The sequence below is a fragment of the Miniopterus natalensis genome, chromosome 1 (genome assembly GCF_054644295.1).
Source record: "Miniopterus natalensis isolate mMinNat1 chromosome 1, mMinNat1.hap1, whole genome shotgun sequence".
Taxonomy (NCBI): Eukaryota; Metazoa; Chordata; class Mammalia; order Chiroptera; family Miniopteridae; genus Miniopterus; species Miniopterus natalensis.
In genome coordinates this window covers 152,400,042-152,544,220 of record NC_142081.1, presented here as the reverse complement: position 1 = coordinate 152,544,220, position 144,179 = coordinate 152,400,042, and the positions used below count along the sequence as shown (strand labels likewise).

The following is a 144,179-nucleotide window of genomic DNA, read 5'->3' as shown; positions in this document are numbered from 1 at the left end:
ATATCTGTAGTTTACTAGATGATCCACTCTGAAGAACAATTAATAGGTTTTGTATCTTTTTTTTTACGTATCATTTTTATTATAGGAAGATAAAAACTCTGAATGGTGTAAGAATAATACAAGTTTCCTGTGGAGACTACCATTCCCTGGCATTATCAGAAGGTAAAAAAGGCTTTTTTTTGATCTCCTAAGTGTCCTTAAAAAGTAATTTTCTTTAATTCAAGTGCTACTTGTTGATTTTTAATGCTTTGGGGTTCATTTTAATGCATTTAGAAGTTTTTAACTCTCCAGATTTCAAAAGATGTTTTGTTCTTCGTATTTTTTTCAATATTCTTTGCTCTTCTTATACTCTAAGTAAGTATTGCCTAATTTATATTTCACTGCCATAAAGACCATCTCTGCATGCATGACCTGATTGGCTGGCTCTTTCAGAACTCAGTATTGGTTTTATTTCCAGTACTTTGCGCCTTATGCTGAATTGCTTGCCTACACTGACAAACTCATATAGACAAAAGCCTAGTTATCTTTTGTACCTAGATCAAAGAAAGAAAAGTCAAGATGTCAAAATCGTGACTCTACATTTTTTTTTTTTTTTTTTTTGAGGCGAAAGGAGACCTTTATTAACGCATGCGGTCCCAGAGGAGGCAGTCTCCAAATTCTGGGCCCTCTACATTTTTTCTACCAACATCCTCAATCCTTTACCCATTTCTCAGTGAGAGTGTCAGGGAGGAAAAACTTTTCCTTTACCATCTTAGGTTCAGTACCTGGGGGGCTACAAATATAAGACAGATTACTAAGAGAAAAGGCACATACTTTTTATTGATATTTCCGTGCATGGGAATTTACAGAAAAGAAGAGAAGCTCAAGAAGTGGTTAGATTCTGGGGTTATATACCATTTTAACAAAGGAAAGGAAGTTTGGGCTAGAAGAGAGAAACTGTGGGAAAGTGACTTGGAAATAGGTGGGGGAAATTAAGGGAAGATGAGGGTTATTTTACTAAGGGTTGTTTATGCTCCCTCACGTCAGTGCTGACTCTCCATCTCTGGTGATGGTCCCTCTCCCATTCCTGGTACAGGAGAGGATGCCTTCACAAAAGGAAATGTATGCCTTGCTTTTGGGTGGGTAAAAGGAAGGCAGAGAACTCTTTGTGCATCTATTAATCCTCAATTGCCTTCAGCTCAAAATAATCTTTATCCCAAAGTGGCATGTTCTGATCTCCTGCAAGAGATATGTAGGATTTGTGTGTCCCCCAGGTGGTTTCTTATGCATAACTGCAGTTGTGCCACAGATGCCATGGAGAGCCGACATTTCTTGGTTGCCTTCTATGTGCCCCCTACTGTTAAGTGCTTTCTGTGTGCTGTCTCAGGTAATCGCCTAAAACACAGAAGCTAGGGCCTTGGCAGATGTGGCTCAGCTGGCTGGAGCATCGTCCAGTACACCAGAAAGTGGAAGGTAGATTCCCAGTCAGGGCACATCGATGTTTCTCTCTCACCTCAATCTCTCTCTTCCTCTCTCTCCCTCCCTTCCTCTAAGATCAATAAAAAATTTTAAAACAAACACAGAAGCTAGATATTATCTGCATCCTCATTTCAGAAATGAGGATATTTGGGCTCACACACTAATAGAAGAGGTGGGATTTGGACCTATACTTGTATACATCCAACCCTAAGTTCTTAGTGACTGTACCATGTAGGCTGTTTAACCAAGACAGTCACATGGCTATAGTATGATTCCTTCTATCTACCTCTTCTAGCTATTTGATCTAAGACAAGTTTTACTTTGCTGAGTGTCAATTTTCTCATCTGTAGGAATATTGATGCCTAATTTAAAGGTTGTTTAGGAGATTCAGTGAGAGAAGGTACACAATTTATCCTCTACAGTCTGTAGCAGATAGGGTACAATAAACAGTGTATTTTCCTTCCTTTCTTTTGTTCTTCTGTTTTAAAATTAGAACATGTACATTTTTATTGAGGTATAATTGACATACATTATTTAGTGTGAGGTGTGCAACATAATGATTTAATATTTGTATACACTGTGAAATAATCACCACAAGTCTAGTTAACATCCATCACCATACATAGCTACAGAATTTTTTTTCTTATAATGAGAACTTTTAAGATTTAGTCTCTTAACTTGCAAGTATGCAGTACAGTATTATTAACTCTAGTCACTATGCTGTACATGACATTTCCATGACTTATTTATTTTATAACTAGAAGTTTGTATCTTTTGACTCCCTTCACCCATTTTATCCCCAACCTTCTGCAACCACCAATCTGTTCTTAGTATCTGTGAGTGGGGTTTTTTTTAAAAAAAAATTGCACATATAAGTGAGATCATACAGTATTTGTCTTTGTCTGACTTATTTCACTTAGCACAATGTCCTCAAAGTGCATCAGTATTGTTTCAAATGGTCCTTCTTTTTTAAATTTTATTTTAAATGTGTTTTTATTTATTTTAGAGAGAGAGGAGGGAAGAGGGGTAGAGAGATAGAAACTTTGATGAGAGAGAAACATCGATCAGCTGCCTTCTTCTGGGGATTGAGCCCCCAATCTGGGCATGTGCCCTGACTGGGAATCGGACCAGTGACCTCTTGGTTTGTGGGTTGACGCTCAACCACTGAACCACACCAGCTGAGCGCAAATGGTCCTTTTTAATGACTGAAATGATTTGAATTATTTCCTTAGGTACTGATTTGTCTTTACATTGGTCTCGAATGTAAAAACTGTGTAGAACCCAGCACTCAACGCATTTGCTATGGTGAACTATGAGTTTTCATACATCTTCATGAGAGTTTAACATTTGCAGTGTGCTCTCAAAAATTCTTTTCAGTGATAGAAATAACTTAGAAGAGTTCAAAATAAAAATTAGATATAATAACATAAAAATCTGAGATGTGTTGGCATTTCTCTGGGCAACTAATTAAGCATTAGAGCAACTTTATTTTTGACCTGATATTAATTATCCATTGCTGGTCAAATTCAACATAAAATGTTGGTTTTTGTCCCCGCATGGAATGATTTTACAGTATTTATCAAGTGCCTGCAATGTTTCCAGCAAAGAGAATATGGCAGTGAACAAACCTAAGGCCCTGCTTTCATGGAGCATATATTCTGAAGGGAAGAAGGCGAAGAGAACCTTAAACACAGAGACAAATTGTTATGTAATATAACAGATAGGGATAAGGGGTGTGAAGAAAAGTGAGTCAGAGTAAGGGACAGAAAGCAAGTACTTGGGCGAAGGAAAGGGGTCTTTCTATTTATAAAGGAGGTCAGGGAAACTATCTCTTATCAGGTGACATATGAGCAGAGACCAAAAGGAAGGGAAGGAAAGAGACATGATGCTAAGACCATGATCCAGAAGAAAGATCCAAAAGCAAAGGTGATGAGGTAGGGGGCATGCCCAAGGGTGTGCTCAGCAACAGCAGGGCATCTGGAGAGGCATGAGCAAGGGGCAGATGAGGTCTGAGAAGCGGTCATGGGAAGTACGGGGGACCTGGGGCTTGTGAGTCTATTATTGAGTGAGATAGAAAGCTCCTGAAGGGTTCTATCTGACTTATATTTTTAAAAGGTCACTCTGGCTGCTCTTTGGAGAACACCTTGCTGGGGGCAAAGGTAGAATCTGGGAGTCCAGCAAGGTGCTGTTGTAATTTTCCAGGGCAGAAATGATGGCCGCTTGGCCGCTAATAATGCTAACAATTGGGGAGGTGAGAAGTAGTTGGAGTCTGTATAAACTCTGAAGGTAGAGACTTTAGGATCTACTGGATTGGAGGATGTAAAAGGAAGAAAGGAGTCAAGGATGACTCCAAGGTTTTTGGCCTGAGCACTTGAAAGAACACAGTTTTTCTTTACTTGGAAGGAGAAGAGGAGTGGATGTTGTTGGAAGGGACTTTTGAAGACGATCTTGACCATCCCCCTTTCCTTTAATCAGAATACTTGACCCTCCTTTATACCTGTTTTATTCTTCAAAGATTTTTAGAATTAAGGTGGTAGTTTCTACTTGAATTTGGTATTCCAATGTGTGTACAATTCTGAATTTCTCTTCTTTATTTTTGTAGATGGCCAAGTGTTTTCATGGGGAAAGAACAGCCAAGGTCAGCTGGGCCTGGGGAAGGATGTCCCCTCCCAAGCCAGTCCACAGAGGGTGAGGTCCCTGGACGGGATCCCCCTGGCTCAGGTGGCTGCAGGAGGAGCCCACAGCTTTGCCCTGTCTCTCACTGGGACTTCATTTGGCTGGGGAAACAACAATGCAGGACAGCTGGCCCTCAGTGGGAAAAATGTCCCAGGTAAGGAGATAGTCTTGTTCTTGCAGTAAATTATTATTTCTTTCCAGTTGGAAGACCAACTCTGCAAAGGGCAATCTCAGAGGTTAGAACAATGGTTCCCAAACTTTATGGCACATCAGAATAACCTGGGGACTATATTAATTTTTTATGGTTGCTGTAACAAATTATCACAAACTTAGTGGCTTAAAACAACACAGATTTGTTATCTTACTGTTCTGGTGGTCTAAAGTCTGATGTGGGTCTCACTGGGCTAAAATCAAGGTGTCAGCAGGGCTGTGTTCCTTTCTGAAGGCTCTAGGGCTATAGCCATTTTCTTGCCTTTTCCAGCTTCTAGAAACCACCTACATTCCTTTACTCATTGCGCCTTTCTTCTTCAGAACTGGTAATGGCTGGTTAAGTCTTTCTCAAGTCACATTACTCTGACTTTGATTTTTCTACCTCCCATTCCTTCAGTTAAAGGACTCTTATGATCTCCCTGTCTTAAGGTAAACTGATTAGCAACTTTAATTCCATCTGTTTTCTTAACTCCCCTCTGACAGGTACCCTAACATGTTCGCAAGCTCTGGGAAAAGGACATGGACATCTTTAGGAGGCCATTATTTTGTCTATCACAAGAGCATTTAAAAATCCCAATGCCCAGCCTCGCCGCGCGTGGCTCAGTGGTTGCGCATCAACCTAGGATCCAGGAGGTTGCTATCCGATTCCTGGTCAGGGCACATGCCCGGGTTGCGGCCTCAATCCCTAGTCGGGGGCATGCAGGAGGCAGTGGATCAATGATGACTCTCTCATCATTGATGTTTCTATCTCTCTCTCTCCCCCTCTCCCTTCCTTTCTCTGAAATAAAAAAAGATACAATATATTTTTTTTAAATCCCAATGTCCAGGTTGGACCCTATATCAATTAAATCGGAATGTCTGGGGATGGAAGCCAGACATCAGTCATTAACAGAGATCCCACAGGTGCTTCTATGTGCAGCAAAGTTTAGGAACCACTGGATTAGAAGCCTGTTAGTAGTGGAAGCAACCAGTTCCTTTGGCAATCTTTAAACAAAACTCACCGTGAAGTCTTCCACATGGACCCTGTCCTCCTCTGTTCAATTTTTTACATTCAGCTAACATATCTTTAGCACCTGTTTAGTGCTAGTACTATGCTGAGCACGTCTAATTTCATTTAACACTGTCAGCATGAAGTAGGTTCTTTTATTTTCTCTGTTATTATTACGTATTTGCAGAATACCTACTGTGTGACAGAAATGAATACAACATGATGACACTATGATTAGGATTAAGTTCTTAAAGCTTAGCTTTCCAGGGCAATAAATCAGGCATTCCAGAAGATTAAATAGTTTCCAGAAATAAGTGCTAATACACTGCTTTGCTTTGCTTTTCCAAAGCAAGGCTTTCCCTTTGTTTTATAATAACTCTGATTATTTATTCACTTCTAAAAATTATGTTAATGAATTATAAGATAATAAAAGTATTAAAAACTATAAAAATATAAAAATTCTTGATATCTGAGTCCGCCTCTTATACTCTAGAAATTCTGCTTTCTTTCAACAGTGGAAAGCCACAAGCCTCGTTCAGTTGGTGAGCTGAAGATTCTAGATGTGATTTATATCAGCTGTGGTTATGAACACACTGCAGTGCTTACCCAGGTAATCCAAAATGTCTTGCTGTGTTTCAAAATCCCAGGCAAATGTTACCACAAGGTGCAGTTACTGATTACTGTTGAAAGCAAGATGTGGATCAATATATCGACATATCTGTTCAGTGTACAAACTTTTAAGAGGAGAAGTAACCCAGTATAAACCATGAAATTTTCAAGATCCTATAACAAAAGGTAATTTTAGCTTTAGGATATATTTATTTTTTTAAGTATATCTTTATTGATTTCAGAGAGAGGAAAGGAGAAGGAGAGAGAGATAGAAACATAAATGATGAGAGAGTCATTGGTCGGCTGCCTCCTGCACACCCCAGACTGGGGATCGAGCCCTCAACCCGGGCTTGTACCCTGACCGGGAATCAAACCCTGATCTCCTGGATCCTAGGTCGATGCTCAACAGCTGAGCCACGCCCAGCCAGGCTAGGATATATTTTTAGGTACCTACTAAATTAGATTAATGGGGGATAATCCTTTTAGTAATTATTCATAATGTGGTTCTCCAGATAAAAATTATTTTAGAGGCACAAAGTAATTTTTACAGTTTTCAATAACCCACATTACAGACTAGAACATACTTTGTTCCACTTCTTGCTTGGTACAGATATGAGCTGACTTCCTGAATATTTTCCTCCCCTTTTTGTATTGGCCATATAATATATTCCATTGTAACGGATTTTTTTTCCATAGCAATAAGTTGTAGACTTGAAAACTGTGTGGTTGAAATGTTTATTTAAAGACTAAATATCTAAAATAATCTTTACTATTTGTTTGAAAAGCATGTTTGGATTATATCATTCTTAGTTAACAAGAGAAAGCTAGAGTTGTTTTAATCAAGAATCATCTAAAAGAAGGAATACACAGTGAGCCAAAATGTATGGGACATGGTCAAAGCAGTTCTAAGAGGGAAATTCATAACAATACAGACCTGTTTCAAGAAACAAGAAAAATCTCAAACAATCTAACCTTACACCTAAAGGAATTAGAAGAAGAAGAACGAAGCCCAGAGTGAGTAGAAGGAAGGAAATAATTAGAGTAAGAGCAGAAATAAATGAAATAGATACTAAAAACAAACAAACAAACAATAGAAAAGATCAATGAAACCAAGAGCTTGTTCTTTGAAAGGTAAAAGAGAAAAAAGATAAAATTGATAAACCGGACTCATTAAGAAAAAAAGAGAAAGGGTTCAAATAAATAAAATCAGAAATGAAAGAGAAGTGACAAATGACACCACAGAAATACAAAGGATTATAAGAAAATACTATGAACAATTATATGCCAACAAATTGGGCAACCTGGAAGAAATGGATAAATTCCTAGAACCATACAGTCTTCCAGGACTGATTCAGGAAGAACAGAAAATCTGAACAGACCAATAATAACTAACGAAATCGAATCATTAATAAAAAAAGCTCCTAACAAACAAAAGTCCTGGATCAGATGGTTTCACAGGTGAATTGTACCAAATGTTGAAAGAATTAATACTTATACTAAAACTATTCCAAAAATTTGAAGAGGAGGGAAGTTCAGTATTACCCTGATACCAAAACTAGACAAAGATACTACAAAGAAAGAAAAATATAGGTCATCATATGAATATAGATGAATATAGATGCAAAATCCTCATCAAAATATTAGCAAACCAAATTCAGCAATACATTAAAAAGGTCATACCCTATGATCAAGTGGGATTTATTCCTGGGATGGAAGGTCGGTTCAATATCCACAAATCAATTAATGCAATATACCACATAAACAAAATGAAGTATAAAAATCATAGGATCATATCAATAGATGTAGAAAAAGCATTTGAAAAAAATCCAGTATCCATTTATGATAAAAACTCTCCTCAGAGTGGGGATAGAGGGAACATATGTCAACATAATAAAGACAGTATATGACAAACCCACAGCTAACATACTCAATGGTGAAAAGTTGAAAACTTTTTTATTAAGATCAGGAACAAGACAGGGATGTCTGCTGTTACCACCCAGTACTATGTTCAACATAGTACTAGAAGTCCTTGCCACAGAAGTAAAACAAGAAAAATAAATAAAATGTATCCACATTGGAAAAGAAGAAGTAAAACTGTCATTATTTGCAGATGATATGATACTATATAGAGAGAACCCTAAAGATGCCTCCCAAAAACTATTAGAACTTAAATGAGTTCAGTGAAGTAGCAGGACACAAAATTAATATTCAGAAATTGGTTGCATTTTTATACACCAATATTGAACTATATAAGAAAGAGAAATTAAGAGAACAATTGCATTTACAGCTGAACCAAAAAATCCCTAGGAATAACTTTAACCAAAGAGGTGAAAGACCTGTACTCTGAAAACTATAAGACATTGAAGAAGATACAAATAAATGGAAGGATATATCATGCTAATGGAGATGAAGAATTAACATCGTTAAAATTTCCATACTATGCAAGGCTATCTACAGATTCAATGCAATCCCTATCAAAATACCAATGATATTTTTTACAGAACTAGATCAAATAACCCTAAAGTATATATAGTACTGCAAATGACTTCAAATAGCCAAAACAGTCTTGAGAAAGAAGAAGAAAGTTGGAGGTATCACTCTACCTGATATCAAACTATACTACAAGGCTATAGTAATCAAAACAGCATGGTACTGGCATAAAAGCAGACGCATAGATCAATGGAACAGAATAGAAAGCCCAGAAATAAACCCACACCTATATAGTCAGTTAATCTATGACAAAGGAGGCAAGAATGTACAATGGGGTAAAGATAGTCTCTTCAATAAATGGTGGTGGGGAAACTGGGCAGATACATGCAAAAAAATAAAACAAGAACATTTTCTTACACTATATACAAAAATAAACACAAAATGGATTAAAGATTTAAATGTAAGACCTGAAACCACAAAATTACTAGAAGAATACAGACGAGAAACTTTTTTTTTTTTCTTTTCTCTTTTCAATTTATTGCATGAAGGAGTTACACTAGTCCAAGTTAAAAGCAGACCCCAGTTGGTTACATTATACAAGCTGTGCGTTTTTTAAACTTGTGACGAGGGGCCCTGGCCAGGTAGCTCAGTTGGGTAGAGCATCACCCTGATGCACCAAGGTTTCAGGTTCGATCCCTGGTCAGAGCACATACAAGAATCAACCAATGAATGCATAAATAAGTGGAACAACAAATCGATGTCTGTCTGTCCCTTTCCCTCACCCTCCTCTTTCTTTCTCTCTCAAATCAATAAAAAACATTTTAAACTTGTGACAAGGCATAGAAGGGAAATTCTGCTCATTGCAAGGAAATTCTCACATAAGCTTTAGTGAGCCAAAAGCACTTAAAACCCAAGAACCTTCCGTTGGTTGCCCTTAGCCAGTCCAGTCTCTACAAGGAATTGGCATATGTTCTTGCACTGGTCGCTGTAGCTGAATTACTTATCCATAGTCTAGATGCTCAATTACAGTGCCATTGCAGGCAAATTTCTTCTTACATTCCTTCACTAGTTTCTTTTTATCATCTTCATCAGTGATTCCTTGGAGAGTAGTAAGGGTCTTCCTGCCATTTCTCTGTTGAATTCTTACATGGACATAATCCTCAGTGCCAGCAGGAAGCAGATCATGAACCTTACTTGCATCAGCAAAGGGGTTGAAAGAGTTGAGGTTCTGGATAGTGGACATATGATAGGATTCCTTTTCCTCCAGAGAAAAGGCCTGAAGGCTACTTTGGGAGAAAGTGGGGGGCAGGGGCAGCAGAGCATTGGGAAACAAGGGGGACTGAAGGAGGAGGTTGCTGAGTCCTCAGCAGCAGCTCTGATTGGGGCTGACAGTAAACTCTTTGACATAGCTCTTAGCAATATTTTTTTGGATATGTCTCCTCAGACAAGGCGAAAAAAAAAAAATAAACAAATGGGACTATATCAAACTAAAAAGGTTTTGCATAGCAAAAAAAAAAACCACACAACAAAATGAAAAGACAACCTACTGAATGAGTGAAGGTATTTGCCAAAGATAAGGGGCTAGTAGCCAAAATACATAATGAAGTCATACAACTTAATACCAAGAAAACAAACAATCTGATTAATGGGCAGAGGACCTGAATAGATATTTCTCCAAAGAGGACATACAGATTGCCAATAAACCTATGAAAAGATGCTCAACATCACTAATCATCAGGGAAACTCAAAACCACAATGTGATATTACCTTTGAATGGCTATCATCAATAAATCAACAAACAAGTGTTGGTGAGAATGTGGAGAAAAGGGAACCCTTGTGCACTGTTGATGGGATTGTAAATTGGTGCAGCCACTGTGGAAAAGAGTGTGGAGGTTCCTCGAAAAATTAAAAATAGAACTATCATGTGACCCAGCAATCCTACTTCTAGTTATTTATTCAAAGAAATACAAAACACTAATTTGAAAAGATATAGGCACCCTATCTTCATTGCAGCATTATTTACGATAGCCAAGATATGGAAGCAACCCAAGTGCCCATTGATAGATGACTGGATAAAGAAGATGTGGTACACATATGCAATGGAATATTACTCGGTCATAAAAAAGAGTGAACTCTTATCATTTGCAAAGACATGGATGGACCTAGTGGGTATTATGTTAAGTGAAATAAGTCAGACAGAGAAAGATAAATACCATGTGATTTCATTTATATGTGGAATCTAAAAATCAAAATAAGCTAACAAAGCAGAAACCAACTCATAGATACAGAAAACAAATTGATGGTTGCTAGAGGGGATGGGAGTTGGGGGACTGGGTAAAAAAGGTGAAGGGATTAAGAAGTTATAAAATTAGTTATAATTGCCAGTTCTAAAAATAGTCATAGGGATGTAAAGTACAGCATAGGGAATATAGTCTATAATATTGTAATAACTATGTATGGTGTCAGATGGGTAGTAGGCTTACTGGGGTGATCACTTTGTAAGGTATGTAAGTGTCTAATCACTATGTTGTACACCTGAAATAATATTGTGTATCTACTGTAATTGAAAACTAAATTTTAAAAAGAATCATCTTTTGAAAGGATATAATTTTGAGAAGAATGCACAAATAAATAAAGGAACCCTATACTTAAACGTTAGTGTTATTTTTGAACCAATTAATTTGTCCATCCACTCATTCTATAAACATATATTAAGTGCCTAATTTTTAAGGGAGTACCAATAATATTTTATGTTTAATGTGTTAACTCTATATTCACTATTAGAAATAGTAAATATAGGACCTCTCCTCTTTATATAGAGCTTATATTTCACATAGTGCTCTCATATAACTGTTAAGATACATAATCTAACTTTTTAGTTACTTTTTTTTGTAACCTGAGATTAGTTTGGTTTCTCCTTTTTTGAACAGAATGGGAAAGTGTTCACATTTGGAGATAATAGCTTTGGACAGCTGGGACACAGCCCCACTGCTAAGAAGAGTGGTCCACAACAGGTGGAAAGGATTGGTGGCCTGGTTTCCCAGATAGATTGTGGAAGGTAATAATAAGCTTTTTTTCCCCTTTCTTTTCTCTTTCCTTTTTTTTTTAGCATGAATAGAAACATTATATATATACTGTTATATTTTATGAGTTGGAAATGACTCATATGGCCCCGGACAGTTTGGCTCAGTTGGTTGAGCATCATCCTGTGCACCAAAAGGTTGCTGGTTCTATTTCTGGTCAGGGCACATTCCTGGGTTTTGGGCTCGATCCCAGGTAGGTGTGGTGTGATCCTTGGTAGGTGGTGTGTGGGAGGCAGCCAATCAGTGTTTCCCTCTCTCATCCATGTTTCTCTTTCTCCCTCTCCCTTTCTCTCTAAAATTTAATTAAAAATCTTTTTTTTTTTTAAAAAAAGAAAAGACTCATATGGAATGTTATCAAAACTTAAAACTCTAAAATATGACTATCCCTTTTGTAGATCATTTTCTTTTCTGAAATTTACTTTTTTCAAATACCGTTTAATTTTTCCATTTTTTTTTCTTTTTCATCCTAAGTATTTCATTTATTTAATAGGAATTAGTTGGAAGTTTACTGTGTATAAACCACCTAACTAGGTGCTGGGGAGTAGGAAGTGGGTTTAGAGCAAAAATAGTGGTACTTGGTAATCTCATGCTCATGCGTGTAGATGATGTATATTTGCATATACATTCAGAGTTTTGCATAAGCTAGTTATGAGGAATCTTTGAGTATCATCGACCTAATTCATAAAATAAAACACTTGCATTTAAAACACAAATGATAAAAACCAGAGTAAAGATCTACCAATAATATTCTCCGTTTAAGGCTAGTAGTAAGTTAATATTCACTGACCATTTGTTCAGCCACATCATTTGGTGCCCTCTAACCCTGACATGGTGATAAGGGAGCTGCGTACTTCGTGTAAGAGAAATCTGTTTTGTGTGTGTGTATAAGAGACATCGTCTTTCTCAGAAAGCATGAGTATCCTGGTCTTCGTTATATGTATTCTCTCTCCTACAGTTATCACACCCTTGCATATGTCTACACCACTGGTCAAGTGGTGTCTTTTGGTCATCGATCAAGTTGCACAAGCAACGCAACTCATCCAGAGGCCCAGACAGAAGACTTGGACATTAGCTGCCTGATTTCTGATGCTGGTATGAATGGTCCCACTAACTCATGATTTTCTGTTAATTGATGACACTGGAGGAGAAATATTATTCAGCTTCCTCTCAAAGGAGTGCACAGAACTATGGTTCATCTAGGACTGTTATTTTTTTTTTTGTACAATATGCATTTTTTTCTTGTACATTAATTCCTGGAGTATTTGGTAACCTTTTCTAAAGATTAAGGTAACACAAAAGAAGATCCCAAATCAGTTACTTAAGCATCAGAGCAATACCCTTTTATGTATTTAATCAAACCTCTTATAAAGCACATCAGCCTGACTTCATGACACAAGTGTGTGAGAAATTAAATTTTCAGCCAAGTGAATACATGACGTATAACTTGTTCAAAAGTAATCTTTTCTGCTGTTTGTAGTCAAAATCCATTTAGAAGAATATAAATTGCGTATAAATAAGTAAATTTAGCTTGGTAATAATCAGATTTTTTAAATGCTATGTTTTAGTGTTAGATTTACAAAAAGATTTATTTTTTACTTATAAAAACAATAAGCATGGATTTATGACTTTCTTTTAGACCTTGTGGATGTTCGAGTCAAACACATTTTTGCTGGAACATATGCCAACTTTGTGACAACTCATCAGGTATCTATTAGCGTTGCTTGTTTTAAAAATCCCCTTTTTCCTCTGGACTTCAGAGCAGTATTTGGAGTATTGCATCATTTGTATATATTCAGATTTCTTACTAAAATAATAGGGTCCTCTCTTAGAATGCTTTTCAAAGATATTACATAATTCTTACTTCCTCAATTGGCTTTCTAACAGATGAGACCCCAAATTCATTGCTTTCCCACTATTTATTACTAAGTAAGAATTCTAAAAATGATAACAGTAGTGAGTAATGTCAATTGTAGTCCTCATGCATTACACACCAATCCGAGTACCCAAGTGGATCAACACATTTAATGCTCATATCAACTCTAGGTGGCATTCTTTTCCTCCATTGTGTGAAGACAAAAGCATATATGGTTTTTTCCTAATTTGTACTCTTTTCTAGTATCAGGAATGTGTCTAAACTTGACATATAGGCTCTTACTGTGTCGCCTGGGACAGAAAATGGTGAGAGGCAAAGGTCTCTGTGTTGCTGGGGATAGTCAGGAGATGGTACTTGGCTGCTCTGTCGTAGCCATTCAGTCGGCCAACAAACACCCCCTGTGTCTCAGGCTCCGCTCTTGGTGCTGGGGATGAAAGTGGATAATACAAGGATTCTATTGTTTGTATCTTATAACGTTGCCCTCATTCATGGTGTTTGGGCTCTACAGGGAAGGACAGATGATAAACATGGAAATGCAAAATAAATAAGATTTGTTAGAGAGTGACAAGTGCTGTGAAGAAGACAAAAATGGGTTGTTTGTGGTGGGCTTCTTTAGAAATGCCAGTCAGGGAAGGCCTCAGAGAGGCTCTGACATTTGAGCAGCTTAGATCCAGAGAAAGCATTTCAGGTGGAAGGAACCACAGGTAGAAAGCCTGGCACACACATGCGATTACCTGTGTGAGAAACAGAAAGAAAGCCAGTCAGACAGAGCGTGGGGGGAAAGGGTGAAGAATCCTCTAAGATGGAGCCAGGAATGTAAGTGAGGTCAGGTGTGTGAGGTGGGGTCATCGTGAAATGGCCTTGGAGAGGAGATCCAGAGCTTAGTTGGTCTTCTGAATCTGGAGCTCAGGGAGGACGTCAGCACTAGAATGTAAACATGGTATCAAACTCTAGATGGTGTTTAAAGCCAGGGGCCTGGATGAAAGGTCACCTAGAGAGAAAGTGAAAATGAGAAGAGAAGGGGGACAAACTCCAGTCTTGAAGACTTCTCCATGTCAAGGTCAGGCAGTGAGGAGGAGCCAGAAGAAGAGCCTGAGAAGGGCCAGTTTCTGAGGCAGGAGGAAATCAGGGGAGGGTGGCCCATCAAGCCAAGAGAAGAAACTTTCTAGAAAGAGGAAGTGGCCAACGCTGTCACATCCTGCTGAGAGGTGAAGAAAGATGAGCACAGTTTGTCTTTGCTCTGTTCATTAAGACTGAGTCATCTCAGGGGAGAATGGATGAACCTGACTTAGTGGGGTGGACAGAGAATAGGAGGGGAGCCGAAGGAAACAATGACTATGAAAAGTCTTGACTTGTGTTGTGAAGGGAAGTAGAGAACTGTGGGAGGGTTTTGTTATTGTCTAGAGAGGTAATATTAAGGTATGTTTGTGTGCCAGTAAGAGTGATCCAGCTCGTATGGAGAAAGTAATGATGCCTGAGAGTGAGTAATTGCCATAGCTGCATGCGGGGGGTGGCTGCTGCTGCCATCCAGTGCGCAGAGGCCAGGGATGCTGCTGAGCATCCTCCAGTGCACAAAACGGCTCCTCACAACAAAGCATTATCTGGCTCAAAATGTCAGTAGCATCCGTTTAGAAACCCTGATCCAGGGCGTGAGTGGCTGAGGTGGAGCAGAGGAAAAGATTGGAGATGAGATCAAGAACTGAGAGATCAAGGTGGGGAATAAATTGTGTTAATTCTGAAGTTGCCAAGAATGACAAGAAGAATTATGACAGGCATGGTGGTGCTAAGGAAGACAGTCAGCAAGGTGCCGGAGTTTTCAGTGATTGAAGGGTGGTGACTACAGCGTTGGGAGATGGTTGTAGAAGAAGGGGAGGCCGATGATACAGTCTGATGTCACGCCCTTCAGAGGAGTCAGAATTTTGAAGTAGAAAGTAGGAGGAATGGTAAGTAGGTGCCAGTAGGGAACACTTTATTGTCCTCAGATTCCTGGGCTGTGGAAGGAAAAAAAGCTTCTTCATGACTGAACTACAGGGGATACCCAGGACTCAGATAAAAAAGCTGGAGGGAACTTTAGGAGTCATGGTTACACATCTTTTTCAAGAGGTCTTTATTTAAGCATTAAACAACAGTGATGCAAAATTTCCTGACTCATTACAAGTTCAGTGGGGGCCAAGGTATAGTATGGAACAGAGCACTAATGTCTTCGGAAGACTATATTAAAGACTGATTTTTCTTTCCAGACAGTGATTTCTAACACCTCTAGCTGAGCCATTAGGTTTCAAGTATTGTATAGAACCATGGTTCTCAAAGTGTGGACCCCAAACCAGCACCATCAGCATCAACTGGGAACTCACCAGATGCATATTCTTGAGCTCCACCCCTGACCCATTGAATCAGAAATGGTGGAGATGGGCCCAGCAATCTATGCTTTAACAAGATCACCAGGTTGCCCACTGAAGTTTAAAAACTGTTGATATAAAAGTAAAAATCTGTGGCTTATTAAAGAGGAGAAAGAAACTAGTATTCATTGAGTACCTACTATAATACAAAGCTTTGTATACCTAATAAAATTTAATCTTAATAAGATCCCAGGGATGTAGGTATTGGGTATTGTTATCTCTTTTATTGTGGTAGCATATATATATATAACAAAGTTCGCTATTTTAACCAGTTCTGAGTGAAAATACAGTGGCATTAATTGCATTCACAATGTTGTAGAATGCAACTATCACCACTATCCATCTCCAAAACTTTTTCATCACCCCAAACAGAAAATCTGTAAGCATTAAATATTAACTCTCCATTCCCCCTTACCCCCATTTTCAGGTAACCCCTAATCCACTTTTTGTGTATAAATTTTCCTACTTAATATAAGTGGAATCATAAAATATTTGTCCTCTTGTATCTGACATATTTCACTGAGCATAATGTTTTCAAAGTTCATCCATGCTATAGCATATATCAGAATTTCCTTCCTTTTCATGGCTGAATAATATTCCATTGTATGTATATACAACATTTATCTGTTGATGCTGTTGATAGACATGGGTTGTTTACATCTTTTGGCTATTGTGAATAATGCTGCAATAAATATTGGCCTACAGGTATCTAAGTTCCTGTTTTTAATATTTTGTGTTATCCCATTTTTTAAGTGTTAAATTAAGGCTCAGACCAAGCAAAGTGGCCAAAGCTAGGAACTGGACCAGACAAGTCTGATGCCACAGCTCCTCTCTCCAAACCCCATTGCCTAAGAGGGCTGGTCCTATCTACCACCTGTGCCACAAGCTTTCCTGGGTTATCTGTTACTCAGCATGTATGTGTATTTTCCTGATCATTCTTTTAGTTTTCTTCTTTGAAGGATACTAGTTCCACAAATGTTTCCAAGAAAACCTTGCCAGAAATCAGCCGAATCAACCAGTCCAGGACAGAACAATGGATGGCAGTGACAAGTGGAAGTAATGAACGTGAAGTGGCTAAGAGGTGGCTCTGTCCGATAATTATCTACCACTTTTATTTGGTTTTGAAGCCATGGTCATTTTATCCTAGTCATAAGAAAGAGGGTTTGGCTTTGTTGTGAAGGCATTTGTATTTTAGCCGTGATTCTCTTCTGCGGGCTCTTAGTTCGAAGAAGTCATTCACTTATTCACTAATTCATTGTCGACTTAACAGAGGTATACAGGGTGGGGGGACAGTGGGTTTATAGTTGTGAGCTCACAAAACAGAGTTTATTCTTGTATTACTACTTATTAAATATTGTATTATTTTCCATACAAACAACTCTAAACCTACTTTTTCCCCACCCTGTATTGAGGATATGCAATATCCCAGGCACCCTTAGGTGAGGATGAGATGCAGGAGTGATTTTTATATCTTCATAGTTTATTCTCTGGAGCTCCTAGTTTGTGTTCAGAAGGATGGATTTTATGTAAGTCTAGATGACCTGATCAAATCAACTATGCAGGCTGTTGGTGAGATGCAGCAGTCACATGCACAACGCATAACCAGCATTTGGAGGACTCTTAGAAGAATCATTATTTTCATTAATAATGATTCCACATCATCAATTATATATTCAGACATGAGATAAAAGTAGGCATGCTTTATAGTATGTTAGGACTTAATCCTTATGTTCTTGTTTTTGCAGTGAAATAAACATGATATTTTCATCTTCTGCTTGTCTGACTGCAAGTTTTTTAAAGAAAAGGTAATATTTACATGAGATTTACTTTCATATAAAACACTGGGAAATTTTTTAAATGGAATCTTTTGAGTCAGTCATTTCAGTTTGTGAGTTTTGTTTATGAACAAAAACTCCAGCATAGAAAACTCCATGGGCTGTTACAGAATTCTTCCATTTTGTAAAGTGATTTTCTATTAGACCCCTATTAAGTTGTAATTCCTAATTCACAGTGTTTACTTCCTGACCCTGCCCTCCTCTGTTCTCTGACTGGAAGGAATGGTGTGTTTTTCTGGATCTTTGTTTCTATGAGTACCATCGCATTGCTTTGGCACTTAGAGGCCAAGGCTGTACATGGCAGTTTTATTGTGGTGGGATCAATAAGGAAAACAGATACTATTTGTCTTATCTTTAGTCTCACTACTACAGAGGAAAATCTAACTTTTCTCTTATATGGTTTGACACTTGTCCTGACCCAGTAGTTAAAATAACTCCTTTGCAAAATGTTCAATACTTGGTCTTGTATTTCTTCCCCTCCTTGTAGGTTCATTCATTCTGTACTGTGACTAAGAACCATTAAAAGATAACCTGAGAGGGGGGAAATGCTATCAGTTCTCAGACACAGCATATAAAATTTTGCTGTTACTGCAGCCCAAACTTGTAGCTGCTGTAGAGACACTAAAGTGTTACCTATGTTTTTTTAGCCAAATGTAAATTTCATGTGTTTTTTTTATGCCAAGGAAATGGATTATTTTGAAATGAGGCAAACTTTAAGAAAAAAGTTTATATCTGATATGTACTAAGATAAATAATGATATATGAAGTTTAGAAATATTCCTTTCCATTTGTTTATGTGGGTTTTATTGCATTTCTTGTCTCCAAAGAGAATCTGGAGAAATGAATTCCATTGATGTGGACTTACAAATGGCAAGAGATACCTTCGAGAAGTTAACAAAAAAGGAATGGATTTCCTATATGGTAATAGTCAATATTTACTTGAAAAATAGAGCAATAGAATTTCCCTATGAGAACCAATATGATTGCAGGTTAATTTTGTTGGAAACTGAGTGAGGGGGCAGGGCTAGTGTTCATTTTGTCGTTGCTATATTCCAGACACTGTATTAGGTGCTGACTTTTATTTTCTTTTTGAATGCTTAAATGTGTTTGTTTATGCAGTTTCTCATCCAAGCGCAGTTGAAGCTTCCCCACCCGCCCGAGGAGGGGTCTTGGAAGCCTTTAGTCAGACGAGGGAAGCTCTGAAGGCTTCTTTCCGCATCAGCTGTATCTCAGAAGTCTTCAGTTTAAAGTCACCTTTATACCATTTCAGGTTCCTACAGTTGACAATATTTTTATTTTCAATATGAGAAAACCAATGCTTGAGAGGTAAATAACCTCTAGCATGAATGAAAAAAGCACTAGTTTGGGAAGCAGGGTAATCCTGGACTGGGAGACCAAAACGGCTGATCTCTATTTTGAGATGAATCTTAACTCTAGTTTAGAACAATCTGCTACTGATACATCCCTTATCCTCTTTGGGATATTTTCTTTACCTATAAGTTGAGTTCATCTTTAAGGTCTATTCCAATGTAATATTTTGTAATTCTTGATTGTGTTGAAAAGAAAACTTTCCCTCTACCAATTTAGGTTCATGTGTTTGGGGGCCTGCAAATTGACAATAGACAGATTAACAGGAGCACAGAAAACAAGTTTTATTCCCATGCATGTGGAAGCATTCGAATGAAAAGTCCATGAACAGCTAGGGATGAGGGCTTATATCACAACGTACTAGGGAAAGAGATGGGGGAGAAATGGAGTTCAAGGGCAGACAAATGGGTTTCTGGGGGGACAAATGAAAGATGTGACAGCTTGTGATAGTGTTTGTTTATGCAGTTTCTCATCCAAGTGCAGTTGAAGCTTCCCCACCCGCCCGAGAAGGGGTCTTGGAAGCCTTTAGTCTGATGAGGGAAGCTCTGAAGGCTTCTTTCCGCATCCGCTGTATCTCAGAAGTCTTCAGTTTAGAGTCACGTTTATACCATTTCAGGTTCCTACATTTGGAAGGGAAAGGGGGAGGGTGTTCCTTAATGTGCAGTTAGACACTACATTTTTATTTTCAAGATGAAGAAGAACAGTATATGTTATCAAGTATATTTTAAAAGTAAATTTATTTAGGTGAGATGGGAGATGATTCGATGTGCTTTTCCCAGCGTAAGTTCCAAAGAACATTAGTTACACAGAATGCTCCGTAAGAAAGAAAGGGTTCTTGGTGAAACAACTTTGGAAACACTACATACTATTATGCACATCAGCAAATCAAAGATTCTGTCATACACCAAAAAAAAACACCTCGGTTTTTTTACCTTATTTTTCTCAAAGGTATTTGACTTTGTGATTATTTTGCCATATACACCTCCTAGCATTCCACAGAAATCATGTTCTGGACATCTGAGAAAACAAATTTTAAGGACATTAATAATAATAATATGTAGTACTTTACAGTTTATTGTTGTATATATCATCTTTCTTAACCTGTATGCCACATAGAGGCAGAACTATAGTAAAGAGTATCTAAGATCTACTAAAGAGAATAAATAACACTAGCTGTCGTCACGAACAACTTCTAAACTTCAGTGGCTTAACACAATGAAGATTTCTTTCCCACATCATAGTCCCATGAGGGTTTCAAATAAGAGGCACCTGTAGGGGGCGGAATCTTTTTTCCCTCTCTCCATCTTAGTTTCACTGACTGGGGCCCTACAAATAAGACTGAGAAATGACAGATTAGTAGGTGAAAAACAAGCAGAAGTTTATTCACGTGTGCATCTTTCATATACACTCAGTGATGAGAAATTTGAAGGGGTGGTTAGAACATGGGCTTATATAGCATCTTAGTAAAGCACAATAACTTTGTAGAGAAGTGATAAGACAAAGGGAAAGGACTTTGAACTTCTAGAGGCACCGAATTGTGGGAAGGCAAATACATGGAGAAGCGAATGGTAGAAAGGGGCTAGTCAGCAAGGTTTGTTTGTGTGGACTCTTTCTCAGTGCCAGCTCCTCTCTGCTGATAAGGCTCTTATCCCCTTCCCGTACAGGGAGTTGGGGACAGGAGAACACCTTCACAAAAGGACTTTATATTCAGTTTTCAGGTAGATAGAGGGAAACCAGAAAGCTTGTTCTATGTCTTTTTTTCCGTACTTGCCATCAGTTCAAAATGAGTGGCATATTTGGGGTGGCGTAGCCTGCTGCCCTGCCCACCTCTGCACAGGTGACTTCAGGACTGATGCAGGCTCCTTCCTTCTGGGCTCTGGGCCCCTTAAATCCTCCAGGAGATCTTTTGTGTTTGGTTGGCAGACTAGGAAGGAGAGTATGTCAGGTCATTTGAGGGGATTCAGGGGGGCCATGCCTCGAAGTATCACACATCGCCTTCACTCACATTGCACTAGCTGGAACTCAGTCACATGGCCCCACCTAAGTGCAGGGGAGGCTGGAAAAGGCCATCCCTCTGTGAACCCAGGAGGAAGCTGCAACAGGATTGATGAGGTGAAGATGTGGCATTTTCTCTGCCGTCAGACAGATCTGGGTATGAGTCCCTGCTCTGTCACTTCCTAGTTGAGCAGCTTCCACGAGTCACTCAGTACATACATGCACATGTGATTTCACTTTTATTTCCTCATGCACCCCAGTATAAAATAGGGAGGATGGCTCTTACTATTTCAGGGGCATTTGGGATGCAAGGAGTGATGAACAACAGATTTTAGGAAAACTAAATGGTTATTCCAATTGGGAAGTGGTGGAGTGAAACCCCTGGTCCCAAAACTTATCCTGGGCCTTTCTCCGATCCTCTTTCAACTGCAGATAACTACATGTCTCAGGGATGATCTACTCAGCGCTCTTCCATGTCATTCTCCACACCGAGAAGCGTTATCAGTTTTCCTTCTGCTCCCACAATGTCCTGTGATGCATGATTCTAGGAACTGGGAAAGTCTGGTGGTTCCGTTTGCACAGGCTGTTTGTAAAATGAGTAACCGATCTTTACAAGTCCTGAGTAAGTTTGATTACTTTCATGTTACTTTATTTGAACTCTCAATAGAGAGTCACCGTCTGAAGTAGAAGTTGTAGTAAATTTTGGATAGATTTCAAAATACACAAATATTTGAGTACATGATAAGTGAATTATTGAAAAGATAAACCTAAAGCTATTATAATCTTTACTGCTATCACACAAGGCATTTGTAATTCTTAGACTTGGACATGGCTTTGACATCAGAGTTTAATAACCATAGAGGATCCAGTCAAGATAAATCCACTTTATAACTTTTTGCTAATGTTGTTTTAAAACTTTAGACATTTTAACCAGAGGTGACGAAAAAGAAATGTTAAGCTTTGTGTTCTTGCTGTTTATTTCATTCACTATGATAGGATGTCCTTTTACAATTTTAAGCTAGTGTTCAAGGTCTAAAGCTTAAAAGGTACAAAGGATATATACAGTGAAATATAAGCCACCAGGTTTCCCTCTCAGAAAGCAGTTACAGAACATAGTTTCTTGTGTAACCTTTGAAAGATACATATAAACATATAGAAATGCATTTTTTAATGGTAGCAAATCATTCACATTCTTTGGCAACTTGCTTTTTCCCATTTAAAAGCATATCATGGAGAGCATTCTGTTATTGGACCTATAGAACTGCCTTACTCTATTTAATGGCTGAATAGTATTCTATTGGGAGACTATACTATGAATAGCTGTTTCTAAACTTTTGCTATTATAACAGTGCTAACCGACATTTCTTTGTACATATATAAATTTACACAGCCAGGGAAAATTCCAGAATGCAAAATTACTGGGTCAAATTGTATATGCATTTTAAATTTTGAGAGATTTTGCCAAATGACCCTCCAAAGAAGTCTGGGCCACCATGTTGCCCAACTTTAAGTGGCCACCAGCCACACTGTAGTGTAAGTAAAATGCAGCCCTGGAGTTGGGCGAACTGGCAGCCTGGACAGAGGATGTATCAGTTTACACTTCATCAACAACTATGAGAGCATCAGCCCATGCATTTTTCTACAGTGTTCTCAAACTTTGGCCTTTCCCATTCTGAAAAAAAGAACCTTTTAATTTTAATGTTCTCATTATGAATGGGGTTGTGCTGATTTTCTTATATCTCAGTTCATTTGTATATCATATTCTGGAAACTATCAGTTTTCCCCTCTTCCCCTTTTTTCCATTTGTTGTTACTATTTTTCTTTTTTTTTCTTTTTAAATATGTCTTTATTGATTTCAGAGAAAGGAAGGGAGAGGGGGAGAGAGAGACAGAAACATCAGTGATGAGAGAGTCATTGATCAGTTGCCTCCTGCACGCCCCCAACTGGGGATCGAGCCCGCAACCTGGGCATGTGCCCTGACCTGAATAGAACTTCGATCTCCCGGATCCTAGGTCAACGCTCAGCCGCTGAGTCACGCCCAGCTGGGCAGTATTTTCTTTTTATTTAGGAGATTTTTTGTTTTTGGGGTTTTTTTTTTTGATATATCTTTATTGATTTCAGAGAGAGGAAAGGAGAGGGAGAGAGAGAGAGAAACATCAATGATGAGAGAGTCATTGATCGAGACCGCAACCCGGGCATGTGCCCTGACCGGGAACCGAACCCGATCGCCTGGATCCCAGGTCGACGCTCAACTGCTGAGCCACGCCTGGCCGGGCTATTTAGGAGATTTTAAGCTACTAAGGCAGCTAATCCTTTATCAACAATATGAGCTACAAATGTTTTCTTAATGTTTTCAATAATATTAGTTACAAATTTTTTTTCTTTAGGTTTTTAAAACTGTTTTTACTTTGTGATATTTTTGCCATGCATAATTATTTTTAAACATTTTTATGAAGCCTACTATATTTGACATTTTCCTTTATGGTTTCTGAGTTTGGGTCATACTTCAAAAAGACTACCTCACTCAAACAAAGAAACAAAAAAATTCCCATGCTCCTACCAGAAGTATTCTTGTTTCATTTTTATGTTTAAATCTTTGATCCATATGGAGTTTATCTTGATTAAATTTTATTTTTTTCTGGATCAGTTTCCACTTGTCCCCAGACACTTATTGAATGATCTGTTTCATTCCCTCTAATATGCAGTGCCACCTTTATCATATACAAAAATCTCATGTGCATGTGGATACATTTGTAGAATTTCTGCCATGTTGAGCTGCTTTTCGTGCATTTGGTTTATACTATTTTAATGACATTAGCTTGATAATAGATTTCAACATTTGATAGGTTTGTTTTCTGAGAATTGTCTTTTAAAGATACAACAATCTAGATTATAACCTCAGAAATATTAAAATGTTGTTAATAATATAATTTTTAAAATATGTCCATATATACCAGGTGTTCATAAAGTCTGAAGACATGGGTAATATAATTTTTTACAGATTGAAAATATCCTTGATGACATTGTGTGTGTGTGTGTGTGTGTGTGTTCACCTATGTATGTTTTCAGATACAAACCTATTTATAAACCTATATTTCATATAGGTTTCATATAGGTTTATAAATAACCTATAGAATTTTCAGTTTGAAAATCACACAAACAAGTAATCAAGCATAAATATGAACTATCAACATGTTTCTTCAGAATCCTGATTTTGAGTTTTTAATTCCAATGATATTTAATCAGAGAAAAGATTTTTTCTGTGAGTAATAAATGTTGTCCAGAATGCTATCCTTAGAAAATATATTTTATGGGTTATGCCATCAGAAATGGAAAATATTGTCTATTTTATAAAATAGACATTTTATAATATTGTCTATATTAAGGAGCCCAGTAGAAACTGAGGGAGTTTTGTGGGGGGTGGCAGAGGAGTATATATTAATCATGGATGATTTTATAACCCTTCAGAGCAGTGTTGGGCATCTTTACAAGAATCTTCTCTCAACACACTGGTGCAGATGCTTAAATCAGCCATCGTTGCTCAGTTGAGATACTGGAATGAAACATACCAAAATAACTGCAATGTTAAAGCCCTTCTAGAAATGATGAAAGAAGTGTATAAGGTAAGGTTTCATCTAAAGGAATGTATATACCATCTTACTAAATCAAAATCTCTTAGGTCTCAGCCAATCAGAGTCTTGTTTTGATGTTTTTCTCAACAGAAAGAAAATATTTTATTCAGCCTTAAAAATTCAAAATTTTGCTTGTTTTGCTAACTGGAGAGACTCTGGAGGAATATATTACATATTAGATATTAGATACACAAACACTACTCATATATGAGAGTGATTTAGCATTTTCATTAGAATATACAGCATAATCTAGAAGTAACTTAAGGTTAGGAGGCTAATAAACTTAAGGATTGTTAGGGGGTAGGGAGGAGCCAAAGCATTTTAAATAAAACAAGAGAATTAACTTGATACCTTGTTCAATTAACAGCCCTAGCCAATTTTGCTCAGTGGTTAGAGCGTCGGCCCACAAAATGAAGGGTCCCAGGTTCAATTCAGGCCAAGGGCATGTACCTTGTTTGCAAGCTTGATCCCCCAGCCCCCAGTCGGGGCACATGCTGGAGGCAACCAATCAATGTCTCTTTCACATCAATGTTTCTTCCCCCTCCCCCTTCCACTCTCTCTCTCCACCTTAAACTCTCTCTCTTCCTTATGAAAGCAATGGAAAATATATATTCTCTAATGAGGATTAAAAAAGTTAGGTAGCCCGGCCGGGCGTGGCTCATCGGTTAAGCATCGACCTAGGATCCAGGCGATCGGTGTTCGATTCCTTGTCAGGGCACATGCCCAGGTTGCGGGCTAGGCAGCTGATTAATGATTCTCTCATCGTTGATGTTTCTATCTCTCTCTCTCCCTCTCCCTTCGTCTCTCTGAAATCAATACATATTTTAAAAAAAAAAATTAGCTAAAATAAGATGCTTTTAAAATACTACATGCAAGAGTTAGTGCTTTTCAAAAGTACCAATGTAGTACTGATATTTCTAAAGTAGAATATTTCTGCCCTGGCCGGTTTGGCTCAGTGGTTAGAGCTTCAGACCGAGGACTGAAGGGTCCTGGGTTCAATTCTGACCAAGAACACGTACCTGAGTTGCTGGCTACATGCAATATTTCTTCCCCTCTCTCTCTCTTTCTCTCTTTCTCTGTCTCTCTCACTCCCTTCTACACTCTCTGAAAAGCAATGGAAAAAATATCCTCAGGTGAGGATTTAAAAAAATAAAGTAGTATATTTCTTTCTTTTCTCTAGCTTTATTGATATATAATTGACATATAACATTGTCTAAGTTTAAGGTGTGCTGTGTGTTGATTTGATACACTTACGTATTACAAAATGATTAACGTCATAGCTGTAGCTAACACCTCCATCACTTCACATAATTACCATTTCTTTTTCTTTTTTTAATTTATCTTTATTGTTGAAAATATTATAGATATCTCCCCTTTTCTCCCCCATGGGTCCCCTTCACCCCAATCTGCCATCCCCCCCAGGGCTTCACCACACTATTGTCTGTGCCCATGGGTTATGCAAATATGCTTATAAGTTCTTTGATTAATCTCTCCCCACCCACTCCCCCAACCCCACCTTCCCCTGATATTCATCAGTCTTTTCCATGCTTCTATGTCTCTCAGACTATTTTGTTCCTCAGTCTATTTTGTTTATTAGATTCCACATATAAGTGAGATCATGTAAAACTGAATCAGGAAGAATCAGAAAACCTGAATAGGCCAATAACAACTGATGAAATTGAAGCAGTAATAAAAAAAACTCCCCGCAAACAAAAGCCCTGGCTTGGATGGTTTCACAGGGGAGCTTTCTAATTCATTAAGTTGTAGGGTTAGATAGTTTACTGAACATTTTTCTTACTTTTTTGAGGTAGGCCAGTAGTGCTATGAACTTCCCTCTTAGGACTGGTTTCACTGTGTCCCATAGATTTTGGGTTGTTGTGTGTTTATTTTGTTTCCAGGGATTTTTTTTATTTCTTTCTTGATCTTATTGGTAACCCATTCATTATTTAATAACATTCTATTTATTTAGCCTCCATGTGTCCAAATGTTTTTGAGTGTTTTTACTGTAGTTGATTTCTAATTTCATGCCCTTGGTATCTGAGATACTTATTATGATTTCAGTCTTCTTGAACTTGTAGAGACTTGTTTTGTGTCCTAATGTGTGGTCTATCTTTGAGCATGACCTATGTGCACTTGAGAGGAATGTCTATTCTGCAGCTTTGCAATGAAATGTTCTGTAATTATCAATTAAATCCATCTGTTCTAATGTGTCATTTAGAGTCACTGTTTCTATGTTGAGTTTTTGTCTGGAAGACCTATCCAGTGAAGTTGGTGGGGTGTTAAAGTCCACAACTATGACTGTATTGCTGTTGATCTCTCCCTTAAAGTCTTTAAGGCTATCACTGATAGGCCCTTATTTATTGCCATTTTAATTCTTTATGTCTGTGTTTCCCTCTCTATTTCTTATTATTATTACAGCAGTCCCTTTAACCTTTCCTGCAATGCTGGTTTGGTAGTGTTAAACTCCTTTTGTTTTTTTTTTGTCTGGGAAGCTCTTTATTTCACCATCTATTTTGAATGACAGCATTTCTGGATATAGTCTTGGTTTCAAATCCTTGTTTTGCATTACCTTGAATACTACATGCCATTCCTTCCTGGCCTGTAGAGTTTCTGATAAGAAGTCAGCTGACAGCCTTATGGGAGCTCCTTTGTAGGTAACAGATTGCTTTTCTCTTGCTGCCTTTAATATTGTCTCTTTGTCTTGAATTTTTGGCATTTTAATAATGATGTGTCTGGGCATGGGCCTCTTTGGATTCTTCTTGCTTGGGACTTTCTCTGCCTCCTGAACTTGTGTGACTTTTTCCTTCACCAGGTTAGGGAAGTTTTCTGCCATTATTTCATCAAACAGGTTCTTTAACCCTTGCTTACTTTTGACCTCCTCTGGCACTCCTATGATGTGAATATTGTTGTGTTTCATGATGTCCTACAACTCCCTTAGACTGTCCTCCTGTTTTTTAATTGTTTTTTCTTTTTGGATCTCTGACTGAGTGATTTTTTTCTACCCTGTCTTCTAATTCACTGACCTGATCCTCAGCTTCCTCTAATCTGTTGTTTATTCCTTCCAATGTATTCTTTATTTCTGCTATGTCATTCTTCATTTCCTTCATAGTTTCCATATCTTTCTTCATGCTGTTGTGCTTCCTTACAATCAGTATTCTGACCTCTATATCTGATAGATTGCTTATCTCCATTTCATTTAGCTCTTTTTCTGGAGACTTCTCTTATTCTTTCATTTGTGCCTTGTTTTATGTCTCCCCATTTTGGCTGCCTGTTAGTGTTTGTTTCTATGTGTTAGGTAGGCCTGCTAGGACTCTCAGTCTTTTGGAAGGTCTCTCGTGCAGGCCAATATCAGGCACTATTTGTGACTGGCCTTGAGTACCCTGTTTGGAGCTATCAACAACCCATGGCTTGAGGCTCCCTCTGTTAGGGCTGGGTGTGTTTTGACAGGACCAAAATGCACACCAAAGTCTGCTTTTCCAAGGCCCAGGTCCAGAAGCAGATCAGGCCAAGACTCAAAGCACTCTGAGGTCTGCCTCTGGCTGCAGGCTGATTAATCTGATTCTTAATGAGCCTCAGGCTGTAAAAACTCCATAGGGTGTGGTGGCTGAGTGTTGTCAGTCTCTTAACAAGCCTTAGGCTATAGAAACTCAACAGGATGGGATGGCTTGTTTTAAGTCTCTTAATGAGCCTCAGGCAGTACAAACTCCAGTGGGGTAGGGTGAGAGGTTTTCCAGCAGGGTGGAGCAATTGCTTTTCCCTCAGGCAAAAGCTGCTTGGCAGGTAAATGTCTGCCTCTGCTGTATGGGGGAATGACTCTGCACAGGAATCCAGAGGGGTGCCCTCTGAGCTCTATCTCCAGAGCCCACAACCTTAGATTCTCCTCACACAGCTCCAGTCACTCTGCCCTCCCTCTGCTGGAGCCCACGGTGATTGGCTGCATACAAAACTTTTTGTGTTGACCCTTTAAGAGGGTGCCTGCATTTCCAGCCATCTCTCCCTGGCATACAGATACCCAGCTGCTTTTCACAGCCAGATGTTATGTGGGCACCTTTCTGAGTTCTGGTGCTCTTGGCTGGGAAGCCCAGCCTAGGGTTTAGGCCCCAGAGCCCTCAGTGGGAAACCCCCACAGCTGAGATTTCCCTCTGGACCTTCGGCTGCTGCTTGTAGGAACCCAGCCAGCCCTCTCGCTCCTCCACACTTCCTACAAGTCTCTATGTGGTCTCCACTTTTCTTCCTTGGTTGCAAGGGTGCGTTCCAGCTCATCTTCAGTTTCAGTTGATTATTCAGAATGGGTTTTCTATATTTTAGTTATAATTCCAGTTTGGTCCTGGTAGAGTGTCAGTGTAGCTTCCGCTCAGTTCGCCACCATCTTTAATCTTCCACCATTTCTTTATTGTGGTGGTAACACTTAAGATCTACTCTCTTGCCAGTCAAGCATGGCTGAGCGGTTGAGTGTTGACCTAGGATCCAGGAGCTCGTGGTTTGATTCCCGGTCAGGGCACATGCCAAGGTTGTGGGCTCAATTCCCTGGCAGAGGTGTGCAGGAGGCAGCCAATCATTGACTCTCTCTCATCATTGATGTTTCTATCTCTCTCTCTCCCTCTCCCTTATTATCTCTAAAATCAATAAAGATATATTTTTTTAAAAAAAGATCTCTTAGCAACTTTCAAGGATATAGTATAGTGTAGTTGACTATAATCAGCATGCTGTACATTAGATCCCCAGAACTTATTCATTTTATACCTGAAAAATTACACACTTTGACCAACATCTCCCCATTTCCCTCACCCCCAAGCCCCTGACAACCATCATTTTACTTTCTATTCAATTTTTTTAGCTTCCATATATAAGTGAATTCATACAGTATTTGTCTTTCTCTCTCTGCCTTATCTCACTTACCATAATGTCCTCACAGTCTGTCCATGTTGTTGCAAATGTAAGAATTTTTCTTTCTTTCTCATGGCTCAATATTTATATATATAGATTTATAAATCTATATATACATCATTTGTCCCACATATTCTTTATCTGTTCATCCATCCATGGATGCTTAGGTTGTTTCTCTGTCTTGGCTACTGTAAACAAGGCTGCAGTAAACATGGTGGTGCATATATCTCTCTGAGATAGTGATTTATTTTCCCTTGGGTATATACCCAGAGGTGAGATTACTGGGCCATGTGGTAATTCTGTTTTTTAATTTTTTGAGAAATCTCCGTACTGTTTCCCTAGTGGCTGCACCAATTTACATTCCCACCAACAGTGTACAGGAGTTCCCTTTTCTTCACATCCTCACCAACACTTGTTATCTCATCATTTTGATGATAGCCATTCTAACAGGTGTGAGGTGATATCTCCTTGTAGTTTTGATTTGAATTTCCCTGTTGGCCATCTGAATAGAAATATCTATTCAGTTCCTATGCTCATTTTATAATCAGATTGTTTTTTGCTCATTTTTATGAGTTCTGTATATATTTTGGATATTAATCCCTTGTCAGATATATGATTTGCAAATATTTTCTCCCCTTCCATAGGTTGCCTTTTCATTTTGTTGACTATTTTGCTCTGCTGAGGCTTTTTAGTTTGATGTAGTTCATTAATTTGCCTCTGTTGCTTGTGCTTTTGGTCTCATATGCAAAAAATCATTTCCAAGATCAATGTCAAGGAGTTTTCCCCTGTGTTTTTTTCTAAGAGTTTTATGGGTTTAGGTCTTATGTTTAAGTCTTTAATCCATTTTGAGCTAATTTTTCTGAGTAGTGTTAGATAGGGGTTCAGTTTTATTCTTTAATCCGTTTTGAGCTAATTCTTCTGAGTGGTGTAAGATAGGGGTCAAGTTTTATTCTTCTGCCTGTGGTTATCCAGTTGTCCCAGATGCATTTATTGAAGAAACTATCCTTTCCTTATTGAGTATTCTTGGCTCCCTTGTCAAATATGCAGGGATTTATTGGGCTCATTTCGTTTCTATTGTTCTATGTGTCTTTTTTTATGCCAGTACCACACAGTTTTGATGACTATAGCTTTGTAGAATAGTTGGAGGTGTGATACCTCCAGCTTTGTTCTTCTTTCTCGGGATTGCTTTGACTCTTCAGGGTCTTTTGTGGTTTCAAACAAATTTTAGGATTGTTTTTTTCTACTTATGTGAAAAATGCCATTGGAATTTTGAGAGGAATTGCATTAAATCTATAGATGACTTTATGTAGTATGGACATTTTAACAATATTAGTTTTTATAACCCATGAACACAAGATATCTTTCCATTTCCTTGTGTTTACTTCAACTTCTTGTATCAAAGTCTTATAGTTTTCAGTGTATAGATCTTTCACCTGCTTGATTAAATTGATTCCTAAGTATTTCATTGGTTTTGATGCTGTTGTAAATGACCAATTGGAGTCTTAAGAAGACAAATATGAATCATGTGGAGTCAAATATTTTTTAAAGTAATGTATAAAAGGGAAATGTTTGGCATAAAATAATTAAGGATTAAAAAGTGAGAAACTTTATGAGGACTTAAGATGTTTCGAAAAGGACTTCTCTCTGTGATGTGTACTTTTCATTTCTGATATTGGTTTACTTGCCTTTTTCTTTTCCTGGATCAGTTTTACCAGGAAGCTGGGGTTTTTGTTGTTGTTTGTTCCTTTTAAGAACCAACATTTAAATTTTTATTTATTATTATTTTTTCAATTACAGTTATGTTCAATATTATTCTGTATTAGATTCAGATGTACATGAAAGTGGTTAAAAAATCATGTACTTTACAGAGTGGTGCCCCCCCCACACTGCTTCAAATACCCAAGAATCAACCATTTCATTTGTTGATCCTCTCTCCTGTACATCTGGCTTTTCTCTTCTTAATTTATGTTTTTAGAGTCTTTATTTCCTGTCTTCTATCTTTTGAATTCATTTGATTTGATGGGCCTTTATTTAGATTACTGATTTGCCAGCATGTTTTTCTCTGAGATGCCTTCTTGAACCCCTTAAGTCCTCCAATGAGAAACTGTATCCTAGATGCCTGGGTGCTTGTTGTTTTTACCTACTAGACTGCGGATTACTGGTTGGCAGTTTATGCCCATGGGCAGCTTATTAAAACACATCCATACTCACTTGTTTACATATTGTCTATGACAATTTTGTGCTACAAAATGTCAGGGTTGAATAGTTGCTCCAGAGACTGTATGGTCCCAGTCTCAAAAATATTTACTACCCGGATTTAAGAAAGGGTTTGCTGACTGTTATACTAGACAGTAAGCTATGTATATGATAGGACAATTGTTAGCTCATGTTTTGTCACACACCTGGCAAATAGTGTGTACTAAATTGATACTCATTAATTAATGGAAAGAGGGCTGAATTTGTCAAAAGTTCCTTGGATTTTTATGGGGCTTTTATTCTCAAGATCTAGAAACTATTTCCAGTAAACCTGTGCCCTAAAAATTGTTTTACTATCTCCACTGCCAACATCTTATGTCTTTTATAATATTTGTGAAAATTAGAGAAATTATAGACTTTAAAAATCTACTTCATCATTGATAAATGCATTGGGTTTATAGAGCTCTATCCTGATTATATAATAGCCACATACATATAATAGATTAAATCATTTATTAATAGAAAATGATATTCACAGGTCATATTCTCTTTAAGGTAAACAAAGCTAACTGTCAACTACCAGAGACTACTTTCATCATAAATGAACTCTCCCATATGTTGAACTTTTTTGAAGAAACAAGAAGAATCTACAATAGAGATAACATGGTAAGAGTAACATTTTCACTTCTGACTATTTTCATGCTTTAAAGGGGGACACATTAGTAACTATGAAGGTATCACACTGACAAATCAATATTTGAAAATATCCTTACTGCAATGCTGAATTTGCTAAATTAGATCATCATTGAAAACTTAAATATCTTTCACTCACGAAACAAATGCATTTTCTTAGAAATTTGTTTCTAAGTAATTTGGAGTCTTAAAAACAGATTCCAGAAAGTATAGAGGGAAATACTTTAAGGTAATGAGGTAAAGGAATGAAATTTTTATCTTCTTTTTGTTATCAAAACTGTTATCTTTGTTTGTTTCTTAGGTATTTACAGAAAACTTCAGTCCCGTTATTTTCAGTGAATTTCCATTTACCTTTGATTTGCTATCCAAAATGAAATTATGGCAAGCTAATTCCTTTCTGAAAAAGCAGGTATGTATGCCTTATATTTTTTTATTAAGTAAAATTTCAAACATATACAAAATAGAGATAATGGTGTAATCAACCCCATTACAGTTTTAGCAGTCATCAACATTTTGCCACACTTTCATATATTACTTTTGTTGTTTTTGTAGTTGTTAGTATTTTTATTTCTTTATCTTTGTTGTCGAAAGTATTACAGATGTTCTCTTCCCATCCTCCACTCCCCCATTCCCTCTGAGTTGGTGGTATTTTTGCTGAATTATCTAGAAGCAAATCCCAGGCCCACTTTCTTTTCACTTCTCCATGCTTCAGTGCATTGTTTCTGGTTCTTTCACTCTTATTTATGCTGAGATTCATCAGTGAGCTCAGTTGGTGACCACATGATGTTTCCATTGTAATGTTTCCCAATCTTTTACTTAAGAATTCCATCCATTGTTTTGGTTGAAGTGTACAAAATAGCGATATTTCTAATATTATCGTGTCTTACTTTTCCTCATCAATCAGGGCTATTTGGCTACCCTGAAAAATCATCCATATAGAAAGGCAGAATAATGCTTAATCTTTTTTCTGTGCATAGAAGTTGTACCAATTTATGTTACTACCAGCAATGTATGAGACGCCTCTTTCACACTATAACCAATGTAGTGTTACCAAGCTTTGTGATCTTTTCCAATTCTGTGGGTTAACTATGATATTTCAATTTTATTTTAATTTATGTTTCTCATTATTATATGATGCCTGAGTCCTCACATTCTTTAGAAAATATCCATTGTTTTCATACTATGAGCAATACTGAAATAACTGACTAAATGCTCTCTTTCTCTCCTCTATCCAGTTTTAGTGACTATACTATGTCCTTAGTTGTTAGTCTTTGGATTTTCATATCTGCTTAAGTGTCTTAGATCTTGAGCCCTGGCCGGGTAGCTCAGTTGCTTAGAGGGTTGTCCCGATATGCCACGCTTGTGGGCTTGATCTCTGGTCAGGGCACATACAAGGAGCAACCAATGAATGCATAAGTACTTGGAACAACAAATCAATGTTTCTCATTCTCTCTCTCTCTTTCTCATCAATAAATAACAATTTTTTAAAAAGTCTTGGAACTTGCCCTGGCCGGTTTGACTTGGTGATTAGAGAGTCAGCCCGTGGACTGAAGGGTCCCGGGTTCAGTTCTGGCCAAGGGCTGGTACCTCAGTCGCAGGCCTGTCCCCGGCCCCAGTTGAGGCCCGTGTGGGAGGCAGCCAATCTATACATCTCTCTCACGTCGATGTTTCTCTCTTCCTCTCTCTCTCTCTCTCTCTCCCTCTCCCTCCCTCCCCTCTCCCTTCCACTCTCTCTGAAAAAGCAATGGGAAAAAAGATATCCTCGGGTGAGGGTTAAAAAAAAAAATCTTGGAGTTTGATTTACAACCCCAGCTGATATTCTTTAATTTGTTTATTCCGTTTTCCATTTATGCTTTCCCTTCCATCCTTTTTTTTGGTAGTTGTATTATTCCCACAAAACACATGTCTCTCTAATCACATAATTCTCAGTTATGCTCACCCTGTGCCCAGACATTATGCTACCAAGTTTCCAAGCATTTTTTTTATTGCTGAGGCTTGTTTTTTAGGCCATTCCTCAGGAAAGGTTTGTACCTATTTTTTATGATGTTTATACTTTAAACTCACAGGAATCAGAAACATACCATTACTTTTACTAATAACTCAAAGGATATGGGCCATCTAAGTGAAACATGTCAAAGTCTGGGATATCACATGTACAAAAGGAGTCATTTCAGTAATAAAACATTTCCTTTTCATTCCCTATTAATTACAGTGCTTTTATGACATTTTCCACTGAGCCATGCCTAACAAATCCATAAATGCCACATTTGTTTATAATAAGCAACCTGGAAGGGCAAGGTGTGTCCTGCTAAAAGCATTCCATAGTTAAGGACTCTCCTTCCAGTTACCGTTATTAGTGTCTATCATCAGATTGACTTGGTCATCGCTTCTGTTTCCCAGCCACCTCTTTTTTTTTTTCTTCTTTTTTTTAATTTTCCTAACATTCCTGGTAATGGGAGAACATAGATTAAATCTTTCCTTTCCAAATCTAACTTCCCCTTAAGGTTCCTTTAAGCAAAGATTTCCCTCTACGTTATTTTCTTCTTTAGAAATTTTCTGTCCACCCGGTCTACTCTGTTAATGAGGGTTGAGTGGATAGTGGACCTGGGCAAGTTACATATCATGAAGGATTGGGAAATGTTTGAGGACAAGAAAATTCGTAGTTGTAGTTGTCATGAGTGAAGTCACAAAGCAAGCTCCAGAATCCTGTCCTCCAGAGGAGAGATGGATGATGGACATAGTAAAAATTGTAAGCTCCAAACTGATTATTAATTCAAATGCACAAATGTAGAAATGGGAAACCAATACATGGAGAATGGGAGTAGAGGAATTGGAAAATAAGATATACAGGTTTCAAGTCCAATTCTTGGTTAGGTGAGAGAATCTTGGACCTACAACAGGACACATACAGCTCTCCCTGCTTTAGTCAGTGCAGGATATTTCTGGCCACTCCTGTCACTCAGAGCCACTGGACATGTATCTTAGCAGTCAGTATTGCTGAAGTGTCCCAGAGTTGTAGATTCCTGGGACATAGGAGGAGATGACCCACTACCAGGAGGGACTAGAAATGGTACTTGTTCCATCTCCCTACAAATGTGGAGCTTCTTTACCACAAAGATCTTAGGGAAAAGCCAGAAGAATCTAGTGGAATCACATATAATTTCTCAGTCTATAGTGGTAGCAGAGATCTGGGACAGGGCTTTCCCAAGCCCAGAGCCACATGCACACACTTCTCCGAGATGCTTGTAGAGTGCTAATATGGGCAACCACACCCAGCCTGGAAACCTAGAATAAGATAGCTATCATCCACCTGTCTTACTATTGCAATGGTGACGTTGGTTTATGAGTCCTAAATACTCCTTTATTGTCCTTGTGACATAGCAGAAGCCCTAGAGGAGGGTTAAAGGTCAAAGCAAGGATAGTAATTCCAACACTACATTTCTGATATCCAAGGGAGTTCAGCAGAAACAGGATCAGGGAACTAAAGTGGTAAGGACATGTTGAGAATTTTTTTCAGAAAATCATTTTTTTTATATATATATCTTTATTGATTTCAGAGAGAGGAAAGGAGAGAGAGAGAGAAACATCAATGATAAGAGAGTCATTGATCGGCTGCCTCCTGCACACCCCCGACTGGGGATCAAGCCCGCAACCGGCATGTGCCCTGACCCGGAATTGAACCCTGATCGCCTGGATCCTAGGTCGATGCTCCACCTCTGAGCCACGCCCGGCCGGGCTCAGAAAATCTTAATGGAAGTACTATGTGGGGTGACAGAACAATGCTAGGTACAAAATGTGGCCACTGGTGGCATATTTTAAGGGACTTCCCATACACATAGAAAAATAAGAGTTATTTGAAGAAGAAGAGTGAATTTTCTCTGCTGAAGCCTTTCCTCTAGTCTGTTTCCTACATCTCCCACTGTCCCTGAGCTCCTAAACTGCCCTAATATTCTTGAGTATTATTGTGCTAACACTGCTTCTTAAGACTGGTGGGAGAAGGTCTCAGCATGGTGCACACCAGTATTGCCTTTAAGGATCGTGTTTACTATATATAATAAGTGATCTGTGATAGCTTTTAATTACTTAGCTGTACGTCCATAATGATTAATCCACGGTACCAGTTTCACAGATTCTCCCACCTTTTCTCTTCCATAGTGTACATATGATACTCTTTTCCTTGAGTATATATAACAATGATAGGCAGTATTGTGTTTTAGACTAAATAGATTTATTTGAAATATTAAATATTTCCTAGTATTCCCATGAGGATTCCTAAAATATTTCTTTTTCTAGATGTCACAGATGATTCCGCCAGGAGAGAATAAGCTCCCTCCACCACCCATATTTTCACTTCGAGTCAGACGAAGTCACCTAATTCAAGATGCTCTGCGACAGTTAAGCCAGGCTGAAGTCACTGACCTTTGGAAAGAATTAGTGGTACAGTAAAAAGTCTCATTGGACATTTTTACTAATGTGGGAGGGAAACATTTATGTAATGTAGCAAAGGAAGAGCCTGCATTTGCAACTACAGTTATCAGCCTTATGATTTCCAGAATTCCTCACTTATCCTTCAGAGAAAAGCTATGGAATGTTTAACTGAACATTGGGATTATGAGTTAACTAGTAGTCACCTATGGCTGTAACGAACCGTCCCAAAGCTTACTGACTTAAAATAACAATTTATTTTATCTGCAGTTCAGTTGAAACTCTGCTGATCGAGGTTGAACTTATCTGGGTGGCTTTGCAGATTTTGTATGCATGTGTTTGCAAGTTTGGGAGTTGGCTAGGGGATCAGCTGATCTAGCCTAGGCCTGGCTGGGGCAGTTTGGCTCTGCTTCCCATGTTTTTCATCTTCTTCCTGGGACCAGCAGACGTGTTCTTCTCACAGCAGTGCCAGAGGTACAAGATAACCAGCCCAGTCACACAACAAACATTGCTTTAGTCAAAGCAAGTCACATGGCTGAACCTACATCAAGAGCTTGTAAAATATACTCAACCTCTTTAATGGGAGGAACTGCAAAATCACATGCAAAAGACATAGGTCAAGGAGGGGTGAAGAACTGGGGCTGTTCATTCAATTCACAAGCAGCAGGTGAAACAGATACCTTTCCTACATTTTGGCTCTACTTTTAGTTATAGACCTTTTACTACCATATTGGTTCCAACTAGCCATCCTTCACTTCATCCTTTGGGGGCACCTGTAGGAATTTTATTGTGTGGTACCTCAGATTATTTGCCCTATTGAAGCTATAAAATAATGACTAACTCTGTAGATTAGAGCTGGAGTCTGTTCAGGAGAGAGTGGATTTTCCTGATATCAGCTATGAGGGGAAGAGTCAGGTTCTCAGAGAAGAAACCCGAACCTGAACGGTGAGACTCACACAGAAGAGAGGTATTTCCCAGAGTGGGACTCCAATGGAACACAAAGAAACTATTTTATAAGCCAGGCTTTCTAGTTGTATGTTTCCCTGTGTACCTACTTTTCCTTTAAGTCTTGATTATGAGGAAATGAATAGAAAATGATTCTACCTACAGGAGATGACAAAGAGGTAAGAAGGTAAACTTCAAGAGAGATCTGATCAAAAGATTGACTCTGAACAAGGCAAGGTTGTCAAGGCCCATTATGAGTGTGTCCTGACCACGATGAAGGCAGACTTGCTAGTGTAAATGAGCAGAAATAAGAAAATCGGAAGTAAGAGTAACTTGTTATTGGGCTATCCAGATAGAATGTGAGGCAGGTCCTTGGAGATGGACAATCTGTGGCCAAGGAATCGGTTGATCAAAGTGGCAATAGATAAGATCTTCCAGGCAAAAAGAGAACTCTTAGTCAAGCTTAGCGATGCTTATATTAAAAAGATAAAAAGAAATTAGCCAGGAAAGGAAGTAGAGGAGTAGAGAGGAAAACTGGGAGTGTGCTCAGCCACAAAGTCCAAAGGTGGACTTTAGAAAAGAGGGTCTAGTTCATATTGATTTCCCACAAACGGGATGTGGGCAGACTGGTCTGATGGTTCCTACAAAGATGCCATGCTCGGGCTTACTGGGAGGGCTGTTTATCAGAAGTCCCAATGAGAGGAGGGGCAGGAGAAGTCAAATAGTTGTTGACTGCAACCAAACTTTTAAAGTCTGAATGATGCAATAAAAATAGACAAGATAGAAAAATTGGGATTTAATGGCACAGAGGATTGAAGAACATCAAAATTTAGTGACTGCAGGAGGTTTGAATATTTTCCATAACAGTCAAGGCATTATGTTTTCATCCTGAGAGTGTTCTCTTTCCTCAGATTGAATTTATTAAAGAAATTCGTTCTGTGGGTCGTGGGGTAAAGTCTGAGTTCTTCCACTGTATATTTGAAGAGATGACCAAGAGAGAATATGGAATGTTCATATATCCTGAAAAGGGTTCCTACATGTGGTTCCCTGTCAGGGTAAGTCTTTTACTTATTTTCTTACGGTTTTTCAGAACAGAAAATGTCTACCGTATGCTGCAACATGAGAACCATGCATAATGTAAAATTCGGCCCTGGCCGGTGTGGCTCAGTTGGTTGAAGCATCCCGTGCACCAGAGGTCATGGGTTTCGTTCCCTAGGGCACATACCGAGGTTGTGGGTGCCGTCCCAGGTTATAGCGCAGTTGGGCGCATATGGAAGGCAACTGATCCCACCAATGTTGTCTCTCTCACATCGATGTCTCTTCTCTCCCCCCTCCACTCTGAAAAGCAATGGAAAAATATCTTTGGGTGAGAATTTAAAAAATAAAATAAATAAAATAAATAAATAAATAAATAACGTAAAATTAGGTCATATAGAGCCTTGCTACTCAAAATATGGTCCATAGAGCAGCTCCAGCACCTCCTGGGAGCTGTGTGAAAAGCAGAATCTCAGGCCCATGTATTTTATAAGATCCCCAGGTAGTTCATATGCACATTATGGTATATCTGTAAACAGCTTTAATGAAGTACACTTGAGATGCCATAAACAGCACATAGATTGTCCAGTTTGATAAGTTTTGATGTACATACATAATCAAGATAATGAACTTCTACATCATGTCCCAACGTTTCCTCGTATCCCTTTCTAGCCCTACTCCTCTCCTGCGACTACGGCCCTGCTGCCCCCTACCCCATGCCCAGGCAACAACTGTCACCACAGAGTAGTTTGAATTTCCTAACATTTTATATAAATGGAATCATAAGTAGTCTTTGTGTCTGTCCCCTTTCACTCGGCATAATTATGCTGAGACTCATGCATGTTGTTGCATGTATCCATAGTTCCTTCCCTTTTGTTGCCGAGTAGCATTCCATTGTATGGATGTACTACATGTTGCTTATGTAGTCACCTCTGATGGATATTTGGGTGGTTTCCTAAACTTTGAGAGACAGTAATCTAGAATGCTTCTATTAGGAGAGAAATTATTAATAGACTCCTAGAGATCATTGCTAATTCTAATAAGGCGTTTCATTTCTGCGTTATTTTATTGCAAAGATCCTTGACATGTAAACATTTTCTTAAAGTAACAAAAAACTTGTCTTCGTTTCCCTATTAGTAACACAGAGAGAATAATTCTTAAAAGAATCATGTTGAGCCTCAATTTATGGATACCCTTTCCGATACATTTCTTCCCAGTAGAAGTTTCGAACCCAGGAAACAGGGAAGAGGAGAAGAAAGATGAATGGGTGTGGAAAAGTACTGAAAAGCGATTTGTATCTTTCTGAGAAAGAATGAACCTTTAAAAGATAGGAATGGCCAAGGGGTACAAGTGGTAGGATTTTTATGGGTCAATCAACAAGCATTTATTGACTGTTTGTTGTATTAAATATTGTGGAAGATTCAAATCAGTGTACGACACAATCCCTTTCCTCTTTTTGTATATGTAGTTGGAGTGATAAGACTAAAATACCAGGAACTTTAGCAGTTGTTTCTAAATTATGGATTGTTGACTTTATATTTAATAGTAGTTGAGCACAGAAGGGTGAGAAGGAAGCACTGATGTAGAATTGGAAGCCCAGAGTGATAGTGGGCTCAGCTTCTCTGAGTTTTCAGTTTCCTCACCTATAAAATGACTGTCATAATTTCTGCTCTGCCTGCTTTACAGGACTGTTGTGAGAATACAACAAGACAAGGCATACATCCAACTTTGAAAGCGCCGTGAGAACTTGAGGGCACTATCCAAATTTAAGGGGTTCTTTATTTAGAGAGAAAGTAATCAAGGGGGACTGAAGTGATTGGAGAAAGTGTAATGGAGTAGTGGAGACCTGAGGTTGATGTTGAAGTGTAGGGACAAAATAGATCAAAGACTGAGGGACAGAGAGGAGGAAAAGAAACCTAACATCAACGCTGTGAGGTAGATGATTTGTCCCCATTTTACAGATAAATAAACTGGACTCAGAGAGATTAAATAAACTAAGGGCATTCAACTAGCAAGTGACTAAGCTAGGATATGAATTCAGGACTGCACAAAGCTCTTACTCTTAAGCATTGTGCTACACTGTCGAATAGAAAATAGACAAAAGTCTGATTCATGGATGGCTCAGTGAAGAGACTAAATCAACTAGAACCAGGGACACATGACAGATATAGGAAATAAGACTGAACAGGCTAGGGGAGGCCACCTTCGGAGAGTACTTGTATTTTTAACTCATTTTCAAAATTCAAAGGCATTTTACATTTATCCTCACAATTACTCTAAGAAGAAAATAGGGCAAGTAGATTGAGGCACAAACTATTAAGGGGGTGGCCCAGGGTCATGCCCCTGCTAACAGCAAGGCTGGCACTGGAATAGAAATCTTAAAAGCATCAGCAGGCTGGTGATCTCTTGGCTGGGCTGTAGTGATGGCCTGGCCAGATGTGGCCAGTGTAGAGAGGAGAGTGAAGCCAACATCATCAGGACTCTTTCCTTCTTTCTTCCACCCACCTTCACAGTCAACAGCATCACTCACCTTCCCTGACCCGTATGCTTGTCCCTATAAGGACACCTAGGTTGAGGGTTATATTGCCGAAGGGACACCACTTATCTGACACACATCTGACATACCTGATGCCTGCTGAAAGTGTAGATAAAGTTCACCTTTTCTTCCACAGTGTCATTTTTCTATATGAATTTGAAGACAAAGACTATAAAATTAAATATTGGAAACCTTAGCTTATAAGTCCATGTGAGCATATTTTTTTATATTCCAAGTATGCTGTTACTAACAAAAAGTAAATTCATTTATTAATATCATGAACTCTTACTTTGTATTTTAATTTATGGGAATATTTTGAATTGTATTATAGCCTGAGTAAGAACCTGAAGTTTTTATTTTCCTGAAGCCCATTTTATTTCCAATTTGTGACTTTTAGAAAAGGGAACCAAAAACATTTTTTTTAAACTAAACTAGTTATCCCATTGGATTATTGATTATAATATATTAGGGGATTTTTCTTCTTCTTTTCCAGCCTAAATTTAAGGAAGAGAAATATCTCCTCTTTGGGAAGCTGTGTGGACTCTCCTTGTATGATTTAAATGTTGCTGATATTCCTTTCCCACTGGCTCTGTTTAAGAAACTTCTGGACCAAAAGCCATCATTGGAAGATTTAAAAGAACTCAGTCCTCTTTTGGGGAAGTAAGTAAATGGTTTTCCAGGACTTTATCTAGTAAATCTTAGTTGTTTAGGCATAAATGATGTTACACACACAGACACACACAAGGTCTTCATTTTCAGTAAGTGTGTGCTCTTTAGATGAATTTTAATTTTAGCATGACTTATAATCAAGTAAACCTTCAAAAATGGAGAAAAGCCAAATGTTCCTCTGATTATCAACCAGTACAGTAAACAGAGCCTGTTCTCTTGAATTTATCCAGATGGAAACAGGTGCTTTGGACAGTACACAATATTCTTAATGAGAATCATGCGTGCTATATTTATTTTGAATAAATTGTACTTAATCATATTTAATTTATTTAAATAAATTAGCATGCCATCAACTTTATTTTTAAGGATTGAAAAATGCTTGTTCTAAGTTAAAAGGCAAACTATATCCTATGAGGAAAATACTGGCAACATATAATAGTCAAATGATTAGTATCTCTGATGTATAAATATACAGGGGTGGGCAAAAGTTGGTTAAATTACCATCCATCATTACCTAAAAGATAAAGCATAATTAAGGATATGAAATAATAACTATAGTAATAAGACAAATAATATAAGTAAATAATACAATAATTAATAGATAAATAATAAACTCTGTTTCACATACTCATAACTGTAAACCTACTTTTGCCAACCCCTATATATATGAGTCATCACATATTGTATATATATTGTTAATCAAAACATGAAAATATGCTCAACCATTGACAGCTATTAAAAGTTTCATAGCATACAGAGTTGACAACCAGATTGGGGAAAAGGATTGTCCTCTCATGGACTGTTAGTGAAAGAGTAAACTAGCTAGATTTACACTGTATGCCCTGACAATCTAGAGCAGGGGTTGAGAACCCCCTTACATTTTTGTCTGGATAATCCTTTGTTGTGGAAGGCTGTCCTGGGTATAGTAGGAAGTTGAGCTGCATATAGTGTTGCTACCCATTAGATTCCAGTAGCAGCCCTCCTCTAGTTGTTTTTTGTTTATTTGTTTGTTTGTTTTTTAACCGTCCTCTTTGACAACCAAAGATGACTTCAGATTTTTCCAAATGTCTCCTGGGAGGCAAAAGCACCCCTGGTTGAGAATCACTGGCCTATAGGAAGGGGCTTCTTTTTGTAACTTTCACCAAGACAAAGCAGTGTCTTGTGTTAGCAGTGGTCCAACCAATGAAAACTGTAGAGGTTAACTCTCAGAAGAGGGAGTGGGAAGGTGGAGGAGAGAAAATTTACATGGCATTTTATACATTTCTGTAGTGTCCAAAATCTTTCCAGTGAACGCTTATTACTTTTGAGATGTTATGAGATCAATAAATATAATTTTTAAACTCAAATTTTCATTAGGAGTTTGCAAGAAGTTCTAAATTATGAGGCTGATGACATTGGAGAAGCACTTCACATACATTTTTCTGTGAGTACTATCAACCCATGGCCATTGCTGCCAATTCAGTGCCAACAGAAATTCCCAATTTGGTATGCAGTGAAGAAAACTTGATTCAGTGCAAAACAGCTCACTTGTGATATAGTATGGCTGTGAAAATAGCATGGCTGTGAGGCAGCCCTGGAGCCAGGCCCCTCTGTGGCTATACAGCTCTGCTCTGCTCCTCGCTGGTCTGTTCAGCTTCCTATGGGCCTGCTTTATGCTGGGGCTACTCTGCTGTGCTCTCCCCTGGTCTGCTTCATTCTATGCCAGTCCACTCTGGTCTGTGCCAGTCTGCTCTGCTCCTCTCTGCTCCAGTGAAACGTCTTCAGTGTTTCAGCTCAGCCAGGGAAACAGTCTTCAGTCTTCAATGGAAAGGAAAAGTACATTCTCTGAGTCAGAGAGGAGCTGGCTTATCTAGACAGAAGTCCCTGCCCCTGGTCCCTGATTGATCCATCCTCATGCAAATAAGGACTTCAAATCCTCAAAGTTTGATTGGTCCAAAAGGCATTATCCTGATTGGTTGGTGAAGATGTTGATGGGGATATAGTTGCACAACTCCAATTGGATGGAAAAAGCCTCAGTCCTATTGGTTGAAAATAGGATTCCCGGAACTCTTTATAAGGGCTGGCTCAGCTGGCAGAAACACAGTATAAGCAGGCAGTCCACTGCAGAGGCAGGTAGTTCAGTGCAGGCTTCTCCCATAAGTGCAGTTTGTGTGACAGGCCCCTGTGTAGAAATGGCTGCTAAACTCTGTTTTTAAAAATTTTGCCATACCCTGGCCAGTGTGGCTCAGTGGATAGAGTATTGCCTGCCCACACATACACCTAAGGATCATGGGTTGGATTCCTGGTCAAGGGCACAGACCTGGGTTGCAGACCTGGCTCCAGACTGGGCATGTGCAGCAACCAATCAATGTGAGAGAAACACATCGATGTTTCTCCCTGCCTCCCTCCCTCCCCCCCCCCCTTCCCTCCCTCCCTCCCTCCATTCCACTCTCTCTAAAAATCAATGGGAAAAATATCCTCGGGTGAGGCTTAACAAAAAAAGAAAAAAAAAACTTAGCCGCAAGAAGCCCTTCTTAGTAGGTGTCTTCTTTCTCAGGCTCCACAGTACTAATGGACACCGGGTTATAGCTAGCTTTAATCTTTTTTCTTAAAAATAGTTTTTATTATAATATCTCAAATATAGGATTCCTTTTTTGAAATGGTATTTTACTTCTGTACTGTAAGACTTTCCCCCTACCTGCCCCTCATTTTATACCTTAAGTCTGTATACTTTCAAATAAAGTGAAAAGAGAAGCAATTATTCAATCAATGCAAACAACTAAATGGATCTATGTATGCTTAAAAGCAATTTACAACATATACTAGGGTAGATTTTAAATTTTTATATATATTTAAAAGGCTGAACTATATAAATAATTTAGCTCCCAGTTATTTGAAATTTTATAGGGAAGAATATATTGGCAAAAATGCATTATGGTTGATTATTCAGGCTTTCATTCATGTTTGCTACCTGAATATATTTTGGTTACAGCTACATTGGGACCAACATGATGTTGATTTAATTCCAAATGGGACCTCTACACTTGTGGACCAAACCAACAAGTAAGTTTTGAGACCTAGAAGGTCTGCTTTGAATAGAAATAAAATGTTTATATCACTTCACTTTATGACTGTATTTTAGCTTCTCAGATGATCATTTTAGCTCTTTATCTTTTAGAAAGATAAAATGGTTACAGGGTGAGAGAAGGGGAGAAAAGAGTCAGAATTGAATATTTCCTTTGTAGCACTTTTCACTAGTTACTCATTTAACAATGATCTTTGAGCCTCTCTTCTGTACCAGACCTTATTCTAGGTGCTGGAGACATAGCAGTGAAAAGGACAGACAAAATGTGGAGCTTAAATTCCAGGACAAAAAGACAATACATGAATAAATTATTATGTAATAGAATGTCAGATAAGGATGAGTACTCTGAAGAAAATTAAATCCAATTAAGAGACTGGAGAGTTATAGGTGGAGGTATGCTGGAGTCAGCTGGTACCTGCTTATGAGAGCTGATTGTTAAATTTTCAAAAACGTTGAGAGTTTATAGCTTGAAATCAGCCATGATGGGAATATTTACACCACAGAAATTGGCAAATGCTGCCAATGAGCATTCTGTTTCCTTTTGGAAAACTGGTTGTTAAACATTTACCAGCACTCCACTGGTTATAGGGGAGGGAAGAGAGGGGCTGATCTAGATCAAATAGTCCAGGAAAGATGCTCAAAGGGTGGGAGACTATCCTGTTTCTGGTGAATATCTGGTGAAAATACCTCCAGTAGCAGCCCTGCCATCAGGAAATTCTTCATGTAGTGGAGAAGACAGACTTTGCATAAATTTTCACATAGTGACGTAAGTGTGCAGGGAAAGAGGAACAGAGGACCAACCCTGAGAAAGTCATATTCATATTGAACTCTAATGAGCGATAGAAGTTGCCAGCAAAAGAGGAAGCATTGCATGCTGTGGCCTACCTCAAGAGACAGTAAGGCCAGAGATTCAGTTGGAAGCGGGAAAAGGCTGTAAAGTAGGGTAACAGTCAGATCATGGAGGGTTTTTTGATCCTGCTGTGGAGGTTGGGCTCAGCCTTTGAGAAGTCTTTGCAAGATTTTAAGCAGGAGAATGACATAGTTTAGTGTTTTTAAAATATCATCCTAACTGCAGCTAGGAAAATGGGAACAAAACGAAGTCTTAATCCTTCTATATTCTCCAAGGTTCCTTCTTCTAGCTGATCAGATGTTTTTAAATCCTGGGGTACTACTGGGTTGTATGCTATGCAGAAGTAATTTACTTTTCTTTCTCAATAGAAATGGTAAAAAGGGCAAAGTCAAGGATATTTTAGTCACTGATAAAGTATATTATTTGCCTTTGTTTGTTTGTTTCCCTCAAGGAATGACTATGTTTCTCAGTGTGTTGACTACATTTTCAACACTTCCATAAAGGCATTTTATGAGGAATTTCAGAGAGGATTTTATAAGGTCTGTGACAAGAGGATACTTAGACTTTTCCACCCTGAAGAACTAATGACAGCAGTAGTTGGAAATACTGATTATGACTGGAAACAATTTGAAAAGGTAGGTAATAGTACTAAGTGCCCCCAATTCTTCTGAACGACATCTATACATTCCCCCTAAAACCCGTTTTTCTCCCTTTTTTTCCTCAAGAATTCAAAATATCTCTCAGGATACCATGAATCACATCCTACTATTCTGATGTTTTGGAAAGCTTTCCACAAATTAACTTTGGATGAAAAGAGAAAATTCCTCTGTAAGTATTACAGTAATAGATGGATTTATTTATTTATTTATTTATTTATTTATTTATTTATTTTTAAATTCTCACTGGAGGATTTTTTTTTTCCATTGATTTTTAAAGAGAGTGGGAGGGAGAGAGGGAGGGGGGAGAGAGAGGAAAAAAAAAAACACACAGAACCATCAATGTGAAAGAGATACATCAATTGGTTGCTTCTCTCACATGCCCAGACTTTGGCCAGGGATCAAACCTACAACCCAAGTACGTGCCCTTGACCGGGAATCAAACCTGAGACCCTGCGGTGTGCAGGCCAACACTTGAACCACTGAGCCATGCTGGCCAGGGAAATATATATCTTTTGAAAAATAAATATTATACTTCTTGGTTTAGCTAAAATAAACTTCCTTGTATCTTACTATTATCTTTTCATGTACTGTTGACCCTTGAACAACCTGGGAGTTAGGGGTGCTGATCCCCGACACATACACAAAGGAAAGTCTGTGTATAACTTTTGACTCCCCCAGAACTTAACTACTAATAGCTTACTGTTGACCAGAAGCCTTACTAATAACAGAAACAATCGATTAATACATATTTTGTTATACTGTATTCTTACAATAAAGTAAGCTACAGGGAATAAAATGATAAGAAAATCATAAGGAAAATCCATTTACGGTATTTATTGAAAAATATCTTCATATAAATAGACCCACATAGTTCAAACCCGTGCTATTCGAGAATCAACAACATGGAATTTCCCCCCAACTAGACCATGAACTCACTGAAGACAAAGACCAAATGTCATGATTTTTCTATGTTCCACACAGTCCCAGGTAATTCTCTCTGCACAAGAGTATTCAATATTTATTGAATGAAGTGATTAACTTCTTCCTTTTCATTTTAAATTTTGGTCTTTCTAAGGACTATCTTAACCAAAGATTATTCCTTTCCAGTGTTTCTTACAGGAAATGATAGGCAGACTGCAAGAGGATTACAAGAAATGAGTATCACATTTCGCTGTCCTGAAACTTTTAGTGAACGAGATCACCCAAGATCACTTGTATGTCATAATATTCTGGAACTCCCTAAATATTCTACAATGGAAAGACTGGAGGAAGCACTTCAAGTAGCCATCAACAGCAACAGAGGATTTGTCTCATCTACAGTCACACAGTAATAGTCACCTGGGAGTCTCAGCGAGGCCTCAGACTCCCAGGTTCTCTCATTCTTCAGTTTGGATGTTCTTCTTTAGGTCTAATTAGTACAAAGTGTTGATGATTTTAATTAGAATTAGTAGATAGATGTTGAGATAAGCAATAAAGTGATGAATCAAGATGATATTTTTAATGAATCAACATTTTCTAATCCCTAAACTTGCTATTAGAATATTGGCCTTTTAGTGAATTACTTCCTGAACAATAATTATCATTTAAAAATAAGCTGAATAGCCCTGGACGGTGTTGCTTAGTGGTTAGAGCATCAGCCTGAGCATCAAAGGGTCACGGGTTTGATTCCTAATCAAGGGCACGAACCTGGGTTGCAGGTTTGATCCCTGGCTCCAGTTGGGGCTTGTGCAGGAGGCAGCCAATTGATGTGTCTCTCTCATGTGGAAGTTTCTCTCCCCCTCCTCCCCTCCCTTTCACTCCCTCTAAAAATCAATGAAAAACATATCCTTGGATGAAGATTAACATATGTGTATATATATATGCGTGTGTGTGTGTGTGTGTGTGTATGGTGCATCTAATAAACACTGCCTGCAAATATGAATGTTTGAAAAGAAAACCAAAAATATAAATTGATTTTTGAGGCACGTAGATGTACATTTTACATTTTTTAATGTCTCCAGAGTTTTTATTTTAGCCAACTACTGAATAATTTTATTTGAAAATCTAAATGTTAAAGGATCATTCATTCATTAAATAATTACTTATGCTTAATACCATGTTCCAAGAATCATTCTAAATGGGGAAGGGAATGGAGAACTTATTCAGTTTCCCAAACCTATGGAAAAAGCTAGATCCTCAAATCCAAGAAGCAAATTGAACACCTAATTACCTCAACCCAAAGAGGTCTTCTCCAAGGCATATTTTATTAAAACTCAAAATTAATGATGAAGAAAAAATTCCCACGACAGTGAAGGAAAAGAAGAAAGTAACCTATAAAGGAAAGCCCATCAGGTTAACATCGGACTTCCCAGCAGGAACTCTACAAGCCAGAAGAGAGTGGAACCAAATATTCAAACTACTGAGAGAAATTACCAGCCAAGAATAACATACCCAGCCCTGGCAGTATGGCTCAGTTGGTTGGGCATCATGCCATGCACCAAAAGGTTGCTGCTTCAATTCCCATCAAGGGCACATGCTCCACTTGTGGGCTCAATCTCTGGTAGGAGGAATTCTGGAGGCCCCTTATCAATGCTGGGCTCTCACATCGATATTTCTCTCTCCCTCTCCCTCTCCCTCCTCCTCTATCTAAAAATCAATTTAAAAATCCTTAAATATATATATATCCATCAGAGTTATCATTTAAACATGAAGGAGAAATAAAGACTTTTCCTGACATACAGAAGTTGAGGGAATTTATCACCAGAAGACCTCCATTGCAGGAGATACTCAAGGGGGTTATTTTACCTGAAACAGAGAACAAAAGGTCACAACACTACGAGTAAGACCAAAAACAACATAAACAGGGATAATTTGTGACATTAAATTTAATTCATAAAAGGGGAGGGGGTAAATATCTGATTTGCAAAGGAGGGTGGAGGTCAGATGCATTCAAAAGAAAATGGACTGTGTGTAATGAAACTTTCTTTTTCATAAACCTAATGGTAACCACACACACAAAAAACTGAGACACATAGCTTAAAAAAAGAGGAAACGGAAGAAGTATGGAATACCACCAAACAAAAACAACAGAAACACAAAGGAAAAGAACCAATGGAGGCACAAAGCTACCAGGGAACAAAAGATAAAGTGGCTATAGGAAATCCTCATACATCAGTAATTACTCTAAATATAAATGGACTGAATTCACCAACAAAGAGACACAGAGTAGCAAATTGGATCAAAAAAACAAAATCCAACCATATGTTGCCTTCAGGAGACACATCTAAGCTGCAAAGACAAAGTTAGACTCAAAGTGAAAGGGTGGAAAATGATTTCTCCAAGCAAATAACATCCACAGAAAACCAGGTGTAGCTCTACCTATAGCTGACAAAACAGATTTCAAGATATCAAAAGTAACAAGAGACAAAGATGGACATTATATATACATCCTATCAGGGAGCACCCAAATATATAAAGCAACTACTAACAGAACCAAAGAAGAAACAGACAAAAACACAATCATAGTTGGAGACTTTAATACTCTACTGACAGCTCTAGATAGATCATCGAAACAGAAAATCAATAAAGAAATAGCCTTAAATGAAATAATAGGTCAAATGGACATAATTGACATTTACAGAGTGTTTCATCTCAGAACATTAGGTTATACATTCTTCTCCAGTGCACATGAACATTCTCAAGAGTAGACCATATGTTGGGTCACAATTACTGGCCTCAACAAATGCAAGAAGATTAAAATTATACCAAGCATATTCTCTGACCACAATGCTTTGAAATTAGAATTCAACAGCAAAAAGGAAGTAAAGAAACCCACAAATATGTGGAGATTAAACAACATACTACTAAAAAATGACTGGGTCAAAGAAGAAATAAAAGGTGAGATCAAAAGATATATAGAGACAAACAAGAATGACAGTATGATATATCAGAACTACTGAGATGCAGTGGAAGAAGTAATAAGGAAGTTTATATCATTAAGGCCTATCTCAAGAAATAAGAGAAACCCCAAGTAAACAACTTAACATCACATCCTAAAGAACTAGAAAAAGAAGAACAAAAATAACCCAAAGTCAGCAGAAGAAAGGAAATCATAAAAATTAGAGCAGAACTGAATGAAAGAGAGAACAAAAAGACTATACAGAAAAGAGCTGGTTCTTTGAAAAGATTAATAAAATTGGCAAAACCCTGGCTAGACTCACTAAGGAGAAAAAGAAAAAACTCATATAAACAAAATCAGAAATGAAAGAGAAGTTAGCACAGACATCACAGATCTACAAAGGATCATACTAGAATACTGTGAAAGACTATATGCCACCACATTCAATCACCTACAAGAAATGGATTAGTTCCTAGAAATGTATAACCTTCCTAGATTGAATCATGAAGAATTGGAAAATCTAAATAAATTGATCAGCAGCAAGGAAGTTGAAACAACCATGAAAAACCTCCCAAAAAGTAAAAGTCCAGGACCAGATGACTTCACCAGTGAATTCTACCAAATGTTCAGATTTGATACCTGTCCTTCTCAAACTCTTCCAAAAAAATTGAAAAAGAGGCAAAACTTCCTAACACATTTTATAAGGTCATCATAACCCTGATACCAAAACCTGGCAAGGATAACACGAAAAAAGAAAACTACAGATCAATATCTCTGATGAATACAGATTCAAAAATCCTAAATGAAATACTAACAAATCAAATACAATAATACATTAAAAAAAGTATATCACGATCAAGTGGGGTTCATTCCAAGGGGCATGAGCATGGTTCAACATACGAAAATCAATCAATGTAATACACCACATTAACAAAACAAAGGATAAGATTATATGATCTTGTCAATAGATGCAGAAAAAGCATTTGATAAGATACAACATCCATTTATGATTAAAACATTCAATAAAATGGGTGTAGAAGAAAAGTACCTTAACATAACAAAGGACATATATGACAAACCCTCAGCCAATATCATACTCTGGTAAAAACCTGAAAGTGTTTCCTCTAAAATAGGAACAAGACAATGATGCCCACTCTCACCCCTCTTATTCAACATAGTTCTGGAAGTCTTAGCCAGAGTAATCAGGCAAGAGAAAGAAATAAAAAGCATCCAAACTAGGAAGGAAGAAGTGTCACTTTTTGCAGATGACATGATTCTGTATATAGAAAACCCTAAAGACTCCACCAAAAAACTATTAGAAACAATAAACAAATACAGTAAAGTTGAAAGATTCAAAATCAAAGTGCAACATTCCACTGCTTTCTTGTATAATCACAATGAAATTTCAGTAAAAGAAATGGAGAAAAAAACACACATTCCTTTTGCAATTGCAGCCAAAGGAATAAAATATCTAGTAATAAACAAAGGATTTGAAGGACCTATATACTTAAAACTACAAAGCATTATTAAGAGAGATTGAAAAAGACATAATGAAATGGAAAGATATTCTGTGTTCATGGACTAGAAGAATCAACATAGTTAAAACGGCCATATTACTCAAAGCAATATACAGATTTAATGCAATCCCCATCAACACCCTGATGTCATTTTTTAAAGAAATAGAATAGACATTTAAAGGAGGGAAGATGGCAGCCCTGTGAGAAGCAGCAGTGCCCCCGCTCCAGCCACGGACTTGATTTCCTCCTAAAATCCTACATAACCAGCTTGAAAAAAAAACAGAGAAACATACCTGAGTGGATGAAGTGTGAGTGGGGAGCACTGAGGAACCATCACGGAGTCTGGTAAGAGAGGGGGCCCTTGGAAGGGGGAGTCCCCCTGAAGCCTGTGCTGGGCTCCGAGCCTGAAGGCTTGGAGGCTGCAAAGCCCCACGGACGGCATCCAAAAGTGGGGATCCCACGCCCGGAGGGGAGAGGGGAAGGAGCGCCCCGCGCACAGGGCAGAGGGACCCAGGGGAGCGGTGAGTCCGGGAGGAGACGGCGCCTTCCTAGGAAACAAAGACTCTGGGGGCGGCTGCAACCGGGCGTCTGGTGCTCGGGGTGCCGACCATAGGGAAGGCTGTCCCAAGGCCTGTGGCACCCAAGTAGTGAGGGACCGGAGGACTGCGCTGAGCACCCACACACAGGGACCCTCTTCCTCCCTGTGTTGAGCCCCAGAAAGTGCTGAATCTGCGTGGTGTGGGGGAGGGGAGGGGCCCTCCTGTCCTGAGCTCCCAGGTGCCAAGAGGCTGGGATCTGTGACTGGCCCTGAGGGGCCCCGTGGTGGCTCATGAAGCTGCTCCAGCTTTGCGGTGTGGAGAGCTGCGTGGAACTGACTTTGGGTCCCCTCCCGCTGGGTGCCTTGGAGCAAGGGTGGCGGAACCTTGTAGGGCAGACTCTCTGCCTGAGGGTTGCTTTGTACTTTTGCCAGTTTGATTGCGGAACTGGTTCCCACCTTCCCTGCGGGAACTGTACAGACAGACCAGCGGAGGCTGCCATTGGGGTCTGCACAGTAGACGGTCTGAGGGGCGGGTCTGGTGCGACCAGCCAACCAGAGCTGAGCAGGGAGGGGCGGAGCCTGCCAGCCTCTCCCGTGGCCAGGAGCACCGCCCCCAACAGGAAAGGGGCGGGCCCAACTCACTGAAGCCCCAGACACCCCCCAGGGCACAGTCCTGAGGGGGGAGGGAGAGCAGCTCATAGGAGGACTCTGCAAGAATAAGACTCTTGAGGACTGTTGTTTGGGAACTGGAGGAAACGCTGAAAACCCCTGCTGAGGGCTGGGCAGGCAAAGGGCTCACCAGAATGTGTTCTGAATCGAACCCACTGGGCCCTGGCTGCTGAAACGGCCAAGACAGAAAAAGCAACAGGCTGAAATCAATCTGAAGCTGCAGCAGGCCAGAGCCTGGGGCACTAGAATCAGAGGACAGGATAGGGACTGAGGAGCTGGCGGTGGAGCAGAGACTAACTCCCGCAGAGTGAGCGCCTGACAGCGACACCTCTAAGGGGAGTGATACCCTGGACTACACTAGCCACCCTGTACCCTAAAGACTCTACAGAAGACTCTGGAGCAAGACCAGGCAACTACAAGGTTGCAAAATAGCTGACAAGAGGAGGTTACCCACGGAGAGCCTCAGATCAACCATCTACCTAAGGACACCAGAGCCAAACCTAGACGGCTCCTCACATTGGGTGATACACAAGTACCTCCCAGGAGAACTGAAATCACAAAAAACAGGGACCCTCAGACAACATAAGTTGCCCAGAAGAAACGCACCTGATTGACTACCTTTTTCTCTGCTGTTTTTTTGTTTGGTTTGGTTTTGGGTTTTTTGGTTTTGGGTTTTTTTGTTTGTTTTCTGTTTGTGGGTTTGTTTATTTTTTCTCTTTTTTCCTTAGGAAGAAGAGAAAGGGGAGAAAATTTGTTCTTTCTTCTTTTTTAAATTTTACAAAAATCTTTTTTCTTTTTTAATTTTTTTTTTTAATTTAAAAAAAATTTTTTTTTACACAAAATAATTTTGTCTTACTTAGCTTGTTTTTGGTTTTGTTTTTGTTATTTGCTTTGTTTTGTTTTATCCTTGCTTCTACTATCAAGACTTTCTTGATATCCCTGCTTAACAACTGGGACTTTATCATTATAACCAAGTTTACTGCTTTCCTCTATAGTTTCCCCCAAATCTCTTACCAGACTCCCTGCCTGCCTGGGCTTTATCTCTCTCTCCTCTCAATCCATTGGCATAACTTTTTTCTTCTTTTTCTTCTTTCTTTTTCTACTTTTCTTTCATTCTTTCACTTTGCCCCCTTCAGTTTTCCTGTCCGATTGTTAGTTTCTCTTATTCTCTTTATTGTATTTTTGTTTTCTCACTTTCAACTATTATCCTATTCCTATTCTCTCCCTTAATTTTGTGCTGGCCCTTCTTTGAGAATCTTTTCTCTGCTTCTGTTATCTCCCAGTAGCTTCTCTATTTTTTATATTTTAGTTTATTATTATTTTCTAAATTTTCACCAGTATTAACAACAACATACACCTCTGGGCTCCACTGGACCCACAAGACAAAATCCCACGCCACAAGACTGGGACACAGCAAATATATCTAATATATAGATATAAGTACTAAGACCTACTAAAATGGGGAGACAAAGAAACAACCCCCAAATTAAAGAAAAGGAAACATCGCCAGAAAAAGCCGTTGATGAGATGGAGTTGAGCAAGTTATCAGAAACGGAGATCAGAGTATTGATGATGAAGCTGTTCAAGGAACTTAAGAAGACTATAGATGACAAGATCGAGAACCTTAGTGAAAACATGAAAAAAGAGATACATACCATAAATACAACTCAGACAGAGATAAAGAATGCTGTATCTGATATCAAGAATGCACTGGAAGGAATTAGAAGCAGGCTCAATGAAGCAGAGGATAGAATAAGTGACTTAGAAGACAAAGTAGAGGAAATCACTCAATCAGAGCAGCAAAAAGAAAAAAAACCCTTAAAAAGCATGAGGACAGTCTAAGGGAACATTGGGACAACATGAGGCAAAACAACATTCGCATTATAGGACTGCCAGAGGGGGAGGAAAGAGAGCAAGGGATAGAGAACTTGGTGGAAGAAATAATTATAGAAAACTTCCCTAGGCTGGCGAAGGAAAAATCCACGCACGTTCAGGAAGTACAGAGGGTTCCAAACAAGAGGGACCCAAAGAGACCCACTCTGAGACATCATAATTAAAATGGCAAATGTCAAGGACAAAGAGAAAATATTAAGGGATGCAAGAGAGAGACAAGCAGTGGCCTACAAGGGAACCTCCATAAGGCTGACAGTGGATTTCTCAACAGAGACTCTTCAGGCCAGAAGGGAGCGGCATGAAGTTCTGCAAGTAATGAAGAGCAAGAACATGCAACCAAGATTGCTCTATCCAGCAAGGCTATCATTTAAATTTGAAGGTGGAATAAAGAGCTTCCCAGATAAAAAAAGGCTAAAAGAGTTCAGTACCACCAAACCAGCATTGCAAGAACTGCTTTAAGAAAAAGAATGAATAGTGAGAGAAAGGTACATCGGCATAAAGGGGGAAAATGGCATTAAATAAGTTGATATCAACAGTAACTTTAAATGTAAATTGAATAAATGGGCCAATCAAAAGACAAAGGGTAGCTGAATGGATAAGAAAACAGGACCCAAATATATGCTGTCTACAAGAGACCCACCTGAGAGCAAAAGACTCACACAGGCTAAAAGTGAAGGGGTGGAGTAAAATATTCCATGCAAATGGAAAGGAAAAGAAAGCTGGAGTAGCAATTCTTATTTCTGACAAAACAGACTTCAAAATAAAGACCATAACGAGAGACAAAGATGGTCACTACATATTACTAAAGGGATCAATCCAACAGGAAGAAATCACCCTTATGAACATTTATGTACCCAATACAGGAGCACCTAAATATATAAAAAATCTCTTGGGGGACTTCAAAGGGGAGATTGACAGCAACACAATCATAGTGGGGGACTTTAACACCCCACTGTCAGCATTGGACAGATCATCAAGACAAAAAAATCAACAAGGAAACGCAGACCTTAAATGAATCACTAGACCTAATGGATTTAATTGACATTTATAGAACATTTCACCCCAAAGCAGCAGAATACATATTCTTCTCAAGTGCACATGGAACATTCTCAAAAATAGACCACATGTTAGGGCACAAGACAAGTCTCTACAAATATAAGAAGATTGAAATCATATCAAGCATCTTCTCAGATCATAATGCCATGAAACTAGAAATCAACCACTATAAAAAAACTCAAAAATATTCAAACACAGGGAGGCTAAATAGCATGTTATTAAACAATGAATGGATTACCAAGGAGATCAAGGAAGAAATCAAACACTTCGTGGAAAGTAATGAAAATGAACAGATAACTCAAAACCTATGGGACACGGCGAAAGCAGTCTTGAGAGGAAAATTCATATCGTTACAGGCCTATCTCAAGAAACAAGAAAAAGATCTAATGAACCATCTAACACAACAACTAAAAGAACTAGAATGAGAACAGCAAGAAAAGCCCCGAGGAAGTAGAAGGAAGGACATAATAAAAATCAGAGCAGATATTAATGACATAGAGACTAAAGAAACAATACAAAAAATCAATGAAACCAAGAGCTCGTTCTTTGAAAAGGTAAATAAGATTGATGCGCCTTTAGCTAGACTCACTAAGAAACAAAGAGAGAGGACCCAAATAAATAAAATCAGAAATGAAAGAAGCGATATAACAACTGATCCAACAGAAATACAAAGGATTGTAAGAAAATATTATGAGCAACTGTATGCCAACAAATTGGACAACATAGGGGAAATGGACAAATTCCTAGAAGCATACAACCTTCCAAAGATGAATCAAGAAGAGGCAGAAAACCTGAATAGGCCGATAACAACTAATGAAATTGAAGCAGTAATCAAAAAACTCCCAGCAAACAAAAGTCCTGGACAAGATGGATTTACAGGCGAGTTTTACCAAACATTCAAAGAAGAATTAACACCTATTCTATTCAAACTATTCCAGAAAATTCAAGAGGAGGGAAAACTCCCAAATTCTTTTTATGAGGCCAGCATCACCCTAATCCCAAAACCAGATAAAGATACTACAAAGAAAGAAAATTACAGGCCAATATCCCTGATGAACATAGATGCTAAAATCCTCACTAAAATACTAGCAAACCGGATCCAGCAATACATTAAAAAGATCATACATCATGACCAAGTGGGATTTATTCCGGGGATGCAAGGCTGGTACAACATCCTCAAATCAATAAATGTGATACATCACATAAACAAAATGAAGGACAAAAATCATATGATCATATCAATAGATGCAGAAAAAGCATTCGACAAAATCCAGCACCGATTTCTGATAAAAACTCTCAGCAAAGTGGGAATAGAGGGATCATACCTCAACATAATAAAGGCCATATATGACAGACCTACAACCAACATCATACTCAATGGGCAAAAACTAAAACCATTTCCATTAAAAACAGGAACAAGACAGGGATGTCCACTTTCACCACTCTTATTCAACATAGTACTGGAAGTCCTCGCCATAGCCATCAGACAGGAGGAAAACATCAAAGGTATCCAAATTGGAAAGGAGGAAGTAAAACTGTCATTATTTGCAGATGACATGATACTGTACATAGAAAACCCTAAAGACTCCATCAAAGTACTACTACATTTGATAAACGAATTTGGCAAGGTAGCTGGATACAAAATCAACATCCGGAAATCAATGGCATTCTTATACACCAGCAATGAACTTTCAGAGAGAGAAACTAAAAAAGCAATACCATTTACCATTGCAACTAAAAAAATAAGATACCTAGGAATAAACTTAACCAAGGATGTAAAAGACCTGTACTCAGAAAACTACGTGACACTGAAAAAAGAAATAGAGGAAGATTTAAACAGGTGGAAGAAGATACCATGCTCATGGATTGGGAGAATTAATATCATTAAAATGTCTATACTACCCAAAGCAATTTATAAATTTAATGCAATTCCTATGAAAATACCAACAGCATATTTCACAGACCTAGAACAAATATTTCGAAAATTTATATGGAACCAAAAAAGACACCGAATAGCTGCAGCCATCTTGAGAAAAAAGAATGGAGTGGGAGAGATCACATTAGCAGACTTCAAACTATATTACAAAGCCACTCTAATCAAAACAGCCTCGTATTGGTACAACAACAGGCTTATAGATCAATGGAACAGAACAGAGACCCCAGAAATAGACCCAAGCCACTATGGTCAGTTAATATTTGACAAAGGAGGCAAGAGTATCCAATGGAGTAAGGACAGTCTCTTCAATAAGTGGTGCTGGGAAAATTGGACAGATACATGCAAAAGAATGAAACTAGACCACCAACTTTTACCATACACAAAAATAAACTCAAAATGGATAAAAGACTTAAATGTAAGTCACAAAACCATAAAAATCCTGGAAGAAAACATAGGCAGTAAAGTCACAGACATCCCACGTAGTGGACTTTTCACTGATACATCTCCTAGGGCAAGAGAAACAAAGGAAAAAATAAACATATGGGACTACATCAAACTAAAAAGCTTCTGCACAGCAAAAGAAAACAGCCTCAAAATACAAAGGAAGCCCACGGTCTGGGAAAACATATTTGCCAAGGATGAATCTGATAAGGGGCTAATTTCCAAAGTGTACAAAGAACTCATAGCACTCAGCAAGAGAAAGACAAACAACCCAATTAAGAAATGGGCAAAGGACTTAAATAGACACTTCTCCAAAGAGGACATACGGATGGCCAAGAGACACATGAGAAAATGCTCGACGTCGCTAATTATCAGATAGATGCAAATTAAAACCACAATGAGGTATCACTTCACACCTGCCAGAATGGCTGCCATCAATAAATCAACAAACAACATGTGCTGGCGAGGGTGTGGAGAAAGGGGAACCCTAGTACACTGCTGGTGGGAATGCAGACTGGTGCAACCACTATGGAAAACAGTATGGAGGTTCCTCAAAAAATTAAAAATGGAGCTGCTGTTTGACCCAGTGATTCCACTCCTAGGAATGTATCCTAAGAACCCTGAAACATTCATCAGAAAGGATATATGTACCCCGATGTTCATAGCAGCACAGTTTACAATAGCTAAGATCTGGAAACAGCCCAAGTGCCCATCAGTAGGTGAGTGGATAAAAAAGCTGTGGGACATTTACACCATGGAATACTATGCAGCTGTAAAGAAGAAGAATCTCGTACCCTTTGGGACAGTATGGATGGACCTGGAGAACATTATGCTAAGTGAAATAAGCCAGGCAGCGAAAGACAAATATCACATGATCTCGCTTATACATGGAATCTAAAGAACTTAATAAACTGATGAACAGAAATGATTCAATGACATGGAAGCATAGATGAAACTGAAGAATGTCAGAGGGATGGAAGAGGGCAGGTGGGTGGAGGGGGAGAGAGTAACCAAAGAATTTATGTGCATATATACACAACCCAAGGACATAGACAATGGTGGGGAGAAGGACTGGGGGCGGGGGGAAGGAACGGGGTGGAACGGGTCATTGGGGAGAAAAAGGGACATCTGTAATATTTTAAACAATAATAAAACTTAAAAAAAAAAAAAAGAAAGAAATAGAATAAAAAAACCATCAGATTTGCCCAGCTGGGTGTGGCTCAGTGGTTGAGCGTCGACCTAAGATCTAGGCAGTCGGGGTTTGATTCCTGGTCAGGGCACATGCCCGGGTTGCGGGTTCAATCAATGACTCTCTCATCATTGATGTTTCTATCTCTCTCTCTCCCTGTCCATTCCTCTCTCTAAATCAATAAAGATATATTTAATAAAAAAAAAAAATCATCAGATTTGTATGGAACCACAAAAGACCCCAAATAGCCAAAGCAATCCTGAGAAAGAGAATGAAGCTGGAGTCACGATACTGCTTGTCTTCAAATTATACTACAGAGCTACAATAATCAAAACAGCATGGTATTGGCAGAAAAACAGATGCACTGATGAATGAAACAAAATACAGAGCCCAGAAATAAAACCACATGTATATGTGCAAATAATTTTCAACAAAGAACCAAAAACATACAATGGAGAGAAGAAAGCCTCTTAAATGGTGCTGGGGAAATTAGAAAGCCACATGCAAAAGAATGAAGCTAGATAACAGTTTGTGCCCATGTACAAAAATTAATTCAAAATGGATCAAAGATCTAAATATAAGACCTAAAACAATAAATTACATAGAAGAAAACATAGGTGCTGAACTTATGTACCTTTGTCATAGAGAACATTTTATGAATTTGACCCCAAAGGCAAGGGAAGTGAAGGCAAAAATAAATAAATGGGACTATATCAAACTAAAAAGCTTCTGCACAGCAAAAGAAACCAACAACAAAACAAAAAGGCAACCAGCTGAATGAGAGATATTTGCAAACAAGAGTCTGACGGGTTAATATCAAAATATTTAAAGAACTCATAAAACTCCACACCAAATAAACAAATAAACAAACCACCTCTCCCAAGAAGACATACAAATGGCCAACAGATATATGACAAGATGTTCAACTTCACTAGCTATTAGGGACATGCAAATCAAAACTACAATGAGATACAACCTTACACCGGTTAGAATGGCTATTATCAACAAGACAAATGATAAGTGTTGGAGAGGTTGTGCAGAAAAGGAACCCTCATTCACTGTTGGTGGGAATGTAAACTGGTACAGCCATTAAGGAAAACAAGTATGGCAGTTCCTCAAAAAATTAAGAATAAAGTTATCATGTGACACAGCAATCTCTCTAGGTATCTACCTGAAGAATTTGAAAACATTTATTTGCAAAGATATAAGCACCCTTATGTTCATTGCAGCATTATTCATGGTGGCCAAGACATGGAGACTACCAAAGTATTTTTTGATAGAGGATTGGATAAAGATGATGTGGTACATATATACCATGGAATACTACTTAGGCATAAGAAAGGATGAAATACTGCCATTTGCAACAACATGGATGGACCTTGAGGATATTATGCTAAGTGAAATAAATCAGAAAAAGCCAAGAACCATATGACTTCATTCATATGTGGGATATAAAACTGAAATTCATAGACACAGACAACTGTATGGTGGTTACCAGAGGGAAAGAAAGGGGTGGAAGGGTTAGTAAAGGGCAAAAGGGGCCAAATATATGGTGACAGAAGATAATTGACTTTGGGTGGTGGGAACACAATGCAATATACAGATCATATATGATAGAAATGTGTATGATCTTATTAACCAATGTCACCCCAATAAATTAATTTAAAAGAAGAAAAGAAATGCAGATATAATAATTTTGATTAAATGTTGAGCCCAACCAGGAACTCTTGTCTAATTACAGTTGGGGAAATGTGAAGAACCTTAAATATGTCTAAATATCATGGTTGTAGAATGAATTAAAGAAGATATATAAGTATGGTTGGAATGGCCAATGAATTTTGTGGACTACTTCTATCTAATATTAAATTTTAAACTGTAAGATATTCAATAAATGTCTGCTATTATCCCAAACCATACACAGAGCCTTATATTGGTGGTAGTTTAGGAAAGGAAAGCTTATGGGGCAAAGTCCACATTGGGGTGCTAATGTGAAATGAGGGCTAAATCACCTGAGGATAGCCAGAACAGAGATAAATAATTCACCAAAGACACACAGAATGTGAGGTGGTCAGTAAAAGCATAAGCCCCCAGCAAACCCTCGGAGTTATTTTGGGCATGTCTGGATTCTACAACAAATGGAATAAAGGCCCAGGTGTATTCTTTTTGAATTTTAAGGGAAAAGTTAATCTTTAAACCTTAAGGATCCCCACGCCTGACTTATGGGTTGTATCCTTCAGGCCTTTTGTTCCATCATTGCCTTTTCTAATGCAAATGGATGAACTGTACTAAACATTCTTTACAGACTCTTCCAGAAAACAGAGAAAGAGGGAACACTTCTCAATAAATTCTATGATGCCAGCATTATCCCAATACCAAGCCCAAATAAAGACATTGGAAGAAAATAAAACTATAAATATCTCTCATGAACACAGACACAAAAATCTTCTATACAATTGTAACATATCAAAAATATCCAACAAAATATAAAAAGGGTAATAATTTGTGACTAAGTGGGGTTTAGTCCAGAAATGCATTTGAAAATCCATTATATTTTACCATAATAGAAAAAGACCCAATCATATAATTACCTCAATAGAGGCAGAAAAAATTTTTGACAAAATTCAATAGGTATTTATGGATGATAATTACTAGCAAACTAGAGCGAGAAGAGAACTTAATCTGTTAGAGCCTACACAGCTAACTTCATACTTACTGGTGAAAGATTTTGCTTTCCTACTAAAATTGGGAACAAGGCAAGGATGTCTCTCCTCACCTCTATTCAACATTGTACTAGAGGTACTAGTCCATACTATAGGGCAATGAAAAATAAAAAAGAAAGAAAAGGAATACTGATTGGAAAATAAGAAGTAAAACTATCTTCTTTAGAGACTACCTGGTCATCTGTGTAAGATTCTAAGGGATTTACAAAAGACTGGAACTAGTAAGTAAAAATAAAAAGGTATCAGGATTCAAGGTCAAATTATAAAAATGAATTGTATTTCTATATATACTCATAACAATCATAAATTAAAAGTATCATTTGCAATATCAACAACAAATAAATACCTAAGGATAAATTTTTTTAGCAAAATATGTTCGACTATACACTGAAAACTAGAAAATATAGCTGAAATTAAAGAAGCTTTAAATTAATGGAAAGAGATATGCACATGGACAGAAAGAATCAATCAATATTATTAGCATGTCAGTCCTTCCTAAATTGATGTCATTTGGTGTAATCTCAAAAATTCCTGCTGTCTTATTTTGTGGAAATTGATAAACTGATCCTAAAATATACACAAAAATGCAAAGGACCTAGAGCACCTAAACCACAATGAAGGACAATGATGAAGCACTTGAATGATTCTGAGACTTACTCAGAATCTACAGTAATCAAGGCAGTACAGTACTGGAGTAAAAATAGACTTGTAGATCAATAGAATACAATAGAAAATTCAGAAATATATCTAATTATATATGGATCAACAGAATTTGGACAAAAATGCCAAAGGAAATTCAATGGGGAAAGGCAATTGAAATTGCCTTTCAATGGAACAATTGAAAATCCATGAGGGAAAAAAATAAACCTTTACCCTTGCCTCACACCATAAAGAATAATTCATTTGAAATGTAACAAAGACCTAAAACTATAAAACTTGTAGAAGAGATTATTTAAGAAAATCTTTGTAACCTTCAGTTAAGCAAAGATTTAAGTAGGACAAAAAAGGCATGAACTATGTAAAAGAAAAACCATTGCATCCAAATTAAAAACTTGAGCTCTTCAACACACTTTTAATAAAATTAAAAGGCAAGGATTAAAGATGGTGGTGGAATGAATGGAAGCCACACTGACAATCTCCCGAGACCAGACTGGAATTACAACTAAAATATTAAAAAAAATCCTGAATAATCAACTGAAACTGAAGATGAGCTGGAGAGCATCCTCATAACTGAGGAGGAAAAGTGGAGACCACATAGAGACTGGTAGGAAGTGTGGAGGAGTGAGAGGTCTGGCTGGGCTCCCACAGGCAGCACCTGAAGGTCCAGAGGGAGATCTCAGCTGTGGGGGTTTCCCACTGAGTACTCTGGGGCCTAAACCCCAGGCTGGGCTTCCCAGCCCAGAGAAGCAGAACTGAGAAAGGTGCCCATATAACATCTGGCTGTGAAAAGTGGCTATGTTTCTGTCTGCCAGGGAGAGATGGCTGGAAATGCAGGCACCCTCTTAAAGGGTCAACACAAAAAGTTTTGTGTGCATCCAGTCACCGTGGGCTCCAGCAGAGGGAGGGCAGAGTGGACTGGAGCTCTGTCAGGAGAATCTAGGGTTGTGGCTCTGGAGATAGAGCTCAGAAGGCACCCCGCTGGATTCCTGTGCAGTCATTCCCCCATACAGCAGAGGCAGACATTTACCTGCCAAGCAGCTTTTGCCTGAAGGGGAAACAATTGCCCCACCCTACTGGAAAACCTCTCACCCTACCCTAGTGAAGTTTCTACAACTTAAGGCTCATTAAGAGACTGATAACAATCAGCCACCCCACCCTGTGGAGTTTCTACAGCCTGAGGCTCATTAAGAGAATCAGATTAATCAGCCTGCAGCCAGAGACAGACCTCAGAGTGCTTTGAGTCTTGGCCTGATCTGCTTCTGGACCTGGGCCTTGGAAAAGCAGACTTTGGTGTGCATCTTGGTCCTGTCAAAACACACCCAGCCCTAACAGAGGGGACCTCAAGCCATGGGTTGTTGATAGCTCCAAACAGGGTATTCAAGGCCAGTCACAAATAGCGCCTGATATTGGCCTGCACCAGAGACTTCCCAAAAGAATGAGAGTCCTAGCAGGCCTACCTAACACATTGAAACAAACACAAACTGGCAACCAAAATGGGGAGACAAAAAACAAGTCCCAAATGAAAGAACAAGAGAAGTCTTCAGAAAAAGAGCTAAATGAAATGGAGATAAGCAATATATCAGATATAGAGGTCAGAATACTGATTGTAAGGATGCTCAACAGCATGAAGAAAGATATGGAAACTATGAAGGAAATGAAGAATGACATAGCAGAAATAAAGAATACATTGGAAGGAATAAACAACAAATTAGAGGAAGCTGAGGATCAGGTCAGTGAATTAGAAGACAGGGTAGAAAAAAATCACTCAGTCAGAGATCCAAAAAGAAAAAACAATTAAAAAACAGGAGGACAGTCTAAGGGAGCTGTAGGACATCATAAAACACAACAATATTCACATCATAGGAGTGCCAGAGGAGGTCAATAGTAAGCAAGGGTTAGAGAACCTGTTTGATGAAATAATGGCAGAAAACTTCCCTAACCTGGTGAAGGAAAAAGTCACATAAGTTCAGGAGGCAGAGAAAGTCCCAAGCAAGAAGAATCCAAAAAGGCCCATACCCAGACACATCATAATTAAAATGCCAAAAATTCAAGACAAAGAGAGAATCTTAAAGGCACCAAGAGTCAAGGAAGCTGCTACCTATAAGGGAGCTCCCATAAGGTTGTCAACTGACTTCTCATCAGGACGCCTACAGGCCAGAAGGGAATGGCATGAGGCATGCAAGGTAATGCAAAACAAGGATCTGAAACCAAGACTACTGTATCCAGCAATGCTATCATTCAAACTAGGTGATGAAATAAAGCTTCCCAGACAAAAAAAGGCTAAAAGAATTTAACACCACCGAACCAGCATTGTAGGGAATGTTAAAGGGACTGCTGTAATAAGAAGAAATAGAGAGAGAAACATAGACATAAAGAATTAAAATGGAAATAAATAAGGATCTATCAATGATAACCTTAAGGACTTTAAGGGAAAGATAAACAGCAATACAGTCATAGTTGTGGACTTTAACACCCCACTTACTTCACTGGATAGTTCTTCCAGGCAAAAAGTCAACACAGAAGCAGTGACTCTAAATGACACACTCGATCAGATGGATTTAATTGATAATTACAGAACATTTCATCGCAAAGCTGCAGAATAGACATTCCTCTCAAGTGCACATGGGTCATTCTCAAAGACAGACCACACGTTAGGACACAAAACAAGTCTCTACAAGTTCAAGAAGACTGAAATCATAATAATCATCTCAGATACCAAGGGCATGAAATTAGAAATCAACTACAGTAAAAACACTCAAAAACATTCGGACACATGGAGGCTAAATAAATAGAATGTTATTAAATAATGAATGGGTTACCAATAAGATCAAGAAAGAAATAAAAAATCCCTGGAAACAAATGAAAATAAACACACAACAACCCCAAATCTATGGGACACAGTGAAACCAGTCCTAAGAGGGAAGTTCATAGCACTACAGGCCTACCTCAAAAAAGCAAGAAAAATGTTTAGTAAACTATCTAACCCTACAACTTAATGAATCAGAAAGCTCCCCTGTGAAGCCATCCAAGCCAGGGCTTTTGTTTGCTGGGAGTTTTTTTTATTACTGCTTCAATTTCATCAGTTGTTATTGGCCTATTCAGGTTTTCTGATTCTTCCTGATTCAGTTTTACATGATCTCACTTATATGTGGAATCTAATAAACAAAATAGACTGAGGAACAAAATAGATCCAGAGACAAAAGCATGGAACAGACTGATGAATCTCAGTGGGAAGGCGGGGTTAGGGGAGTGGGTGGGCAGAGGTTAATCAAAGAACTTATATGCATATATGCATAACCCATGGACACAGACAATAGTGTGGTGAAGGGGGCGTGGATGCAGGGTGGAGGGGATCACTGGAGGGGAAAAAGGGGGATATCTTTAATACTTCCAACAATAAAGATAAATTTAAAAGTAAATAAATCAGATATCTTAAAAAAATTAAAAGGCAAGCTGGTAGAAAACATTTCAAAACAGTTAACAAAACACTTACTCAGCCAGGCGTGGCTCAGCGGTTGAGCATTGACCTAGCATCCAGGCGATTGGGGTTCGATTCCTGGTCAGGGCACATGCCCGGGTTTCCGGCTTGGCTCCCATTTGGGGGTGTGCTGGAGGCAGCTGATCAATGACTCATCATTGATATTTCTATCTCTCTCTCTCCCTTTCCTCTCTCTGAAATCAATAAAGATATATTTTTTAAAAAGACTTGATATATATAACAAATAACATATATCAAGAACTTTAATAATCTGAACTAATAATTTGACAGAATATGTTCAGGGGAGATCTTAGGGGCAGATCAATAGAATATTCATCATCTTTATGCTGATGTACCAAAATGAGGTTTATTGTCTGAATTTGTCTTTCCTTGGTTGTGGTTGGCAAATGGCACTAATTGGATTTCTGTTTTCTGTCTCCAGGAGTAGGGTGATTTAAGCTATTTACCCTGGGGTTGGGGAAAACTGCAAATCATTTATCCAAGTGTCCTTGGTTTAGAGAAGATAGGATTTACCAGGTGGCTGCAAACTGCACTTCAACTGTCTCAGTTTCTCTATTCCGCTGGTCCTGGAATTTTCCTAGCTTTTACTATGCTCTCACATATTCATGGCACCTGCATTCATTGTAGTCAGAACTGTAAAGGACTGAGATGCTCTTCAATGGTGAATAAATTGTGGTCTATACATATAATGGAATACCACTCAACTATAACAAAGAGAACTTTTAACAAAACACAACAGGATGAATCTCAAAAGGATTATGCAAAATCCAAAAAAAAAAAGGGGGGGGGGAGACACAAAAGCTTGCCTAAGTTTTATCCCATTTGTAGGGCATTCTAGGAAAGGCAAGAACTATATTGCCTTGGGCCCAGGTGTGGGCGGAGGGACTGGACTGCACAGTTCTCTCTTCAACTTTGTTGGCAAAGTTTAGCTTTATTTACCACCTTAGTTTGGAAAACTCCGCAAGTCCTGCTGTGTCAGGGCTCCTCCTAGCGGGACTGCAGCGTTTCTCCTAAGGCCATTTGGTCCAGGAGTTCAGGCTGCCACCACTGAGCGAGGCACTTTTTCTCTACTCGGTCCTCCACCCTCATCACCGGCCGTGGCCCTGTTTATTTAGGACAGTCTAGAATGGTTTCAGTTTCCCTTTCTTTTTACCTTTTCAGTTCCGCCCCCATAAAAAAAAATACTCCGTTTCGTTTCTCCCCGGACTGTCGGACTCCGCCCCCAAACAAGGCTCTGGGAGTCGCGTCTGGGCTGGGCAGAGGGGCCACCGGGTTCCTCGACGCCGCCCAGCGGTGCGCTCGGGAGCGGGGAACGAGCGCGCGGGACTCGGCCGTTTCCCTCTCTCCGTTCCCTTCTCGGGGGCCTGGGCTCCCGTCTCCCCCGAAGGTCGGGACAGCGGAGGTGCGGCTGTGGTGGCCGGGCGAGCCGCGATGCGACGGGGGCAGCCGAGGAGGTCGCGGGGCGGCGCGCGCCCGCCACCCCAGCCGCCTGCAAAGCCCCTGCCCCGGGCGGAGCGGCAGGGCGCGCAGCTCTGGCTCTTCCCCAGCGCCCCGGGCCTCCGCAGCGCGCTGTCCCGCAGGTCCGAGGCCCCGCGCCAGGTGTGCTGCACGCGCGGGCGCCTGGCGGTGCTGGAGCGCGGCGGGGCGTGCGTGCAGGTGCACCAGCTGCCCGCGGGGAGCGCCGGAGCGCAGAAGCCGAGTGAGTGGGGCGCGCCTCGGGCCGGGGGGTGAGGTGGGCGGCCAGCGCCCGCGCTTCTCTCAGCGGCCAGAGTTGTGGGCGTGCGGTCCTTCTCTAAGCCGGGAACAAAGCTCCCGAGTGGACCCGCACAGCAGGGGTCAGCGGTGGCGCAGAAACGCGCGGGGCCCGGGTGGGTTTTCGCGCTTCGCGCCTGCGGCAGCCGGGACCTGCCCTCGATCCTGCGCCCAGCTGGGGTCGAGTCCGACAGGACGGGCCTCCCCGCAGGTTAACCGCGCGGAGGGGGGGCAGCATCATCGGTTTCTGCGCAGGTTTTCATTTGCCCCTTTTAGAACAGCCGCTCCGACTTCGAGAGCCTTTGGAGAACCCAGTTACCTTGTTCTCGGTGGCAGCCCTTACATTTGCAAGCGGTTTAAAGGGTGCTTTTCAGTTGCACACCCGGGGGGGGGGGGGATTTCCATAGGGATTAGGTCACCTACTGTGGCTCCGATTTTACAGGTGGGGGGAAAGCAAATGGCCACACCCCTACTCTTAAAAATGTTGCCCCTCTGTTGAGTGAAGACAATGGTGTTTTGTGGGTTTTTAAAAATATATCTTTATTGATTTCAGAGAGAGGAAAGGAGAGGGAGAGAGAGACAGAAACATCAATGATGAGAGTCATTGACTGGCTGCCTCCTGCACGCCCCCTGCTGGGGATCCTGCCCGCAACCCAGGCGTGTGCCCCGGCGCCGGCGGCGGGGATCGGACCCTGGTCGCCTGGATCCTAGGTCGGTGCTCAATCTCTGAGCCAGCCTGGCCGGGCCAAAACGGTCTTCTGGCTCCTTTTGCTTTTCACTTGAGCGAAGTGGAACATCTTTTCTTTTTTTTCTATTGGACATTTGCATTCCTTTTTGGTGAACTTCCGGTTCTTATATTTGTCTCTTTAAAAAGTGAGTTTTTCTTACTCATTTGAGAGAGGTGTGTAAATATTAAGTAAGAATAGCCCTTTGTTGGTCGTATAGGCTGTAATGTTTTTCTCACCTTGAGTTCAGTTGGTGTTATTTTAGTCTGCGTCATCAGTCTTTTAAGGATGATTATGGATTTTATGTGATGTTAGAAAGCTATATCCACACCAAGTTTTTTTGAATGCACTCATCTTTATAGAAATTTTAACCTTTCATTTTTAAAGTTAAAATTTTTGATAGGTATGGCTATTATTTAGATTAAGAAGTGAGGCAAAGAATACAGATTTATTTGTTTGTTTTCTCCTGAAGGCCACCCGGATGTCACAATACCATCTATTTGAATAACCCTTCTATTTTTCAACTGATTTGAAATTCTGAGTCTCTAAAAATCCTTAGTCTTTTTAAGCCATTTCTTCTTTATTACCAAACTGGTTTTGATTCTCCTAGCATTTGTAATATAAAGTGGTTTGTGCTTGGAGATTTTACATGAGTAGTTTCTATTTTCTGTTTTGTTGGATCTAAAAAGTGAAAAGTCCCAAATCTACTGTGCCCTACTTTAATTTTTGTGATAAAACTAAAAGAGATGAGTAAATGGTAACTAGTGGACAATTTTAAATCTCTTAACGTTTAGAAAGGGTAAATATGCAGTAAAGCAATAAAAAAATTTTTAACAGCATCCTCTTTAAAATAGTTCCTCAAATACAATTTCCAGAATATAGGACTTGGTGTCTCTGTGAAGCAGTCAGGAGGGGTTTATTATTGTTATTTAGTTTGTTTTTGGAATGGGTATATCTCAGAATATACAATATATTTGCTGCTACAATGAGTTATGTTGTCCAAAAATTGTTATGTTTTCTTACAGACTTTTTCATTGCTGTCCCTTCAAATTTAGCTTCTCCATATCAACTTATTAAGCGGGAATCAAATTTTGATTCGCTATTTTAAAGATATATTCAATATAAAACAAAGTATGAATCAGTGCTTTACTAAATTAAAAAAAAAATCCATTGTCAATTTGTCTGCTTTCTGTACTTGAATTTTCTTAAAAACAAGTTCATGTTAAGTCAAAGGTTGTCTAGTTGAAAATTTTTTCCAGTTGTTTTAAGTGTATTATAATGAAATCAGTGGGTAATAATCAGAGTGATGATAGTACCTGGTTGGATTTGCTCTGCAGAGTGCATTAAGTTGGGGAAAAAAATGAAGATACATTCCGTGGACCAAGGAGCAGAGCACATGCTGATTCTATCCTCAGGTGGAAAGCCATTTGAGTACAACTATAGCATAGAACATGAAAGGTAGGAAACTTTTTTTTAATTAAAAATTATTTAATTTTTACTTAAAAGACAATCAATTCTTGTAGTAAAATATTACTTTATATGATCCTTGTCCCCTGCTTTATATAATGGCATTTTAAGTAAACAATGAATTCAGAACTGACCAGTGAATCCCGTGAGTAAACTACAAACCAATTTATGTCGCCTAGGGCACTTATCATGTATTGCTTTGACATTTAAAGGAAATGATTGGTTAGTCTGCCTAGCCCAAAATTGGACTTTCACATTCATTAACTCATAATAATCTTATAAGTTAGATTTCTAGAATAAAAGTTTTCAACCAAGGGAAAAAAATACATTATAATGGAATGATTTGTGATACTTTCTCCTAGTAGATCATGTGAATTAGAACTTACTTTCATCGTGTATTATCCCTGCATCATAAAATTACTGTTTGCAAAAGTCTTAGAGTCATCTTATTACAATTATATAATGCACATTATTTTACTTTTAAACCACTAATCAAAACGTATATTGTATTTTTATAATAGTGTTAGATTTACTGAATGTGAAGCAGTAAATTATAAATTTTTCTCTTGAGCTTCAATCCTAATTAAATATAGTTAATAATTCTAACATTAATGTGACTTTTATTCATATGGTGATGACATAAAATATATTTTCTTTCATCAGGCCTCAGTGTATTTTACAGGAAAAAACTATAATTCAGATCACATGTGGAGATTATCATTCTCTTGCACTCTCAAAAGGTACTTTTCTGGAATATTAATTGTTTTTTTAGAGGGAATAAATGTGTGTATATATAGAATAGAATGTATATGCTTCACCTTGTAACAGGACAGAAATACGGTTTTGTATTTGATATGGTTCGGAGTACTATTTTTTTTAAATCTTCACCCAAGGATATTTTTTCCATTGCTTTTTCAGAGAGTGTAAGGGGGGGAGAGAGAGAGAGAAACATTGATGTGAGAGAGACACATCGATTGGTTGCTGAGAGGCACATGCCCTTGGCCAGAATCAAACCCAGGACCCTTCAGTCCGAGGGCCGATGCTCTAACCACTGAGCAAAACCAGCCAGGGTGGAGAACACTCTTCTTAAAGGAGATACAAAATTAGAGAATTCTTGGGCTTACAAAAATTTTCAGGTTTCCATAATTACTATTCCTACCTTTCATTCTGTCAGATGACAAAATTAAAATAGTTTAGTAATGAGTTTGATGTCCTTTATTCAAGGGAAAAATGATCCATGAATTGGGGAGAAAAGTGCCTCATATGCCGTGGAGCCTTCTTCCGAGGAATTTTGGGCAGAGCAAGTTTTATAGAGCATTAGAAGACCAAACTTGGAAATGGCATGATTGCTTGAGGTTGCAAATCTAACATTATTTAGAAAAGTCAAGGAACAAGGAAATAAGTATAAAGCCCAGAGTTGGCTTGATGTTTGGGGATTGGCTGAACGGATATACTGCATTTCTGGCCAAATGGAGCATTTAAAGAAACAAGAAAATTTGGTTGACATGGCACCCCAGGCAGGAGCGGCTCCATCTTGGACCTAGAGATTTATTTCAGTAGTTTCATGTTTTTATTTTTCAAATATGAAACAATGAAAATATTTTGAATAGTCAAAATCATTCTGTCTGGAATAAGGACCAGCATGGGCCACCCTTTTCTAGAACCTTCCCTTTCAGCGCTCTTCCAACTCCCATTGCAGGAGCTCAGAATCCTTGGCTCTGCTTCTGTAGCCAGTTTGCAGGCCCCTGATGTGTTTTCACATTACCTTTTGGCCCTGCTGGGCGTGGCTCAGCGGTTAAGCGTCGACCTAGGATCCAGGTGATCAGGGTTCGATTCCCGGTCAGGGCACATGCCAGGGTTGTGGGCTCGATCAGTGATTCTCTCATCATTGATGTTTCTATCTCTCTCCCTCTCCTTTTCTCTCTCTGAAATCAATAAAGATATATTTAAAAAACAACAACAACAACAACAAAACATTACCTTTTGAATTCAGGGATTCTCCCTAGCCCTTTATTATTTCCTATTTCTTATCTGACACTGTAACAGATTATTTCCTAAAGAAACTTGACCGTGGAGGAATAATTAAGACAGAAGGGTGATAGAGAGGAATTCAGAGTCGAACATTTTTTTAATGTATAGGATAGACATAAACATAAACGGAATGGAAGCTGGGATTTAAGGATTTAAGGGAAGTAAATAATCAAGTATTTGACCTGTCCTGAAGGCCCTGTGAAAGTCTGAGAGAATGAACTTGTATTGAAAAAAGTGCCTGATTGTTTGACTTCATCCGTTCAGGAACGAATAATTTCATTTTGAATATCTTCCATGTTCAGGATATGAAAACGAAGCAAACACGCTGCACCATCAAGAACCCCAGGGTCTAGTGATGTGGGGGAAAAGGGATGTTCAGGGTTTATTACTGATAAAACACGTGGGAGAGAGAGAAGCTGATGAAACAGAAATGGAACTGCATGCGTTCTGCGCACCATTACATTCCTGGCGGCTGCAAGGCCCATGATAATTATGTTTGAAGGAGAGGCTCTGCCGCCAGAGCTTGCACAGTATCTTGCAAAGAGGTGTTAAGTAAGCGTTAGTTCTCTGATATATCCTTTCAGACACAGGCAGGGAAAAAGAGTAATTTTAGGTTTTTATCCAAATGTAGAATGTTTTTGTTTTTCATAGGCTTATCCTGTGGGTTTTTAAAAATAAGTATTTCTTGAACTGAATTACGATATGTTCAGATAGCCTCGTTCTACCTGTCTTTGTCTGCTTCTGTAACAAAAATACCATAAATTGCATGGCTTGAAAGGCTTGACACAGCTCTCGATGCTGGAAGTGTAATTCATGGTGCCAACAGATTTGGTGTCTGGTGAAGGGCCATCTTCTTATATGGTGGAAAGTGTAAGAGAGCTCTCTGGGGTCTATTTTATAAGGACCCTAATCCCACCCTCATGATCTCATCTAATCCTAATCACCTCCCAAAGGCCCTACCCCCTAATATCATCACTTTGAGGATTAGGATTTCAAGATATGAATTTTGGGAGGGACACAAACAGTCAATTCATAACACTACCCTTTGAGATAGGAGGTAAGAAAGTATCACTGTTACTGCTAAAAAGAGTCTTCTAGTTTTTCCGATTCAGACATATGGGATCTAACAAATCCTGTCAGTTTGAATGTAAGAGATTGTGATAGTGTAACATGAATTGCGTATATAATGCTATAGGGTAATGTCTGCTGCATTTTAAATTTAATAAGATCATGAGATAGCATTTTCTTTCCGTCAAGGTGGTGAGCTTTTTGCATGGGGACAGAACTTACACGGCCAGCTTGGACTTGGAAGAATACTTGGCTCAACCCCCACACCGCGGATTGTGGAGCACCTCTCAGGAGTCCCCTTGGCTCAGATTTCTGCAGGAAAAGCCCACAGCATGGCTTTATCCATGTCCGGAAACATTTACTCATGGGGGAGAAATGATTTTGGACAACTAGGCCTGGGCCACACCGACAGTATGGAAACATATTTTGAAATTCATATTATCAACAGATACATTTGTTAGATAAGTGATGAAATTAACACAGACCTCCCTTTTAAAAATGGTCCAAGTCCTCACTTTTCATTGTTCTTCAGGACAGAATCAGTTTAAAAGACATGCGTAGTGTGGAAGTCCTTGCTGGAACTGAGACACATGGCAGGGCCATGTGGAAAAGGGAAAGAGTGTCAGACTGGGGATTGGAACACCGGGATTGTGATTCCCACTTCACAGTTAACTGCAGGGCCTGACCCAGTTACTTACAGCTTTTCTCTAGGACTTTTTCATTTTCTGTAAAGTGACGAGTTTGGATGAAATGATCGTCAAGGTACATGTGCACTTAAGTTTCTATTAATATAATTATAACAAAAAGATACTAAAATTCTATCTTAGAAACCCATACAATCATATTCTATGAACTGTTAATTACATTTGTACACACACATGCAAGTGTGGGCAATAAAACATGTACAGTAATTCCCATTATTGAACTACTACCTCCACAAAGTAGATGGCAGAGGTTCTTATTGTCCCAAACACCTTGTTAGAGTTTTCAAGTGTAACAGACTCCGTTGATTTATCAACTCTGGTAATGTACATATTATTTCCTAAGTTGCTGGTCAAACACTGCATTTCTCCTTGATGTGGTCCCCTGCTAATTCCTCAGGAGAATCCATAAGTCAACGTTAGAAAAATGTTCAAAGGAGGCAAAGGAATAAAGGGCAGTTAAACTATTTTTGCTGAATCTCTTAAGTGCCTTGACAAGAAAATCGTGAAAGGAAGAAGAGGTAGAGTGATGCAAGGGGACCATGGTAGAGAATTTAAGAGAAAAAAAATATATATGTTCATTAAAAAGAATTCTCAGTGGGAATTGGAAATATCAGATATCCTGCAATTAAAGTTAATGAGGCCTGCAATTAAAGTTAAAAAGAGAAGAATGGGCTCTGGGAAGTGGCTTGATACTTTCACAGGTGAGTACCCCCAGATGTGGTCCTTTGACCATTGCCCCAGCCTTCAGCCTAAATACGCCAACACAGAGCCTTTCTTGTCAGAATGTGTTGGGAACTGTTGCTGCTAGGCTGAGAGGAAGTAAGTAGTCCAGGTATTTTACCAATAGCACAGAGCCCTAGTGTGAAATTCAGCATTTCCTTTTGGTCACTTCAACTGTTCTTTCCCTTGACTAGATGAAGAGTTTCCTTCCCTTATTGAAGCACTGGACAATCAGAAAGTTGAATTTCTTGCTTGTGGTGGCTCTCACACTGCCCTGCTCACTAAGGTGTGTGTCCCTTTGTCTCCTCGACTGTAATTTTGGAAGAACACTTTGCAGTGGGAAAAACACTAGAACATTCGGGTGTGGGCAGTTAGTGTTTCCCAGGGAAAAAGGTTCATCGTTTTCCACAAGCTAGGACCGTCTTCCTAATAATTGGGGGTTTTGCTTTGACAGTGCTTTATAATTATTTACCGTCGTATTTCTCTAGAATCTGATATGAAGTTCCCTTTCCTTAGGATGGGCTCCTGTTTACTTTTGGTGCTGGAAAATATGGGCAGCTTGGTCACAATTCAACACAGAATGAGTTAAAGCCCTGTTTGGTGACTGAGCTCGTTGGGAAAAGAGTGACCCAGATAGCATGTGGAAGGTAAGTTGTAAAGTGTCGATCGAAGCTGACAAAATCAATACAATAAGTTTAGGTAGGTAGTTTAATAAAATTTCCATCAGTTTCATTGATTGAGATAAAAGTATTAAACATTTTCAAATGGGTGAAGATGCTTAATTTACATTATTAGATAATCATAATCTTTATTTAGTATACATATTTCTTTTCGTTGATTTTTAAAAAAATGAACAAATACATTTACTTTCTGAAGCCCCTTCAGTGAAATACCATTGTAACTATTCAAATGCACTTTGTCTTTGAGAAAAATGTCATCATTTATTGGGGAAAAATAAAATACACTAACAAAATAGAAACAGACTCATAGATAGAGAACAAACTGGCAGCTGTCAGAGGTGAGGGGTTTGCTGGGCAGGGTGAAAAAGGTGAAGGTGTTAAGCAAAAAAACCCCAGCACCCCATAGACATTATGGTGATTACCAGAGGGAAGGGGTGCGGGGAGGTAGCAGAGGGTATAGGGGGATAAATGGTGATGGAAGGAGACTTGACTTGGAGTGGTGAACATACAATATACAGATGATGTATTAATAGAATTGTACACCTGAAGCCTATATACTTTTATTAACAATGTCACCCCAGTGTATTCAATAAAAAATAAATAAGCATGAATCACAAAGGATTATTCATTGATGTAATCATAATCACTCTTTCTCACAACCCCTCAGGGGCCATCATACTTAATTACCATAATTCTTTCAAAGTGATCGAAGTAAAGTAGAAGACAAAGTCATTGGTGGTTTGAGCAAAATATTCTTGAGAAGTTTTATTTTCACAGCTTTTTTTTTTTTTTTTTTTTTAAACATAGAAAAACTTTCTCAAACTCCTTGGTTCACTTAATTGTTTTCTTCCTTGACCATCAGTTAAGCCACTTCTCACCAGTGAGATGTTGGGTCTTGGAATTAAATATTTTCACCCAGATACGCCTGTTCTTTTGGGCAGTTATTTTTCTCTCACTAAACACAAGCAAATTCAGACTCTACTGAATATTGAGTTCCTTTGTTTGTTTACTGATCCTTTGCTATGAAAAACTGGTGTTATTTACTTTTAGTCCATAGAAATTGGCTCTGTGACCTCAGAGTAAAATTATATAAATGAATATTATTAAGGTGGACCAGATTATTGGGATGGCATAACTCTCTGCATTCGATAATGTCTCATTATTGAAAGAAACTATTATCACATTGGATCTTTCATAACACACATTCCTTTGTGTAACATGCGTTACAAGAGTAGACATCACATTAGAGATGTCTTAATGCAAACCAGGGCAGTACCCCTCTTAGCACAGGAAGATTCACTGGAAAGACCCACAGAACTCACTGAAAATTATTATACTCATGGTCACATTTATTACAAGAGGAAGACACAAATTAAAACCAAAGGAAGAGATGCATAGGACAGAGCCTCGGAGGGGTCCAAATGAGGAGCTTCAGGCATCTGCTCCCCTTGACAGTGTTACCCCCTCCCAGCCTGATACATGACAATGTGTAGAGTTTTGCCAACCAGCGAAGCTCACCCAAGTCCAAAGTTGTTATTGAGGTTTCATCACTTATTCCTGATTGATTGAATCATTGTCTAGGTTGTTGAATTCAAAGTCCAGCCTCTGCTTCCCCTCCCTGTAGGTTTGCCTTACATGCGGCCAGAGGGGCCCTCCGTGAGCCACCTGGGTGAAGGGACTTGCCGTGAATAATAAAGGCACACCTATCACTTGGGAAATGTTAAGGGTTTAGAGGTTACCTCCCGGGCACTGAGGACAAAGGCTGCACTTCCATTTGAGCAAGGCCAGATTCTATATAGTGGTAGAGACCGTTGAGCAAAGTTGTAAGAAAATCAGTGTGATAAAGGTCTTTGGGAAATAGAGTGGGAACTCAGAGGATCACCTAATTCCGTTTTCTAGGATAGGGAGTGGAGGGGCTCAGAGGTGGCTTCCAAGAGATGGTGACTCTCAAGCCAAGGCTTAAAAAAAGGAGTAGAAGGCAAAGGGAGACGTTTGTTCCTGATGAAGGGAACACCAGTTGCCAAGGTGCAGCATCATGGTCTTGAGTGGACTTAGGGGTTCCAGAGTCATCTCAACCACACATTAATGATTTCTTAGTTTCCAGGGAGCTCATTTCATGCCTTTGGGAGTTGGTTAGCTAGTTTCACTCACTCGGTGACCTAATTTTGGCAGTTGATTGCATTGCTGCGAACTCTCACTGTGGATAATTGAGAACTGACCATATGTGCTTTTATTTAATAGGCGGCACACACTGGCCTATGTTTCCGATTTGGGGAAGGTCTTTTCTTTTGGCTCTGGAAAAGAAGGACAACTGGGAAACCATGGAGCACATAATCAGCTGATACCACTTCCCATGAAATTGCCATCGAATGAAGAACTCGCAGTCGGTAAATTCTATAGAAGCACAGGAATTGGCGTGAATACCTTTGTCTAGAAACTGCAGTGTGGTCAGGAAAGAAATGTATACTTGTGAAGGGAGTTTCTTTAAACATTGGTTTCATTTTTTAAGTACAAACAATTTAAAATATCCAGTATAATTTATCAAGTCAAAATAACCATTAGTTTTATCCCTTCAGATTAAGATTAATGTGGTTTTAAAATGATACAACATAAAGTAGACTATATGGATTCAGAAGCATATGCAGCCTCTGACTCCAGTTTGCAGGCGGCCTGTTAATTTCATGGTGATTGGTTTTCTTACTTGGTTAAATTGACTCATAACCATGTAAAACCCTCAAAATGAGAGCAGCTGACGTATGTGAGGTAACTGTGCTGAACACTTAGTATGTGTTACCTCACCTATCCTTAAATAGTTCAGGGAGATGCATACTCTCAGTCCCATTTTACTGTAGGATGCAGAGACGAGAGTGAAGGGTTAGTGAGGTCTCACAGCCAGTAAGTGGTTTGGCTAAATTTGAACTGTGTGTCCTGTGTAACCTCAGAGCCTGAGCTCTGAAACCGTCTACTCTAGAAGTGCCTTGGAGCACTTTGGTTACTGTTTCTGAAAGTTTAGTGGTGATCTAAAGTACCAGAATTCTCTCAGTTCTCCTGGGAAAATGAACAGTAGCGTTATTTCCTTAAGTAGTTCATATATTTGATTTCTTCTAACAACTTACATAGACTTTTGAAATAACTTATGTACATTCCTCACAGCCAGTAGTCATTGGTCAAATCTTGAGTTGTAGAATATAGTTTTTTAGTAATAGGAGCCAAATTACACCAAGGAACAGTTAGCAAATCAAATAGTTGTTTGACTGTGTTATATATAAAAGCATTTATATTAGGTATATTAAACTGATGGCACATAATCAACCTTGTGAATCGCCTGTTTGCCAACTAGACTTGAGCCTGAAGTAGATGTAGATTTCTGCTTTATAGATAGTAAATATGTTGAGTCTTTGCCTATCAGAAAGCTAAAAGGACTAAGTTTAAAAAGAATCTGAAATTAAAGAGTGTGCATGTTTGTATCAAATGACATTCTAAACTCTTTCTTTCCGTATATCCCTTTCAGAAAGCCATACCTCAGAAAAGGAGTTAATAATAATTGCTGGAGGGAATCAAAGCATTTTGCTCTGGATAAAAAAAGAGGTAAAAATAGATCCCTAGATGTTCTATAACTTCTTATGTTAAGCAAAACAAACAGTTCCAGAATCCAAGTTCAGTGAATTCCAAAGTCATTGGGTAACTAAGCTGACTTTTGGGGATTTGGTCAAACATTGGTCCTTTATTGTCTAAACTACATAAATATTTACCCACAAAAATCAGATTCGTCCCTGGTGAATGTTGAATCGGAGAGATTTCTTTAGGTTCTTCTTACCTTTGGGAGGCTCCCTGCCAATGACATTTGGTCCTAGAGAGCCAGTGGTTGACATTCTAATCTAGTTCTGCCAACCAGTATTAAAACAGATCGATGTTCATAGGCTTTTGAATAATGTCCTCATCCTCCTTCACCAAGGCAAATGGAGTTCCTCCCACTTCTACACACAGCCATTTCAGGATTTTTCCTTCCCCTCAAAGCTGTGTGATATTGTTCATTTTAATCCAGTTATACCTGTATAAAGTGCTGAGTGTTGGCACACTCAGAGAAATTTACTTTGGATCTAAATTTGTATTCAAATTGGCAAGAAATTGGCAATCAGGAAATGATTGATTACTTCTTGGTAGAATCTCACTTTATAATTTCCCGGAGCTATATTATTCATATTTAAAAATCTGTTTTACCCATTACCCTTAGAATGTGCCTAAAAGTTGGATACCTATTTCTGTTGTGTCTAAATTATTATATTTTACTTTTTTTGTTTGTTTACAGAGTCCCTATGTTAATCTGAGGAGGAAGATTCCTACACTGAATGAAAGGACTGTAAAGAGGTGGATTGCTGATGTGGGGACAAAGCAGGGGCAAAACACAAAAAGGTATATCTCATGTGTCTCACTGCTTGTATAATTCTCTAAAGCTGTACAATTCTCTAGTTCTGCACAATACAGAGATGTAAGATTTTGTGTTCTACTAATTGGTCCATTAACTAGAGATCTCCAGAGCTCATATGTTTAAGAGCGCTGATAAATAAAAAATTCATAAGGCAGACCAGCAGGGAGACCCAGGGAAGAGTTGATATTGCAGCTGGAGTCCCAAGGCAGTCTGGGGCAGAATTTTCTCTTTTCAGGAGACCTTAACCTTTTTCTCTTATGGCCTTCAACTGATTGGATGAGGCCCACCCACATTATGGAGAATAATCTGCTTTACTCAAAGTCTGCTGATTTAAGTGTAATCTAATCTAATACCTTTACAGCAACCTCTAGATTGATGTTTGACCAAGTATCTGGGTACCGTTACGTAGCCAAGTTGAAACATAAAATTAACTGTTACAACTAGCATGTAATCTCCACAAAAGCAGCCCTGGCTGGTTTTCTCAGTGGTTAGAGCGTTGGCTTGTGCACCAAAAGGTCTCAGGTTCAATTCCCGGTATAGGGCGTATACCTGGGTTGTAGATTCAGTCCCTGACCCATTCAGGGGTTGTGCAGGAGGCCACCAGAGGCCACCAATCTCTCACATTGTTGTTTCTCTCCTTTTGTTTCCTCTCCCCACTCCCCCCTCTTCCACTCTCTGAAAATCAATGGAAAAAATATCCTCGGGTAAGGATTAACAAAAAACAGAAGCAAAAGTCTGCACAAAAGCACTTTTTTTTTCTTTTTTTTTCTTTTTTTTAAATATATCTTTATTGATTTCAGAGAGAGGAAAGGAGAGGGAGAGAGAGGTAGAAACATCAATGATGAGAGAGTCATTGATCGAGCCCGCAACCTGGGCATGTGCCCTCACTGGGAACCTCCTATTACAGTTGAAGAACTACCATCTATAAAGATTATACTCATTTTTGCAAAAATCTCCTCCTTGGAGATATTTTTAGGTATGGCTTTCTAATTCTGGAAAGTACTTGTACAAAAAATTACAAAATGTTACATAATTTGCAGAGCATAAACGATCAAGAGCTATTTGTGCAATACTACTAAGATGGAACTGAGCATACTCCCCCAACCCCAATTAATTTCTGGTAATTTTTTGGTTTACGCTTCAGTGGAACAGAAATAAATAGGGCTGGGAAAAGTTGGGTGGGTTGAGAGTGTTTTTTTTGTCGGAGAAAATACCCTAAGTCAAGATGTCAAGCCTTTTCCTCTTTCCCTGTGGCTCCTCTGAATATATATCCTTTTATTTCCCATGTTTGCCACTGAAAATTTGAGATTTAGCAAATGGAATCAACTTTTAGATGGCAAGCAAACAAAGCAATCGCAAACAAATTGGAGAGAGAGGGAGAAGTGTGAGGAACAATCGTTAAGATGAGGAGGCATACTCCTGATGTGTTTTCACCACTGTCTTATTCCTAATATAGGGAAATCAAAGAGATATTTTCGTCTCCTGCTTGTCTGACTGGAAGTTTTGTAAGGGAAAGGTAATATATATAATTTATAAAGTTCTGTTAAAAATACTGTGTACAGCATGGTGACTGTGGTTGATAATACTGTATTGTGTATTTGAAAGTTGCTAAGAGAGGAGATCTTAAAAGTTAGCACAAGAAAAAAAATTGTAACTGTGTGGTGATGGATGTTAACTAGACTTATTGTGGTGTTCATTTTGTAACATATACCTATACTGACTCATTATGTTATACACCTGAAACTACTATGTTATATGTCAATTATATCTCAATTTTAAAAATAATTTGAAAGATTGTAAAGAACTTGTTTGAGGGTAAGATAATTAGCTATGTGTTTATCTCTTTAAAAATTATTTTTTACAAAAGCAAATATATGAGTGCTATAGAAAATGTCAAAAATACAGATACACAACAACAAAATGAAAATCACCCATAATCCACTACCTAAGAGTAATAGCTAGTAGCATTTGTGTGTATTTTTTTCTATGTAAATATATTCTTTTACAAAAAAGTGGTATTATATGTTGCTTTATACATTGCTTTACACTTAATATTTGTCCATTTTTCATTTTGTTCAATTTTCATATTCATATTTTTTATAACCCCATTTTAATGGCTGCATGGTATTCCTTGGGAAGGACATACCCTAATTTATTTAAACACTTTCTTGTTGCAAGACGCTAAGATTTCTTTGAATTTTTAAATAGTATGAAGGAAAAACTTTATACTTCTTTTCCTAAATATTTGTATAATTTTAATTTGAAAGAATTTTTCTATTTTCAGATACTAAATATGTGTAGTTTTACAAAGAATTTATTTTTAAACAATGACTATATTGAGTTCACTATAAATGTAATTCATGACTTAAGATACACATCATTAGTAGTTTTTTATTGGAATACTAACAGTTTACTGCTCTGCTCTGAACCCTATTTATGTATTTATTTATTTAAATATGTTTTTATTGATTTCAGAGAAAGGGAGAGAGAGAAACATCAATGATGAGAGAGCGTCATTGATCGGCTGCCTCCTGCACGTCCCTGCCTTAGGGATGGAGCCCCAACCCGGGCATGTGCCCTGACCAGGAGTTTAACTGTGATCTGGTTAATAGTCAACTCTCATCCACTGAGCCACGCTGGCCGGGCATGAACCCTCTTTTTTTTTGATCCCCACTTTCACTTCATGTACCTGGGAGAAATGGCTTCTTTTTTTTTCTTTCCAGAAATTGGAAAAACTTTTTTCTGTGACTGGGTTGTTTTTTTTAACTGGAAAATAAGTATTTATTGATTATTCATTTAAGATAAGATAATATCTGAGTTAAAGTTAGATAGCACATATTGTTAATGCAGCCTTGATGTTGTTGGCATTTTAGAAATAATCATGTTGTCAACTATTTTTAATTGTATTTGTATTCAGCCAAATTATTATAGTTATTGTAAAGTTGAGGGGGAAATGTAATTTTATTGAAATGAAAGCAAGCTTTAGAAAAATTTTTTCATCTGGATAGGTACTCTAATAAATTATTAAATTTTGAATTGTACTTTTTCATTTAAATTATTCATTTCTTTTAAAAATTTCTCTTTCTTCCACAGAATAGCTGCAGAAGCAGTGTTTATTCATTTGGACTTAAATAAAGCAAGAAACACCTTTAAGGAGTTAACCCAGAAGGACTGGCTTGCTAACATGGTGGTATTCTTCAGATTGTTTGGGAAAGGGGGGATCACAAAAACATTTTTTATAAGAACTCAAAATTTCAGGAGAAATATTTTGTTTTGAGAGATTTCTCTGAGACCCTGTAGTATATCCAGATTAAACTCCAGTAGCACTCAGGTGTTTGCTCACATAAGGTGTGATAATTAGTAGTCATAGAGGTTAAAAATAGTCTAAATAGCTCATGCATACACGTATTCGCACTCGGGACTGTAGGAAGATGATTAGAGGATTTGTTGAGGTTGGCACTAGAATAAGAGCATTTTATTTGTAGTTATTTTAAACATAAGTATAGAAATGAGCACACTTTTTCTGATAGGAACATCCGCATAACCTAGGACCGCCTGGATTCTTCCTCTCTGTTTTTTTCCATTGCCCTTCCTTTTCTGAAGGTTCTAGAATATTCTTGCTCTTTTTGAGATTGTTGCTTCTTTGTTTCAGCACTGTCATTACTGTCTTTAGGTGTCCCACTTGCAGATGTTGCAAACACACTCCCTTTCTCAATTTAGCAGTTCTTAATTCAGCGGGGGTCTTTTGTTTTTTAAATATATCTTTATTGATTTCAGAGAGGAAAGGAGAGGGAGAGAGAGAGAAACATCAATGATGAGAGAGTCATTGATCAAGCCCACAGCCCGGGCATGTGCCCTGACCGGGAATCAAACCCCGATCGCCTGGATCCTAGGTCGACGCTCAACCACTGAGCCACGCCCGGCCGGGCTAATTCAGCATTTTTAAATTTATTTCCCTATTCTGTTGTGCTGGTTGATCGAGGGGTGGTACTGTGTTCTTCTCTCTGTGTTTCTTTCTGGGTCTCTCCTTCACTTCTTTTCTCTTTGCCTTCCCCTCCCCTTCCCCCCTTTCTCTCCCCTCCCCCTCCACCCCCCCTTTCTCTTTCCTTCTGTTTCTGTATCTCTCATTCTCTTTCCCTCCCAGCCTTGCTCTCCTCTCTCTCCCTCCCCTCAGCTCCCTCGCCTGCTCTGCTGTCCTGTTTGCAGCAGTCAGCATTCTGTATCTCAGCTGCAGGTTCTCTCTCACGCACATTTCTGCATCTCAGTGGAAGATGGACAGTTCAGTTCTGTTCACTTTGGCAGAGCCATGGTCCATTTAGGGATCTGAGGTAAAATGGATCCCTAATTGTGCACCTTTATCAGGACTCTGCAGTACATAATGGAAAGATCACCAAAAATGCCATTTCTGCATCTGTGAAGGAAAGAGGGTGGATCAGTTCATCACCAAGGCTAATTATACCTTAGTTGTGCCAGAAAAATATCATAAGGTGCAACTTCATAATCATAGAGCGATCTTCCATTATTTCAAACAGGATAATTGGGTCAGAAGACCTGTAATATTTCTGTTCTGAGATTTCTGTGATAGGGATTCACAGACTTGGCATTCATTCATTTAACAAATATTTGAATATTTGCTATGTGCAGGGCGTTGTGATAAGGACTCCTGATAAACAATGAAAGAGATATGCTCCCTGCCCTTAGGTCATGGCTTAGTTCAGCACACAGACACCTTCATGGAGCTATTAATGGGAAGACTAGGTGTGTTTTTCCAGCCACTGTCTCCCCTGATGCCTAGCTTAGAACATAGTGGGTGTGTAATAAATATTTTGGATGAATGAATTCAGTCATTACTAGGGCAGTGGGTAGTCACCTTTACTTAGAGCACTCAAAACAAGGTGCCCAGGGGATGTAGAAGTTTTCCAGGTGCCTATATGGGGAAGGGCATTCTGGCAGTGAGGAAAGTGTACACTAAGTCAGGTGCAGGAAACAGTGTAGCTGGCATGAGAGCACTGCAATATTCCGAGTAGGTTGGGAGGTTTGGGGCTGTGGCTGGTGATGGGCACAGAGATAGGAAGGATGTGTGCTGTGGACACGTCATTAAATAGAGTTGTGAGGTATATGTCACTCCAAACACAACCACATCGTAGGAGCCCAGTATATTTTGATATAAAAAAGATAATTATAAAATGTGTACATTTTAGAGTTACCTTTTAGCTAGTGTCTGATAATTTAATGATTAAGAACTAGGAGTTTGGAGGCTGAAAGATCCAGGAGAGATTCCCACTTAGCTGTGTGACCTTGAGTAACTTAATTTCTCTGAAGTACAGATTTGTCATCTATAAAAGGGGGTTAATATCATCTATGTTATAGAAAAACTATAAGAATTAAATGATGTGTTTAATACATGTGAATTATTTAGCAGCTGACAAATAAATATTCCATAAATACTAGCTTATTGTCTTAGTGGGGTTTTAAACTAATTATTTTTATTATCTGAGCACACATGACAAATAAAAATTCAGAATTGCATTTGAATTTTCCCCTGAACGCTTGCATTCTGCATTGGGGAAACTAAGGAGATTGGAAGGACTAGAAACTAGAGTTTGTGGTGCAGAGGGTGGGGGATGAAGTCCTATGAGAAGATAATAGGAAACCATGTTGGTTTTTGTTGTTGCAGTTGTTACTTTTTGTTTATTTTGGGTTTTATTTCTGTTTTGCTTTTTGGGGTTCTAACACATTCTTCCTCTTTTAAAAAATGAAGTGTGATAGTGGAACCTGGTGCAATGTAGTATTTATTATTGAGAGTGCTGCCTGTTAGTTCTGAATCTGCTGTTCCTCCAGGATAACTCTTGTACATGTGATTTCTTCTTCATCTCCTTCATGCACCCCTAGTTAACTGAATGGAGACAATACTTGTCACGTACCTATACTCAGGTATTGGGAGGCTAGGTGAGATGGGGTATGAACATGGGTTTTAGAAAGACTAAATGATTATTCCAGTTTCATGGTGCAATGAAACTTGAGGTTCTATACTTTATTTTATTTACAATAAGTTGCACCCAGTTCCTGCTGTGTTTTGACTGTCTTCTCCCTGATCCTCTTTTACTACAGATAACCACATGTCTCAGGGATTATCTGCTCAAAAATCTTCCATTTCTTTCTCCCCACCAAGAAGCTTTAGAAATATTCTTCCTTCTCCCAGAGTGTCCCATGATGCATGATTTTAACAACTGGCAGAACCTGGTGATTCCATTTGCAGAGGCTATTTGTAAAATGAATGATAAATCTTCAGAGGCTTTGGGTAAGATTGATGATTTACATGTGAAAATACTTTACCATTCTCAGTGGAAAGATGTGACTAGTAAAGTTATGGCAAAAGTTAGAAACACATTCATGTTTTTTATCTTGTATTCTTAGCGTATTCTAAAGATGCTATAATAATTACTCTTTTCTTCCAAAATAGATTGTTCTAGTACCTTTTTCTTATAATGATCTATGTATGGCTTGGTCATGAGGTCCTTTGTCCCCAACCTTTTTTTTTTTTTTAACACATCTTAATTGATTTCATAGGAAGGGAGATGGGGAGAGAGAGACAGAAACATCAATGATGAGAGAGTCATTGATCGGCTGCTTCCTGCACACCCCCTACTGGGGATCGAGCCTACAACCTGGGCATGTGCCCTAACTTGGAATCAAACCTTGATCTCCTGGATCCTAGGTCCATGCTCAACTGCTGAGCCACGCCGGCCCAGCTGTCCTCAACTTTTTATTACGAAAAGTTTCATACACAGAAGTTGAAGGAATAGTACAGTGAATACCCTACCTATATACCCTCTACCTGAGAGTCAGCAACATTTAACCTGTTGCCATATGTGCTTCCCCTCTCTTTAAGTACAGATTACATTTTATTTTTGCTGAATTATTTAAAAGTAAGTTGGAGACATCATGACATTTTACCTATAATAAATTTAATCATGCATCGCATAACAATATGGAAATCTACATTATCATGACATTATCATACCTAATAAAATTAGCCATAATTCCGTAATATTACCTAATATCCAGGGCATATTCAAATTTTTGCAAAAGGTATTGTACAGACTTTTTTTTTAAAATGTATCTTTATTGATGTCAGAGAGAGGAAAGGAGAGGGAGAGAGAGAAACATCAATGATGAGAGAGTCATTGATCGGCTGCCTCCTGCACAGCCCCGACTGGGGATCGAGCCCGCAACCCGGGCATGTGCCCTGACCGGGAATCGAACCCTGATCGCCTGGATCCTAGGTCGATGTTCAGTCACTGAGCCACTCCCGGCCAGGCCAGACTCCTTTTTTTAAATTGAGGTCAGTTGTTCTGGAGAACGTCCCACCTCTAGATTTGTCTGATTGTTTCCTCCTTTCCCTGTGTCTCCAGTACACTGGAAGTTAGTTCTAGGAGATTGATTAGATAATAAGATTTCTTTTCTTCTTATTTTTTTTCTTTCTTTACATAAATAGCATATGCAGCCCAAAGAAGTCTATTCTTTTATTTTATTAAATCTAGATAACATTGTAAGTGATGAAATGCTAGTTTAAAATGTTTTTTGTTTTTTATAATGCTGAAAGGTGTTTTTTAAGAGTTAAAAACTCATGCTGGGAGCACAAAAAGAAGAGTCATGCAATCATGAGTAGTTCTTAATCTAATTTGTTTTTTTGTTTTAAAGACTTAGTAATCCTCTTTTTTTAAAAAAATATATCTTTATTGATTTCAGAGAGAGGAAGGGAGAAAGAGAGAGAGAGAGAGAGAGAAATATCAATGATGAGAGAGTCATTGATCGGCTGCCTCCTGCACACCCCAGACTGGGATCAAGCCCGCAACCCGAGCATGTGCCCTGACCGGGAATCAAACCTCGATCTATTGGATCCTAGGTCGATGCTCAACTGCTGAGCCACGCCCAGCCGGACCGTAATCTAGTTTTTCAGTATGCTTTCACCTGGATAAAAGTGTGACTAATTTAGTGCCTGCCTTTTCACAGATTAATTGTAAAGATTGAGGTTCTGTTACTGTCAAGGAATTTTTTTTAGGACATTAAATTCTAAACTTTTAATTGCAATCATATTTTCTGAAAAATGTATTACAAATGTGTTTTTGTAACTATGGTATATAGAAAATATTCTATCAGTTTTGGAAAATATGGACAACTTTTTACCTTTAAGAACCCAAGAGAAATTACATGTTAACAATTTTTTACCTTTGTATCCCTCAGAGGAATATTGGGCATCTCTGCAGGAATCCGCTTTCATGGAACTGGTCCAGATGTTTAAAAGAGCCATCATCGCTCAACTGCATAACTGGACTGAAGGTGCTATGAGTAACTGTCTAGCTCTGCTAGAAATGTTGAAAAGGCTGCATAGGGTAAGGGTTTCAACTGGCCTGAATCTTAAGCAGACTCTTGAAACATGAAGTTTATATTGCTGTTTCTTAAATTTTATTTTTGTGAATTAATTCATGCATATAAAGGAGTGTATATAGTATCTATGAACAGTTTGAAGAAAACTAATAAAACAGACCTCAATGTAACTACCGCCCATGCTGGAAAAGGAAGCATTTCCAATACTTTTGAAATGCCTGTGTATTTTTCTGTCAGATTGCATCCCCGCACCTCCTGGAGATAGCCATGATCCTGGATTTTAGGCTAACTGTCCCCTCACTCTTTTTATTGTTTTATGAATATATATATTGAATACATATATATTATCTACTGTATATATAGGGTGTCCCAAAAAATGTGTACACGCTTTGAGGAATTATAAAGGCAGTGTTTATTAAAAAGCATATACATTTTTTGGGACACCCTGTATATATTATGCTGTTTAATTTTGCTGTTTTTGAATTTATGTAAGTGGAATACATGCTCCTTACACATGTTTTACACATTTGTCCACGTTAATACTTACAGCTGTATTCATTTTTACTTCTATATCACAGTCCATTGTATGACCCTTCCATGATTATCCAATGCAGTACTGATGGATATATGTGCTGTTTGCAGTTCTTTTTTTGGAGGGAGGGGTTCTCTATGAGAAAACATGCTGCTATAAACATTTCTGTACATATGTCTTGGTGTTCATGTATCAAGAGTTGGTTTTTTAGTTTCTATACCTAATTCTGAAATTGATAGGTTGTAGGGTATGTGTGTGTTCTTCTCTATTGGTAGTTACAAACTGCCTTCCAAAGTGCTTAGACTAATTTAAATCCCTTTCAAGAGATAATGAGGCCCTGGCCAGTGTGGCTCAGTAGATTGGGGCGTTGTCCTATACACCAGAAGGTAGCTGGTTCGATTCCCAGTTGGGGCACATGCAGGAGACAACCAATCGATATTTCTCAAATCAATGTTTCTCTCTTTCTCTCTCTGTCTTCCTCCCTCTCTGTAAAATCAATTTTAAAAAGAGAGAGAGAATGAGAATTCCTGTTGTTCCAGGAATTTGGAAAATATTTCAGCCTGAAATGATACCAAATTATGATTTTAATTGTATTCCCATGGTTCTAATGCGTTAGAGTACATTTTCATGTTTATAATTGCAATATTTGTTTCCTGTAAAGTATCAGTTCTTGACTTTTGCTCAAATTATTTGTTTTACTTTTCCTTATTGATTATAGAAGTTCTCTATTTTGTAAGCTAGTCCTTTGTCAGTAATATGTATTGCAGATATATCCTAGTTCGTAGCTTGTCTTTTTACTTCATGGTGCTTTTTTATGAACTCACATCCTTAATTTTAATATAGATAAATTTGTCGATTCATTTCTTTATAATATTTATCCTTGTCTCTCTCTTTGAACTTTTTCTCTTGCAAGGTTTTAAATTATTACCTAACTCAGGGATCAACACGGTTTCTTTTTGGAAAGGACCAGATAGTAAATATTTTGGGCTTTGTGGGGCATGTGGTCTCTGTGGCAGCTGCAGCTGTTGCAGTCTGCAGTCTGCAGTGGGAGCATGAAAGCTGCGCTTAGAATGAAAATGAAGGGGCCTGGCTGTGTTCCAACAGGATGTTAGAAAAATAAACAGGGGGCCTCATTTGGCCCTGAAAGCTGCCCCAGATAGTTTTCTAATGGCCAGACCAGAGGAAGAGTACAAAGGCACATATAACACATATCTAATATTTAAAAGGTTAGAAATCTAGCTAACTGCTGAATAAATATACTCTAAAACAAAATATACCCAATTTAGGCTTGGATTAGAAATCTTGGTCTCCTTGTAGAGTTCTGCAGTAAAGGTGGAGTCTGAGACAGGCGTCCCCAAGTCCTCTGCCGCCTTTTCCTATTTTTGTTTTGACCCATGTGCCCATAGGTGGACACCTTAGCTCTTATATCTGTGTTCTGTCCCCACCTTCCACAACAGCTGCTCCTTAGTAGTCCTGGAGTCTAGGTGTATCCTCACCTGTGACACAGTCCGCTCTTTAGGGACCAAGAAGGGGAAGAGACCTGTGCAGGTCCTGGAATCTGGCTTGGAGACATTTGAGCAGAGACTTACAGTTCCTGGGTAGCTGGAGCTCAGTCTCGAAGGGAAGGTGTGGGCTGCCAAAGACAGGTCCCCTTGGCCCTGCAGGCCCCTTACTGCCCCTGTGGGAGGGTAGTTGGCTGGAGTAAGGCTAGAGCAAGGACCTTTAAATCATGGGCCCAGAGCAGAGACCACTCTCGCCCAGGTCTAAAGGGAGTATTGATTTTAGCTTTGCCTTTAACAGTTTGGTGTTTAATCCAATTGGCAGTTTATTTTTTTAAACTTTTTATGTGTTTTTATTGATTTCAGAGAGGGAGAGAGAAACATCAATGATGAGAGTCTTCAATCGGCTGCCTCCTGCACACCTCCTACCGGGGATCGAGCCCACAACCTGGGCATGTGCCCTGACCGGGAATCGAACCCCGATATCCTGGATCCTAGGTCAACACTCAACCGCTGAGCCACGCCCGGCTGGGCTAAAACATGTTTCTATGTGTGGGATTCATTTCTGGGCTCTTTTTTGTACTGTTGGTCATTTTATGTAGCTCTGTTGTTTATATCTGGTAAGAAGAACACCTCTACCTTGTTCTTAAAGTTTATCTTGGCTGTTTTTGACACTTGGCTCTTCTATACAAATTTTAGAATTGGCATCTTAGGTTCCACACACACATAGATTTCACTTCGAATTTGATTGGAGTTGCAGTGAGTCTGTATATTTCAATTTGGGGAGAATTAACTTTACTATGTGACTCTTCATAGTGTCTGTTTTCTTTCACTTATTAGTTTGTCATTAAAGTCTTTCAGTAAAATTTTGTTATTTTACTATGAAAGTCTTGGATATGTTTAGTCAAGTCTATTTCAAGATAGTTGATATACTTAGGATTTTACAAACGGTTATCTTAAAATTATATTATTTGTTGGTTTGTAGGAATGCATTAATTTTTGAATATTGAATTTATAGCCAGCAAATTTGCTAAATTCTTATATTATATCTAGTAATTTGCTTGTAGATTCTTTTACATTTTCTGTGCAATCATGAGGCTATTGACAGTGCAAGGCTGAGATCAGCAGGGTCCAGAGGACCATAGTTACAGGGGTGAAACAGCTTCACCATGCTATGGGTGGTGGTACTGGGAGGCTGGATCATTTGGGGTGTGGGCCAGAGTCTGTAAGAATATTCCAGAAGAATGGTCTTAGCTTGCATAGCCAAAGAGGGCTTTTAGAGGACCTTTTCAGAACTAGTTATTGAGGCCAGAACTATGCCCATTCAGGTCAAATACTGATGGTCACTGAGGTCCAAAGCACCTAGTGTCATTATCTGTGCCTTCACTGACTGATGATTAGCACTGTGCCATGGTGTTCATATGTATTTCATAATAACCCTGGTCATCTCAGGATGGAAGGCTGAAAATTCTCCCACAATTTAGGAGGAAATGTTCTATATGTGCCTCGTTAGAGGGAACACCTATAAATGGTATATTGCTAAGCTCTGAAGTACATGACATGCAATATTGGGCCCCGGAGTACTTTGGATTTATATTGCACTGTATTTTTCTTTGGACTAAAAAGTACTTTAAAAACTTTTTTGTGAATTGAAAATAACTAGAAGTTTATCATCCTAATTATCAATTTCTACTACTAAATGTTAGGCATTCTTTATGTTCCTGAAAATGTGGGGTTTGGGCAGTAGAGAAATTGTGTAGAACTTTATTCTGGTCATTAAGGCTGTTTAATTTGCATTTATCCTGAGAATCTAATAGCCATTAAGCAAAATTGTCTTTACATATGATACTTTCTCATAGGTTGTATTTTATTTAAGGTAAACCAGACTAAATGTCAACTGCCTGAAAATATTTTCCAAGTAAACGAATTTACACACTGCCTTCATTTTTTTGGAGATGCATATGGACAGTCCTCTTGGGAAATGAACGTAGTAAGTATGGCATGTTTAAAAGGGGAATTTGATCATCAATGAGTTAATATAGGCATTTGTGCTATAACTTTCTACATGAATTTCCAAAATCCTTGCACTCTGCAAAATTGTCCAATAGAAATAGCAGGGCTTATGGGAAAAACAAGACCGATCCCTCAAAACCTATGCAGTTTTGTAGCCAGAGCACTAACAGAAAAGTTGTTGCTACCTTGGCAGATAGCTTGGCTTTACCAGACAAGCATCTTCTGGAGAGTGCCATGCAAACATGAAAAATGCACAAAAGCCGAAGGGTAGAACTCTATCCACACTCTAATTAGAGGACTGGTGGTACTGAGATAATGCAGATGGAAGTGAAACTCTGCTTAAGCTGGGCATAGGGGGCAGGGTGACTCACCAGGAGCCAGCAGAGCAGGGCTGCAACTTTGGGGGAGGTACCCTTTGGGTAAGAACTCCTTTTCTATTTTCTTAAAAGACAGTTAAAGGGCTTTCGCTGCCAGTTCAATAGCTGACTTGAGGGCTTTTTTCTTTTCTCTGAAGGTTATAATTCTACTTCTAGCTCACCAACCCTTGCCTGGCAGAAATATATGAGCTAACCAGCTATCTGTGTTATTTCATTCCTCTATTTACCAAATACATCTGAACTCATTTACATTTCAGAAGTGTGGGTTGCAGCAGAACATACTCGTTGGGAAAGTGCCCAGAGTTTACATTTAATTGGTAAATTCAATGAGCACTGAAAATACTAGGTCTAAATACCTTACATTGGTACATGTAAAACATTTTCTTAGAAGTTTATGTACCTAAGTACTACTGACTAGCAATTTGAATCGTCTTGGCCATAAGTACTGAGACCTTAAACCATCAGGAGTTTAAGTCTATGAGGTAAGATGTGAGATATCTCTGTCCTTTCATTTATCAGAATTATTCTCATTTCCATTTTTAGGCCACTGCAGTAGACATCCAGTGTCCTGTCATATTTAGTCGTTTTCCATTTGCCTTTAATATTCTATCAAAAATTAAACTACTACATGCAGACTCTCTTTTAAAAATACAGGTATGTGTGTCCATTTCTTTGTCTTTATTAACAAATTAAGTGGTAAATGCCTTCTTAAGTGTACAGTATTTGGAGGGTGATAAGGGAGCCACCCACTGTGAAACTAATGGTCGTGGCATTCACTTACACTCTAATGAAGAAGGCAAGAAAGTGCCATAATTTGGGTTGGCTTGGCCTTGAGACATATTGAGGCTTTAGAAGTAAAGGATGGAGCTTGGACAGCTGGGCTAGTTGTAGAGCTTTGACCTTGAGGTTGGTGACTGTAGTCTTCTGAATGGCTCTCGAAGAGGCATAGCAGACTTGGATTTGACTGGAATTAGCACTATATCTAAGGAGGTCCAATCTAGTGAAGAAAACATAGCAGTGGGGATAGAGGTGACCGAGGATTCTTAAAATTCAGACCTAAATAAATGCCTGTGGTGGTGCCATAATAAAGGTTTGTAAGAAGTATCCCTTTTCAGTCAGCTGTCATCAGCTGAATTGGTTCTGTTTGTCAACATATCCAGCAAAGTGCTTTTGAAGTTAAAATTGGACAGTTCAAAATGCCTTGGGAAATGTACTTCATTACCTTTTTGTAAGGATTAAATTTGTTACTGTAGGTATAGCTTTTAGAACAGTGCCCCACACAAAGTGAGTGCCCAGGGTGTTAGGTCTTATCATCATTTTTTACTGTCATCTATGCATCTATATATGTATGAGTAATACTCAAATATGTCATACAAGTAGATACTTTCACAAATGCAGTTACCATAATGAAATAGGAAGTTGATTTATGAGTTCTAGTATGACCATTAATAAAATATTTAACAAAGAAAAATTAAAATTTAAAAGATAAAAGAATTTTATTTTGCTTCATCTCTTGTTTTCTCCTGAAAACAAGCTTTCAATAATAATTTTATAGAACTGATTTCTCTCTTTGTTTGCTAAGAGCCACAGACTTTAATGATCCCAAATTGCTCTTTGGTTTCAGGTAGACAATCTCTTTCTGTATCTGTGTGTGTGTGTGTGTGTGTGTGTGTGTGTGTGTGTGTGTGTGTGTCTCCCCCCCTCCCCTTAATTTCTTAGATTATCTATCACTTAAAATCTCGTCTGGGTCCTCTTCCTAGAATAGGATATCTTTAGAGAGGTCTCTCATACCTGAACTTTTCCTGCAGACTGCTTTTTTCTAAACTTCTGAACTTGTTTTTCAAATGAGAATATTATGTTTCAGCGCACTGCTTCAGTGTTTAAATCATTCTCTTAGCCTGTGATTATAATTAGCTTTGGTAACTGAAGTATTAATAATTGTATTTATTGAAGCAGTCCAGTGGAGCCTGCTGTTGGTCATTTTCCTGCTCATCCAGGCTGGCTCCCGTTTCTTAGGTTCCATGTTGCTTCTGCTCTCTGAGGGTGAATACTGAAGGCATAACTTACCTCCAGTAGTGTATATAAGGCTCTTTTTATAAATGTTTGTGATGTGTATTTATAATAAACTGAACCAGTTTATCCTACTTTATAAATTTCTACTTGGAGCACATGGTAAAATGAAGTGACACATTTCTGTTTTCCTAGTGGAGAAGACTCAGAGCTTTTTTGCAGTTCACTGGAACTATAGAAGACCGAGAGTCCAGTTTAGTGTTGATGTCCACCTTTAATCTAACGGTCAGAAGGAGCCACTTGATTGAGGATGTTTTGAAGCATTTAAATCAATTTGAGAATGAAGATCTGAGGGTGGAGTTATCGGTAAAGTATAATTCTCAATAATTTGGTGCTGAGAGAAGAAAAATATAAAATAGTGTAACAACTAGTCTTTACAGAGGGGACATTATCTCCCTTTGCCACTGAGGGGGTCTGCTTTAGAGTTCCTCTAATTCCCCAGTTACCTGTGAATTTCAGGTGATAGGTGCAGTCACTTCATCAGTACACTTGGGCTAAGGAGCAGTAGGAATGGTTGTCCTCCCCCAATCTGGTCAGGTAGAAAGTCCAGTTCTAACCCTAAGAGGTCCAGTCTCTCCTGAGGCCTGACCTAGCCTGACTAGTCCCCACCTTTGAAGGGTTCCAGTGAGATGGTGTTGACACAGGAGAATTGAGGGTTTGTTTCTGCTCTCATGCAGGACCCAGAGTCCTCTGTGGAAGAGGGAACTTTCTGTTTATTGACTGTGTCGTTTTTGAGGGTATAATTGTAGATATTACCATGTTCTGAACATTTATAAATGACCTTTGGTTTAGTAACCGTATAATTTGTCTTACTAGTGTGTATTTGACACAAAATAATAATAATAATAATGACTAGTAGATCTAGTGAATATTTTCCTTGTGCCAGGAACTGTTGTAAATGATTTACACTTACTTGTGTAACCCTTTCAACAACACTATGTGGAAGGTTCTGTTATTCATTCATTTTGCAGATGGGGAAACTGAGGTACAGGACTATCAGGTAACTTATTCAAGGGTAACACAACTGATACATATCAGAGCCAGGATTTGGGCCCAACCACAAGGTCCTAGATTTTCCACTTAAAACAAAGATTTGTCTGGTAATATTTTTTAGAGGTTTGTTTTTGTTTTTGTTTTTAATATTTATTGATTTCGGAGCGAGGAAGGGAGAGGGAGGGAGAGAGAGAGATAGAAACATCAATGATGAAAGAGTTGTTGATCAGCTGCCTCCTGCACGCCCCCTACTGGGGATCGAGCCCGCAACACGGGCATGTGCCCTGACCAGGAATCGAATGGGGATCTCCTGGATCTTAGGTCGATGCTCAACCGCTGAGCCACGCCCAGCTGGGATAGTGTTTTTGATGGGAGTCTCTAGTTTACTCAGATTAAAGAAAGATTGACTTGATTAAAGCTCAAAATACTATTTTAAAAGTATGTTGCAATGGGTTTTGCAGTTAAGAGTTGGCATTTCCATATATTTTTACACACAATTTTTTAAAACATGTTTTTATTGATTTAGAGAGAGAGGAAGGGAGAGGGATAGATAGAAACATCAATGAGAGAGAAACATAAACATTGATCGGCTGCCTCCTGCACACCCCCTGCTGCGGATCAAGCCTGCAACCCTGGCATGTGCCCTGACCGGGAATCTAACTGGTGATCTCTTGGTTCATGGGTTGACACTCATCCACTGAGCCACACCGGCCAGGCACACACAAATAATTTTTTTTTTTTTAAATATATCTTTATTGATTTCAGAGAGAGGAAAGGAGAAGGAGAGAGAGAGATAAAAACATCAATGATGAGAGAGTCATTGATCGGCTGCAGCCTGCAACACAGGCATGTGCCCTGACCAGGAATCGAACCCCGATCGCCTGGATCCTAGGTCGATGCTCAACTGCTGAGCCATGCCTGGCCGGGCCACACAAATAATTTTTAAAAATCTAAGAAACTCACAGTGATTCCAACCTGTCAGCCAGCCAGTCTACTCAGCTATTTTAGTTCCGCTTTTATATTTCACTCATCCATTTTTAAATTCTAGGTAACATTCGATGAGCAGTTACCATTTTCCAGACTGTGTGGGACATTTTACATGTGTTATTTAATCTTTGTAATAATCTGTGGGAAAACAGAGGCTTTGTGAGATTAAGGAACTTGCAGATAGGGAGGGGCAGGTATAACACCTGGTCTTGTAAATATTTTAAATACTGATCTTTGAAACTTGCATTTCTGTAAAATGGTAAAGGCATTCATCCAAATAAATGAGTAAAAGGAGCTTTTGGGGAGTGTTGGTGGAACATCCAGATGGAAATGTTGAGCAGTCCTTTTGGAAATGAGTGTGTGTTAATCAGGAGAGAATATGGATAGATATGAAGGTTACATACCTGCAAGTAATAAATGAAGTTTTAAAGAGAAAAGTTAGGATATGGGGAAAGAGCAGAGAGAAAGAAATTTGTGGTATTAAAGCAGCAGGAAAAAGAAGAGAGAAATAAAACCTACACTGCTGCATAAGAGAAAGCAAGGGAGGAAAGAGCGGGAAGAAAGAGGAGGAGCTCAGAAATGTAAAGTGAGTTAGCAAAGTCAAGGTGATACATCAGAACAAGTCCCTGGGATTGGGGGTCCCAGGTGATTGATCCTGTTGGAGAAAAGCATTTAAGTAGAGAAATGGGTTTGGAAGTTGGTGACAGTGTTCTCTGAAATTTGGCAACCTAGAGTAGGAGGAGCCAATATTATCTGTTTTGGAAACATGGTCTTGATGAGTGTGTTTTTTTCTTTAAGGATAAGGGAGAGCTTAACACATTTGTAAACTGAAGTGAAGGATTCCAAGAAGGAAAGGCAGGAATGGAGCGAGTAATTGAAGGAGCAAAGATGGGCTATGATAGAATCATCTTGGGGAGGGATTGGTACCTCCTCCTTAAGGAGTAAACAGCCAAGCTAATAAAAACTTTGTGTGTGCTCTGGCTTTCCAGTTTTTTGAAAATCCTAGTATTTTTTATTTCTTTATGTTTATTTTTATTATACTTAGCATACCTTATAACTGTAACCATGTTGTCAGTTGAGGTAAATTTATTGTTAAAGACTAGACTGAGGTTTCAAAGACATAGCATTAAACCTAGGCTGCATCATTTACCTGTTTTATAACCTTGGTAAATTAATTTAAATTCTTGAAGCCTCATAGAATTAATAGGATTTTAAATAAGATAATATGAGTATGATGCTTACCATAATGCCTGCCAAATACTTGGGCGTACAATAATGTTAGCTCTTACTATTAGCAATACACAGCCCTGAAAGTGATCCATTATTTGCTCTGTTTCCTCAGGTTTCGTTTAGTGGAGAAATTGAACATGACTTTGGAGGAGTCAGGGCAGAGTTTTTCCACTGTCTGTTTGAAGAGATGACTCAGCCAGAATATGGGATGTTCATGTATCCTAAAGAGGCTACCTACATGTGGTTTCCTGTTAGAGTAAGTCTTCTTTTTTTGCTTATGGTATTTCCTGATAGAAACGGTATGTCACATAACCATAAAAAATTAGGTTGTCTAGTCTGTTTTACATTAGGAGAAGAATTAATGGTATAATTGTGGAGACAGATCAGCCCCATGAGGTTAAGGATGGACTAAGTAGTGAGTAAGTATTGGACAAGCTGGAGGAAACAAGCTGGCGGCGTAGGTAGCAGCTATACCTGCCACTTTGCGCAACCACATCAAAATTACAACTAAAATACAGAACCACCATCACTCAGAGCCTCCTGAGATCCGGCTGAACAGAGCCCTACAACCAGGGAGCTGAGGAAGCACCCAGACTGGTAGGAGGGGCGGAGACGCGGGCGGATCAGGGCTGAATCCCGGAGATGGGGCCGCGGGCCCACACCCGGTGCCGAGGATTAAACCCAGGAAGGAATCTCGGCGGTGGGGGTTTCCCGGAGGAGCGAGGGGTCCCAGCCCCACAGCAGGCCCCCAGCCCAGGGCTCCAGGGCGGGGAAGAGAAGTCCCCACAACTCCGGGCTGTGAAGCCAGCGGGGACTGTCCCTGAGGGTCGCGGAGGCTGCGGGAGCCCCAGCAGCTCCTCTAAAGGGCCCGGCGCGGACTCACTCGGACGCTCCCTCTGAGCCCAGCGCCGGGAGCAGCAGGAAAGGACCCGGGACACTCGGGGGGAACTAACCTGCCTGAAATGGGGCAAGAGCTGGAGGGGCAGCTTCCTCCCAGGCAGAGGGGCTGGCAGAGGCCATGGCTCCTGTGGCGAGTCCTCCCCGCACAGCCGGCAGGCAGGCGCCATATTTGAATCGGCAGCACCTGACTCCCACCTTTGGCCCCGCCCCGTGATTCCCGGAGGCCCCGCCCCTCCCCACCTGCAGCTCATCCAGGCCATTTCCAGGGGCTTTTCTGTGCAACTGGCCTCTCGAGCCTCATGCTTAGGACTTTCCTAAAATCTCTCAAGCAGCAGCGGGCCCCATATGGCTTGATAAGTGGCCCCAGGCCTGGCACTAGTGACAGCCTGCATTGGCTCATAGCTTGGCCTCTCCTGGACACCTCCAAGCCCAGCACAAGTAGCAGCCAACTACGGTTTGCTGTGTAGCTCATGCTGGGGGGCCCTGGGCAAGGCACTGGCACAGGCTGACTTTGCATTTCACTGGAGGCCCCAGAGACAGTGCACCTGGTGGTCAGACTCGACCACGCTGGGTTACAACCCTACCACATCCACGAGTGACACACTCAAGGGGCGTACTTGGTGAACACCAAACCTCCACTGAAGTAAATCCTGCTCCATAGGGGTGTCTCCAGCACAGCAGCTCTTTGGCTGAGGTTGCAGCTGGTCCTCACAGCTGATTGGCCTGGGGGTCAATTCCTCCCAGGACGCCAACAGCAACCAAGGCTCAACTACAACAGGACAGTGCACACAGCCCACACAGGGGAGCACCTAGAAGGCCCAGCTCAGGTGACGGGAGGCTGAGCCACTGGACCCTACCGGACACCTACTACACAAAGCCACTCTACAAATTCCAGGAGACATAGCAGCTCTACCTAATACATAGAAACAAACACCTGGAAGCAGCCAAAATGTGGAGGCAAAGAAACATGTTACAAAGGAAAGAACAGAAGAAATCTCTAGAAGAGGAACTAAATGAAATAGAACCAAGCAAGCTAACAGATACAGAGTTCAGAATTTTGTTTATAAGGATGCTCAACCATATTAGTAAGTGTATTACGAAAACAAGTGAGACCATCAATGACAATAAAGTACCAGTTTGAAATGAAGGCTACATGAACTGAAATGAAGAATAATTTACAGGGAATCAATAGTAGAGGACACTGAGAATCAAAGCAGCAATTTGGAACATGAAGAAACAAAAAACACCCAACCAGAAGAGCAAAAAGAATCCATAAATATGAAGATAGTAGAAGGAGTCTCTGGGACAACTTCAAGAGGCCCAACATTTGTATTATTGGGGTGCCAGAAGGGGAAGAAAGAGACCAAGGAATTGAAAACCTATTTGAAAAAATAATTACAGAAAACTTACTCTACCTGGAGAAAGAAATAGACTTACTAGTCCAAGAAGCACAGAGGGTCCCAAAGAAGAGGAACCCAAAGAGGCCCACAGCAAGACACATCATAATTAAAATGCCAAAGGTTAAAGACGAAGAGAGAATCTTAAAAGCAGCAAGAGAAAAGCAGTTGGTTACCTACAAGGGAGCACCCATATGACTGTCAGCTGATTTCTCAACAGAAACCTTGCAGGCCAGAGGGAATGGCAAGAAATATTCAAAGTGATGAAAAACAAGGAACTACAAGGTTGCTCTACCCAGCAAAGCTATCATTTAGAACTGAAGGTCAGATAAAGAGGTTCACAGATAAGCACAAGGTAAAGGAGTTCACCACCACCAGATCAGCATTACAGGAAGTTGAAGGGTCTTCTCTAAGAAGAAGCTAATGAACAAAAGAAAATTAGGAACTAAATAGATCCAGAGACATTGACACATGTAACAGACGATCATATTTCAGAGGAAAGAGGGAAGGGGGGTGGAGGGTGGGAAGAGATTAACCAAAGAAGTTATATGCATATATGCATAACCCATGGACACAGACAATAATGGGGTGAAGGCCTGGGGAGGGGGTGGGAGCAAGGTGGAGGGGGTCCATTGGGGGGGAAAATGGAACACCTGTAATAGTTTCAACAATGAAGATAAATTTTTTTTAAAAATTGTGGAGATAAATTTTAATTGGAAAAAGGTGATTATCGCCATGGCCAGGTGGTTCAGTTGGTTGGAGTTTCATCCTGTATGCTAAAAGGTGGCAGGTTCAAATCCCCTTTCAGGGCACATACCTAGGTTGCAGGTTCAATCTCCGGTCAGGGTGCATATGGGAGGCAACCAAGATCTCTCTCTCTCCCTTCCTCTCTCTCTAAAATCAATAAAAACGAATCCTCAGATGAGGATAAAAATTAATTAATTAATTAAAAGGTGATTATTTTTCTAAAGCGGGGTCCACTTTCCCTGTATTCTCACATCCACACAGGAGAAATTAAGCAATATATGTTTTTGACCATTTATGGAATGTATGGATAAAATGAAACCCTCTTTCTCAGGCACTCATTCTTTGTCACAGATCTATTTTTCCTGATGAACTTGAAGACAAAAGGAAAGGAAATTGTGAAAACTTTAGTTTATAAGCGTTACTGAGCCCAATGTGCATCTATTCCTTTTCATGCTTTTATGTATGTATTTTTTATGGAAATAAATGACATATAACATTCTGTAAATTTAAGGTGCACGTGTTGATTTTATATTTATATATTATAATGTGGTTGCCATTGAGGCGATAATTAGCACCTCTGTTGCATCACATAAGCATTATTTCTTTTTAGTGGTTGGAATAATTAAGATCTAGTCTCAGCACATTTGATTATTATAACCCAATATTGTATATATTCACTACTGTGCATTTACTAGGACTTATTTATTACTTGGTGCAGTCTTTTCCCCCCTAAACAACATCTCTGCTATCCCCTCAACCCCCATGCTGTTAATGCTTGTAGTGACCAAAACTATTACAGGGATTTAAATTGACTTAATGATTGAATATAAACCCTGAATATGCTTATCACAATCAAGCTTTTTGGTTTTGATTTGATTTTGTGAAAGGGGAAAAAAGTTTTACCTAATATAAATATGCCATTGTATTGACAAGAATTCATAATATGTTACGATGTTTTTTTCTCTATTCAGCCTAAATTTGAAGAGAAGAGATATTTCTTCTTTGGGATTCTGTGTGGACTTACTCTTTTCAACGGCAATGTTGCAAATATCCCTTTCCCACTGGCTCTGTTTAAGAAACTTTTGGACCAAACACCATCATTGGAAGACTTGAAAGAACTCAGCCCTGTTTTGGGAAAGTAAGTAAACATAATTCCTTTTCAAGCCCTACCTAACATATATTTAGATAAATATTTAAACATACTCTACCAGTAATATTTTCACATCCAACAGTACATTCTGGGTACTTTAAACCATTTTAACTTTGGTAAGAATTGTTGGATTAATAATTTAACTTTCTAAAATTAAGAAGTTTATTTTTTTTATATTAGCCTTCAGTGCTTTCATTAATCTTTGAACTTCATTTGCATAGACAGTCATGGACAGAGCATAGGTTACAGTGATGTTTATTTTAAATGTTTCATATTACCGCCTTTAAAATGAAAACTTACATTTAAGTTAAAAGACAACCCACCACCTTGCAAAAAATATTGGCAACATATAATAGTAAGGGTTACTATCCCTGCTGTATAGAGTGTTCCTACACATTCATAAGAAAAATTGACAAAAGTATACAAGAAGACAACCCACAAAAGAAGTAATAGAAATAATACATAAATAAAAAACTTGATCAATCTCAGTAGTGATCATGGAATGCAGATTAAAATGAGAGGCTAATATGCACTTCAAAGTAACAGTGGTTGGAAATAGTGATGCTATAAGGTGTTAGCAAGGGTCAAATTGCTGACTCCTTATTCAGAGAACAGTGTGGCATCGCTTATCAGAATCAAAAATGTGTTTGCTGCTTTGACCCAGCAATTCTGCCTCTGGACATTTCACCCAGAAATACACAACCATGCAAGGATTTCTGTATACCAAAGTACACTGTATTATGTAGTTCATAATATATGGATTACCTAAATGTTCTTCAAGAAGGGAATTCTATATTTTTTGTATATTTATGCAATGGACTGTGGGGATTTCTTTTTTTTTAATGAGAACAGTAGTATGATTCTATTAATATTATCCCCATTTTACAGATGAAGAAACTAAGGCACAGATAGGTTAGGTAACCTGCCCCAGGTCCTGAAGTGACATAACCATTATTTGAACACAAACAGTCTGGCTCCAGAGTCTAACTATTAATTATACTAATAAGAGGAGGAGAAAAATACTGAAAGTGAAAGATTTAGAAAGGAGGAAAGATAAATTTGTTTTTATTTTTTACTGAAAACATTGAAAATTACCTAAACAATGCTTATTGCCTAAGAAGACTTAAGAAGCTTAATAACTTAATACAGTCATGGGCAATTTACAGTCTAGTAAATGTAGAGATCATTAAATCTGTATTAGTGTTTCTCAAACTTTTAGCTCTTAAGACTCAAAAATTATTGAGGACCCAAAGAGCTTTTATTTATATTGGGGCTACATTGGCCAATATTTGCAATATTAAAATTAAAAGTGGTAAATGTTTTAAATTCAGGAATACACAAATATTAGGTATAATAGAGCCTCTGGGAAACTGTTCTATACTCATGACAGAGTGTGAAAGAGACAATTAACATCTTAGTTTTATTGTGAACATAGTTTGGACCTCATGGACCCCCTGTAAAGTCCTTAGGGATTCCCAGAAGTTGTGGGTCAGGCCAACACTTCGAGAAGCAATGATCTCTACATTCAGTAAAACTCCAATTTTAATTCCTTCAGGCTTCCTATAAAACTTGACAAGCTGATTTTAAAATTTATATGGATGAAAAAGGGCCAGGAATAATTCAGAAGGTGAATAAGGATGGGGAACTTGGCCTACCAGATACCAAGAGTAATTAGAAAGCCGCATTAATTAGGACAGTATGGTATTGGTGCAGGTTTTCCACTGGAACAGGAGAACCCAGAAACTGGCCCATGCACACGTGGAACTTTGTCAGAGGTAGCATATTCGATCAGTGGGAATAGGAGTACCATTCAACGAATGCATCTGGGGGGAAATGAGAGCAGATACCTTATGTCATACATATTGACATACATGTTGACATACATTGTGTCAACTCCTCATGGATGAAGGACTTAAATGTAAAATGATGAAAATATGGACAAAGATCTTTCTCATCTTTGGGATTTCTTCTTATGTCTTAAGTAAGGCATAAAAAGTACCAACAGTGAAGGAAAGATTGGTAAATGTAACTGCAGTAATATTAAAGAAGTTCTCTGTTCATCAAGAGATACGTTAATGAAAGAGAAAAGACACTCTTCAAACTGGTAGATATTTGTAACACATACTGGAGGTGGTAGAAAAATGGGATAGAGAAGGTATCTCATAGGTAGGTATAAGGTATTAGCAGTGTTTTAGTTCTTGTTTTGGGAGGCAGGTTCACAGGTATTCTTCATAAACCCCACCCATAAATAAGCCATACACGGACATGTAATGAGAAGGTAATGAGCCAGATATTGTGATGAATCCTGTTTTGTCAGCTAAGTTCCCATTATTCTCCCTCCCCCCTCAAAAAAACACGAAGAAAAGATGGTCTGTTTTATATCACAATACCATAATAAAAAATCCAGTAGGGAAAAATGTCAACTGTTTCCACCATCTCCCAAAGGAGACTTTCTCCAGGGACATGTTTCCCTTTGGAAAGTTAACCAAGCTCTTCCAAGTCACCCTTGTACCGTTTACATAGTTTCTGGCTGCTCGCTTCTCACAGTACTTACCGTAGGTGAGGCTTTCATCAGCATATCTCACCTACTGGTCTCGGTTTATTGGCAAGAAAGGAGTTAGTCTCAACTTCACATCCTCTATGCCTGCCATATTAAGTGCTTAATAAATGTTTGTTAAATGAATAAAGAAGTAAGGAGTAAATAATATATGAGACATTATTTTTAATGTATTTATAAAGTACCATAGGATGACAGAAGATAGAAATGCAAAATAACTGGCTGCTCCCATTCTGATTTAACCTCTGTTCTCAAAGATGCCTGGAAACAATTAAGGTAGTCAAATTTCAGGTCTGTCTGAAGCTTGATGATATTGGGACAGCAGACACAGAGAAGGTCCTGTGACCTTTCTTTCCACTCCACAGATTTCCTAAGTGATACCAGATATTTAAAAGGAGATCTATTATTTGTTCTGTAAGTAGAGTCCCAAAGCTGAAATAAAAGTAACAACAATTAGAATGAGTTTCAGTGTCAGTAAATAATGTTATCAATCCTTTTCTAAACAGAAACCTGCAATCACTAGGTAAAGAAAGTTAGGGTGGTAGAAGGAGAGTGGGAATCAGGCGGGGAGCCTAGAGAATTGCAGATAAACTTCTAACCTCACACTTAGAGATGTTGAGGTTTGGCCCTATTTAGACTGTCAACACTCGGAGAAACAGGTGCTGTGAACGATACCTGACTTCCCACCTTCAGAATAGTCATTTACAAGATGTATCTGGTGATGATTTTTTTTTTTAAATAAAATTATTTGTTCTTTAGGAATTTGCAGATACTTCTGGATGATGAAAGTGCTGACTTTGAAGAAGTATTTTATATCCATTTTAATGTAAGTAACAGTAAAAAACAGATTACAGATCAGATTTAAGCTTATTAACCCTTTTCGTACTTACCTAAACATGTCACTCTTTAAAAAAAAAACAAACTGAATTAAGTTAGTGCAAAAGGGTTTTCCCCTCATTTTTCATGAGCTGGGTGTATCAGTTAGATTTTACTGTGTAACAGACAACACCTAAACTTAGCAGCTGAAAACAACAAACACAATTTTGTGGTTTCTGGACGAGGCCAGCTTGGCTGAGCTGGTTGGTCTACAGCGGCCTTACCTAAATGCCTGGTCGTTGGCAGGCTGGTTGGTGTTTGGGGTGTCAGCTGGGACAGCCTGTCTCTTATCATCCAGCAGGCTAGCTGAGGCTTCTTCATAGGATGGTCTCAGAGTACAGAGAAGGCCAGCCCCAACACACAAGCTTTCCGTGCTTTCGCTTCTGTCAGATACCATTGGCCAGAGTACTTCACAAGGTCACATCCAGACTTAAGGGCTAAAGAAACAGACTCCACCCCCTTGAGAGGAATCACAGTGCAAAGAGGCAGGAATACCAGGAGGCAGGGATTTATGGCCAATTTTGCAAATCCACCACACTAAGTCTACACTATACAAAGTGAATACTGAAACATGGCCATTTTCCAATTAATATTTTCAGTATGATTAGTTAAAATAGATAATTCAAGGGTTTTTTAAGTTTTTTATTATTTTTTAATTTTTTTATTAATCCTCGCCTGAGAATATTTTTTCCATTGATTTTTTTAGAGGGATGGTAAGGGAGAGGGAGAGAGAGAAACATCAGTGTGAGAGAGACACATTGATTGGTTGCCTTCCTCATGCTCCCCGACCAGGGCCAGGGATCGAGCCTGCAACTGAGGTACATGCCCTTGACTAGAATCAAACCCACTACCCTTCAGTCCACAGGCCGACACTAACCACTGAACCACACCGGCTAGGGCTAAATTTATTTCTTATTCTGCATGATAAGGTGGTAATTTTTATTTGTACATTCCTTACAAGTTTTTGTGACAAAAATGTACATGTCTACCTATTCTTGAGGAAAAGTGGTATGGTTCAAAGTGTATTTGTTGATGATAGACTGTTCAAGGTATTTTGGAGATGCTGAGTTTATTTGTGATTACAGGTGAATTGGGACAAAACTGATGTAGACTTAATTCCGAATGGAAGTGACATAATTGTCAACCAGACTAACAAGTAGGTACAAAAAAAGTGAAATATTTGTTTTGTTTATACACTATATTTCACTAGGCTCTAAAAATTTCTTGTAGTTACTATAATTTAGTTACTATAATTTTTCATTGCCAATTTTTTGATAAGGTAGATAGTTGCTGTGTGTTGTGTGTATGTCTCCTGGAGTTTCTATTCCAGGGAAGAAAATGACTTTCTCAAAGAGGCCTTCCCTTATCCTCCTATCTAGAATGATGCCACCAACCTTCCTCTCTGTCCCCTTACCATGCTTTACTTTTTCTTTCCATGTCACACTTTACCTGCCTTTAGGATCTATTTGCGTCTTTCCTGATCAGTGTTTCCCCTACTCTGATGAGCTTCATGATGGCAGGGACTCCGTCTTTCTCACTCACTATACATCCAGTACCTCGGCTAGTCTGCATTAGTGTCTGGTCCATAGCAGGCACAGAGTATTTGTTAATATTAGATGTTACTCTGGTATCTTCACTTCCCAGCAACTTATGGAATTTAAAGGAATAGAGTGTGGGATTATAGAATGTCCCCTTGACAGTTGGTCTGAGTGGCTAAGAGTTACCTAGTGAGCATTCTGGCCTAAACCAAATATTTTTCTTTAATTTTTAATCTTTATTTTAAAGAGCATTGTATTGAAGTGTAACGTACAGAGAAGTGCACAAATGATAAGAGCACAGATCAAGAAATAGAACATTTCCAGCTTTATGGTATATTTTATGAATATACCCCCATTTATCCATTTTATTATTGATGGATATAGTAAGGTTCTCTTGTCTCTTAACCACTTTTTGCACAGCCCCTATCCCTGAAAGAATTGGCAAATGTGCCCAAAGGGGAAAACTGCAGATAAAATGCTGGGCTCTTCTGAGCTTCCCTTCTCTTAGTCCAGAGTGTCAAGTCTTGTCTCAGATTCGGAAGCCTGGAGCTGCATGTGTTTGTATATTGCCTTTTTCTAGTTCTTCTTATTGGGAGCATTTGCTACAAGGTACTCTGTCATAGCTAGAAGTATAAATCCCTTCTTTATTTGTGTTAACCACAAATAATGTTAATTACTCCCTATGACAAATTCAGACAATACAGAAAAGTTTAAAATAAAATAGGAAATTTCCCCATCTTGCAAGCCCATTTCTCAGAGATGGCTGTTAGCAGATCAAGGTTTAATTCTTCCAAAGTTTTTCTATTCTAATCTGTGTCAGTTCTCTTAACTTTGTGATCCTGAGCAATCATGTGACTTCACTGTGTCTGTTTCCTCTTCACTAAAATGCCATAAAAATCTGCCTTAGAGAGTATTATGAAGATTAAATTAGATAATATATGAAAAATGCCCATAGCAGTCCGTGGCACGTGATGAGCACTCAGTTGTTAAGTGTTCCAGCTCTAATCTTTAGCCCCTTCCTTCTCCCCCCTCCCATTTTATTCAGGGTATTGCAGTAAGCTGAAATCATTTTTTTGTTTCATTAAGGACAGACTATGTTTCTAAGTATGTCGATTACATCTTCAACATCTCTGTAAAGGCAGTTTATGAAGAATTTCAAAGAGGATTTTATAAAGTGTGTGACAAGGGAATTATTGCAATTTTCTATCCTGAAGAACTAAAAGATGTGATTATTGGAAATACAGATGATGACTGGGAAACATTAGAAAAGGTACATCATAAAGGCCAAGTAGTTTGAATTTAAATTTCTTTTCTTTTCTGTTTCCTGAATACTTTTTTTCCTTTGCATTTTTCATAGACTGCATGTTATGAACAAGGATATGACAGTTCACATCCCACCATAGTGATGTTTTGGAAGGCTTTACACAAATTGACTTTGGAGGAAAAGAAGAAATTCCTTGGTAAGAATTACATCAGGAGTAGGTCTATAATCTTACGTCTTTTTTTATGGAATAAGAGAATCTTGTTTGTCTTAGGCACCATTTGTAACAAGTGATACTTAGTGTAAGAGTCACTCCTGGCCCGGTTGAATGTCCTCTGTGTCAGGTTGTCACATCAAAAAAATAAATGTTAATTAATAGAGGTGTTTTTTCCTGTGATTTCAACACTGCCTATTGCTTTTAAATTTTTCCTTTCTTCATCCGAGCTAAATATTGAGCCTTCTTTCTGTAGTTGTGTCATCATTGAATTATCCAGGTCCCGTAGCTCTTTGCACCCTTTCACTTCCAGACTTTCTCCCAAACTCCTTGCCCCGCCTGGAACCTTCACCTACCTCCTTCGCCTCTCTAAACCTTTCTCTCCTTAATCCAGCTTAATTCCAAACTCTCAGAAGTCTCCCCAGTCACCCAGCCTGATTCTGTCTCCCTGCTCTGAACCCCACAGCATTTACACTCAGCGGCACTTGCTTCTATGGCACCTTGTTTGGTTGCCTTACACCCTTTTATTTATTGTTTTTGTTTTTTTCTGCACAATAATCTAGTACTCCTAACCAGAACCAGACTGTAAGCTGCTCGAGGGCGGTGACTGTGTGTCAGACTTAGTTCTGTATGGTTCCCACTGCAGTCTAATGTAGGACTCTGCATGTGGACCCTCAATAAATGTTTAGAATAAAAGTATTTCCTCTCGATACGTGTTGGTGATTTGTGAAGTAGATCACTCAATTTTTTTCTGCTTTTTAGTGTTTCTTTCAGGAACCGACAGAATTCAAGTAAAAGGTTTAATGAGCACGAAAATAACATTTCGCTGTCCTGAAAATGTGAATGAGAAAGATCCCATCAGAGCACTTACATGTTTCCGTATCCTCTACCTCCCTAAATATTCTACAATGGAAAGAGTGGAAGAAGCGCTTCAAGTGGCCATCAACAGCAGCAGAGGATTTGGCTGACCCTACCTCATACTCTTCATTCCTTTTTGGAAATAATTTTAAAAATAAAATGAACTAAAAAATTTATTAACATAAAAGTCTTGCTGACTATTCAATGTTTACCTATTTATTTTGGAATCGCTGTTTTTGCATGTAAGATCTATGAGTTATAATATAGATTAGGCTGTTAAAACAAGGCAACCCCAAAACATAGTGTGTTAAATAAGACAGAAGTTTATTTTCTATCATAAACAACTGGACAGTCTGTCCAGGGCTGAAGTGGTGCTTCGCCTACTCAAACTGCTAGAATAAGTCACAGATGATTTCCCTGTTGCAAATTTCAATGGACACTTGCCCATTTCTGTCTTAAATTATGTCAACCATTAACTTTCTCCTCAAAACTGCCATGAACTCCCTAGACTGTGGCTTTCTTTTTGGGGGCTTCTTTCTCATCCCCTTTGCATCTTTTTCTTACACTCCCCTGACCTAAAATGCTGGTGCAGTCCTGTTTTCTCACTCTCCACATACTTACCAACTTCATGGCTTCAGTTACTACTTGCATGCTGATGCTACTCAGATCTGTCTCTCTGACCTACAGGAACTGTTGATATATTCCAGCACCACAGCCATTCTATGTAGTCTGTGTCACTACCTGCAGGCAGGCCCCTTGGCTCCTTAATCTCAACATGTTTAAGGAGAAAATAGTTTTTCCTGTATTCTGTAGTTTGGGGTGGTACCACTAATATCTCCAGGCAAAATCCTGCCATCTTCCCTTCCTCCTCCTTCATCCCCTAACATTCAATAACCAGCCATGTTCTGACAATTTCTGTTCTAAAGCTCTCTCTAACCCCACTGTCAATGCTGTAGGTCATGTCCTGGCTCTCATCATGTCCTGTCCCATCACTGCAACAATCACCTCTCAACTGGTCTTGCATCTAGACTAGCACTCTCCAATAGAATGTTCTGAGAGACTGGAAATCTCCCATATGTGCACTGTGCAATTGGGAACCATTGCTATAGATAAGGTTTGTTGGCAGTAGCGGGAAAAACAGTTTAGAGCTATGCTATTCAGTATGTGGCTATTTAATTAAAATTAAGGAAAATTTAAAATTCAGTTCCTCAGTCACACTAGCCACATTTCAAGTGTTCAATAACTACATGAATGGTAGCTACTGTACTGGGAAGCAAATGTGAACACTTGCCACCACAGGAGTCCATAACATACAAACCCCCTGTAATTCTCAATATGGTTTTTCTTTTTTTTCCTGGAAAGAAGAGCCATAGTGTTTATCAGCTGCACAAATTAAGTGATTTGAAAAGTTAGGCAATAAAGACCAGCTCCCAAATCCTTCCTGTAAGCTCCAGCCACGCCTCCCACCATTGCCCTGCATACAATAGCCTACTCCACTCTAGTCACTTGTAACTGTCTGAATGGGCCAGTCTCCTGTGTTTTCACACATGCTTTTTCTTCTGTCTGGAACCCTGTTCTCATCCCACCCTCATCTCTTTCACCTCCTGTCTTCAATTCCACCTCTCCCTCTGTCTCAGTTATCCCTAGTTGTTCTTTGGGATTCACTTCAGCTATCATGGCTATGTAGTAGATGCCATGAGAATGAATTAAGGTATTGTGGACTATGGCTACCTAGTTCAGCATTTCGCAGGTAGAGAGGCCTCAGTGCTTAGCTGTCAGTGGTTCCATCAGTTAGCCCAAAGTGCCACCTAGTGGCACATTCAGAAGATAGCAATTCAATAGCATTTACCATCCTTTTCATCTTACAGGTGCAGTCTGAAGTTCAGAGAGGCTTCTTTACAAGCTCACTTTGCAGGATTGGAAGAAAATGAAGACGGAGAGTAGGTCATGACAAGTCCTTTTTTGCTCCTTCAGAGTGGGAAATTATAACTTAGAAAGCTGGTAGAAAGGATATTATTTATGAGGTGATTAAAGATGATCCCTGTCAGTGATGGCAGATACGAACACTAAGAGAAATAATCTTGAGGTCCCCTGTCATTTTGAAGCTAGCTAATTATTGGGAAGGATGAATGGGGAAGTCACAGTGAAAAAGTAATTCTTACAGTGGGTTTATAGTGTAACAAATGGAGGTGGTGAGGTTAATGTGTGGCACGAGCTATGTAAAGTGGAGTCCCCACTCATGGTTGGAAGCTAGGATGATTTGCTAGTCAATCACTCCAGGAAGAGATGGAAAGATGTGAGTGGTGGTTCCAATGCCACAAACTCTGATGTACTTACTGCGTTTTAGATTTTTTTATGTTTCCTCATTTGTCTCTATACCCTTAGAACAATTTCCAGAGACTACATGGTTTTGTTTGTAATTTTCACCAGTTAGGTTGTTGCGCTGGGGAACTGGTCTGCAGAGTTCCTTGTGCTGCCATTCCAGTAGTCAGTATTGCTTAGCTCTTTACAAAGTGCTTTCACATGTGATTTAATTTGTTCCTCACAATTGTTTAAAAGAAGCTGAAGGATTTCCAGCCTTAAAAATGAAGTTCAGAGATGTTAAGTAACTTGCCTAAAATTATAAAGCTTCTCAGAGACATGTGTTCACCCTTTCAGGAAGTTTCAGGCTTATTGCCTGCTCTGTGCTAAGTATTAGATTAAAAATGTTAAAGAATTTACTGTCTAGGCAGGAGACAGAAAAAGGTAATTACAGTACAAAGTTAAGGGCTACAATAGAGGTAAAACAGGATCATGCTTTAGGAAAACAATAAAAAGGGCATCAGCCTTGAATAAGAACTTGAATCCAAGAATTTTTCCTAATTGTTTTTCTTATAAAGAATGAGTTTGCTCAAAATAAACACTGAGTGATTAAGAAGCTACACTGAAGCCATATTGCCAGATGGTTTCAATTTCAGTCCAATTATTGCTGTTATCCTGGGTAAATCACTTAATCTCTTTGTGCTTCAGTTTCCTCATCTGTAAAGTGGTGCTAGTATTACCTACCCTACCCCTTAGGTTATAAGAGTATGTGTAATATGCTTAAAACTACCTAGTGTACAGTTTGTACTACATAAGTGATTGCTAAATGAATTCTATTAGTGAGAAGATGGAGTTAATACTGAACTCCCCCATGGGTATACTTATCAGTTTCCTCTGAAATGATAAAATGCTGAACTTGCAAAAGCTGAAATGGACTTTAGAATACAGAGCTTGTTTTATCAGCAAAATTGTTTCATTTACACTGATCACAGAGAGATTTACAGTAAATTAAAAAGAATAATTTCAGGAAATAATGGGAACCTCTTGTTTTCTAGGTTATTTGTGGATTGTCACAAATTTTTAATATGTGATTTATACTGCAGTGTATACAATGAATTCAATATAAAATACATCTAACCTCATGTTTTAATTTTCTTTTGGTAAGGAAGAATCTACCTAAAGCTTCTATTAAACTACTTTAAGATTCTATTAAAAATCAATTAAGTTTAGTATATTCAATTCTTTAGGGTAACTACTAAAATATTTGCTATACCTCTGAAATAGTTATTATATTCACCTCAATCAATCTTGCTGAATTGAGGTGAATATAACAACTAAATTGGTCTCCTAAAGCAAGAAAATAAACTGAAATGTGGCTCAAAACATAGTTCTCAGCTCAATAGGACACAATCAGCTATTTGCAAGACTTCTAACACCCCACCTCTACCCTCAAAGGTAAATACTTTACTGGGAAACTATCTATCTGGGTATTAACTGCCTCTCTAAATACAGACTACATTTTAAAATTTAGAATATTTTTACATGTTCCCTCCCTTAGAACCACGCTCTTATGACCAAAACAAAACCCTACAAATGTTTTATAGGAAAGTGTCATCTTATTTTATTATTACTAATGTAAGCATTTAATGCCAAAGAAATGAAGGTAATTTTACAAACAGAATTTTTTCAAGTTCACGAAATTTCCATTTTATTATAGTTTTATATCACACTAGTTCAAATACATTTCTCTACAACTACTCCAACATAGCTCCTTTGGAATTACTTCAGTTATCTGTACAACATGTGACTTTAACAAAGACTTTGAATCTAAAACAAACAAAATTTCAAATTACTAATTTTTAGATGAAAGGGATAAGAAAGTCATTAGATGATGGCTGGGGTTGTTAATTTCCAATAAGACACTGTTGAAATGCTTCTTCTGATACAGCAGTTACAAATTAGAACCTTCAAAAAAAAAACGGGGGGGGGGGGGGCAAGACCAAAGTACAATAAAAGAACGAAGCTTCTGTAGCATAAGCCTCCTACAGTCCTAAGCCTCTGACAGAGCAAGGTAAAGCATCTTTCCTGAAAATTAAGTGCGTTTCCAGTATTTTTATGCAGTTGAGCTTTCATAGACACTCAAGACTTATCATTAATGTACACACCATCTTGGCTCTGGTTCCATTAATTATGCCTGAAGAGTTTAATACCCATCCAAGTCCAAAGGTGGAAGAATACATACACTGGTATGGTAATGGGCAAGAGCAGACTGTAAAAGCACAGGCTGGCTGTGCTAGTGCAGCCCTGTGGGAAGTTTTCTTCCACAGAGGCTGAGTAGAACAGTCCTGCTAAAGAAATCAATGGAATAAGGACAGTCAATGTAGGAAGAGACAGAAACATTTTCCTCTCCCAGTTATTACCTGCCACCTTGACTTTTTAAAAGGTAGACAGTATTAAGAAAATTTAGTTGTATCTGTTGTTTTTAATTATGATCTAGTGCTGCTCCACATCTTCTTGCTTCTTATTTTGATGTGTCATCCTAGCTGCCTGTGGTATCATATTAGGAATCCCATCAATAATTGGATAGGCTATTCCCAACTCTTCATTAATCAGTTCATTTGTCGATGCTTCATATCTGAGGGAGAAAAAGAAAAAAATGAATTATGGAAAACAAAATGCTTGGAAGAGCTTGATGTTCAATAAATAAAGCCATCCAATTCTTGACATAGTTAATCCCAGAAAAGAATTAAATTCCTTTTAATTCTAAAAGCAGTAATAGCCAAATGAATCATTTCTTTTAGGAAATGAATCTCTACTTGTTCCTATTTTAGTCCGTTTCTCTCATATTTTCTTTTTCACTTTATTTTCAATATATGCCTTAATTTTTTAAAAATACCAGTCAGAAAAGACCTCCCTTTTCCATCCAACTATTCCTTCATCACTCTGGTCACCCCCAAAACCATCCCAGTTAATTTACTACTGGAAGAACATTAGAGAAAAAGTCAACTTCCTCGTTTTAGAATACATGAGAGCACACTAATTGATCCATTAAAAGAAACCACTGAAAAATCAAAATACACAAAAGTTTGAGAAAGATAAAAGGGCAGAAATGAAAAAACTGGAAAATAGTGGATATGCAGTGAGCTAGTTGCACAATTAGATAAAAGGTAGATCAAATGATTTCTAATGTATAAGAAAATGTAATATGTTCATTATGATGAAAATTAAAATTACTAGCAATCTACCACCCAAAGATGGTACCACTTATAACATTCTGGTGTTTAGCATATTCAATCCGCAATCCTCGTGTTGTCAACATTCAGTTTTAGTAACCTGGAACTGTAGAGCTGTTTATCCTAAGGACTCCTACGTTAACGCTTAGGAAGGCCTTTACAGAAACCAGGCAGTCCAGAACTAAGAGCCAAAGGGCAGCACACGAAGCTTAGACGCTTAAGATCGTCAGGCATCAGCTGTACACGGCACTTTCACAGGGACCTGGAGGCTACTACAGTCTTCATGATCTTGGCTTAAAAACCTTAATGCCTTGGACTAGTCCTGAATCCCACAACTTCATAAGCCTGGCTGCACATCAGAATCACCTAGGGTCCTTTTAAGGAAATACGTAATAGCTCGGGCCCCGTTCCCAGGCCTTCCCACTCGGCGACCTGGGGTGGCGCCCGGGAATCGGCATTTTAAAAAAGAATCGTCTCCCCCCTTCCCCCCGGTAGTTCTAATACACAGCCAATGGCGAACCTACACACGCTTCGATGCGTCCCTGCGGGTTCGCGGTTTGATCGGGAGGCCTGGGGCTCGGCTCCCACGAGGCCTCCTCCCGCCCTTCCCGCCGCAGAGGGAGGTGCGGGGGAGCTGGCGGGGCCCCCCAAAATGGCAGCGGTGAATGCCCGGACGGCCCTAAAAGGCTCCCCAATGGCTGTGAGCGGCCGCGCCGTCCACGGGCCCCCGCCCCGCAGCGGGAGGTCGCGAAGGGCAACCCGCCGCCGGCCAATCTCACCGAAGCGGCTTCTTGGACAGCGGGCACACCAAGAACTCCAGCAGCGCCGGATCGAAGGCGCAGGGCGAGTCCCCGGTCCTCTTGCTCTTGTCAGCCGACGACCGCGACCCGGACACGCGCACGTACCTACGGGCGACAGTGGACGGCAGCGCGCGTGTGCCCCGCAGCGCTGAGGCGAGCCTGCCCGCGCCGAGCATGGTCCAGCCGCCCGCCGCGGCCCGCACAGCCCTCCGCCAGGCGCAGGCGCAGGCGCTCAAGCTGACTCCGGCGCGCGCAGCCCCCGCGGCCAGGCCCCGCCCCCCGGTGCTCTGGAAACCCAGCCCGGATAGCCTGGGGCTAGCGCTTTGGTTCCGAGGGCGTTCCCAACCCGACTGCTTTTGCCAGGGCACCGCTCGGTAACTGAGAGTCCTTCCTGCAGCCTGAGTCCTCGGTTTCTGCTCGCTGGTGCTGACAAATGACAAACAAAAGCGATGCTCACGTCGGGGTGCCCCGGGGCACCTCGCGGGGTGCCCGGGAGCCAGTGGCCGGACCCCAGAGTCACCCAGTGTTAGACTGCGACCTACGTGGTTATCTACAAAGTGAGGTTTCAAACACTCTTGTCATATTGGGTAGGTTAAAAGCATGAATTTGTTTTATGTAAATCTTTACTATACCACAGTTCCTGTAACCTTGCTTGGCGTTTCTTTTTTTCTTCTCTCATTAAAAACGTGAAGAGAATGGCTTCGTCCACTTAACGCTCTCAGACGTCCGTACTCGGGCCGTGCAGGAGTCGTTTTAAATTCAGCTGCATAATAAAGCACGATTAACTTACGTCTCTAAATGTCTGGAGACAGCCAGAGTCCAAGTGACTGTGCAGTCAGGCTGGCGTCCGTGAGTCGGGGGGACCCGTGGTGCGTTTCTCGCGCCGCGTTAGCCTCGCCGGCCCGCTGCGGTGACACGGGGTGGTCGTGCCCGGGCGAGGGAGCCGGGGCTCGGGCCTGACGTCTGGGCGCCGGGCCCGTCGTTCACTAGCTGCGCGATGCCCGCAAATGACTGGACTCAGGCCCCGTATCTGTGTAACAAGGTTAACAGTTGTTCTTCCTCGAGACATTTCCTGTGGGGAGTAATATATGACAATGCGTTCAAAGAGCACCGAGAAAAGTGCCTGGGGCAAATGAATGCTCAGTGTCATCATTTTTATTTCTCTTATTCTTCTCAGCGTACTGGAAGATTCGTTGTTAGTCACCAGTCGTTTCCCTTTGCTTTGCTGAATATGGATTTGAACTTTGTTTTCATCGCTGAGCTGGACCATTTCATACTCTGAGCTCCTGGGAAGTACGGATGGGAGTGAGGGGTATACAGACAGATACAGGCATCAGTTGTCCATTAGTTAAAGAGGTGATAACTTGTGTAGTTTTCTTGCCTATACAGTATGGTTAACAGCATGAAAATTAAAGAGATAATATAAAAGGTACTGGTCATATAGTAAGTGCCAAAAAGTTATTAATATAAATACTAATATAAAAACCATTAAAAATAGAAGACAGCTATTTACAGAGAAGAGAGATAAAATCGAAAGTGGGAGTTAATGAGCAAGCATTTAATAGTCGGGACTAGCATTGTCCAGGCTGGGATGCCCTGGGTTTGTAGAACTTAAACAGGACTAGAGAGAACATCAGGCACCCTGGGCTGTGAGAGGAACTACCTCCTGGCAGGCACTCCCTGTTGGAGTCAGCAGACTGACATCTGCCTGCTCTAAAATTTGTATCATATGAGTTCACATTTTCAAAATGTGAGTGCATGAAGGAACCGTTGTTTAATCCAAGACTGTAAGCGTGATTTCAGTCAGAAATCAGATGGTGCCCTGTACAAATCAACAGGAGAATAATGCTGGAATTTTTTATTTTGTTGCTGCATCCTATTCATTCTCGTCACTTTTAGAAAATGGTTAACCTCTAGTATTTGTATTTCATTCATGTTTATAAATTTACAACTTGGGCATAAAAAAACAAAAACAAATATAAGGTGATATTTTCAAATATGTCTTCCACTCGGCAATTTAAAACTAAATTGAGACATTTTTATATTGTTTGTTCACTCTGTTTTTTTAAATCCACTGCATGATTTGATGCTCTTTGTTTACTGATGCTCAGAAGATTTCAGCATAGGGCAGTTGTCAGGAATGTAGGACTATTGTAAAGTTCCTGTGTTACCTTCACATTATTTCCTACTAGGGCAGGAACTAATTTTTTAGTTTATAGTTAGTTGATACTTTGGGCCCTAGGGAGGAAGTGGATGAAAGACCGATATGTTTCAGTGAGGTCTGGGGAGGAAGAGCTTGACTTCTACCAGAACTGAGTGGGCTCAGGCCAGGCCTGGCAGGCCTAGGGCCTTGGCCCGGGTGTCGTAGGGGTAGGCACCCATGCTTAAGGCCAGCTTCATTAGCCTCAGCTGCTTGGCCTGGCTGACAGATCCCTATCAACTGGGTTTTCTAACCAGTTATAAATAAATTAGTTTCAGTTTGCCTCCACATACAAGGTTTGAAGCAGACCAATCTAATTTATGTTAGTATTGGGGGGAAATGGAGAGTAACACAAAATATTGAAAACCAAATTTATAGCACCAAAAATCTACGACCAATATTTAAGGGACATCTGAGTGTGTGATGTATTAATCCAAACGATGTAAATATTAAGTTGCAAAATGTCAAAGCAAAATGTCCCTAAACAGCCTCCAGTAATTAAGGAATATAACTCATTTCTATATGTAGTATACTAAGCTGAATATGGATGACAGTATAGAAATGTAAAATCATTAGTTCTTTTTTACTGTTGGCATGACTACTATCTTTCTCATCTTAGAGCCCTGTGCACACAAGTAATAACATGATGGGCTCCAGGTTAAGGTACCTTATTAGCTGTGTGACCTTGGGGAAGCTACTTAACCTCTCATACCTCAATGTTATCATCTGTAAAATACAGGCATTTCTCTTTTTATTGTGCTTCACGTTATTGGAATTCACAGGTGTGGTTTTTTACAAACTGAAGGCAAGACACTCCACCACCAAAAATATTACGACTCACTTTATTGTGATATTTGCTTTATTATAGTGGTCTGGCACTGAACCTGACATAGTTCCAAGGTATGTCTATGGTATAATAATAGTACCTACCTTATTAGAGTTGTTGAGAGGCTCAAATCAAATAATACAAGTAGAGCAGTTAGCACAGGGTTAGTACAGACTGCACTTTGAAAGTATGTTATCAGCAGCAAAATTACTTCTTGTGGTAAAGTTGGTGAAAATTCTAATTTAAAAATGTCGACAAAAGAAGCTCAGCCTAAGAAAAAGTCTTTGAAGAGTTTATTTGAGCCAAATTGACAACAATTGTCAGGAAGCAAAATCTCAATGGATTGGGAAAATGCTCTGGAGAATGGCTGAGCATCTCTGAGATTGGATAAAAGGTAAAAAGGAGAGACACATACTTTTATATTGGTAGGTACAGGGTACTTAATAATTAACATTTATATATAGAGGTGGTATGTGGGCAATAAGATAATAACGAGGGGTTCTTTGGTCTCGTGCTCTGGTAGGAGGTTGTACCCTGAGGGGTCTGGAAAAAGGGGATTACACTGACATTCCAAAGGTATGTTATCATAGATGCAAAAAGGCAAGCTTAGGATGTGACTACCCGCATATAGTTAGGAGTTTTTGTATTCAGACCATCCTCTGTGGTTGCTTTCAGTCTCTGAGTTTGCAAGTCTCTTCATACTGGCCTTCCCTGAACTTGTCAGTTTTAGTAGGTGGCCCCGTCTTCATCCACAAAAAAGGAAAACACCATGTACCTCTGGGGACCTTAATTTTCACTGACATGGAATTTTTATAGTTTCCAATGTGGATAATATTGAAACATACTCATGGGCTATCATATACATTCGATGAGTTAGAAATCTTCAGGCAAAGAAGAATATATATTTTAATAGGTCCCATAAATACCAAATTTGGGGACATTGAAATTTGGGAAGCTCTGATCCAGAGAGAAGTTAAAACCAGTTTTCCACTAGATGGCGCCATTCAATATTTAAACTAACATTTATATCTGCTTGTACTTTTCTTTCCATGATTACAAAGATTTGCTTTCCTCTTGCCAATGCTTTCCTTAATTTTGTGACATCTATTTTAGGGGGGAAAAAGTCGCAAAAATTTTTTTGATAAGGCAATTATAATGAGTTTATTAAAATCAAGGGTCCAATACATAAATGGACAAAAAGTGTGAAAAAAATTATGAAAGAGAAAATGCAGTTTCTCAATAAATACATAAAAAATATTCATCCGTAATAGTAAGTAATGCAAATTTTAAACATCAAATAAGTTTCCATTTTTCATATGCATTATAAGGAATTGGGTTACATGATTATGGAGGCTAAGAAGTCCCGTGATGTACTGTCTGAAAGCTGGAGGATCTGTGGAGCAGATGGTGTAAATCCCAGTGCAAGGGCCCAAGAATACAGATGTCCCTCCTCAGTCAACCAGGTAAGAAGCAAAATGTTTGAATTCCTCCTTCCTCTCTGTCTTTGAGCTCTATTCAGGCCACCACCAGACTGCATTACCTCCATCCACATTGGAGAGGGCAATCGACTTACTGAATCCACTGATTCAAATGTTAGTCTCATCTGAAAACACCCTCGCCAGCACACTCAGAAATGATGTTTAATATGGACACCCCTTGGCCCAGTCAGATTGACACAAAAAATTACCCACCGCACTGTCCTAGAGGCACCATTATACAGTGTTAAAAATAAAAAGTCACCATAACAACACAGAAAATTATTATTATATATTATAAGTGAAAAAAAACAGCGCACAAAATTTTATGTATTGTGAGTATAATTCATTTTTAAACCAAGAACCTAGGAATAGAAACCAAAATGTTAGTTGTCTTTAAGTGGCTGGAATGTGTTGAATTGTTCTTTAACTGTTTCTCTCCTTAAAATTTTTCTTTAATGAAGTAGTTTTAAAATATAAATGTTACCAGTTAATACTTTCCCTGTTTAGAGCTGAGTTGGGAGGAACTCCCTGCCATTTTTTATTGATTTCCTTTATTCTAAATAGAAAGTTAATATTATGAGGAATGGCTTATCTGGATACTCCCTCTTTAATATACTTACAGTTTTAATAATCTCGTATTTTTGAAGTATTTCAAAATACATAAGAATAGAACATTTTATTTTATTTCAAAAAATATATCTTTATTGATTTCAGAGAGAGGAAGGGAGAGGGAGAGAGAGAGTTGAAACTTCAGTGATGATAGAGTCATTGATTGACTGCCTCCTGCACGCGCGCCCTCACCCCCCGCCCCCTCCGCTGGGGATCGAGACTGCAACCTGGGTATGTGCCCTGACCGGGAATCTAACCGTGATCTCCTGGATCCTAGGTTGATGCTCAACTGCTGAGCCACGTCTGGCCGGGCTGTGTTGAAATTTTAAGCTAAAGATCAAATCTGGCCATTTTATAAAATCAGTTTTGAAATCATAGTTATATATGGAAGCCATTTAAAATGTATATTAACATGTAGCCCTCCAGTATCCACTCATTTCCATATTATTTATTCTTCTCAGACCTGCAGTATAGTATGGATGGTTCATCATACTCATCTCTGCCAACAAGCTTCATATCCTACTTGCAAAATTAAAATTTTGTTTTCATAGCTTAAAAAAGATTTTAAAAGGGGATAAAATGTGTGTCTCCTGAGACCTAAGTAAATAACTTGATAGTGCTATAAGAGCCATACTTTACTGATACCCTCCAACCCTCCCATCAAGCACAGATATTACTCCCTCCTAATGTTCAATATTAATTAAACAAATGTTGAATGAATATGAAATCGGACAACAATGGGTCTGAGATGCCTGTCACTACTTGAGCCAGTTAAGCAGAGCCAGGGTTGAATCATATATAAGCTGATAAGTAGGTTGCTGACAGACACAAGGTTTGCATGGGTTGGATCCATGTAGCCCCCTAGACGTATTTTCCTGAGTTTGAGGCAGCCCTGGCAGTGACAGCAGTGGTAGCACTGCTTCCCGCCTTCTGGGTCACAGCTATGAGCGTATGACTCCAGAATAAGCACATATTTGTGCCCTTCCAGCTCTTTGAGCACGTACTTCCCTATAGTAAACTCCTTTATACCATAAATACCTAGAATAATTTATTTTTCCTATACTGAACCTTGTGTGATAAACTACCCCAGAGTTTTTATGTGAGAATTAAATATAATAATACGTGCAAATTACTTTGAATAGTTCCTGACACTTTGTACTCAGTGTTAGTTATTTAAATTTTTCTTAGGGAGATGAGTTCAAGCTGAAAAGAACAATCTAGACCAAGGGTCAAAGACGATGGGATGCAGGCCAAATTGAGCTGACCACATGTTTTTGTAAAGTATTATCAGAACACAGCCACAGTCATTGGTTTACATGTCATCTATGGCCACTTTCACTTTACAAGGTCATGGTTGCAACAGAGACAGAATAAACCACAAAACCTACAATATTTATTACCTGGCCCTTAGAGAGAAAAAAACCTCTCATCTGAACTATCAAAAAGAATCAGGAGTATGAGTACTGGGAACCACTCATGAAAACATTCATACTCTTGGCACAGAGCTGTCATCTTTAAGGAAAAATAGGAAAAAATTTTATCTGCAAGGGTTTAAAGTAGAGGATTGAGGAGGGGTGAAGAAAATTTACACTACTATACCATGCAAAATTCAGATTTTATAAGTAAAATCAAAGGGATAAAAGGAAGGCAAAACTGATGTTACCTGAGGCCTCAGCAAGTGATTTGATGGTCCTCTTAGTACACACCCCTGCCATTTCCAAAGTTTTCCTCTGGATAATGCAGCTTAGCTTAGAAAGTGACCATGTGAGAAGCAGCATCCCAAAAGCCTATCCGTCTTTCAGATCCAGCCAGTCACCAATTCTTACAGTTTGTTTCTTCATAAGTCCTCTGGCGTTCACCCACTTTGATCTTAATAGTCACTATTCTAATCTAGGCCTCAGTAATTTAAAACTGTGCTTAACTTAATACAGTTCTAACTTCCTTGTCTTTTTTTTCTCTCCTTTAAAAAGTTGCTTTTTTAATCTTTCTCACTGGCAACTTTGTCAAGAATTTCACAAAAAGAAAGTTTATTTATGCTTAATTTATTCTTTTTAAAAATACTTTATTTCTTTTAGAGCAGTTTTAGATTCACAGCAAAAATTGGAGGAAAGTACAAAGATTTTCTATATCCCCTCTGCCCCCACACATGCACAGCCTCCCCCACCATCAACATTCGCAGCCAGACTTGTACATTTGTTACAGTTGATGAACCTACATAAACACATCCGAATCACCCAAAGTCCATAGTTTACATATGTCCACCATTATAGTTTCACTGCCCTAAAAATCCTCTGTGCTCTACCTATTTTTATGTTTGACTTAAAAGTTCTATGTGTTTTCAGTTTTAACGAAGTATCTTAGGCTTTATCTCTCTTTTTTTTTCTCCCTTTCTCCATCTTTCCACCCCCCACACTTCTTTCTTCCCCACTTCCTTCCTGCTGATGGATAAATATGATCCATATAATCTGACAGTGCTTTAAAAACTTGAATGTGCATGAGTCACCTGGGAATCTTGTTCAAATGCAAATTCTGGTTCAGAATAAGTGTCTTGAAATCCTCATTTCTTACAAGCTTCCAGATGCTGCTGCTGAGTTTCAGACAACACTCTCACCAGTGAGACTGGAGACTCGAAAACAGTGGTTCTCAAACTAGAGTGACTGGGGCCTCCCAGGGACATTTGGCAAGGTATGGAGATATTGTTACAACTGGGGCAGCGCTACTGGGTTGAGGCCAGGAATGTTGAACTTCTTTCCACACACAGACAGTCCCTGATAACAATTATGTAGCCCCAAATGTCAAGACTGAGAACCCTGCACTAGAAGAATCTTGAGTATTATAAATACCCAGTGGGTGTCTCCTATGAAGCTAACAGTGACTGTTCCCTAGGAAAAGACTTTTCAGTTTGCTCCTAGTTCCCTTCCCTTTTCATTGCCAATTTCCTGCGACTGAAGGGGTTTTTATAGCAGAAAGAATTTTCTTTCAAAAGTCTACCAGCCTTCAGGTCATATCCCCTTCCAATTTACGAAATGAAAATTTGAATAGAATTTTTCATGACATTGAAATGATTTTAAAGGTCCCATAATGGTGGAAAATGAATACAAAAATTAAGGCAGCGAGTTTACAGGCTGGAAACACGATCTTATATGACTTCTGTATTATTTGTATTTAGGCTAGTGCAGCAATTTTCAACCGTTTTTATTTCATGGCACACATAAACTAATTACTAAAATTCTGTGGCACACAAAAAAATTTCTTGCCAGTCTGACAAAAAATAGGTATAATTTTTGTTTTATTCACACCAGACAGCTATTGTTGTGTTGGTCGTTTGTCATTTTTTTAATTTGACAATCGAAGGGAAAAGAGGTCAGTGTGGTCCTGGCTGGGTAGCTCAATTGGTTAGAGCATTGTCCTGGTACACCAAGATTGCACGTTTGAATACATAAATAAGTGGAGCAACAAATCAATATTTCCCTCTCTCTCTTTCTTCCCTCCCCCCTTCCTCTCTCTCTAAAATAAAAAATAAAATAAACAAACAAAAAACGTGGTCAGTAGCCCTGACTAAATAGTCAGGTATTACATGTTTTAAAAATTCTTGCAGCACAGCAGTGTGCCTGTTTCCGCACACCACTTGAAAATTGCTAGGCTGGCGCATTATGGGGTCTTAAAAAATAAGGGAAGCAATTCTCAAAATGACAATCAATAGATGTTTTACTCTGTGTATGTTTCCAGTGACTCTTCAGATTGTATTGGTCAAATAGTCTATAGTATAAAAGGAAATGAACCTTAGAAGGAGCCTTTTTCTGTATTTAGATGAAGAAGATGGGGACTCTCGAGAGTTCTTCACTCTGATTGTAGGAAGCTGTGTTTTCCATGGTTAGAGAGATTGGGGAATTTGATAACTCTCACTTGATTTCACTCTCCAGTGATGTAGCTTGCATAATGGAATTATTGCATATGAAAAATATGATGATTTTACCAGAATCATGATTAAATGAAAGTAAGGGAAACTAAGGCCTGAGTATTTTTATTTAAACTATGGCCACAATTCCAAGTTTTTGTAAGTCTGCCTTTCCTTATTTTCTCAGCCTGTTAGGCATCTTTGACTGACTCATAGCCCAACATTGGACTTCCTATCAAGTACTACCTGTCCTGCCAGCACTTAGGGCCCAGCCCTGTGATTCATTCTGCTGTGGTTTCTTCTTGAATTTAGAGAAATTCAAAACACAAACTCTTTTCCAGTCTGCTTATAATTTTGAGCATAAGTTAAGGTGGAGGTATCAGAAGGAGTACTGTAGTAGATCTGTCTTCTAAATTCCTTTTGTGTATGAGTTTATTTATATTTTAAACTGACATAAAAGCTCTACAAATAGAACAAAGAATTATTTTCTATACTCTCATCTAGATTCCCTAGGTTAACAGCTTTTTATAGCTAGATTTTTAAAAAACTATTTGAGAGTAACTTGCAGACTTCAAAAAAAACACCAAAAGATATTTTATATGACCATGGTACAATTATCAAAATTAGGAAATTAATATTGCTACAAGGTTATTGTGTAACCTACGGATTTAAATTTTACCAGTTGTCCCATTAATGTATTTTTTTCTTTTAAATTTTATTTTAAAATTCTATTTATTGGGGGTAACATTGGTTAATAACATTATATAAATTTCAGGTGTACTGATTTATAATACAACATCTGTATACTCCATTGTGTGCTTACCACCCAAAGTTTCATCTCCTTCTGCCCCATTTCTGATTTGGATTTTTTTTTTTCCCCTTGCCTATTTGGCCTGGCTGCAGCTTCCAGCCCTATGCTGAATAGAATTGGTGGCCTTGTAATATATAGCCTTATTGTATTGAAGTACTTTCCTTCTATACCAAATTTGTTGAGAGTTTTTATTATGAAAGGATGTTGAATTTTATCAATTGCTTTTTTTTCATCTATTGAAATGATTATATGATTTTTATTCTTCATGCTCTTAATATGCTGTATCACATTTATTGATTTGTGTATGTTGAATCATGTTTGTATCAATTGGGATAAATCCCAATTGATCATGGTATATGAGCCTTTAGTGTGCTGCTGAATTCAGTTTGCTAGTATTTTGTTGAAGATTTTTGCATGTATATTCATCAGGAATATTGGCCTGTAATTATATTTTCTTGTAGTGTCTTTGACTGGCTTTGGTATCAGGAAAATAATGGCCTCATAAAATAAGGTTGGAAATATTCCCTCCTCTTCAATCTTTTGGAAGAGTTTGAGAAGGATTGGCATTAATTTTTTTTTAATATCTGTAAAATTTGCCAATGAAGCCATCAAGTACTGGCTTTTGTTGTTTGGGGATTTTTCATTACTGATTCATCTCCTTACTCATTGGTCTATTTATGTTTTTGATATTTTCATCAGTCTCCGTAGGTTGTATGTTTCTTTTTCTTTTTCTTTTTTTATTTAGAGAGAGGGGGGAAAAAAACTTTGATTTGTTGTTCCACTTATTTATGCACTCATTGGTTGCTTCTTGTATGTGCCCTGACTGGGAATCCTAACTGTAGCTTTGGCATATTGGGTTGATGCTCTAATCAACTGAGCTACCCGGCCAGGGCTAGGTTGTATGTTTCTAAGATTTATCTACTTCTTGTAGATTATCTAATTTGTTGGCATATAATTGTGTTTAGTAGTCTCTTATGATCCTTTGTATTTCCGTGGTATCAGTTGTAATGTCTGCTCCTTCATTTATAATTTATTTGAATCTTCTTTTCCTTTTCTTAGTCTAGCTAAAGGTTTGTCAATTTTGTTTCTCTTTTCAGAAAACCAACCTCTAGTTTTATTTTTCTATTGTTTTTCTAGTCTCTGTTTCATTTATTTCTGCTTTGATCTTTATTATTTCCTTCCTTCTGCTAATGTTGGGCTTAGTTTTTTCTTTTGTTTTGTAGTTCCTTGAGGTAAATTAGGTTATTTATTTGAGATTTTCCTTTTTTCAAAATGTAGGCATTTATTGCTATAAACTTCCCTCTTAGTCCTTCTTTTGCTACATCTTATAAGTTTGGAATGTTTTGTTTCCTTTTTTGTTTATCTTGAGACACTTTTGATTTATGACCCATTGGTTGTTCAGGACTGTGTTTAATTTCCACATATTTGTGAATTTCTAATGTTCCTTCTGTTATTTGTTTCTAGTTTTATACCATTGTGATCAGAAAAGATACTTGGTATAGTTTCAGTTTTTTAAAATTTGTTAAGATTAAGACTTGAATCATAGCCTAACATATGTTCTCTCCTGGAGAATGTTTCCATGTGCACTTGAAAAGAATGTATAGTCTTCAGCTGTTTGATGGAATATTATGTATATGTCAGTTGGGTCCATTTGGTCCATAGTGTTGTTCAAGGTAACTGTTTCGTCATTAATTTTCTGTCTGGATGATCTATCCGTTGATGAAAATGGGATATTAAGGTCTTCTACTATTATTGTATTGCTGCCTATTTCTCCCTTCAGTTCTGTTAATATTTACTTTATATATTTAGGTGGTCCAATGTTGGGTGCATCCTCTTGATAAATTGACTTCTTTTTTAATTATAAAATGACCTTCTCTGTCTCTTGTGACAGTTTTTGATTTAAAATCTATTTTATTTTATATAAATAGAGCCACCCATTGTCTTTTGTTTACCTTTTGCATGGAATATCTTTTTCTATCCTTTTACTTTCAGTCTATGTGTGTCCTTTAAGTTAAAGTGAGTCGCTTGTAGCCAGCATGTAGTTGTTGTTTTTATCCATTCAGCCACTCTAGGTCTTTTGATTGGATAATTTAACCCATTTACTTGTAAAGTAATTCTTGGTAGGTAAAGATTTACTATTGTCATTTTGTTAATTGTTTTCTGTTTTCCTTTGTTCCTTTTTACCTCTCTTGTCTTCCTTTGTGATTTGATTTGATTTGATTTTTTTGCAGTGGTATGCTTTGGGAATCATGCAGTTCTGAGTACAGTGATACCTGGGTTTTCGAATGTAATCTGTTCCGGAAGACCGTTGAAACGTTCGAAAACTGAGGACTCAATAGCCAACAGCTAGGCCTCAGGATATTGCACTCAGAGGAAGCCAGTTCGACTTCTGAGGCCTGTTCAAAAACTGAAGCATTTACTTCCAGGTTTACAGTGTTCATAAACCTAAATGTTCATCAACGGAGACTTTAGAAAACCGAGGTACCACTGTACAACATTTCTTTCTCTTACTAGATTCTAGCTATCAAAGGCACCTTTCACATTGGGGTGCCCTTTAGGGTAGCACTGTATAACATGGAGATAGCTGCCTGTAGTAGTTTGCTAGGGCTGCCATAACAAAATACCACAGCCTGGGTGATTTAAATATAAATTTATTTTCTTATAATTCAAGCGACTAGAAGTCTGAAATCAAGGTGTTAGCAGGACTGCTTTCTTCTGAGGGCTTTCTGACTTGTAGATGGCCACCTTCCTTCAGTTCTTCACATGGCCTTTCCTCTGTGTGTGTCTATGTCCTAATCTCCTCTTCTTAAAAGGTCAGTCATATTGGTTAAGGTCACCCATATGACTTCATTTTACTTTAATTACCTCTTTAAAGGCCCTTCTTCAAATGTATAGTCACATTCTGAGGTACTGAGGGCTAGAACTGCAACATATGAATCGGCAGGGAACACAATTCAGCCTATAACATTGCTCTTTCAGTTCCACTGCCTTGGTACAAAAAGTTTTTAGTTATTTATTCTACCAAATCTACAGAATTTAAAGGAAGGTATCAAATATCTTAAAGTACCTTAATAGATGTTACAATACCTATTTAAATTTGTTTAATTTTTTAAAGGAAGTCATTTGCAGAATTCTCAATGATTAGAAAATTATGTATGAGAAACATTCAATTTTTTAAAAATATCTTTATTGATTTCAGAGAGAGGAAGGGAGAAGGAGAGAGAGAGACAGAAACATCAATGATGAGAGAGTCATTGATCAGCTGCCTCCTGTACGACACGGACTGGGTATTGATCCCGCAGCCTGGGCATCTGCCCTGACCGGGAATCGAACTGCGATCTCCTGGATCCTAGGTCAATTCTCAACCGCTGAGTCACGTTTGGCTGGGCGAAACATTCATTTTTAAAGTAATGATGACTCCAAGAAAAATACCTTTTCTCTTTTTATATACTTGAAGGTAACTTGACTATAAAGAGCTTTTATAGTCTGAACTATAAAAAAAACAATTTTAGGAAAAATTCTAAACTAAAACCCAGTATAAAGTTCTCCTAGTGTAAAAATGTAATCATTCAACTGTTCTTTATATCTTAGTCCTCCTTAATAGTGGTATTAATGTAAAAAATGACCAAATATTTTAGAAAAGACTTTCTTGCTTTTTGGGAAGGAATCAATTTGGATAGGCTAGATTGTAGTACAGTGAAAACAACCCCCAAACCTCAGTGGCTTAAAATAACCAGTTTATTTTATGTTCGTGCTGTTAGGTTAAGTCACATGAAATTACCAGTATTTAATAATTTTGAACTAGAGGTACTATAAGTTTGTATGGATAAACCTAACCCATATCAATCTCAGATTATTCCTTATTGTCCTTGCTGAGGGGTACTGTCTTGCAGGGGTTCTGTCAGCTAGGATGTTGCTGGTTACCTGGGCAGAAGGAAAGGAACATAAGAAATTATGCACTTTTTAATTATAGTCAAATATTATTGGTCCAAAAAAGTCATAAAGCTGTGTCTAATTTCACTGGCGTAAGAAGCGCTATCCGTACGCCAGGAAAAAGGAAAACGTGAAATATTGGTCACTATCGAATCTTGTAATGTTTTTGTCATTGTCAGTGATAATGATTCTTTTATATACTTTTCTAGTTGTTTCATACATTATAGAACCTGTTTGTAAAAATCACATGGCCCAGCCCGGCGTGGCTCAGCGGTTGAGCATTGACCTAGGATCCAGGCAATCGGGGTTTGATTCCAGGTCAGGGCACATGCCTGGGTTGTGGGCTCAATCAATGACTCTCTCATCATTGATGTTTCTCTCTCGCTCTTTCCCTCTCCTTTCCTCTCTCTGAAATCAATAAAGATATATTTTTTTAAAAAAATCATGGCTCAATTAAGCAAATGATTTTTTTGTGCACTGTAAAAATTGAAACATCCTGGATACTGTTAACCCCATATAAATCTCTTATTATTTAAATAGGTTTGTCACAGAGTTTCAGAAACAGTTTTTGGACCTTGCTATTATTAAAATACTAGGCTCCCAGTAATTCTTCAATAATGTGTCATATTCCCCTAATATGTGCAATGTAATTCCTCTGCTATCACTATTTTTTCAAACTTTTTCTGGGTCTGGAATTGGAATTTCACAACAGACGCTGAGGAAACCATGTTTCAATAGTTTCTTTACTTTTTTTTCTTATCCCAAACATATAATAAATATAACTAATATAATAATATAAATAATATAGCATAACATTCAGAAAATATCTATGTTTAATAGCAAAATAGCTGGCATCTTTATTAAACTGGTTGGTCTTGTTAACCAGATAAGAAGTTCCTAGTCTAGTGAAATTCCAGTTTTAATTTTGTATTCTCTTTTTTTACCCCAATAAATTTAATTAAAAAAAGAAAATGTGATACATATAGATTATTCAGACATAAAAAGGGACATCCTGCCATTTGCAACAGAATGAATAGATCAGACCATTGCAGTTGCTGAGCACCAAGGAGGAGCCTACAGTCAGGCTGGCCCATGTAGAGGCAGGTCCCAAGTAGGGGCTATAATGTGGGTGGCTGCCCACTCATCCTGCCGCCACTGCACCACTGGCTGGGTGCCATGAGACAGGTCTTGTGCCACAGCCACAGGTGAGGGACTTCGCGGAAGACAGTGACATTGTAGAAGAGATCATCACCAGGATCCTCCCCACTGCCTCCAGGGAATACGGGCTTCTGAACCAGGGCAGCCCAGCAGGCCTGAGCCCTGGCCTGGGCCATGGTCTGAGACACCATCTGGGACACCAAGTGATCCTGGGCATCAATGGCACTGTAAATCACGGGATGAGCTGTGCTTCTTGACCCAGGGCCTGGCCTGAGCTCGGGGTGGGGGCAGCAGGGCCAGTGAGCTGGGCATCTGTTGGTGGTGGAGGCAGTAGGAGCAGCAGCAGCACAGAGCAAAGCAGGCGGCCATAGGCGCCAGCCAGCAATACATGGCTGCTGGACTAGGGCCTGGGCCCCGGGGTGAACGTCCCCTGCGTGCAGCTGATCTAATTTTGTATTCTTTGTTAGAAGAGTGGTGTAAGGATTGCTTTATAATTTTTTGGTTCGAAAGTATAAGTATATATTTACTGTATTATGTTAACCCAAATCAAAGGAATGTGTATTTGAAAATTTTTTTAATAACAGCTTTATTGAAATAAATTCACACACATACAACTTATCCTTAAAGTATACAATTCAATGGTTTTTAGTGTATTCACAGAGTTGCTCAGCTATAATCAAGATCAATTTTAGAACATTCTCATCATTCCCAGAATAAACCCCAGTCCTACCTATTAACAGTTACTCTCCATTTTCCCAATACTACCCCACGCCCAGACCTAGGCAACCACTAATATACTTTATATTTCTACAGGTTTGCCTATTCTGGATATTTTTTATAAGTGGAATCACAATATATAGTCTGTAGTGTCTGGCTTCTTTCATTTAGCATAATGTTTTTAAGATTCATCCATGTTGTAGCATGTATCAGTACTTCATTCCTTTTTATTGATAAATAATATTCAGTTGTATGGATATACCATATTTATTTGAGCATTCATCAGTGGGTAGATAATGGGTTGTTTCCAAGTTTTGGCTATTATAAATAATATTCTTATAAACATTTGTGTTAAAATTTTTGTTTACCTGTAGATATGTTTTTATTTAGCTTGGTTGTATACCCAGACGTAGAATTGGTCTGTCATATGGTAACTCCATGTTTAACCCTCTGAGAAACTTCCAGATGTTTCCAAAGCAGCTATTCCCTTTTAAAATCCCACCAGCAGTGTAAAGGGTTTCAATTTTTCCAAACCCTTGCTGGGACTTTTTATTATCTTTGTTTTTCGTCATAGACATCTTAGTGAGTGTGATGTGGTTATTTCCATGTGGTTTTGATTTGCATTTTCCTCATAGCTGATGATATTGAACATCTTTTTTCATGTGATTATTGGCACCTTGTATATCTTCTTTGGGGAAATATCTGTTCAGATTTTTTGGACATTTTTAAATTGGGTTCTTTTGTCCTTCTATTATTGAGTTGTAGGAGTTTTATATATATTCTGGATATAATTCTCTTATCAGATATATGATTTGCAGATATTTTCTCTCATTTGTGGGTTGTCTTTTCACTTTCTGATAATGTGCTTTAGAGAACAACATTTCTTCTATTTTTTTCTTTGGTTGCTTGTGTTTTGGGTGTCATATCTAAGAACCTTTGTTGTTTTTAACATTTCCATCTCCACATCACACCTTTCTAGAGCAGCTGGCAAAAGGAGAGCAGGGGAAAGGAGGCAAAGCGGGTAGTTGAAAACCATTATGGCTTCTTTTTCCTTCCAGCCATTGGCATTCCTAAAGTGTTTCACTGGCATGCATAGAGTGGGGAGTGGATATAGAAATAATCAGTTTCAAGTTTCAAATATTTACAGTGGGATAGTATGCAGGTTTTTTTTTTTTCTCAAGAGAGAAAAAAATTCTGAGAAACAGCCTGACAGATGTGGATTTGAGTGAAGTGTTTCAATGAATTTGTGAAAGAAAAATTAATTTTCTTAGTAATGAAACAATCTCTTAAAGTCATAGGGCTACTATCTTATAAAATGCTTTTAAAATGCACTGACAGTTTCTTACATTAAAAATTTTAATTTAAATGTAGAACACTCTCCTTGTACCTCCCCTTATTTTTGTTTAAATTATCACCAAATCAGATTGAGGTTAATTCTTTTGTTCATTGAATATATTTCTTTTTTTTTTTTTAATATGTTTTTATTGATTTTAGAGAGAGGAAGGGCAAGGGAAAGAGAGACAGAAACATCAGTGATGAGAGAGTCATTGATTGGCTACCTCCTGCGTGACCCTCACTGGGGATGGAGCCTGAAACCTGGGCATGTGCCCTGACAGGGAATCAACCATGACCTCCTGTTTCACAGGCTGACGTTTACCACTGAGCCATGCCAGCTGGGCTGAATACATTTCTTTTTTTCTTGTGGGGGAGGGGCAGGGGAAAGTATGACCTTTATTGAGCTTGTCCACAGGAGTGGAAATAATGTCTGTTTAAAACCAAAAGTTTGTTCCTATAGCTTCTGCACCACAATTAAAATCCAAACAGTTTTTTAAAAACAGTCAACTCAATCAAAACCTACTACTTCAGAATCAATTGCTTCTTTGAAGCCACAGTAACGGCTAAATATGTTTAAGTCTCAAATGTAGAAATTTGGTTGGTTGGGAAGCTAATCAAACTTCCGACTTGCTCAAATAGAATTACAAAAAGACAAAATTGTGTTTTTCACAGAGCTGCAGTCCACTGGAATCCTCTACACTGGACAGCTGTTAGAGTATTTTGAGTCATGAGATAATAAGAAATCCTGGCATCCTTTAGACAGTCTTCTGTTGCCCTTTCTTCCCAATCAGAGACTTGTAGATGTGTGGAATGACACCACCACCAGCAATTGTAGCCTTGATGAAAGAGTCTAATTCTTCATCTCCACAAATAGAAAACTGCAAATGAGGAGGGGTAGTATTTTTATCTTTTAACTCTTCCCATGTGTTTCCTGCCAATTCAAGTCCCTCTGCGCTCTGTCACTCCAGGATGGCTGCTGTACACAGCAGCATTTGCCCACACCGGCATGATTGGCAGTCCTAGACTTCAGGTGTCCATGAATACAGCCCACTGGAAACCGCCTTTGGGTTGGCCTTTCCGGAGTCTTTCCCAGCCTTACCCCAGCAATTTGAATTTTGCTGAACCTCACACAAGCAAACTAGAGAAAGGACTAGTCAGATACCCAGCGAGATTCCACCGCCTACTCCGTCACACTGTGATTCAAACCCAACACCTACTTCTTGGGTACCTCCTGTTTCCCAGAACTGGATATATAGTAGTTACTGTCCAGATATGACTTCTGCCCTTGGAGTTTAGCTGATGTTGGCAAATATTTATTACATACTTACCTTGTGCCAGACACTTAATACCATCATCTCATTTAATTCTCATATCAACCCTGTGAGGTAGATACTATTTTCCCTGCTATTTTATTTTTGTTATCCTCACCAGAGGATATATTTTCCATTGCTTTCAGAGAGTAGAAGGGGGGAGGGGAGTGAGAGAGAGAGAAACATTGATGTGAGCAAGATGCATCGTTTGGTTGCCTCCCATAGGTGTCCCCATGGAGAGTGGGGAGTAAATCCACAACCCAGGTACATGCCCTTGACCAGGAATCAAACCTTCGACCCTTCGGTACACGCTCTGACCACTGTGCCACGCAGCCAGGGCTTCCCCCTATTTTAGAGATGAGGATAATGCATCTTAGGGCAGTTAATTATCACAGCTAGTAAACAAATCATCTAAGGGAATAAACAGATTAGTGATGGGAACGGCTCTAAAGATAACTGAGATGATTCCGTTTTAGAACAGTGGTATTCTGTGCAGACTTTGAATGTCCGTGGCTCTTAACTAAGTAACAAAAGTAGAAAGTAGCTTTGCTTTGAAAATATTTTCTAAAGATTTCTTCTGAACTCTCTGTCACCCCACCCTACCCCCCAGGTCCTAGAATGATGGACTCAGGATGAAAACTGGAGCGCTCAGGTACAACATCTCAGGTATATATACCCAAAACCTTTACACTTGCAAGTATGTCATTTCCATTATATCTGGGACCCTATTATTTTTTTATAGGACTTTGTTATTCTGAAGCTTGTGAGATTTGTTGGTCCCCAGATCTGCCATTCTTAACAATAAGCATCTGGGAGTCTCCAAACAATCTATGCTTGTGCTGTAATCTGACTCCAGTTTGAATATGATTCAGATAGAACTTTTCTGTATAGAAGCCATTATCTAGAACTACTCTACTCCACATAACTAAATAAAAAATATGGGAAGTCTGTGAATTAGTGTCGTTAAATTAAATACACTATGGAGACAGGCATTAAAGATGGTGGCGGACTGAGTGGAAGCCACACTGACACCCCCCCCCCGGGACCAAACTGGAATTACAACTAAAATATAAAAAAACCATCTTGAATAATCAACTGAAACTGAAGATGAGCTGGAGAGCACCCTCATAACCAAGGTGGAAAAGTGGAGACCACACAGAGACTGGTAGGAAGTGCAGAGGCGAAAGAGGGCTGGCTGGGCTCCCACAGGCAGCAGCTGAAGGTCCGGGGGAGATCTCAGCTTCGAGGGGTTCACACTGAGGACTCTGGGGCCTAAACCCCAGGCTGGGCTTCCCAGCCCAGAGCACTAGAACTCAGAAAGGTGCCCACATAACATCTGGCTGTGAAAAGCAGCTGGGTTTCTGTCTACCAGGGAGAGATGGCTGGAACTGCAGGCACCCTCTTAAAGGGCCAATGCACAAAGTTTTGTGTGCAGCTACTAACTGTGGCTCCAGCAGAGGGAGGGCAGAGTGGACTGGAGCTCTGTCAGGAGAATCTAGGGTTGTGGACTCTAAAGATAGAGCTCAGAGGGCACCCCTCTGGACTCCTGTGCTGAGTCATTCCCCCATACAGCAGAGGCAGACATTTACCTTCCAAGCAGCTTTTGCCTGAAGGGAAAGCAATTGCCCCACCCTGCTGGAAAACCCCTTACCCTACCCCAGGGAGTTTCTACAGCCTGAGGCTCATTAAGAGAATCAGATTAATTAGACTGCAGCCAGAGGCGGACCTCTGGGTGCTTTGAGTCTTTGCCTGATCTGCTTCTGGTCCCTGGACTTGGAAAACTGGACTTTGGTGTGCACCTTGGTCCTATTCAAATGAACCCAGCCTCAACAGAGGGGACCTCAAGCAGTGGGTTGTTGATAGCCCCAAACAGGGTACTTAAGGCCAGTCACAAACAGTGTCTGACATTGGCCGGCACCAGAGACCTTCCAAAAAGACTGAGAGTCCTAGCAGGCCTACCTAATACATAGAAACAAACCCAAATAGGCAGCCAAAATGGGGAGACAAAAAAGCCCCAAATGAAAGAACAAGAGAAGTCTCCAGAAAAAGAGCTAAATGAAATGGAGATAGGCAATCTATCAGATATAGAGGTCAGAATACTGATTATAAGGATGCTCAACAGCATGAAAAAAGATATGGAAACAAAATGAAGACAGGACTGGAAAATTCCCTGGCAGACAAAATCATTTAAGTCAATAAGCACAACTAACTCTAACTTATTTCTTGAACATAACTAAAACTTAACTTGGGCATTTTTTTTCTTTTATATGCCTCTGATAATCATAAAGGAAACTTGTTATCTTCCTAGAAGTGATACAGGACAATCACTTTTACCAATCCCCAGCCATCTGGAAACCTCCATTGTAATAACCAATCATTGTAGAGGTTAAACAACTTCCCATATTTGCTTTATAAGCCATCCTATAATATAATGTCCCTGAGTTTCATATTAGTTTTAAATTTGAAAGCTCCCAGTTTGTGAACTGTTCTTATATGCACAGTAAAGCCTTACTAAATACTATTATTATGAATCTGGTGGTTTTGATTTACGGTTTCTGGGTTTTTGACAGTGTTATGGGTTGAACTGTGTCCCTCCAAAATTCATATGTCGAAGTCTTAACCCATAATATCTCTGGATGTGATTATATTTGGAAACAGGATTAAAGATGCAATTAAGTTAAAATTAGGTCATTAGAATGGGCACAAATCCAATATGACTGGTATTTTTATAAGAAGAAGAAATTAGGACAGAGACACGTACAGAGTGAGGACCATGTGAAGAAACAGGGAGAAGACAGCCATCTACAGCCCAAGGAGAAAGGCCTCAGAAGAAACCAATCTTTCCAACAGCACCTCGATCTCAGACTTCTAACCTCCAGAACTGTAAGAAAATAAATTTTTGTTATTTAGGCCACTTGGTCTGTGGTACTTTGTTATGGCAGCCTTAATACAATTGGCTTCCAAATATGTGCTAAAAGGGTTGTGAATTTCCAATTAGACACATTCAATTTAGATAATATCAAAGAAGAAATCCTCCAAAATGATCAATTTTGACAATGTAGATTTCCTGATAACATCAACTATACTCTACTAAAGAATAAGATCTCAGAAATTCCGGGTTATGGCCTTTGTTCAGTTGGTGGCAGTTAATGAATTGTATGTGGCCTTAAGCCATTTTCTAACCAAAAATTGGTTTATCAATATGTAAAATTGATATAATTACAGTCTTTTCCTTCATGAAGCCTATAACTAAAGTTACACAAATGGGGAAGTTTTAATCATAAATTCTTCATTCAAAATAAAGTTGGTAATTTGATTCTGTTATCTGAAAAATTATATTTTAGTGATACTTTTTCTTGGGTATCAAATACAAAAAGTATGGGACAAGACTATAAAGAGAGAAAAAGAACAGGAAGAGTATTCACTGGATTTTAATTAAAACGTTATTTGTTGAATGTTGCACTCTACAAAGAGTGAAAGATATGTATATGTTATAAAAACTAATTAAGACTGCCTTTTGCTCACAAAGAGAAACAGCTGGGTTTTAGCATTTGCATGTATTCAAGACCTGTATTCACCGAGAAAAAGGAAATACATAGTCATTTGGAGAAGAAAAATGAAAATTTAGCTTACTCATCAGTCATTAAAAAACATTCTTTATGTGCACATGGAAAATAAAAGCTCATCAGGTTTATAATCCAGCCACTTCTAGTTCGTATAAAGCTTAATCTCTTGATTAGATGACATTTTTAGTTGAATATTTTAAACCTAAATTTAGAAAGTTGTGCAATGTTAACTATTCATTCACACTGTTACCAGGCAGTATCTCTAGGAATCAGTCAACCATGGAGTATGTGCCTACTCTGACTTCTGAAAATCTGGAATTCTGGGATAAGATGATAGGATGGTCACCAACGAAATCAGAGCTTCCCTTCACCCCCACATCTTTGCACTGATTTGAAATCTAACAATTCTGAGAAACTGAGCAAAGGAAAATCCTCACAACAGATTCATTGATAACCCCAAAGGAAGTTCCCATGCTTAATGTGCCCTTTCCAAAACAAATCAGCAGGAATAAAGAGGAAATAATGATTTTAAAGGACACCTGATTTGCAGCCCTGACAGCCTTTCCTAGCAGTTAGCGAAAAGACCTGTGATGTTCTAGAAAAGATGAAAACCTTAAACTCCCCCTCCAAAAATAGTAGGATTTCTGAATCTATTGCCAGGATCTAAAATGAATTTACACCATCCATGAAACAACAAAACACAATTAGAAAATGAAAATCGTTGATAGACCAACTGTATTGTGCTTCCTGGAACAAAATGATCCTCCCTATCTGAAAGTAGATACAAAGACCTTTCATCTCCCCTCTCTACCATGCCTGAATGCACAGGCACTACTTTCTGAGGCAGCCAGGGTGCAGACTTCCCTAGCCCCAGCCACCCCTACCCACCAAAATCAATCAATATCTGAGAATTGCAATTACCTGAAAGTAACTGGGTAGGATCTAGGAAGGAATCAAAGCGTCCCAGTGCACTGTGGGATGTACAGGGTGGGGCAAAAGTAGGTTTCCAGTTATAAGTATGCGAAACACAGAGTTTATTCTTGTATTATTATTTATTATTGTGTTATTTTCCATATAAACAACTGTAAACATACTTTTGCCCCACCCTGTACAAATCCTACCACACCTCCAACTCCAGAGCTCCACAAGAAAGAAAGAAGAATAAGAGGGGTCCTTGTGGCAGTGCCACTGATCATTGCAGCTTTCTGTACATTCCATCTTTTCAGAGAAAAGAGAATTTCCCTCTTTTCTGAGGGAAAGAGAATATACCATCTTATTCCTTCAGAGCTGCTGTAGGTGAAGTTCTTCTGGTTACTAGAAATGAGTGTAGGTCAGGGTTTCTCCACCTCGGGATTATTGACATTTGGGGTCGGATAATTCTTTGTTGTGGTTTCTGGCATGTTTGTTTAGCACCATCTCTGGATCTCTGTTACTCAGGATGTTTTGTAGCATCTCTGACCTCTACTTATTAGATGCCAGTAGGCACCTGTCCCTCAAGTTGTGACGAGCAAGAATGTCTCCAGATAAAGCCAAATGTCTCTCAGGCCAAAATCACTCCCGGTTGAGAACCACTGGAAGAAGACAATCAAGACATAGTTGAAGATTCTTCAACCTAGAAGAATAGATTGTTGAGCAGAGAAGAATGACCTAGGTATTTAGATCAAGATGAATCATCGAGCTCTAGGCAAAATCTATAATTACTGATATTTATTGGGACCTCATTATATGCCAGATACTGTTCTAAGTGCTTCACCGAATTATCTCATTTAACCTCAGACCATCCTGGAGGTGTGTACTGTTATGGTCTCCATTTTACAGTTGAAGAAATGGAGACAGAAGGGTAAGGAGGGGCCCACTATTAAGGCAAATTCAATCAAATCTGATTCAGTTCCAGACAATCTAACTCCAGAGGCAGCTTTCTAATCATTAAGCTATAAACATGTACACTTCTGGCCATTTACAAGTTTCAGGGCACTTTCCCAGTTTAGTCTTGCCTCTCACCCTGATTCACTTATGTTCCACGATGGTTTCCTCCCACATATTTAACCTCAGGCAGGTGAAAGGGTCCATTTTGACCAAGTTGCAGAACCAGACCTATCAGCTGGGGCTCGGCATTCATTATAATGCTTTGAGGCTAGAATCTAAAATAACTAAGTTGAGCCACAGCCTTCCCTACTTCCCTCCACATTGGCCTGTACCCCTGGCTTCTGCCTCCACTTAGGGCTGAGACCTAGAAACACCTGCCCCAGTGGTTGTTTTGTATTCCGTGCCCCCTTGCAATATATGAGTGTCCCCCCCGTGTGGGACTACCTGCCGTAGATAAGACACTGACCCTCGTGAAGCCTGAAATTGTTATGCCCCTTGGTACACAGTTTTGGGGGTTAATACTACCTTAACCTCAGGGGCAAGCCCTGTAATACAGCTGGTTTCTCCGGTCCCTCCAGCCCAGGCTTCCACCCTCCCCCACCCCACTCTCACACCCAGCTCTCTCTTCAAGTTCACGTATGGTTTCTTGCCAATCAAGGTAGGAACGTAGTTAGCCTTCTTGTTTTGTTTTTGTTGTTTTAAAATGTTATTTTGATCTTCCAAATAATTTATGTAGCAAGCATGATACATATTACAATCCCATTTGAGCAAAATAGCTAAGTTACTTTACCTAATGCCACAGTACTACTCAGTGGTAAAGCCAGGACTTAAACCTAGGTCATGAAACCGGAGATCATCAGGTCTTGAAAGGCCTTTAAAAGTCATCTAATCCGACCAAGTACATGAAACTTGGATCTCCTCCATAACATCTCTGCCAAGTAGCTAACTAGCCTGTGTTTGAATGCCTTCCCTAGCAGAACAGCTCAGTTTCATCTTTGGCTAGTTTTGACAGTCATTTGTTTAATCATTTTCACATTCTTTAACTCATTCGACAAATATTTCAGGGGCTAATGTGTGTGCCAGCTGGTGCTATGTGGATATCAAGGTAATTTCTGGAAGTAACTTTAAGTTAAAGATAGAAAGTGGAAAGTTCTACAAGAGAGATACTGATAAAGTGCTATGGAAACTGTCAGTAACTTCTTCCTGCTACTGATCCAAAACCTGTCTTACTGGGAAGCTTCCAAAAGTTGGTCTAATTCTATTCTTCCCAGACATAAAGAAACAAATTACTCCTTTTCATTACAGCCAATGTGTCATCCTTCAGTTATTTCTCATAAACAATTTCTCAGATCCTTTTTTTCATCTGATTACCCCTCCCTGAACCCATTTCAACTGGTCTATGTTTCTCTGAAAGGGTTTCCTTTAGCTGAATAGAACTCAGTGTGGTTTGGTCAGAAGAGAAGAGAGGTGGACTACTCTTTTCTCATTCTAGATAAAATAATTCTATAGAGCCTTAAAACTACATTTCCTTTTAGGTGACTACATTCATCACACTGTTGTCTCAAATCGACCTTACTATTTATTAACTAAAACCCACTGTGCCAGATGTTCAGAAGATAATGTTGTGGCAGGATCCCACTCTTAAATATCTTATCCTGTCAGATTATTATAATATTGCTCATATGGCAGACCACTTACTACTTAAAGTTAATTAATTATTACTTTTAATTGTGGTAAAATACACATAAAATAAAATTTACCATTTTACAATGTATAGTTCAGTGGCATTAAATATATTTACACTGTTGTACGACCATCACCACCACCTATCTCCAGAACTTCATCTTCCCAAACAAACTCTGTGCCCATTAAACACTAACTCCCCATTTTCCCTCCCTGCAGCCCCTGGCAATGACCATTCTACTTTCTGTCCGTATGAATTTGACTACTGTAGGTACTTTATATAAGTGGGATCACATAATATTTGTCTTTTTTGTGTGTGACTGGCTTATTTCACTTAGCATAAATGTTTTCAAAGTTTATCCGTGTTAAAGCATGTGTTAGAATTTCCCTCCTTTTTAAGGCCAAATGATAATATTCCGTTGTACATATAAACCACATTTTACTTATCCATTCATCTGTCGATGGACATTTGGGTTACTTCTACCTTTGGCTATTGTAAATAGTGCTGCTATGAACATGGGTGTACATATATCTTTTTGAGACTCTGCTTTCAGTTCTTTTGTGTACATACCCAGAAATGGAATTGCTGGAACATATGGAATTAACCATTCTTTTTGATACTTAAGGAATATTTTTAAAAATATTTTGCTTGGCTATCCTGGAGAGTTATTTGTTTGTTTGTTTTTGTTTTAGGTCTCAGACAAGATACAAAACTTCAGCTCTGGATAAATTTAATTTGAAGTCTCCCTGATCAAATCTGATTCGCAACGATAGCTAGTGTCAAATTTTGAAAAACCTTTATTGAAATAGTAAGGACGCTGGATGCCAATTACCCATGGAAAAGTATTGAAGTCTATGAAGATACGCTTTTGTATTCTTCTTTATAGGATTTCTCCTTTTTGCACAATAAAGAATCCATATTCTAGCAGAGCTGGGACATGCAAATAGCATGTCAGTGTGATTATGCTAAAAGCCACGTTGCCCTCAGCGTTTAATACTGAATACTGATTTGGTCTCAGTGGCATTTGAGGGCTCCTCCTAAGCCTGTCAAATATGACAGGCATCAACAGCTGACACACAGATGATGACACTTGCTCTCTTGCTTGCTCCCTTGTCTACTAAAAGCCAGTGGTGCAAGGCTGTGTCGCCCTTGAGAGTCAATTCTCCCAACCAATAGAATTTAGAAGCTTTAAGCAATAGTGAAGAACCCTTATCCATAGTGAAGTTCTTACAACTTTTTCCTTCCTGGAGTACCAGTTTACAGCATCAGACATTCTTTACCATGGACATTCTGGAAAGCAGTTCCTTGCTTTACACAAGGCTCATTTATGTAGAAGACATTAACTTATCACTGTCACCTCATGCACAAATTTGAAATGTGAATCTTTTAACTATATCCCATGTCTGTTTAATATAGCATTTAAATTTACCAAATATCCTTTTTTTAAGAGGCAAATCATCAGGATGTTAAAGGATTATCATCAAACCCAGTTCGATTAGTATTCATTAATTCAACTAACACTGTCTGTTGTGTCAGTGTGCTAAGTGCTGGCTATAGACTGGTAAACAAAGTTTAAAGATAGGTAGCCTCAGGGATCTTCCACTTTAGAGGACACTCTTGATTTACATTATAAAATCTGTTCCTCTCAATCTTCTTCACCTTAGTAAAGAGCATTACCTTCTAACCAGCTACTCAAGCCAGATATCAAGGACTTTTCTTTGGTTTTCTGTCTCTCAAAGGTCCCCTTCCCCCCAGCTCCCTTCTCCTTTACCTCTAAAATTGATCTTGATTCCATCTACTTCTCTCATCTCTACTGTTACGATCTGAACCCAGGCCACTATCATTTCTAGCCTGGCTTACTATGATAGCTTCAATAACCTCCTGATTGACCTTTTTAGTTCTATTATTGCCCCCTTTCATCCCTGCCATCTATCCAAGAACTAGTGACCTGTTTAAAACCTTCCAGTGGCTTCTCATTGCACTTATAATAAAATCAAAACCACTAAAATGATATGTCCCTTTCTTTTTCTCCTTCCTTTCCCCTCTCTGCCCTCTCTGCTCCAGCCATCTTATGCTAGAACAAAAAATATTTAATGTTTATATATATGTAAAATAGGATTATAACACCTAAGGCAGTTTCAAGTAATAGCTACTCAAGTAATAGCTGTTGACTTAATTATATCCAGCAATTAGTGGGAAAGACTTTTCCGTGTTCATAAATAGACCTATACTGTCATAAACTGGCACCGTAGAATGGTGATATCAAAGAGAGAGCAGATTTGAGGAAACAATACAAAAAGTAAGAAAAGGTTTTTTCTTAGTCAAATTAGTTTCTCACCCTTTTCACAGAATTATAGGAATAGTGAATTTTAGAGCTTCAAAGGACTTTACAGATCATCTAATACAACCTCTTCATTTTATAGATGATAAATTAGGAGTAAAGGAGGCAATCTGACAGGCAGATTCTGGAACACTAGAAGATTCATTCTTGTGCCAATACTTGATAAAGGCCAGCTACTTGCCAAGCAGTCCTTTCTACAGTGAATCAAGCATAAATCTTCTCTAAACAGTTAAAAGGAAACGTAAACAGTTTAATATAAGAAAAAGTGTTTACTTGTATAACTAGAATGAGAAATACAAAGTAGCAAGGACCAGATTGGTGTTCTAAAAAACAATATTAGAATGTCCCTTTACATTATTATAATCATCACCAACAACAGTGGTGATAAAAGATGCATTTATTGAGCTTACAATGTATATGGCATAATGTATAAGAAG

The 144,179-nt window shown here is 38.9% G+C and overlaps 4 protein-coding genes, 1 long non-coding RNA gene and 2 pseudogenes across 6 annotated transcripts in view; 3 read left to right on the top strand and 4 right to left on the bottom strand.

The window, feature by feature from the left end:
* The window catches only part of HERC6 (HECT and RLD domain containing E3 ubiquitin protein ligase family member 6), a 49,743-nt gene extending 1,866 nt beyond the window's left edge, over window positions 1-47,877 (top strand). Inside the window, exons 2-22 of the mRNA XM_016203231.2 lie at window positions 86-162; window positions 4,061-4,288; window positions 5,848-5,942; window positions 11,302-11,429; window positions 12,410-12,546; window positions 13,091-13,158; window positions 16,686-16,807; window positions 17,472-17,531; window positions 18,389-18,482; window positions 21,357-21,546; window positions 24,393-24,547; window positions 32,195-32,305; window positions 32,634-32,741; window positions 36,626-36,769; window positions 38,614-38,757; window positions 41,767-41,933; window positions 43,299-43,365; window positions 44,914-44,984; window positions 46,308-46,491; window positions 46,582-46,684; window positions 47,623-47,877. Of these exons, the coding sequence (XP_016058717.2) occupies window positions 86-162; window positions 4,061-4,288; window positions 5,848-5,942; window positions 11,302-11,429; window positions 12,410-12,546; window positions 13,091-13,158; window positions 16,686-16,807; window positions 17,472-17,531; window positions 18,389-18,482; window positions 21,357-21,546; window positions 24,393-24,547; window positions 32,195-32,305; window positions 32,634-32,741; window positions 36,626-36,769; window positions 38,614-38,757; window positions 41,767-41,933; window positions 43,299-43,365; window positions 44,914-44,984; window positions 46,308-46,491; window positions 46,582-46,684; window positions 47,623-47,846 (2,677 nt within the window). The 3' untranslated portion in view covers window positions 47,847-47,877. The remainder of the gene's footprint in view (window positions 1-85; window positions 163-4,060; window positions 4,289-5,847; window positions 5,943-11,301; window positions 11,430-12,409; window positions 12,547-13,090; window positions 13,159-16,685; window positions 16,808-17,471; window positions 17,532-18,388; window positions 18,483-21,356; window positions 21,547-24,392; window positions 24,548-32,194; window positions 32,306-32,633; window positions 32,742-36,625; window positions 36,770-38,613; window positions 38,758-41,766; window positions 41,934-43,298; window positions 43,366-44,913; window positions 44,985-46,307; window positions 46,492-46,581; window positions 46,685-47,622) is intronic.
* On the bottom strand, window positions 9,275-9,614 carry LOC107529725 (eukaryotic translation initiation factor 1 pseudogene; annotated as a pseudogene).
* A 20,064-nt stretch (window positions 47,878-67,941) lies between the features above and the next one.
* Window positions 67,942-109,786, top strand: HERC5 (HECT and RLD domain containing E3 ubiquitin protein ligase 5). 2 transcript variants are annotated; one of them, XM_016203215.2, is made up of 23 exons: window positions 67,942-68,209; window positions 70,325-70,445; window positions 71,118-71,194; window positions 73,743-73,964; window positions 75,172-75,263; window positions 75,494-75,624; window positions 77,899-78,044; window positions 79,169-79,245; window positions 79,967-80,070; window positions 81,543-81,602; window positions 83,180-83,273; window positions 86,198-86,387; window positions 88,334-88,482; window positions 92,385-92,498; window positions 93,442-93,552; window positions 95,104-95,274; window positions 98,291-98,434; window positions 102,194-102,360; window positions 105,689-105,755; window positions 106,891-106,961; window positions 108,430-108,613; window positions 108,701-108,803; window positions 109,581-109,786. In XM_016203215.2, exons 1-23 carry the CDS (start codon window positions 67,942-67,944, stop codon window positions 109,784-109,786), a joined length of 3,069 nt encoding a protein of 1,022 aa, XP_016058701.2. The 2 variants fall into 2 exon arrangements, with proteins under 2 accessions (XP_016058701.2, XP_087682732.1); XM_087826606.1 differs by lacking the exons at window positions 67,942-68,209; window positions 70,325-70,445; window positions 71,118-71,194; window positions 92,385-92,498; window positions 93,442-93,552 and having other exon boundaries at window positions 73,871-73,964.
* A 3,872-nt stretch (window positions 109,787-113,658) lies between these two features.
* PIGY (phosphatidylinositol glycan anchor biosynthesis class Y) lies at window positions 113,659-114,377 on the bottom strand. Its single transcript, XM_016203217.2, has one exon. It carries the CDS (start codon window positions 114,375-114,377, stop codon window positions 114,162-114,164), a length of 216 nt encoding a protein of 71 aa, XP_016058703.1. The 3' UTR covers window positions 113,659-114,161.
* A 93-nt stretch (window positions 114,378-114,470) lies between these two features.
* PYURF (PIGY upstream open reading frame) lies at window positions 114,471-116,221 on the bottom strand. The gene is made up of 2 exons (XM_016203214.2): window positions 115,990-116,221; window positions 114,471-114,612 (listed from the first exon to the last, which is right to left on the bottom strand). The coding sequence occupies exons 1-2, from the start codon at window positions 116,184-116,186 to the stop codon at window positions 114,471-114,473; spliced, it is 339 nt and encodes a 112-aa protein (XP_016058700.2). The 5' UTR covers window positions 116,187-116,221.
* Window positions 116,222-116,430: 209 nt separating this feature from the next.
* On the top strand, window positions 116,431-135,239 carry LOC107529723 (uncharacterized). Its single transcript, XR_001602473.2, has 4 exons — window positions 116,431-116,597; window positions 120,365-120,499; window positions 123,695-123,808; window positions 134,896-135,239. It is a non-coding gene; the product is annotated as an uncharacterized LOC107529723 (long non-coding RNA).
* LOC107529709 (histone H2A.Z pseudogene) lies at window positions 133,731-134,327 on the bottom strand (annotated as a pseudogene).
* Window positions 135,240-144,179: the final 8,940 nt, after the last annotated feature.

Excerpts from the sequence above, each read along its gene's own strand:
- PIGY (XM_016203217.2), bottom strand. The coding sequence starts at position 114,377 with ATGTTTCTGTCTCTTCCTACATTGACTGTCCTTATTCCATTGATTTCT.
- HERC5 (XM_016203215.2), top strand. The coding sequence starts at position 67,942 with ATGCGACGGGGGCAGCCGAGGAGGTCGCGGGGCGGCGCGCGCCCGCCA. Across the intron at positions 70,446-71,117 it reads TATAGCATAGAACATGAAAG|GCCTCAGTGTATTTTACAGG; the intron begins GTAGGAAACTTT and ends TTCTTTCATCAG. Across the intron at positions 92,499-93,441 it reads CCTCTTGGGAAATGAACGTA|GCCACTGCAGTAGACATCCA; the intron begins GTAAGTATGGCA and ends TTCCATTTTTAG.
- PYURF (XM_016203214.2), bottom strand. The coding sequence starts at position 116,186 with ATGCTCGGCGCGGGCAGGCTCGCCTCAGCGCTGCGGGGCACACGCGCG. Across the intron at positions 114,613-115,989 it reads CTGTCCAAGAAGCCGCTTCG|ATATGAAGCATCGACAAATG; the intron begins GTGAGATTGGCC and ends TTTCTCCCTCAG.